Below are 118,955 nucleotides of genomic sequence, written 5' to 3'. Positions count from 1 at the left end.
CCTTCTAAAAAATACATTTGGACTGGGAAAAGGTGTCCAAGGGGAAAGGGATCCCTTTTTAATTAACCTTGTTGTAACCAGCCAAGGGGCGGTGGAATAAAGAGGGGGAGTCAGCTCATTCCTCCTCAGCCGGGAACATAACAAAATTGGGATCCCGTTCAGGAAGTTAACAAATTGGGGACCTCGCCCGGGGACTAATCGTAACACCATCTTGAAAACCTCTATTCGGCCACCATTTCACCTTCTCAGTTCCAAGGAGGACAGTCCTAACTTTTCCAACCTCTCCTCATAACTGAAATTCCTCATCCCTCATAACATCCCGATAAACCCCCCCCACCTGTAGCCTTCCTAAGGCCTTTCTGTCTTCCCTGAAGTCTGCTGCCCAGTATTGTCCACTGAGGCCTAACCAGTGATTTAGAAAGTGGTAATGAAATAGCTATTTCCTAGTACTTCTTTCATATTAGTATTCACTGCTGACAGTGTGGTCTCCTCAACATTGCGGAGTTCAAACACAGATTGGGTGGTGCTTCGCCATATGCCTCCGTTCGGTCCACAAGTGTAAACCCGAGTTTTTGATCCTCTGACAGTGTAGCATTCCATCAATGGGAGTGTCGGCCGAGATCATGTGCTAAAGTCTCAGGAGTGGGTCTTGAACGCATAGTCTTTTGGCTTGAAAGCAAGAGAATGAGAGAGAGAGAGAGAGAGAGAGAGAAAGAGACGGTGCAACCACTGAGCCATAACTCATAGAAATGCTTTGAAATAGAAGTCATTGTGACCTGGATAAGGAATCCTGGCTGATTTTTGTCTTCACCTCTCCAGCCCAAATCCCAATACCAGGAATGGCATTTGCCTTTACAATTCACTGGGCAACGATACTAAAATATTCACAACCTAATGTTCACATGTCGGATGGTGAAAAGGATTGTTTTCAACTATCAGGCTCCATTATGGAGTCGTACACGAGCTGGAAATCGCCTCAGTGTCAGCCAGGGCTCATTGGGTAGCTCTCTCGCCTCGGAGTCACATGGTGTGGGTTCAAGCCCCACTCAAAGACACGTACTCAAAGATTGATGTGGACAGACCTGATGCAGTACTGAGGGAGTGCTGCACTGTTGGAGGGTCAGTACTGAGGGAGTGCTGCACTGTTGGAGGGTCAGTGCTGAGGAAGTGCTGAACTGTCAGAGGGTCAGTACTGAGGGTGTGCTGCACTGTTGGAGGGTCAGTACTGGGGGAGTGCTGCACTGTTGGAGGGTGAGTACTGAGGGAGTGCTGCACTGTCAGATGGCCAGAACTGAGGGAGTGCTGCACTGTCAAAGGGTCAGTAGTGAGGGAGTGCTGCACTGTCAGCGGGTCAGTACTGAGGGAGTGCTGCATTGTCACAGGGTCAGTACTGAGGGAGTGTTGCACTGTCAGAGGGTCAGTAGTGAGGGAGTGCTGCACTGTCAGTGGGTCATTACTGAGGTAGTACTGCACTGTTGGAAGGTCTGTACTGAGGGAGTGCTGCACTGCCTGAGGGGCTGGCTGTTTTGCAGATGAAAGATTAAAGTAAGGCCCAACCTGCCTTTTCAGGTGGCTGTAAAAAATCCCAGAACACAATTTGAAGAAGAACAGGGGATTTATTCATGATACCTTGGGGCCAATATTGATCCCTCAATCAGCATCACTAAAGCAGATTATCTGGGTCATAGTCACATTGCAGTGTGTGGGATCTTGCTGTGCGCAAATTGGCCGCCACGTTTCCCATATTACAACAGCGATTACGCTTTGAGAAGTACTTCATTGACTGTAAAACACTTTGGGATGTTCTGAGGTGGTGAAAGGTACAGGGGGTCCTTTTGTTCTTTCCGGAAGTGCTTGCGTCCCCACACGATGGGTCTTGTGGAAATGATTGAGGTGTGCGAGGAGCTTTCCATAACAGAATCCGATTCACTCCCCGCGTTTCTCCCCCTCACCCCACCCCACCTCATCCCCAATCCCCAGGAGAGAGGGAAAGTTGAAAGGGAGAGTTAGTGCTCGCCCCCAATTGTCGAGCGGCATTGACGGGATTAGGCCCACCCTCTCCAGCCACTGGGGGGGCTCTACAGGAGGAGGCAAGAGTGAAATATGTTGGAAAATGGGGAGGATGAAGGATTGGGGCTTTAGTCAGACAGTGGGAAATATTAAAAGTGGAATTTTCTGAGACCCAGTGATCCCTGCAGTAGCAGCAAGGCAGGTAAACGATGGTCCCAGCCAGCAGAATACTGAAGGAGGGTCAATGGAGATGTTTGGGAGTCTGTGGGTGGTGGTCCTGTTGAAACTGATGAGCTCTGTAGTCGGCCGACGACTGAAGCCTCAGTGCGTCCTGCACTTGTACCCCTCCCCCACAACCAAACATGTAAAAAAAAATGATGCAACAAGGTCTGTGGCATTGCAACCATCACCCACCACCCCCCCTCCCCAGAGTGAAGAACAAGAGCATTTGGAGATAGTGTTATAACCGAAGGCCAGCTGGAGGGTGCGGAGTGTGGATTCACTATCAGGGGCCCACACTCGTCACCAGAGCCTCCCATCCAGTTCACTCAGCGTCCAGTGTGTGAGCCACACCTTCTGCACCCCAGCTTTCTGTCAGAGTTGCTGCGCTGCAGGGTAACACTTAACAAGCTTAAGAATAAAAAGAGGGAAAGGAGATTGAAAAATAGAAAAAGACATTGAGGAAAAGATAGAGAACAAAAGGCCTGTATTTCCATAGCCCCCTCCCCAACCTTGGGGCAGCACAACCCGTTTACAGTTAATTAAGTATTTTTGAAGTATAAACATTGTTTAACGTGTGAACTCTACCAGTATTTTGTGTTTAAACTTATGCCAAAAAATTGACAAATCGTCAGAATGTGTTGTAGTTTTTCAGAAGGAACACTCCAAGGGAGAGAATCGAGGATAGTTTGACATAAAGAGCAGTATACAAACATAAAACGCACTCATACAAGAGACCATTGACACCAGGTCTGTCTGTGCATTTAATAAGGAATTAGATGCACACTTGGAGAAGGACAGCATATGAAATAGTTTGGAGAGCAGAGGGTTGGGATTATTCTAGAACGGCTTGATGGGCCAAATGGACTTCCCTCTGGGTTTAAATTTTGATTATTCAATATCTTGAGTTCTTTGGGCAGGGTATCTCCCTCTCAGCTCCATTCTTTATTAAAAAGTCATCATTCAATCTCGTTCAGTTGTGTCTTACCCAACAACCTCTCAGCCTATCTCTTAGCTGCAACATTATTTATCAAATCACAGAATCATACAGTGTAGGAGGGGGCCATTCAGCCCACTGTGCCAGCTCTTTGAAAGATCTATCCAACTATCCCCCGCTCCCCTGCTCTTTCCCCATAGTCCTGCCAATTTCTCCTGTTGAACTATTTATCCAATTCACTTTCAGAAGTTCCTATTGAATCTGCTTCCACTGTCCTTTCAGGTAGCGCCTTCCAGATCGCAACACCTCGCTGTGTAAAAATAATTCCTCTCATCTTCCCCTCTGGTTCTTTTGCCAACGATCTTACATCAATGTTCCCCTGACTACCAACTCTCCTCTGACTGGGAACAGTTTCTCCTTATTTACTCTGTCAAAACTCGTCATGATTTTGAATATCTCTTAATAAATTTTCCATTAACGTTCTCTGCTCTCAGAAGACCAACCCCAGTTTCTCCAGTCTCTCCACGTCACAATTAGTAAATAGTTCTTATCCCTCCGCCCCGGATGCCCTCCCATGCTGGGGGTACGGTCTACACACGTGCTGGTCTCTTGCAGCATCTCTCACCCTCAATGAACGAGCCTAAACAGTGAGCATCAGCGGGGTATTCCACCATGGTGGGGGCATCACAGAGCAGTTGGATCCTGTCGTCTTCCATTGGCTCAGTGCATCCTGAGCACAGGAAAACCCCAACTGCAGCATCAGCTTCAGCTTAGACCATTGTCTTAAATTCACAAGCCATTAAAAGTAGCAGTGCAGGTGAATAAAACCAGAAAGAGTTCAAACAAAACACTCACTTCAAGAGGTTAGAACTAGGCTAACTGATTAGCTTAGAACCACACTTGGAGAACTCTGCACAGTTCTGGTCTGAGTACCAAAAAAACTTGACAGAGGCATTGAAGAAGTTGCAAACAAGGATGATACCAGAACTGAGAGATTATAACTTTCAGGCAAGGTTGAAGAGACTGAGGCTCTTTTTACTGGAAAAGATTAGACTGAAGGGTGACACAATGGTGATCTTTATATTTATAAAGGTGTTTGACAGGGTAGATGTAAATAAAATAGTTCCACTTCTGGAGAAGACCAGAACCAGGAGTCATCAATATAAGACAGTCACTAATAAATCCAAAGGGAAATTCAGGAGAAACTTCTTTAACCAGAGAGTGGGGAGAATGTGGAACTCAATCTCACAGGGAGTGGTCAAGGTGAATCGTATAGAGACATTTAAGGGGAAGTTGGATAAAGACATGAGGGAGAAAGGAATAGAAGGATTTGGTGATAGGGTGAGAAGTAGGGCAGGAGAAGGTTCATGTGGAGCATAAACACCAGCATGGACCAGTTGGGCCGAATGGCCTGGTTCTGTGCTGGACAATCTGTAGAATCCTATGGAACTGACCTGGGACTCTCTTCTGAAACCCCTTCCCCTTCCCTAAAGGACATAAATGGACCAGTGGTGCTTCATGACAATCTAACTGCTTCAAGGCAGCTTTTACTGAAGCAACAACAACAATTTGTATTTGTATAGTGCCTTTAATGTAATAAAACATCCCAAGGTGGCTTCATAGGAGAGTTAATCAGACACAATCTGATACCAAGCCACATAAGCAAATATTAGGACAGGTGACCAAAAGCTTGGTCAAAGCGGTAAGTTTTAAGGAGGACAGTGAGGCAGAGAGGCTTAGGGAGGGAATTCCAAGGCTTAGGGGCCCAGGCAGCTGAAGGCACAGCCACCAATGGTGCAGTGATTAAAATTGGGGATGCCCAAGAGGCCAGAGCTCAAAGAATGCAGAGGGTTGTAGGGGCTGGGGAGATGAGCATTTGTGGCATTTTAAATTGAAAAAAATCCCTGGGAGTGTGTCAATATTTACATGGGGTCACCAGGAGAGTATCAGAGGCGGGGGATGGGGAAACGGGAGACAGGGAGGTCGAAGAGATGGGGAGATGTGGAGGGGGTAGTAGGAGAGGGAGATGGGGTGAAAGGAAGATGGGAAGATGGGTGAAGGGAAGTAGAGCTGGGGAAACAGGGAGATGGAGAGAGAGAGAGGGGAATGCGAGGGATTCTTGTTTCCTGAGAGTGTGGACAAGGCCACCTGGTGGTGAAGATATGCTCCAGACACTGTCACTGGGTGTCTGACTATTCGACTATAGACAGTTTTCCCAGTAGTGGTAAGAGTGGAGACCCTGGTTAGTGTGTTTTCTTCTATGTGGAAGAGAGCGACACGCATTCCAGCCAGGTAACTAATTCGTCAATAAATCAAGAGAAAGATTAGAGAAATTATTTTGAGAAATGTGTCGGCCATGGCTCAACACTTCTGCCTCTGAGTCAGAAAGTTTTGGGTTCAAGCTGCACTCCTTGCACTTGACACCATAATCCAGACTGACACTCGCAGTGCAGTACAGAAATAATGTTGCACTGTCGGAGGGTCAGTACTGAGAGAGCACTGCACTGTTGGAGGGTCAGTACTGAGGGAGTGATGTAGCGTCAGAAGGTCAGTACTGAGGGAGTGCTGCACTGTCGGAAGGTCAATACTGAGGGAGCGCTGCACTGTGGAGGGTCAGTACTGAGGGAGTGCTGCACTGTCAGAGGGTCAGTACTGAGGGTGTGCTGCACTGTCAGCAGGTTAGTACTGAGGGATTCATTGGACCAATGTCATTGGACCAATAATCCAGCTCATGCTCTGGGGGTATGGGTTCAAATCCCACGATGGCAGATGGTGGAATTTAAATTCAATTAATAAATCTGGAATACAAAGCTAATCTTAGTAATGGTGACCATGAATCTACCACTGATTGTTGTAAAAACCCATCTGGTTCACTAATGTCTTTTAGAGAAGGAAATCTGCCGTCCTTACATGGTCTGGCCTACATGTGACTCCAGACCCACAGCAATGTGGTTGACTCTTAACTGCCCCTCTGAAATGGCCTAGCAAAACACTCAGTTCAAGGGCAATTAGGGATGGGCAACAAATGCTGGCCTTGCCAGCAATGCCCACATCCCAGGAAAGGATGTAAAAAAAAACAGAGGTCCTGTCTGCTCCTTGAGGTGGACATAAAAGATCCCATGGCAGAACAGTCTTGAAGGACTGAATGGCCTCCTCCGTTCCTGTGTTTTTAAAACCCCAAAGATCCCACAGCCACTATTTGAAGAACAGCAGGAGTGTTTTGCCAATATTTATCCCTGAACCAACATCAGGTCATTATCATTTGCACACAGCAAGATCCCACAAACATTTTGTGGGCAACTTGTCTGCTGTGTTACAACAATGACTACACTTCAGAAGTACTTCAAAGGCTGTATAGCGCATTGCGATGTACTGAAGTTGTGAAAGGTGCTATATAAATGCAAGTTTTTATTGAGTCTATTATTATGGATGAAATTTCAAAATACTTGGAAGTGCATGGTAAAATCGGGCAAAGTCAGCATGGTTTCATCAAGGGGAGGTCATGCCTGACAAATCTGTTAGAGTTCTTTGAGGAGGTAACGCATACGTTAGACAAAGGAGAGCTAATGGATGTTATCTACTTGGACTTCCAGAAGGCCTTTGACAAGGTGCCGCACAGGAGGCTGCTCTGTAAGATAAGAGCCCTTGGTGTTAGAGACAAGGTATTAGCATGGATAGAAGATTGGCTGTCTGGCAGGAGGCAGAGAGTGGGGATAAGGGGGTCCTTCTCAGGATGGCGGCCGGTGACTAGTGGAGTTCCGCAGGGATCAGTGTTGGGACCACAACTTTTCACTTTATACATTAATGATCTAGATGAAGGAACTGAGGGCATCCTGGCTAAGTTTGCAGATGATACAAAGATAGGTGGAGGGACAGGTAGTATTGAGGAGGCGGGGAGGCTGCAGAAGAATTTGGACAGGTTAGGAGAATGGGCAAAGAAGTGGCAGATGGAATACAACGTGGGGAAGTGTGATGTCATGCACTTTGGTAGGAAGAATAGAGGCATGGACTATTTTCTAAATGGGGAGAGAATTCAGAAATCTGGAGTGCAAAGGGACTTGGGAGTCCTAGTCCAGGATTCTCTTAAGGTTAACTTGCAGGTTGAGTCGGTAGTTAGGAAGGCAAATGCAATGTTGGCATTTATTTCGAGAGGACTAGAATATAAAAGCAGGGATGTGCTGCTAAGGTTTTATAAGGCTCTGGTCAGACCACATTTAGAATATTGTGAGCAATTTTGGGCCCCGTATCTCAGGAAGGATGTGCTGGCCCTGGAGAGGGTCCAGAGGAGGTTCACGGGAATGATCCCAGGAATGAAAGGCTTAACATATGAGGAACGTTTGAGGACTCTGGGTCTATACTCGATGGAGTTTAGAAGGATGAGGGAGGATCTGATTGAAACTTACAGAATACTGAAAGGCCTGGAGAGAGTGGACGTGGGGAAGATGTTTCCAATCGTAGGAGAGACTAGGACCCGAGGGCACAGCCTTAGAGTAAAGGGAAGACCTTTTAGAACAGAGATGAGGAGAAACTTCTTTAGCCAGAGAGTGGTGAATCTATGGAATTCATTGCCACAGAAGGCTGTGGAGGCCAGGTCATTGAGTGTACTTAAGAGCGACATAGATAGGTTCTTGACTGGTAAGGGGATTAAAAGTTACGGGGAGAAGGCGGGAGAATGGGGTTGAGAAACTTATCAGCCATGATTGAATGGCGGAGCAGACGCGATGGGCCGATTGGCCTAATTTCTGCTCCTATGTCTTATGGTCTTATGGAGTCCCTGAAGTTATGCTGTAGTTACACCATTCATCAGCAGAGGGCAGTTATTCAGGTTTGCTCTTGTAACTCGGGTGTAACGCGAGTGTAGAAACTGTGTAAATTGTTCACACTTGCACAGTGGAATCTTTAAAAGCAGTCGAGAAAGAACTTGTATTTGTCTAGCTCCTTTTACAACCTCAGGAGCTCTTTACAGCCACTTTTGAAATGTAGTCACTGTTATAATCCCACGACAGCTGGTGGAATTCACATTGAATTCATAAAATTTGGAATTGAAAGCTATTTTAATGACGGTGACCATGACAACTATTGTCTGGTTTGGACGGAAATCTGCCATCCTCGGCTGGTCTGGCCTACGTGTGACTCTAGACCCACTGCAGTTGACTCTTAACCGCCCTCTGAAATTGCCCAGCAAGCCACTCGGTTCTAGAGCAATTAGGGATGGGCAACAAATGCTGGCCTTGCCAGTGAAGCCCACATCCCATGAAAAAATAAACAATAATGCAGCAACATTCTACAAACAGCAATGAGATAATGATCAAATAATCTGCTTATTACTGATGTTGAGTGAGGGATAAATATTGGACAGGGTGCTGGGGAGAGTTCCCCTGCTCTTCTTCAAATTTGTGCTGTGGGATCTTTTAGATCTGTAGAGAACATATCTTTTTATTTTCTGTTGGACTGTTGAATTAGAATTACAATGGCTGCAATTTAAAGGACATGTCCACTGGAGCAGGGGGAGAGATATATCCAATGTTGCAGTCCTGGAACAGGTTGTGCCATGAAAGACAGGATGGTGCCGGAAAGGAGTCCTGGGCCAAGGAAGCTGCCTGACAACAGCATTTTAATTGGCTCCTGATCAGGTGACCAGGGTTTTGTGCGGTAGCAGTGCAGCAGAAAGTTCCTGGCCTGCATAGAGAAAACACCTAAAATCTCTTTTCCTCATTTCTCTAAAACCTGCTCTCTCCCTCTCTCTGAGGAAACCCCTGTAAAAAGGAAAGGTGAAAATCAATGTTAGAGAAATTGAAAAGTAAGTTCTCGACCAGTGAACTAAATACTGAAAGTGCAGGAAGACCACCTCATGTCATCAACAAGAACTGAAAGGAATTTGAATGACATTGATCAAAATCAACCCATCGAATCCTGTACCCCAGATTGGTGCTATTGAATTGTTTTATCCCACCGTTAAAATCCATGTTCCTGTGTGTCTTATGTGTCTTGTGTATGTGTGTACAGGGATTTAAGAAGGGGGTAGAGTTTAAGTTATATTGTTAGAAGTTAGCAGTTCATATTTCTTTTGCCACTAGTTAAAGACAATTTGTTCAATAAACAGTTATTTACTTATTAAGTTTACGAACCAGGTGCTCGTAATCTGTTAAACTAAATTACAGTTAGGTAAAATTGGGGCAACCTGGTGGCTTGGTCAAATTTTTTCACATTTGTCTCGGCTCGGGGAGCAGTGGGGCTTGATATTACAGCGCACTATCCCCAGTGAGTCATGACACATCAACCTGAGTGAGTAGGCAGGTCTTAGCTTTAACATAGAATCACACATCGATTACAGCACAGAAGAAGGCCATTCAGCCAGTCATGTCCTTGCTGGTTGTCTGCCAGAGCAACTCTGTTGGACCTACCCCTTTTCCACGTAGCCCTCAATTTTTTTTCAATTTAGATAATTATCTATTTCGCTTTGGAAAGCTATAATTGAATCTGCCTCCACCACACTCTCGGGCAGTGCATTCCAGGTCCTAACCACTCACCGCGCCAAAAAATTTCCACACGCCGCCTCTGTTTCTTTTTTCAATATTTCTAAACGGTAAATAAAAATGTTCAAAGAAAAGTACAAAAAATAATCTCTCTTCGTGTCCCGGTGATTTTTTTTTTCTCCAGGGTTGCAAAGGGCAGCGCCCTGGAGATTGATCTTCAACTCTTGGAGCCTCCGGGCCAATCCTGGAGGGTTGGCAGCCCTAAATTGCCCATGTGGTTCAATAGCTAACAAAAACAGAAAATGCTGGAAAAACTCAGCAGGTATGTGGAGATCCACAGGCGCTATCAGACCTGCTGACTTTTTTTCCCCAGCATCTTCTGTTTTTGTTTCAGGTTTCCAGCATCCACAGTATTTTGCTTTCAACCTGGTTGAATAGCTATGCCTGTTGGGGCCAGACATGAGGAATGACCACTTGCAGGAGGTAGTGAAAGACCATCCCTGTCAGTGGAAATGGGTCTTGAGTGAAGAAAAAGACAGGAAACATTTTTTTTAAAATACCGTTGATTTTTTTTGTATTAACATGTAGGTGAGTTCCGAGATCTGGGATTATGAAATGTATTTCTGTTAAACTGCTGAAATAATATGCAACGATCAGTTCGTTATTAAGTAATGTAAAGAATGAAGAAATGGGGTGGTTTTACGATTTCCTTTGAGCACACATTGTACAATGACTCTCCGGTGCAGTGTCAGTGTGACACCGCTGAGGGGGGCACCATGTCTACTAACGACTTCCGCCCCGCGGCCTGTCAGTCAGCGGAACGATTTCAGTGAGACACTCATGGGGAGGGGGGGCGGGGCAGGAGGAGCTCTTCACCACTTCCGCCGCACGGCCCGTCCGGCGGCGGCGGCGGAAGGTCTTCAGCGGGACACCCACGGCGGAGACTTCCGCCCGTTACCCTCCGGAGGGCGTTTGGCGTGGCAGCCATGGGGGCAGCAGGCGGAGAGAGTGGGGGGGGGAGAAGCGATTTCCGCCCCGCAGGGGGACGGGGTGGGGCGAGTGTCAGTGGGGCGGGTTCTTCGCCTGGGATCGCGCTTCTTGTTGTTGTGAGGAAGGCGAAGGGGAAGCAGCGGGCAGTGAAAATGGGCAATTGTCACACGGTGGGACCGAATGAGGCGTTGGTGGTGTCAGGTAACCCGCTTCAACCCTCACCGCAGGAGGGACTAGAGAGCAAATTTAACTCCGGGGTTGGTGGGCGAGGCTCTGGGGACAGAGAGGGGGGGGTGGAAAAAAAACCTTTTAAAAATAAATCATGGGTCCAGAAAAAATCAGTGAGGTGGGGATGAACTCCTGAGAAACTAGGCCTCATCCTCAGGACTGACCCAGCCTGGGACAATTTGGGAATAATCATTCTTTAATCAATTAATTAGTGGGCAGAGGGATTTAAATTGGTTGCAGCTCTTATTGCTTCATTCTTTTTTAAAATGCCCTCCTTTTAAGAAAAACTTTTTTTCTGTTTAATAAACATTTAAATTGGCTTTTTTGTTGCCATGTATCTTTAATGTTCATGTTTTAAACTTGATTTTAATTCTAGCTTTTATTCAAATGGGTTGAGATTCTTAATATGCAAACGCTTTACATAATTGGCACGAAGTGCAATTTTTGGTAGAGGGTTTGAATTGTTCCTGTTGGGTTTCCTGTTGAGGTTTTTGTACCTAGAGGTGCAGAAATCTGATTCATTTTTCTGTGCTCTTAGGAATTGAGCCCCAGATCAATTGTTTGGTTTGTGTGAAGAGCTGAATACATAAATGTCAAGAGATTTCAGCTAAGCTTTTGACCAATGTTGAAAATTTGTCCGAAATTCAGATTTTGCTTTTTTTTTCCTGCAGCTGTAATGGTTCTGAGTTCAAAAAACAACATAAGTATTTCTGTTTAGAAGCAATTTTTATATGGACCTTGTTCAAATGTTGTTGATCAGCTTGTGTCGATAAACCAGGGTGTGTACCCAACCATGAATGGAGAGCTGCATTGTAGTATATTAGACAATGACTTTTTTTTTCCCATTTCAAAAATGGGATTCTCTGGTATTCCTTTAAGCTATTAAGTACTGTATAAATCTTGGATTTTGGTTTCAGTTCAGCATCTTGAATTTTGCTGTGTTTATGTAAGAACGCTTGAAAGCTTGGCTTATTAACCCTTTCATTGCAAAGGGAATTTTGCTTTCAACTCATTGCATAACATCTGTGTGTGTGTACAGCACATCCCTGTCATGTATAAAGTTGACATTGATGTGCTATGTAAGAAGACAATATGATTTAAATGTGAGTTTGTCAATGTATAAAATTAGCCTTTAAATGCCATTTGATCTGTGTTAGTTGAAGGGGTGGGGATCTTCTGAGTAAATACATTGGATTTGAGAGAAGAGGCTTTACCTCTGCATTTATTTGTGTCTCCTGGAATTGACTGTAGCAGGGGAAGTCATGGCCACTGCCCAAGGTTCTAAGTCGTGTAGGTGAGAGCAGCAGTATTAAAAGCAATACAAGAGCATAAGAAATAGGAGCAGGAGTAGACCACGTAACCCATTGCCTCAACTCCACTTTCCTGCCTGCTCTCCATTTCCCTTGATCCCCTGAGAGACTGAAAACCTGTCAAACTCAGCCTTAAACATACACAATGATGGAGCATCCACAACCCTCTGAGGTCGAGAATTCCAAAGAGAAATGTGTCATCATCTCAGTCTTAAATGATCGACCCCTTATCCTGAGACTGTGATCCTGTGTTCTAGGTTCCCCAGGTAAGGGAAACAACCTCTGTGTCCACCCAGTCAAGCTGATATAAAAAGGTGAAGTAAAAACAGAAAATGCTGGAAACACTCAGTAGGCCGAGCAGCATTGTAGCGAGAAACAGTTTATGTTTCAGGGTGATGACGTGGAATGTTCCACTGTTTGTCTGCACAGACTCTGCCTGACCTGCTGAGTATTTCCAGCATTTTCTGTTAATATTTCAGATTTCCAGCATTATTTTGCTTTTGTTAAGAAAGGTGAATTTATCTGAAATCACTTTTCCACTAGATTTTGAATTGTACCTGTTGCACATGTTTTAATTTGTTAGTTTGAACAGCGAGTGGGAAAGCTGGTTTGGGATTGCAATTAAAAAGGAAAAATCAGCAAGGGCCGGAAAACTAACAAAAATCAGGAAACGCTTCTGACGTTGAACCAAGACAGCTGAAAGCTTGAGCCTTTGTCAAAGAAGGGACATTCAATTTTTAAAGTGTGTTTCACCTTATCAGGGTGTCCCCCAGGTGCTGTACAGCAGATTTCAGTGTTTTTTTTTTAAAAGTGCAGTCCCTGTTGTAATGTAGAAAAACACTGCAGCCAATTTACATGTTGCAAGCTCCTGATAATGACCAGATAATCTGTTTTCTTTGGTAATGTTGGCCAGGCCAGGACATCAGGGAGCACACTCCTGCTCTTTGAACAGCACCATGGAATATATTAGATCTATGCGAGTGGGCAGACAATACCTCTGTGGAAACCTCTAATCTGATAGACGGCACCTCCAACACTTGGATGATGTGCCGAATGGGGCTTGAACCTATCTGCTGACTCCGAGGCAAGATTGCTGCTCACTGAGCCTTTTTCATAACTTCATTCTACTGCAGGTTTACACTTCAGTTAACCTGCTTACAAAGCTGCCATGTTTCTCTAGAATCTTCTGTTTTTGTGCACTCACTCAAAGCCCTAAGGCCAGTTCCTGAGGAACATGTCTGGTGTCTGTTATTGTTTGAATGAGCTTTTTATGGTGTGAGGTGGGGGTAGGATTGGTCAAGCTGTTGTATTCCCAGTTCAGGTTCAAATGGTGATCATTGTGTTTTTATTATTAGTTCGTGGGATGTGGTGCCCATCTTTTTCAGAGGACATTTAAGAGCCAACCACATTGGTGTGGGTGGGTCAGGAGTCACATGTAAGCCAGACCAGGTAAGGACAGCAGATTAGTGAACCAAATGGTTTTATGAGACTTTCCAGATTTTTATTGAATTCAAATTTCATCTGCCGTGGTGGGATTTGAACCCGAGTCTCTGGAATACCAGCCCAGTGACAATACCACTATGCTACCACCTCCCCCTGAGATAGTTTTTTTAGATTCAAAGAGCGAATGCTAGATACTGTTGGCTTTCTAGCAGGCTGGTTTTCCCTATGATGGTGACCCAGAATATTGTACAGCACACACCCCCAAGCCACCACCTGCCTCCCACCCAGCACCTGTTGTCTGATCACTGATCACTCAGGCAGTGCTTATTCACCCTTCCATCCCTTATTCTACAGCAATGAACATGAGCAAGTCAGATTTTGGGGAGTAACGTAGAAAGTTGCTAACGTTTGTTTGGTAATGGTTGACTTTCAGTCTTATCCACATAACCTTGAGTATCTTGTTAGCATATTTGCCATCCGTACTTGTATCGAACAAAACCGGAATTGTTGCCTCTGTCAGTTTATTGTTCCATTGTGATCTGTCTGTCTTCCTAACTCGACTATAGACTCCATCCCTAGCTGTTGTCACGGTTGGAAGCAGAACGCAAGCAAAATGGAGAATTCTTTTGGAGAGATTGAACACCTATTAAAGGCTGTAAAGAGAAATTTTAGACTGGGAGCAAACTCGTGTTGAACTTTTAAAACGGTGGATATGTTGAAGCTTTGCTGCAGAACAGTGAATGCAGGCCCCTCGCACAGTGAGCTCTTGATTTCAGCTCTTGCTGCGAGGAGTTCTGAGGCCCAGGGATGGAGCTCTGGAGTTCTCAGGAGAGATTTGAGATACTGACACTCCTACTGGAGCAGAGAAAGGTTTAATTGAAAGTTATGATAGATTCTCTGTGGTGAATAGGGAGAGACTATTTCTACTGTGTGAGGAGTTTGTCATGATCTTAACATGGTCACTGAGAATGAGAAGAGGCTTGGAGACCTGTTGAAATCCTTCCCCATAGTGAGTGGCAAAGTCACAGACCATTGATTTTTGAGGGGAAAATGGTTTAACTATTTGTAGCCACGTTGGGTTTGGACCATGAGAAGGAGTGGGACAGTGAGGCTTAGATTGCTACATTGGCTCCTGGTCTGGCAAGACCTCAGTTTTACAAATCTCATCCTTATTTTCAAAACCCCCCCATGGTCTTGCCCCCCCCCACCCCCCCAATCTCTGTAATCTCCTCCAACCCAACAATCTTCGGAGATAAAAACAAAAATAGCTGGAAAACTCAGCAGGTCTGACAGCATCTGTGGAGAGGAAGACAGAGTTAACGTTTCGAGTCCGTATGACTCTTCAGCAGTTCTGATGAAGTTGCTGAGTTTTTCCAGCTATTTTTGTTTTTGTTTCAGATTTCTAGCATCCACAGTATTTTGCTTTTAATCTTTGGAGATATCTGCTTTCCTTCAATTCTGGGCTCTAAAAATCCCTGATTTGAATTTCTCCACCATTGCTGGCTGTGCCTTCAATTGCCTAGGCCCCAAGCTCGGGCATTCCCTCCCTACATCTCTCCACCTCTTTATCCCTCGCCCCTCCTTTAAGACACTCCTTATAACCCTACCTCTTTGACCAGGCTTTTGCTTACCTATGTTAATATCTCCTTATGTGGCTGGGTGTCATGTTTTGATAATGCTCCTCTGAAGCTCCTTAGGACGCTATACTAAATTGAAGGTGCTACACAAATGCAAGTTGTTGGTGTTGCTCTCACCTGATGCCAACGCACAACACACCTGGCAACAGGGACCCCTGGAAAGTGGCTGACAACGAGAACCTGGCTTTTTTGCCCCCAGTCCTGGTGAGGCGTTCAACCCAATTGCAACGGCCCAACCTCTGTCCCAGCTGGGATCACCACACTGAGTGTGGAGAGCGGAGACAGCCACTGTGACTGTCTGATTAACCCTTTTGCTCGCAGCCCTTCAAAGGCCTATTCGAACCTCAAATATTCTTTGTTTATACTTGATAGCAGACAGTGGGTGAGGCACAGTGATGGGTTTTACAGCAACCTGCTGCATTACTGATCTCTAGTCCAGTGCCATGGAGAAGTGGGGATTGCTGACAGTAACCTCAACACTGCATCAAAACACTGATCCATAAATCTAGCATTGAACTGCTGAGAAGCAGAGTTAATGGTTGGACTGAAATCCTGGGCTTAGAACTCTAGATCTAACCACATTGTTACTCGCTGATGTGCTGAGTAGCTTAATGGCTTCAAGGCACTTGGCCAAGAATGTGCTCAGTCTCAGTGAATAGTTTTGCTTGGATGTTGTATGGGGACCTGGGAGAGTTTTACAAAAGTGTCAGGCTAATGCAAATTTCAAACAAGTTAAGCTATTATTGAAGACAAATTATCAAAGGGTGGGGGGGAGACGATATTTATTTACAATGCCAGTGGGAGTTTGTAATGAGTCAGGAGGATGATAAGAGCATAATCTGCCTTTAAATCAGAATAATTCACATTTCATTTTTCCAACTCGCTTATTTGCACAATTCCTGGAAATGTCTTTGTTTTAAAACATTTGTATTCTACTTTTTAAACTCCTGTAATAACATTTGCTCAGTAAGGCAGCTAGTCTGAATAAAAGCTGACCGTTTTTTCCATGGTGCAGTCGGGAAGAGAGAGAACAGTGAATCGTTTTCTCTCACTCCTGGCCTTTTTGGAATCTGCACTGTTGGCTGATTGAGCCAGCTTGGGTGGTCTGAAACTCCGGCAAGAATTGTTGAGGGACAGTCCACCGGCTAGAGCCTCTTGGGGTATGGTCCACAGACCCCTCAGTACCCACTGCCAACTGGGGGAGTTCACTGACTTTTAACACCCAAAATCAGCGAATCAAGGGTGCTGGGATTGATCACAGCACCTCCTGGTGGGAAGCATCAGCCCCGGTTCCCACTCTTTAATTTTCAATATAAGTTAAATGTCTCTCAGAAAGACCCTGCCGACCTGACTAGCAGAATCTGGTTATAAAATAATTCCAGTGTTTTTGACTGCACTCCATTAACCCCTGTGAAAGTGTGGGTGTCTAGGAGTCTGGTGGGAAAAATGGCTGGTCCTCACAGGCCTGTGAGCAGGGGAAATTCACCCCAAAGTCCTGGCCAATATTTGTCCCTCAATCAATATCACTTTTTAAAAATAGTACATTACCTGCTCATTATCTTCTTACTCCTTGTGGGAGCTTGCTATGCGCAAATTGGCTGCTGCATTTCCAACAATCCTATTGTGTATAGGGCTTTGAGACCATATCCGGAATACTGCATGCAAGTTTGGTCTCCACATTTAAGGAAGGATGCACATGCATTAAGAAGCTGCTTAGCTCCGTTGGCTAGATGGCTAATGTGTGGTTCAGAATAACGCCAACAGCGCGGGTTCGATTTCTATTCCGGCTGAGGTAGACTTGGCACCCACCTCCTCGCCTTGCCCCCTGAGAGTGGAAGGCAATGGTCAACCATCCCTGACAAAAACCGTCAAGAAAATGGCTCACGCTGAAGCATCAGCAGACAATGAGGCAAGCACCTGCCTTCAGGCAGAGCGCACACACCATATCATACTGATTTGGAGGTGGATTACTAGATTGATCGTTGGGATGAGAGGGTTGTCCTGTGATGAGAGGCTGAGTAAATTGGGCCCTATACTCTCTGGAGTTTAGAAGAACGAGAGGTGATCTCATTGAAACATTCCAGGATTCTGAAGGGGCTTGACAGGGTAGGTAGTGAGAGATTGTTTCCCTAGCCTGGGGAATACAGAACACGGAGACACAGTCTTGGGATAAGGGGCCAATCATTTAGAACCGTGAGGAGAAATTTCTTCACTCAGGAGGGTTGAGATTCCTGGAATTGTCTACCCCAGTGGGTTGTAGATGCTCATCCTTGAACATGTTCAGATAGACATATTTTTGGTGTCTCAGGGAATCAAGGGATATGAGGAGAGGGCTGGAAAGTGGAGTTGAAACCCGAGATCAGCCATGATCTTGTTAAATGGCGGAGCAGGCTTTTTGGTTTACTCCTCCTATCCCTCGTGTTCTTATTATAACAATGACTACACTTCAAAGGCACTTCACTGTAAAACATTTTGGAACATCCTGAGTTAAAAAAGGTGCAGTAGATGTAAAACGCTGGAATTGGAGGTGTACAGAGATATCGGAGGGATGTAGGGCTGGAGGAGGTTACAGAGATATTGGAGGGATGTGTGACTGGAGGAGGTTACAAAGATCTGAGAGGGATGTAAGGCAAGAGGAGGTTGCAGAGATCTCGGAGGGACGTGGGGCTGGAAGGGGTTGCAGAGATCTCGGAGGGACGTGGGGCTGGAAGAGGTTGCAGAGATCTCGGAGGGATGTGGGGCTGGATGAGGTTGCAGAGATCTCGGAGGGACGTGGGGCTGGAGGAGGTTGCAGAGATATCGGAGGGACGTGGGGCTGGAGGAGGTTGCAGAGATCTCGGAGGGACGTGGGGCTGGAGGAGGTTGCAGAGATATCGGAGGGACATACGGCTGGAGGAGGTTGCAGAGATATCGGAGGGACATACGGCTGGAGGAGGTTGCAGAGATATCGGAGGGACATACGGCTGGAGGAGGTTACAGAGATATCGGAGGAAAAACGGCTGGAGGAGGTTACAGAGAAGGCTGTCAGAAAACCTTGATAAGGCAGCAGCTGTTTTTTCTTTAACCTTAATTTTACACAGTAGTTCACTGGCCCCAAGAACAAAATCCAAGTGCGGTTTGGCTCCGCTAGTTCATGACTAAAATTCTTGCAAGTCACAGAAACATTGGTCTGAGACACTGGGTTGTTTCACTTTGGAAGTTGCTTTTTGTGAAATTGAATATCGGAACCATGGCCATTTAAAAATAAACTTTCTAAAGTTTGCCCTGCTGAGAGTTGGCTCAGGGTAGAAGTAAAACTGCAAGCTGGCTTAGTGCGTGTCAGTCAAATTGGCAGAATGACCAATCTGGATTTTGAAATATTAACTTCACTCGGTGAATCGTGGAAGGATTTTCCTAAGTTATAAATGTGCGTATTTGGTGTAACCTCTCCTAGAAATGATTGACTTGATTTACCGGGTCAGGGAGGAGCTCAGCACTCTGGAAGCTCCTGGGTTTGATCACTGCTCTGTGCGGTATTTGCTGATCTCAGCTGGCGCAGTAGAAGGCATACAGCAGCAACCTTAGGGGTGGGGGTAGGGGAGAGAGAATGTGCTTGGATAAGAAAGGTAAAGTTTGATCCAAATTTCCACTCCTGATCTGAACTCTGGGAAAGAGAGCAACAGAGAATGCGCGTGAGCATGATGGACCTGACTTTGCTGCTTAATAAATTAAATTCTACTAATGCATCTCTACCCGTGAGACATCCTCACTATCTTAATAGTTCAATTTGAGGTTTCCAACTGTTCAGAACCAGCAGCTCCAATGCTGGGTCTTGCTGTTTTGTTCTCTGCTTAATCAAGGCTTTTTTCTTCCTCTCCACTTTTCCTGAGGGTGCTGAATCAGGCTGGGGTACACTTTGTTGGTGCTGCAGTCTCCCAGCATCAAGTTCCTAGTCTTGACACAGTAGGAGTACCTTGACAGTGAGGGCTGGTAGACTCATTGACTGCAGGGAGCATTGCTCTATTGTTGTCCACTTTCCAGCAGTCATGAATGAATGATCCCTGTTGGTCATTCTTCCCCACCACCCGTCCTACCCCCACAATTCCTCCAAATTTGAGCCACACTGAGGCCAACTTTAGTGACTGTGACCCCCCCACCCCACCACAAATCTCCTCTCAACTCCAACATTCACCCCCCCCGCCACATAGTTGCTGGGAAACTTTAAACAAATTCAAAAATGCTGTAACAGCAGATTCGTCAGCACCTGGAGGGAGGGGGAGAGAGAGAGAGAGAGAGAGAATGCGAGTTAATGTTGGAGGTGTGAGTGAGCCCTTTGTTAGAGCTGGGAGATATTACACGTGAATGGTGTATAGAAAGGAACAGAATAAAGAGAAGTGGAGAAAGAATAAAGAAACTGATCTCAATGCTGAGGTGGTGTTACCTCGGCATGAAGGCAAAATTAAATCTGGGATCTTCTGAAATGTGTGATCTGCTGCCTTTAAACAATAAATGACATATATGGGAACATTGTTAAGGGAAATTTCCACGCAATACAAGTGACTCACCCTAAATTATCAGGTTTCTTTAAGAAGTGCATTTCCACGCATGGTTGATGAATTGCTGCAATCTGTTGTACCTAGTGTAGTGTTGTTACTGGAGTTGAATAGAGCAAGGTGGCTTGGCCCTTGGGGATTTAGGATGGGGGTGGTGGGGTGGTTCCCAGGCGATTTGTATTGTTTTCAAATTTCTGTCAGTCCTACCAGATTCCTAAATTATTCTATATCTGTTGACATAATGCTACATTGACGTCTGTTGTTGGATACCAAGGAAAAACAGTTTCTGCTACAGTAACAAAAACAGAATTACCTGGAAAAACTCAGCAGGTCTGGCAGCCTGCTGAGTTTTTCCAGGTAATTCTGTTTTTGTTTTGGATTTCCAGCATCGCCAGTAGTTTTTTGTTTTTATTTCTGCTACAGTAATACTGATTTCCTTGAAGTAACTGACACTGGTCTATACTTTGTGGGCAGCAGGAAAGGTGCAGCGCTCACTGTTCTTTACACTTCCAGCTGCCCATCGACTTTTCATGGACTTTTGGGCAGCAACTTAAAGTCATCGAACTTCTGAAGCAGCACAGCGCCCTCCACAGGGGGGTCTTAGATCTCTAAAAACAGGGCAAGCAGCAGCGTGTCTCCTCTGCCAATCAAATTGAAGCACCCCGCTGAGACACGCAGACTCTAAACCAGGAAATGTAAGTTAGAATATTTCATTCCATGTAAGAGCATGTATAAAGAGGGAAAGAAAGATAGGAGTAAGAGAACAATGAGAGTTTAAAAAATATATACTTCTCAACATCCCCAACAATAAATAAAATTTGAAGGAACAAAATTTCACATTTGTTAAAGTTAATCTTCAGTGCCAGAGATGTTGTTCAGCGGCAGTTAAGAGTTACCAAGCTAATAAAAATTCACTTTGACTTGAATGGACAAACCCTAACTTTTCTGATGTGTTTAGTGGGCAAGTACTCCAACTTCATGCTCTTGCAAGTATTTTCATGCCAAGGTGCACTGCAGGAATTCATCAAGGCTCCTTAGAAAGCACCTTCCAAACCTACGACCACTGCCATCTAGAAGGACAAGGGCAGCAGACACATGGGAACACCACCATCTGGAAGTTCCCCTTCAAGTCACTCTCCATCCTCACTTGGAAATATATCACTGTTCCTTCACTGTCGTTGGGTCAAAATCCTGGAATTTCTCCCCCCCCCACCATCCCAAACAGCACTGTGGTTGTACCTATACCACAGGGACTGCAGCAGTTCAAGATGGCAGCTCACCACCACCTTCTCAAGGGCAACTAGAGATGGGCAATAAATGCTGGCCAAGCCAACGAAGCCCATATCCTGTGAATGAATTTTTTAAAAATGCATTTAAGGGGAAGTTGGGCTAGCATATGAGGGAGAAGGGAAGAGATGGTTACGATGGTGGGTTTAGATGGTAGGAGGCTCAAGTGGAGCATAAACACCGGGATGGCTTGTTTCTGTGCCGTGTATCTTGTATAGTCTCTCGGTGTGGTATTAGTGTAATGAAGGTTGGACATCAACTTCTTGATGTCCCACTTCACTGCATGTGTGGACACCAGAAATACAAGGGCTGTCTAGTTTACCACATAATAGTACAAGCCGATAGTCTTAACATTATGATTATCAGGCCCTTGTATTTCAGAAGGTAGGACAGGGAGGTGCCCAGGAGCGTGTACTTACAGGCATGCCCTGTGCAGAAAAGTCTGGGGCAAGATGTGCTGTGTAACCATTCCATGATTCTATTCTATAATTTTATGAAATAGGTTTAACGTTTTGTAGACAGCAAGACATAGAAACTGTGTATGAGTTGTACCGGTGAACTCTTAAGAAATGGAGCTTCAGTTTCTCAGGTAATGCCATTGTCTGCATTCTGAGTTACTGGTTTGTAATCATTCCCAGTTATTTATTCTGTATATAACTCTTCACAACCCATTAAGCATGGATCCGTTATTCTGATTCAAGTTGTTTTGGATTTTTGTGTTCTTCAGAAATGTGTTAGTTCCAGGACACGCCTATTTCTGCTATTTCAAGCACTTCAATTGGGTACAGCTTGGATGGAGTGTAATGTTCCCTATTCACTGCCCAAATAATGTGCCATCGTCTTAATTTCCCAGGCACACACCCAACTACAACAACGTGACTTTCCTATTTGACGCACACACCTTCCCTATGGCTAGTGTTTCCTTGTAAAATTGTGGAAACACTAACTGTCCCAAACTCAATCATTTCTGAAAACTTAGTCTATCTTGCCCTCTTATTCTAAAAGACCTGAGTCATTGTACAGTGGTGGAGCATTGCAGAGAGAAAGTTGAGGTTCACTTCCACAGGTGAACTGAGAACTTGTCTCTTTCTGAAGTTTGCTGTGTTTACCGAGACCCCATTCACAAAGGTTTTGAAATCAGTTTGAAACCTTTTGATTTGGACATCATGCAGTTTTGGCATTCTAAGGATGTACTTGGGGAGAGACGGTGGTAATGTCACTGGACTAGTAGATTGCCATTCTGTTATGTCTAGGAATTTGACAAACCTTTGTTCCACTATGCATACTGCTATGCATAAACTAGTATGCTTGCAACTGCCTATAAAGAAGTTTTATATCCTATGTGGGGTGGGGGTGGAGGGGATGCATTTGAATCCAAATCCCAGAAGTGCAAAGATATGACTCAGTACAGTTTTCAGGAAGCTAATTAATAAAGCACATAATAGCAGTTCAGGAAAATGGATCATTCTGATAATGCAACATTCAGAGTCACAAGTGCTTCTGAATATGTTCAATTGTGTTTGCTATAACCCATGAAAGCTTGCTCACCATATTCACCCCTCGAAATGCCTCATCATGTCAATTGCGACATTTCATTGCTTGCTGTGATTTAATTGTGTAACTCTGTGCTAAGGAACCAGGGTTTATAATACAGAGGGTTCAAAAGTTACAACAGCATCTGGGTTCATCTCTGATTTGCTATCTTGGATGTAAAAATAAAAGTTATTTTGGAAGGTGCAAAGTTCTGATTGAAAATTTAAAGGAGTATCATTCTCAGAAAATGCAGGAGGATGAACAACTTCAATATATGGAACCTTTAATGTAGGAAAATGTTCCATGGCATTTCACAGGAGATAAATCAGCCAAAAATTGACACTGAGCCAAAGATGGAGATATTAGGAGTGACTAAAAACCCAGCTCTTTGACCAAGTTTTAAGGAGGGTTTAAAGGAGGAAGGAGAAGTTGGGAGGTTTAAGGTGGTAATTCCAGAGTTTAGGGCTAGATGATTGAAGGCACAATTGCAAATGGAGGGGCAAAGGGAAGGGGAAAGGTGTGCAAGAGGCTAGAATTGGAGGAACACAGTGGTCATGTAGGGTTGTGGGGCTGGAGGACGTTACAGAGATGGGGAAGGGTGAGGCCATGGAGGCTTTTGGAAACAGGGATGAGAATTTTAAAATTCAAGGTGGTTTACGACCAGATCAGCAAGCGCAGGCCTTCGTGCTTTAGGCAATAGCAGAATTTAGATGACGTCCCCATAATATTTAAATGGTATTTTCAATGCAGTAAAATACACTCATCAAGAGGTGAAAACAGTCATGGTGCAGCTTTGGGAGGTGAATGAGGAGAGCTGTCTGAAGGCAGAGATACAATGTTTGGGTGGTTTCTTGAATTGAAGGAAGAGAAGCAGCATAGCAGAGCATTCCACTGCAGGAAACTAAGCTGACTGAAAATGCAGTCATTGAAGGTGGGAATGGCTGGAGAGTGAAAGGTGCCGGATTTAAGAGCGAAGACCATGTTGTAAAAAGAAAGGAAAACTTGCATTCATATGGCATCTTTCACAACCTCGGGATGTTCCAAAGCGCTTTACAGCCAATGATGCACTTTTCAAAGTGTAGACACTGTTGTCATGTAGGAAATGTGGCAGCCAATTAATGCACAGCAAGATCCCACAATTAGCAATATGATAATGAGCAGATATTCAGTTTTTTGTGATCTTGATTGTGGGATGAACATTGGTCAGACATCGGGAAGGAACCCAAGTGTTCTTGTTTGAAGTAGTGTCTTTGGATCTTTTACGCCCGCTTGGGGCAGATGGGGTCTCGGTTTAACGTCTCATCCGAAAGACAGCGTCTCTGCCAGTCGCACCCTCGTACTGCACTGGAAATTCAGCTTGGATTTAGTGCCCATGTTCTGGAATAGGACTTGAATCCACAACATTCTGACTTGGAGGCGAGAATGATACTGAACCAAGGCTGACACCTCCTGTATCACTGAAGGGAGATTCCAGCCATCCCAAACAGAATGCATCAGTGAGTGGGCAGCCAGTGGAAGTTGGCAAAGATGGGGTAATTGGGGAATAAAGTGGGACTTATTGTAAGATGAAAGGAGTTTTGGGAAAATTGTAACTTCTATAAAATGGAACTTGGGTAACTGAGGAGGGCAGTGGAGAAAGTGAGACTAGAGGCAGCAAAGGTATGAGTGCAAGATAAGTGTGGACTTGGGCAATCCCATTGAAATGGTAGTAGGCAGGCTCACTGATGGACTGAACTGGATATCCGTTTGGCACACACTCCCTCGTTGAACTTAAGTGAATAATTGAGGAAATGGATGGATTGAAACACATAGGTTCTGCTATGTGTTTCTTGTGAATTGACCAGAATGACTTCAGTGGCTGATTAACAAATCTCAATTTCAGTACAATGAGAAGTCAGGGAGGAGGATGAGCAATAGGACAGGGTACTTGGAGTTTAGTTAATGTACAGAGAAGTAATAACCGCCAATTTTTAAAATGGATCTTTGTTTAAAAGCCTGGAAAACTGACTTCATAATCATTTCAAAAGCAGTTGATTTCTTAACTGCTGATTTTTGATTTTGTTTTAGTTCTCCATTTAGTTTAAAACAATCTGCCAAAAAGTTGCCAGAGTTGGGGTAAGAGAACTGACATGTGGTATATTAAGGTTGCAAAACTTGAACCCGCATGTAGTTTTGAAATTTGAGCAGGAAAAGCTTACTCCTGACCTTGAAAGTTTAGCAATAATTTGGATTCATGAAACTGTTTTGAATATTGCAGCAGGCAAAGGGGATTGTTATCCAACTGGAAATACATTGTGAATGGAGCACTTTCCTCTTGACATTGACTACATTGCACAAAAATTTAATGGCAAACGATCTTACTGTGCAGAAGCTTCTCTTGTTAATGACTTGTTATGCAACCCTGATTTTCATTGCTTCCCCATTGGCAGCTGTGTCTTCAGCTTTCTATGCTCTAAACCCTGCAATTCCCTCCATAATTCCCTCTGTTCTCTCCTCCTCTATCCTCCTTTAAAATATTCCTTGAGACCTACCTTTGACCAAGCTTTTAGCCGTCTGTCCTAATATATGGTTCAGTGTCAAATTTTGTTTGATAATCAATCCTGCGGATGCTTTATTACATTAAAGGTGCTCTGTAAATGCATTCTTGTTCTATGTGCCCTGCTTTCCCAATTGTCACAGATTTTCTTTTAAAAACTGCCTTTGTCAGACCCATTTTCAAAATCCTTAAAAGTCAAACCTCTGCTAAGTAACTACTTTGGCTCTTAAACAACCAATTAGGCAAGATATTCGTGCTTAAAAAATTCTTTCGAGTTATCAACAGTCACAGATTGCAACTCTTTTGAGTACAATCACAGTTCTTGGTTTCCGGGAGTGGGACATGAACCCACAACCTTCTGATTCAAAGGCGAGGGCATACTCGTGCTTAAGGTGAACCAAACAACAGTGTCTAGATATTGGGATGGTTGAAGCATTTGTCTTCTGTCCCTATTGCAAACCCCATTCCCTAATCACTGATTCCATCCCTATCTCTGGCAACTGGCTGAGGTTGAGCCACACTGCTCACGACCTTGGTGTTATATTTGACCCCACGATGAACTTCATATCCACACCATCACTTCAACTATCTGTTTCCACCTCCGTAACATTGTACAACTCAGCTCCTGCCTCAGTTCAGCTGCTACTGAAACCCCTCATCCATGTCTTTGTTACCTCCAAACTTGAATATTCCAGCAAGCTCTTAGCCAGCCTCCCACCTTCTGTAAAACTCGAGGTTATCCTAACTCACGCCAAGTTCATTCATCCATTGTCCCTGTGCTTGCTGACCGGTTAAACAATGCCCCAATTTTAAAATTCCCCTCCCTGTGCCTAAAGTGCTGTAACCTGCAAGGCTACAAACCTGGTGCTAGAAGGCAGGATTAAAATGGGCAGCCAGTTTTGAAAATGTTTTATTTTTCGGCTGGTGGAAACATGGTGCGTTGAATGGCCTCCTTCTGTGCGTGTTACTTTTCTATGGTTGTGTTTTCAAATCCCTCACAGGCTCACTCTTTCTCAACTCTGTAAACTCCTCCAGCCCCACAGCCCTCTGTGCTCCTCTAATTCCGGCCTCTTGAGCATCCCTGATTTTAATTGCTCCACCATTGGCCGTGCCTTCAGCTGCCAAGGTCCTAAGCTCAGGAATTTCCCTCCCTAAAACTCTTCCACCTCTTCTAAGATGCTCCTTATGCTTCTTTGACTAAGCTTTTAGCATTCAACCCTATTGTAAATTGGGTACCCAACGTGTATAGTAGTTTGCCGAATGAAGCAAGGCCTCCTTTGTTATCTGAAATTTACTGGGTGTGAATTTTGGCTCTATTGTAACGCCAGGTGAAGATTCTTTTTAAAGTTATCAGGTCTACTTGAAGATATTATCTTTATGCCCACTTCCGTGCCCCTGAAAAAGCCAGCTGTGTTAGGCAGCCCACTCACCTCTGTCAGAACGCTGTGGGTTCAAGTTCCTTTCCAATGACGTGAGCACCTAGGTTGAACACTGTGGTGCAGTACTGGGGGAGTGCTGCAGTGTGGGCAGAACCCTAATACCTCCTCATGTAGCTCGGTGTCAAGTATTATTTTGCCACTGTGATGTGAAGCCCCTTGAAACATTTTACTATATTAAAGGTGCTGCATAACTGCAAGTTGTTGCTGATGATGATGTGTTCTATTTGACCATGAGCTAAGCTTCAAACCCCATGTTCTCACCACCATCGATGGAGCTTGAGAGCATTCGCTGTAAAGATGAGACATGTGAAGAATAGTGTTTGGGTTTCCACCTATTGAACGAGATCACAGCAAAGAATTGCCGCCTCTGTGAGAGGAAAGAAAATTTGATGAGAGAAGTGTGGATGTTGGGGATGGAGTGGAAAACCCAGCCCATAACATGAAAATACTATTCCCAAGTCATGGCTCTTAAATTCTGTTGGCAGATCTGAAACAGATGGCTGCTGACAGTTTTGATGTTTAAGTAATCAATCTTCTTTTGGACTGCGCTCAACCATAAACCACATTAGCAGGGGCATTGTACAGTGCAGGAAGTTTCAGCGTCATCCAGTGCCCTAGATGTGGGTATTACAGTCTTTGAATTTGACCATAAACAGTCTAGCGTTAGCTGGCTTGTTCCAGTTAAGTGCTTAGATAATTGCATCTGTTATGTTACAGAAATGTTTTCTCTAAATAAAGTGTTTACTGTCTGAGGCAAACCCTATTGTAAATTGGGTACCCAACGTGTATAGCTGTTTGGCGAATGAAGCAAGGCCTCCTTTGTTATCTGAAATTCACTGGGTGTGAATTTTGGCTCTATTGTAACGCCAGGTGAAGATTCTTTTTAAAGTTATCAGGTCTACTTGAAGATATTATCCTCATGCCCACTTCCATGCCCCTGACAAAGCCAGCTGTGTTAGGCAGCCCACTCACCTCTGTCAGAACGCTGTGGGTTCAAGTTCCTTTCCAATGACGTGAGCACCTAGGTTGAACACTGTGGTGCAGTACTGGGGGAGTGCTGCAGTGTGGGCAGTGCTGTTTTTCCGCTGATGTGTTGAATGGCCTGTGCTCTTGGGTCAATGTAAAAGATTCCATACACTACTTAATAATGCACAAGGGGGTTCTCCCAGCATCAAGTAATATTATTTAAAACAGAGTATCTGGTAATATATCTCTGCTGTGTGGGATCTTGCTGTGCACAATTTGGCTGCTGCATTTCCCTACATTACAGCAGTGACTATACTTCATTGGCTGTAAAGTGCTTACCCCTGAGATTGTGAAAGGCACTATACCAGTGCAAACCCTTCCCTTTACTGATTTCTGAGGTATATCAGAGAAGTGGCAACCTTAAAGTTATCTGACACTGTGTACCAAAGCCTAAGGCCATGGGCTGGTGTGGCAGTGCTGCATGTCACTGATTACCACAGCTAGTAAATTGCTGATCTCACCTGGTGAGGAAGTGATTATTTACAGATCAACTTTAATTGCAGTCTGTTTTGCCATGGTGTGAGGAAAAGGAGGCTCTGTTGCAATCATTAACCAGCTAACTATTTCTGTATAAGTATATTTTTGAGACCTTTTATATTTTTAAATGTATAAAAATAGTGCCACAGATGAAATGTAGGATTGTGTGAAGGTTCAGGTTGACTATTGGGGGCAAGTGGGGAGTGGAGTAGTGCATGGTTTGGGCTGCAGGAGTAAAAGAGGGGACAACATAACCTATCCATTGCAATGTTCATGTACTCTCAATTCTCTCCACCACGGACTGTTGCTGTTTCTGATTTGTAGCGTTGTTAATATTTTTATGTTCAACCTTTCCCTCGTTTCTATCAACAGTCTTCTATTAATAGTCTTAGAATGAGCATTTCAGTAAAGTGAGTGGAGACTTTTGTCCAACATAAGATATGCACGTACTTGTACTTCACTTGAAAAGTGCCCAGCAGTTTAATTATAGATGTTATTCTCAACTTGTATGGAGAGAATATTTTGAGCTATTGCAATAGTTGGATGAAATACTGGTGGTTACAAGTCTGTCATTAGCCTAGTGAAAGTGGTTTGAATTGCGAATATTGCACAAGAAGGCTATCACATGTTAGAAGACTGGCATCAATGTATTTTCCCCTTGCTTTCTGCCAAATCAGCTCAGTGACTGCTGGAAAAGGAGCTCAATAAAGTTAATGGCCTTGCTCCATAAAGCCTGAGCTCGGCTTATCATTTTTCTTCTGAGAGGATGGAATAAAAGGAACCACATGAATCCCTTTTAAAACGACAACATGCTCTGTGTTGCCAGTGAACTGTAAACAGTTGAATTTACTGAGCCATAACCTTGGGTTGTTTAAAACTTTGAGATATCGCCTCCAACATGTAACTTTTATTATGAACCGTGCTGTCCAGTTCAACTGGGGAGAGATTTGGACCATTGTGCACTCTGGATAGGAAGAACAGAGTTTAAAAATTATGTATTTAAATTTAGTTTCATTAAACTTTGCACATGGTCATAAAGACTTCTAACATGGAACCAGAATATAAAGTGGCTTTTGTTGCTTCTTGTACCAATTAGGGCTTAGAATTAGAATTTTGTAAAATAATTAAGTTTGGCCTGAGAATCCGTTAGGTGGAAGTTATTGGCAGAAGGTTTATATCGTTTATCGGGAATTGCATTTAAAATACATCCCCAGGCAATTCAGGTCCTCCTGTAATTTTGCCTCATCCTCCATCATATTAACTAATCTGACCACTTAGGCAGATGATACCAATGTTGGAGCAATAATTACTAGTTCCAGGTCATGTATGAAAATGTTGGGAGTGCTGATCCCAACACTGGTCTCTGCAGAACTCCACTCCACACCTCTCTATCCAGAATATTTCCCATTCGTAAAGACGTCTGTCTTCTATTTCCAAGCAACTTTCAGCCCTACCCTGCCATGTCTGCAGTCGTTTCCTGAGATACACTGTTGATGTTTTTGATTCTTTCATGGGATGTGAACATCACTGGCAGATTTCCTTCCCTAAAGGGCATTAGTGAACCAGATGGGCTTTTACAACAATCGATGATAGTTCATGGTCACCATTACTGAGATTTATGCATTGAATTTAAATTCCACCAGTTGCCCATTAGCCTGTGCCTCTGCATTTCTAATCCAGTGATATTACCACTATGGTACCATCTCCCCTCAGTTGATTGATTTACAAAAGATCTTAAGTACATCGCATCCAGATTCTCACCTTTTTTCCCATCTTTTGTCACTTTATGGAAGAACTTTAAGTTACAGTTGGTGGGTTCGTGCTCTGGGCAAAAAAAAAACAAACACCATAGGCTTACATTCAGCACTCAACTAGAATAGCCTGTAGTTAAATTTAAGAATTTTGCTGCCTTTCTTAATTTTTCTATTTCACAATCAAATGAAAACTGTTAACGATGGTTTAAGCAACGATAAATCTACCTTCGTTGGAAGACTAACAATTGCCGACTAACATTCTTTGAACCACCTCTAAGTGCAAACAGAGGGGTATCTTGTGGCTGGAATATTTTATTGTTTTAATATCTGAGAGAAGCTAATTAAAGCTCCACCTGTAATCAGTTCATGGCTATTGCTAAATCTTTTACAGACTTCTCCCATGCTATCAACTGTCTACATAGGCGATAGCATAGCCTATCATAGTAACATCTGTAATTTGTAAAATGCGTATGACCTGCAGCACAGAACCTCAACCAAACTGGCTGTGTAGGAAGTAATTGAGGTAGAAAAGAATAGGAATGAAGGTAAATTAAGAAGTAGTGCTTAGGTAATGTTAAACTCGGGCACTAAAAGCCTGTAGATTGTTGGGGATCAGGAAGACTGAGAAAGGTGCAAAGTTCCACAAGCCCTTGGAAATCATGAATTTGAGTTCGGAGAGGGTGCAATATTATGATTTCAACATGGAAAGAGCAAGTATATATATCTCATAAATCCATCCCGGATTATTTTCACTTTAGTGGGAATGAGTAAAAAGTCATCATTGCCCATCGCAGTGTTAACACAACAGAGACAGGGCAAGTTTTCTAGAGGAGTTGTGGTTGGAGGCTAGCACTGCAGGATAGGTTGCCTGTCAACTTTCCAGTGGGCATGAGCTTTTAGAACATAGGATTTAGGAGCAGGAGTAAGCCATTTGGCTCTTCGAGTCTGTTCCGCCATTCAATAAGATCATGGCTGATCTGGTTGTGTCTCAACTCCACTTCCCTGTTTGCTACCCCCAATAACCCTTGACTCCTTGTCTGTCCAATGTTTGTCTAACTCTGCCTTGAATACATTCAATGACCCAGCCCCCACTCCTCTGGGGAAGAGAATTCCACATACCAACGATCATCGGAGAAGAAGTGTCCCCTAGTTCTAGTGTCCTCCACAAGTGAAAACATCCTCCTGGTATCTACCCTATCAAGTCCCCTCAGGATCTTATATGTTTAAATAAGATCACCTTTCATTCTCCTAAACTCCAATGAGTATAGGCCCAACCTATTCAACCTTTCTTCATAAGATAAGCCCTTCATCCCAGGAATGGAGCCACCTCTGGCAGTATTCCAGCTTAGGGTGATATTTGGCTTTAAATAACACGGCAAGCTGTGACTACACCCTCAGGTCTCCATCTACCTTTTGAGTAGATTGCCTGCAAATTGTTGCTTGGCAAGAGGAAAATAGGAGGAGTAGGCCATTTGGCCCCTCAAGCCTGCTTCATCTTTCAACTAGATCATGTCTGATCACCTACCTCAGAGCCATTTTCCTGTGATATCCCTATATCCCTTAATGTCATTAGTATCTAGAAATCTATTGACCTCTGCCTTCAACATACTCAATGACTGAGCTTCCACAGCCCTCTGGGATAGAGAATTCCAAAGATTCACCACCCTGTGAGTGAAGAAATTCTTCCTCATCTCAGTCTTAAGTGGCCTGTCCTTTATTCTGAGGACCAAGGAAGATGAAGGGACAAAAATGTTCTTGTTGAAGAACAAATGTAGAATGAATACTGTGTGCAGGAACATGTCTCGTGTTCATATTTTTTTGAAGTATACAATTGGAGTTCAGTGTGTATTGTAATGGAAGAGGTAATTAATTTGAAAATCTGTGCCTTGCAGTTTTGGGAAGTTGAGGACCGCTTGAAGAGTTCTGAGTTTGAGTCAGGCCAATAGGTGAACAAGTAACAGATCGGGACTGTAAGTGTAGAACCTGTAAATTGTAAACATTTCCTTATGGCAGGTTCATAACATTTTGCTTCAAATCTTGTAGTATTAACCCTGACACATGAGACAGCAGAGCCATTGATAGACAGCAATGGCAGCACATTTGCCAAGTCTGATTGGATTTGATGCTGCAAGATCTGACCACCATGCACCTGGCATGTAAGGTATCTCATTTATCTGCCTCATTTGGCTTCCAGCTCAATGTATGCAGTGATACAAGCGCTCCAGATTATGCACACCCCTGACAACTGAGGGTCATCCATCAACTGGATGGGAGACTCCATCACCCCCACCCTGATTCCATTACCCCTCCAAGTCTATGATTGAACCAGGCTGTTTGCAATCTTAGCATCCAATTTCACCCTATACTGAGCTTGGGAGCCCCAAATTGTCTGCATTACAAAGACTGTCTACTTCCAGATTGAGAGTCTTTGCTTTTGCTTCTGCTGCTGAAACTCTAATCCATACCTTTACCTCCAGACTTGTCTATTCCAATGCGTTCCTGCCTTTCTACCCTCCATAAACTTCAGCTCATAAAGGCTGATACCCATATGTTAATTTGCACCAAGCTCCTGTCACCCATCACTCCTGTGCTTGCTGGACTACATTGGCTGCTGGTCTCCCAACACTTCATTCAGAATTCTTATTCCTGTATTTAAATCCTTCATGACATTACCCAACTGTAACTCTTTGATATGCTCTGGCCACCTTCCGAGAACTTTGCATTCCTCTGGTCACCTGGGCATCCTCTAATCCCTTTGCCTTGACATTAGTTGTTCCTTCAGCTACCTAGACTCCAAGCTCTGGAACTTCCTCTCTTTGTCTCTCCCCCTTCCTCTGCTCCTTTTAAGACATTCCTTAAAACTTGGCTCTTTGATTATACATTAGATCACCTGTGTTTATGCAATCGTTCTTTGCTTTCCTTATCATAAATCTCCTTTCTATTTCCCTGATTCTGGTTGATGGCTCTGAAATAACTTTGAGTATCTTATGATGCAGTATCTGCTTATGAACCTCAATGGTATGGTATTGCTCTTAGGATGAGATTGTGAAATATTAAAAAGGACAGGATTGTATTTGGGTGGGGTGGGAGGGAGGGGAAATCTAACTAAAGTAAATAAAAGCAAATGGGACCACTTGGCAGTGAATCTTTTGTTCATATTAATGCACCAATATGTGTCTCAGTCCCTTCCCTTTAGATGTCTGCTGGTTTGTCCAAGGTTGATTAATTATTAATACAAACAGAAGCTGGAAATCCTCAGCAGGTCTGGCAGTGTCTGTGGAGAGAGAAAGAAACAGAGTTAACGTTGCGAGTCGAATATGACTCTTCAGAACTGTATTTTCTTTTCTGTTTTTATTTCAAATTCCCCGCATCCACAGTATTTTGCTTTTTTGATTAATTAATTCAAAGGTATGGAAAATCAATACCATGACCCATAACTTCTTCAGATAAGCTTCCTTGCCAAATTGCAAAGTAACTTCTAGCACATGAATAAAACATCAACCTGAAGCTTAAAAATCGGTAGTTCAAGTGTCACTCTGAACATGCATTCATGTCGAGTCACTTATCTGTTTCTGCTGTTTGAATTACGACAGTTTAAAGGTGCCAACATATGTAGCTGTGTATTTCTAGCAGGTGAGGGGAGGTGTGTGCGCAATTCGACACCATTATTCCACCAAACACGGTGTGTCTGTCTCTCTCCCCCCCCCCCCCCTGTCTAAGTTAGTGTTTTTTAGACTTTATATGATTGGAGTCTTCCCCTGCAACACTCATGTGGATCCATAAACTACCAAAATACAGCATCAGCTCATCAAAGGAAAACTGCTAATGTTGCAGATTTAAAAATAAATCAGTGTGAGCCACAACTGAAAGGGCTGCTAAGTGAACAAATGCAGAAAAATAGATAGACCAAAATCAAACAACTCCAGATAGCCCCAGAGATTACCTCGTAGTGCTCCAAGAATCCAGGCTCCTCACTTTGTAAACCTATGCTTTCAGCAAAGGAGGTTATGGGGAGATTATGACAGGCTTGGATATGGTGGAAAAGGAAAAACTTCCCATCAGTTGATGGTACAAGGGTTAGGGACACAGATATAAGGTTTTGGGCAAGAGATGCAGGGGGAATATGAGGAAGAGTTTTTTTACGCTATGAGTGGTAATGATCTGGAACTCGCTGCGCATGAGGTGGTGGTTGCAGAGATGATCAGTAATTTTTTAAAAAAGAAATTCGATAGGCACTTGGAAATAAACTTGCAGCACCATAGGGACTGAGCATGGGAATGGGACTGACTGGATTGCCCCACAGAGAGCTGGCATGGACTCAGTGCGCCGAATGGCCTCCTTTTGTGCTGTAAGTGACTCTGTGACCAAATGCTGTAAGCTCCTTTCCCCACACCTGTCCTGGATAGTGCCTTTTTTTATTTGATTATGAGATGTGGGCATTGCTAGCATTTATTGCCCAACCCTAATTACCCTTGGGGATTGATGAAGAAATACTCTAGCTCATTCCATCTCTGTGCTTATGATTTGATATTCAGGACTGGCTGTCTCTGCAACAATCTTTTTCTGCGCTCAGGCAGTGATTGTAGGTGTGACTCAAGGGTTGTAATTTTCCTCCTCCTCACTTCCATTCGCCCCTCCCCCACCCATTCCTTGCCCCACAACATGGATGCTTTGGATGCTAAATTCTTTTATCAATATAATCTGCTACTTTTAGCCTTTTCACTGTCTTGTTTGTACAGTTGCATATTTACAAAGCAAATTTGCTAAATAATAATATAGTGATTGGTTAGTATTGCTCCAGAATCTGCAGAGGTTTACTGTGTGTAGCTGAACCTGATTTTGATTTCAGTTTACAGTACTTGAAAATAAATCCTCCTTTTGTTTGGCGAGGAGGTCTCTCAGCACAATTATAGGAATTATGGAATCTGGTCGCACAAACACTTAACAGAAGCATTGCTGAGAGAATGAAGGTGGTGAGTGGGAGATAGGTGACTGATGACAGCACTTAACTAAGAGAATTATTTGGAACAGGGTAATCTTCAGTAATTGGCTATGTTGAAGGGTATGTTCCTGAAAAGGTACACAAATGGACTGACTTAGCTGCAAAAACCTGCATTTGAGAGATGCAAATGGATTGGATTATCTAGTTTTGCAACAAGCTCACGAGTTTCGTGTCTATGAATTGTTGTAGTCTGCAGTTCTGAAGGGGAAGTTCTCCATTCGAATGTTCTGATAACATGAGTTCTATAAGAACAGAAATTGAGATTAGGAAAAGCCACAGTACCATACTGACACTATTATCTTCGCATTAAACTAAGCCTTGGGGAAATTGTATCTGTTTAGCTGCCCACTTTTATTCTTTTAATGGGGACTGGTTCTGTGTGTTCAGTGTCTGTAATGCTCTATATGAAGTGCAGCAGCATTGACATTGATGACTGTGAGCTTACCACCAATTGTTCAGAATGACGGCAACTTGTCCATCAAGCTGCATCATGCTTTGAGTCACAATGTACAATGAGGCAGGATTAATTAATGACCTCATTGTAAAGGAGCCTCTAGGTAGCAGTGATCATAACATGATTGAACTTCACATTTAGTTTGAGGGAGAGAAGAGTGGGTCTACAACTCGTGTATTAAACTTAAAGGTGATTACAAGGGTATGAAGATGGAGCAGGCTAAGGTGAACTGGGAAAATAGGTGAAGGAGTAGGTCAGTAGAAATGCAATGTCAAACATTTAAGGAGATATTTTATTACACTCAGCAAAAGCACATTCCAGTGAGAGAGAGACTCCAGGAGATGATTGCACCATCCATGGCTAACTAAGTAAGTTAAATATAGTATCAAATTGAAAGAAACAATGTACAGTTCTGTGAAGATTAGTGGCAGGTCAGAAGTTTTCTGGTTTTTAAATTCTGTCCAAAGAATGGCTAAAAAAGTATTAAGGAGGGGGAGAAAATAGAGTACGAGAGAAAGTTAGCTAAGAATATAAAAATAGTAAGTTTCTACAGTATTTAAGAAAAAGAGTAACTGAAGTGAACATGGGTTTTCTAGAGAGTGAGCCTGGGAAATTATTAACAGGAAATAAGGAAATGGTGGATGCATTGAACAGATATTTGTGTCTGCCTTCACTGTAGAAGACACAAGTAACATCCCAGAAATGATTGTAAATCAAGAGGCGAAAGGGAGGGAGGAGCTTGAAACAATTACAATCACTAGGGAAAGGGTGCTGAGAAAACCATTAGGACTAAAGGCTGACAAGTCCCCAGGACCTGATGGCCTGCATCCAAGAGTCTTAAAAGAAGTGGCTGCTGAGATAGTAGATACATTGGTTGTAATTTTCCAAAATTACCTTGATTTTGGAAAGACCCCATCAGATTGGAAAAAGAGCAGATGTAACTCCTCTATTCAAGAAAGGAAGGAGACAGAAAGCAGGAAACTACAGGCCAGTTGGCCTAACATCTGTCATAGGGAAAATGCTGGAATCTATTATTAAGGAGGTTAAAACAGGGCACTTAAAAAATCTTAATGTAACCAGGCAGAGTCAACATGGTTTTGTGAAAAGGAAATCATGTTTGACTTGTATATTAGAGTTCTTTGAGGACATAACAATTAAGTGGATATAGGGGAACCTGTAGATGTAATGGTACTTAGATTTCCAGAAGGCATTTGACAAGGTGCCACATCAAACGTTACTGCACAAATTAAAGCTCATGATGTAAGGGGTAACATATTATCATGGATAGAGGTTTGATTGCAGGAAGCAGAGAATAGGGATAAATAGGTCGTTTTTGGGTTGGCAAGTGGTAACTAATGGAGTGCCACAGGGATCAGTGCTGGGGCCTCAACTATTTACAATATATATAAATGACTTGGATGAAGGGACTGAAAGTATAGTTGCTAAATTTGCTGTTGACTCAAGGAGGCCATATGAGTCTACAAAGGGATTTAGATAGGTTAAGTTAGCGGGCAAAAATTGACAAACGGAGTACAATGTGAGAAATGTGAATGCCCGCCAGCAGGAAACAATAGGCATAAATGGGTCACTTTTTGGTTGGCAAGATGTGACGAGTGGAGTGCCATAGGGATCAGTGCTGGGGCTTCAACTATTTACAATTTATATCAATGACTTGGTTGAAGGGACCGAATGTATGGTTGCTAAATTTGCTGATGACACAACATAGGCAGGAAAGTAAGCTGTGAAGAGAACATAAGGAATCTTCTGATGGACATAGATTTGTTAAGTGAGTGGGCAAAAATTTGGCAGATGTAGTATAATGTGGGAAAATGTGAACTTGTCCACCTTGGCAGGAAGAAAAGAAAAACAGTATACTATTTAAATGGAGAGGGATTGCAGAACTCTGCAGTGCAGAGGGACCTGATTGTCCTGGTACATGAATCACAAAAAGTCAGCATGGAGGTAAAGCAAGTGATTAGGAAGGCAAATGGAATGTTGTCATTTATTGCAGGGGGAATGGAATATAAAAGTAGGTAAGTTTAACCACATCTGGAGCACTGTGTACAGTTTGGATCTCTCTACTTGAGAAATTATATAATATCATTAGAAATAATTCAGAGAAGGTTCACTTAACCCCTGCATCCCTGGAATCAGTTATCTTATGAAGAAAGGTTGGACAGGCTGGGCCTGTATCTATTGGAGTTTAGAAGACTGCGATGTGATCCTGTTGAAATATATAAGATTCTGAGGGGCCTGGACAGGATGGATACTGAGAGGCTGTTTCCCTTTGTGAGAGAGACTAGATCTAGAGGATACAGTTTAAAAATAAGGGGTCTACTATTTAGGATGGAGATGAGAAATTATTTTCTTGAGGTTAGTCTGTGGAATTCTCGTGAAGACTGGTCCATTTGAATATTTTTAAACTGAGTTAGTTAGATTTTTGATTGTTAAGCAAGTCAAAGGGTATAGGGAGTGGACAGGAAAGTGAAGTTGAGGCCACAGTCAAATCAGCCATGATCTTATCAAATGGCAGAGCAGGCTTGAGGGGCTGAATGGCCTACTCCTGCTCCTAATTAATTTGTATGTTCGTATGTACAATGCCTTAACGACGAGGCAGATCAGTGGCAGAGAAAAAAAGCAAAAAAAGCAAATACTGCACTCTGGATCCCACTGTCTTGTGGGACATCCTGCTCCATGTACCCAAATGTATGTGAGTTAAGAATCTGCCTGTTCAAGTCCCTTGAAGACCCATGGCACAAACTCACAACCTTGAGAAGACTTCATCCTTGAATTAAGGGATAGTCACCGACTACGATGTTATTAAATTGGTGCACCCAGTGAGACCGGGTCCTTCATTCAGATGCCAGAACTGCAGGCTCATCCTGCTTCAGGGATAAGAAAGTTAGGCTTGCTTATGTTGCAGAGTCCAGCCAATGAAGAGTGATCGAGTCTTGTTGTATAGAGATTGTTGCACTGTTGGAGGTGCCATCTTTCAGATCAGTCATTAAACAGATGTGTAACAAACACTTCTTGGATATTTGTTTAAGATCCCTTATTTCCACTACCACTACAAGTTCTGCTGGCCAACATTTATCCCTCATCTAAAATCACTTAGAACTGATTATCTGGTCTTTTTCACATTACTGTTCATGGGACCTTGCTGTGTGCAAATTGAATTCCAATGCAAGTTTCTTGTATTATAATAGTAACTACACTTCAAGGTGCTTTTGTTGGCTGTAATTTGGAGTGACTTTCTGAACCACTTAATGTTTACTTGCATTGAAAGCTTCTCCCCTTTCTCCTAACCAGTGTATAGGAGAGCTTGAGCTTTCTATTGAAAAATATATAAAATTGCAGAGCTACTTATTGAGAGGTACATATAATTGCAACTTTCTGTAGCATTTTCTTGGGCTCTTGGTATAAAAACATGCCAACTTTATCAGGGAGGTGTAAGAAAAAACGTACGCTCAGAGGCAAAGATGGAGATATTATGAAGTGTGACCAAAACCTTGACTAAAATAAACAGATGAGTTTGCATTTACATAGCACCTTTCATGATCTCAGCGCATGTTGAAGCATTTCACAGCCACTTAAATACCTTTGAGGTGTAATCTTTATTGTTTAAAAAGTAGGATGTTCAAGAATCCTTTTAATGATTCGCAAAACTTAACTCTTTGGCCACGCTTCTGTTCTAATATCTCTGAATACGGCTCGGTGTGAAGCACCTTGCGACATTGACTATGTTAAATGTACTGCATAAATGCAAGTTGTTGTTTAATTTGTAGTTTGTTTCCCTAGTTTCATATTAACCTAGGTTTTTCTGAAAATCTTTTAACTGTCTTCTCTCTCGTCCACACTGTTTTGATACAATTACAAACATGACATGAAAGCCATGTGGAGATTCACCAAATAAGATTGTCATGTTGAAATTCCAATGTCTTTGCCTGGAATGTAATTTTCAATTTTCACGCTTAACAGTAGCAGCAAGAATCAGTCACTGTCTATCTGAGAGAGTAGAGAGTGCTGTGCAGTGAACTATATTTGTCAGTTTACGTCTTGTACTACAGGCAATGTGTTTGAAAAACGCAGGATATGTTTGAGTGAAGTTTTGCATAGAAGAGCTTTGTTTAATGGCAAGCATAACGTGTAGTTAGATTTTTGAAACCAAATGAATCTCATTGGTTAAAAGTTAATACCAACACACAGTAAAGGCCTGTGTTCCCCAGTGATCTGGCAGTCAGGAAATCTGTCTACAAATGAACACAATGAACATCTTTATTGTGTGTCCTGAAATTTTAGGGATTTTGAGCTTGAGTGCTTTATTCTTCAATCCACTTCTGTACTATGCTCTGAACTAAAATGTCAAACGTACATTTTGTAATTATTGTAAAAACACCAGTTGCACCTTTTTGCCTGTCTTCTGTGTTTCTCCCAGATGTACAAAACCTGGAAGCTCAAATCAAGCTATTACAATAACTTAATCTTGAATGGGGGAGAAAAATTGTTCTCTTTCTGCCTCATATATGTGATGAGAACTGTTTGTTTGTGGAAAACGCCAAAATGGAAAGGTGGGCCACAGAGCCTGTCTCCAGGTTGCACCTTCTTTGTATTTCTGTGTCAGTTTCTACTTATACGCTGGTGACTTCCAGCTTTACTTTACCACCACCTAACCCTAACCCTTCCGTTGTATCCTGATTTGATCCTGACATCCGGAACAGGATGAACAGAGATTTCCTCCCAGCTAACTATTGGGAAGAACAAAGCCATTGTCTTTGGTCCCTGCCACAAACTCTGTTCCCAAGCCACTGACTCCATCCCTTTCCCTATCACTGATTGAGACTGAACCAGACTGCTCATAGCCTTGGTGTTGTATTTGACCCCGAGATGAGCTTCCGATCACACACCCACTTCAGCACAAAGGGCCACCGACATCCACTCCATCATCATCACCTGACTCCTCCCACTCATCTGCTGCTGAAATATTCCCATTGCTGTCCTGGCCAGCCTCCCATCTTTCACCCAATGTAAACTTGAGCTCATCCAAAACTTTGCCTGTATTTTAACTGGCACCAAGTCTCAATGACCCAACATTGGCTCTGGATCTGGCAAGACCTCAATTTTAAAGTTGACATCCTTGTTTTTAAATACCTCCATGGCATTGCCTTTTCCTATCTTTTTGGCCTCCTCCAGCCCTACAATGCTTTGAGACCTCTGTGCTCTTCCAATTCTGGCCTCTCTCGCAACCTTGCCTTTTAATAGCTCCACCATTGGTGGCAATGCTTCCAACTACCTAGGCCCTAAACTCTGGAATCCCACCCAAACAAACCTCTCTACCTTTCTTCCCCTTTTAAGATACTCCTTAAAATCTACCTCTTTGATGAAACTTTAGGTCATCTGTTCTAATATCTCGTTATGTGACTTGGTGTTAAATTTTGTTTGAAATCCTTGGGATGTTTACTATGTTAAAGGTGCTATGTAATTGGAAGTTGTTGTCTTATCCAACCTCCATGTTGGGGGCCTGGAGACAGTTGATAAAAATTAGGTAAAAGCACCATTTCCAACTTGTGCCTTATTGACCTTTTCCTGGAGAATTTTTTTTACAGTATTTCAAAATAATGCCCAAAACCATCTTTCCTTTTGATGTTATGTGGATGGTGACAAGCCAACTGCAATACTGTAATCTCATTAACCCCGAACAGCATGCGTTAATTCAAAGATGCGTAGAAACCTTTTAGCACTTGAAGGGCAGATGTTCAAACCCAGTTAAGTTGTGGCCTTTCTGGGGTCATTCTGCAACCATTTCTAAAAGTAGCTGAGAAATATTCCAATGGGAAATTAGGGCCTGAATTTTCGCGCAAACAGAGAGGCTCTCCATCTGTGCAAAATGCCGGCAGAGACCTGTGAGAATTGATGTTTTTTTGGGGGGAATATTATGTTGCTCTATGAAGAAGGCTGTGTATGTAAATACTTTGATTAAGCTGGGGAAAAGTCACTAGAGACGGATTGTCTGGGAGGTTTAAGACATGAAAGGATGGAGCTGTGCAATTGTGATGAGATATTACGGAGGCTTTGAGGTACAAGTAAATAGGTTGGATCTAACATTTGCATTTTTAGATAAGTTGAGAGTTTCTTTGAACATCAAAGGGAAGTCAGGGGTGACAGGAAACATTTTTGCATTTCACAGGAGTCCCAAGGGTAAACGGAAGAGGATATATTACATTTATTGACCCGAAAGCAGAGACAAAATAAACATGAAATATTGTATACTTGGAAAGATTTAAGTTTCCAAGAGGTGTGAGAATAATGAAATCTGAGATGAAAGGGGGGAAAAAGGTGTATTAGAGTTACTGTGGAGAGCTTAGGGATTGGCTGTTGTCTATGTGAGGAATATCTCCTGGAAGCAGCTCTAGGCTGGGAGAAGATGCAGTCAAGCTAGAAAAGTCTTGGGCTGCAAAAAGCAGTCTTGTTCTAAAGTATTGGATTTCCACAGCAGAGTAGAAGAGAGTTTGAGGTTGTGTGGTATGCCTTTAAAGCTACAGCAGGTTGCCTTGTGTAATATCACTGGACTTTTATAGTTAACCACTTATAAGGGAGAGTTGCTTGGAAAGTGTTTACTTGTGGGTCTGACCAAACGGAGTCTTTTGGGGGAATGTTTTGCAAGACTATTCTTAACTGTGTATTTGTAATCTTGTGTGCTTAAGTTTTCTTTTCTAGTTAATAAAACTTTTGGGATTTTAAAAATTAAATGTAAAAGTGTAATTGGACTCTTGCTGCTGAGTTCAGTATGTTTTCTTCTTGTTTTCAGAATACAGAAAAAATGGTATGGCCTGTAAGCCAAGTTTCCCTCTGGGATTTGGTTTGCTCAGCAATTAACATCTGCCATGGTCATAACAGATGCGAATCCAGAAGTTCCAGCCCCAAATCCAGCCTCTGCCGTTTTTGCAGGAGGAATGGGGACAGTTTCTAAATTGCACATCCGTGAATCATGGAAGCATCTGGCCATATAATTGAGCAGCTGCCTCCATTCCTGATTTTGATGAGGTAGTGCGCAGATTAGACTAGGTAAGAACTGGTCTGAACCTTGTGGATTCATTTGGATAGCTAGGTATCCCTTTGGATATGATCCTGGTACCCTTTGGGAAAGATGAGGTACCCTTATAGGAGCGGTCAGATGCTCTTTTGGTTTGTTAGAAGTAGACATGATTTGTGCATTAAAAAGTGTGTAACCTCATTGGAATTGCCAAGGCTGTCAAAGAACTGTCAAACTATCCAAGAGCTGTCGAAATGGTAATGAAGTGTTTCTTACTTCTGTTCCAGGTGGCTGCTGTGGATCAGATCAGAAACAGTACGTCATTGGAGGATGGGCTTGGGCATGGTGGTGTGTCTCGCAGACACAGAGGTGAGACACCCAAGAATTACCTTTTTTCCCACCCACCCAACTCCCCAATTGTGCTTTTTTCCAAAGACACACTTCCACATAATGCAATTCATATTTAAGAATTGTTTTCTTTTGTAATTCTCTTTAAATACTGAAAGAGGGTGACGCAGAGAAATGGATGTGAAGGTAATTGTGTGCTGTGTAAAGTAATATTTGATGGGTCATGAGATGCAAGGTTTCGAATTAAACTTGATGCAAATGATTGCATACCAAATGTGGAGAATGGGCAGAGCTATCGGGCTCCCCACAATGGTGGGATGATGGCGGGAACAAGGTGACGGTGGATTAAATTTATGCAAAGCAGTAAATATTGCTCCAGCAATCAGTATTTCTGTTTGCCTTTTACTCAGGAACAGGCACGCTTCTCCCTTGTGAAAGGAATGTGACTTGTACTTAATTGCATCTAATTTTTCATTGCTTGGCTGCAATATTAGATTACAGTGAACTCCAGTAATTTAAGTTTAATTTGTTTACTCGCTAGCTAACATCATGTCACAAAGGACTGGAAAAAACCTTTGGTTCTTTGGAAACCTTTCCCTTAAAACTACTGTCACGTTTCAGGATTTTTGTAGGCCAGTGACCATTTTTGCAAATTCAGTTTCCATTTATTTTTAATGTTATTCCAATGCTGTAGACTTTCTACTGTGAACATGTTTACAACACAAAGCTCTGCTGCCGTTACAAAAACACAGAACAGGAGCACCGCCATAGTCTGCTGAGAACCAATTCATTACCTTGTGTGTGGTTTGAGAAATTATTTAGCTTACCAAATAACTGAAATGCCATTTTTTTTTTGTCACACCATCCATAGCATTATGTATTTATTCTTCATTTCCAGTTTTAAAACATGAAGTTCAAATTTAAACTCTGGGGAAAAGAAGAAGGGAGTGGAAGAAGTCTGAGTGATTTTTTTAAAAAAAAGAACACTCGGAATAAAAGTTTTTGCATACTTGGTCACTTTATATTTTGGCTGTTATGTAATTTTTAGGTAATTTGTTGCAATATCTTTTTATTGGAACGGGACATATTCTTCAATATCATTTGATGTTCCGGAAGGAATGAAAGAAAACTTAAATCCTGCATAAGAGATCACCTTTAATCACAGCCGAGAAAGGTAACGTGGAACCAAATTCCTCCAGTCACACACACAACCTTTGAGAAATTAAATGATTGGACTGTCAGCTTTTTGCTGAAAACTTAATTATAAAATGCAGAAATATTTTGATGAAAATATCTCTCCTTTTATAAAAAAAAATCTGACAAAGAATATTAATCTTAGGCCCCCTGTAAAACATGTGATGTTTGATTATTGCACTTGAGTAACATGTTAGTGAAAAACCAATTGGCTATTTTGCCTTTTAGCCTCAAGCATTGCATCTCTGAAACACACTGAACTATTTTCCAGTGTCATACCAGTAATTTTACCCAGTAAAAGTTTTCCCCAGTCTCAATACTGGAATGGCAGTTGATAGAAAATGGCTGTCCAACCCTGATACTGTGTGAGGTTTTGGTTTCACATCCATTGCTAATCTACATGAATAAGCAAGAGCGGATTTGTTGGTCTAATTGTGTTTTTTTATCTCTGTATGTTAACAGAAAATGTTTCTTAATGTTCTCAGTATTCTAGTCTTGTCGCTCCTGCAGCTTTTCTCTTGTAGAGATGGCGTGGGGTGGGAAGAGTATAGCTGTTGTGTGTATGTACAACTTTCCCACCCTCTCTAAACTCCAGAAAAAAGAATATGTACAGTGTTTTTAATTCTTCCACAAATATATGCAAAAGTGAACTACTTCCTGAAGATTTCTATTTGTGTGTTTTGAACTTTCTGTTCCGATGGATTGTTTACCAAATAAAACTAACTTCTGCCACCTTTCCTTCATCCTTTGAATACTGAAGATCTCTGGCACCATTCAGATGACGTGATCATTTTGCAGCCTGTTCCCAGTAAAGATCAAATGCTGAGCTCCTATTTATAAATTGAAAAAAAAAAATCCCATTGAGACAAAGTTTACCAATCCCTGTAGCAAGTAACTCCTATTTTTCATTATCTCTCTTCTCCCCTCCTCTTCTCTGCTAATGGGAAACTTCCTACTGCTCGCCTGGCACAATGCTGCTATCCCACATGCTCTTTGCAATGCCAGACAGCATTCACAGAAACTTGCATGTGTTGCCCCACCTGTCGAGCCCATTGCTGCTACAACACTGTTTATTGTCCACTGTGTGTTTGTGTTTTTGATTCCTTACATATTATTATATCTGTTTTTTTACCTTGTACTCCCCTTTTAATTTTGATCTGAAATGGCTAACTTATAATCAGTTAAAGAAATAGAAATTCAAGCAATCCACCTGAGACCTGTGTGAAATCCAGTACTGGTAACCACAATTCATTTATCATGTCCTGTTTCTATTGCATATTAAATTCAATAGGATGCCGCTGGTTCTGGTTTTGATTTTGTTTAGCATCTGACTCAAGTGACTGCTCTTCATGTGTGAGGCTGTGCATTGAATGTTTGCAGGGTGTTCAAACATGCAGTACATCATTTCCCAGTCTAATCCTGCCCCTACCTGGCACCCCTATATTTGCATCTTTTGGCACAGCTAATTTGATGGATGTCAAGACCAGGAATGGGAGTCTCTTTTTTGCCCCCGTTAATCAATTGGGGGAAACTAATCCCTTTAAAAAAACTTGGAGAAGTAAACCATAGAACAGCAGGAAAATGTGCTGCAGGTGTCCCATTGACCTTCTCCCCCGCCCCGCCCAAGTCTCTCAGTAGGAAGCTTCCATCAGAACAGCAGGTAAATGGTTCCACAAGTAGCACTTTAGGATGCGCCTCAAATTCTCAGCATATCATTTTAGGCAGTGATCTTGTTACGTAAACGATTAATACATGAATAACAACAATATAGATTTTTATTGATCAGGACCAGTCTGGAGACAGTCCATTGGCTCGGGTATTCAAAATGAATTCAATTAACTAGACAACTCATTGTATTTTGCGCAGTCACAGAATTATAGAATTGTTATGGTGTAGGAGGAGGCCATTTGGCCTATCATGTCTGCGCTGGCTCTCTGAGCATTTTAACTTAGTGCCAATCTCCTGCCTTTTCCCTGTAACCCTGCACATTGTTTCTATTTAAATAATCATCCAATGCCCTCTAGAATACCTCATCTGAATCTGCTTCCACCACACTTCCAGGCAGCACAATCCAAACCCTAGCTACTCACTGTGTGAAAAAGTTTTTTTCCTCACCTTGCATTTGCTTCTTTTGCAGAACACTTTAAAACTGTGCCCTCTGGTTCTTAATCCATTTATGAGTGGGAACAGTTTTTCCTCATCTACTCTGTCCCGACCCTTCATGATTTTGAAAACTTCTCAAGTCTCCTCTTAGCCTCTTCCTTTCCAAGGAAAACAGTCCCAACCTCTCCACTCTATCCTCATAGCTGAAGTTTCTCATCTCTGGGACCATTCTTGTAAACCTCTTCTGCATTCTCTCCAATGTGTTCACATCCTTCCTATAGTGTGGTACCCAGAACTGTGCACAATACTCCAGCTGAGGTCTAACCAGTGTCTTTTATAAGTTCATCATAACCTCCCTGCTCTTGAACTCTATGCCCCTATTAATGAAGCCTAGAATACTGTATGCTTCAGAAACAGCTCTCTCTATCTGTCCTGCCACCTTTAATCACTTTATGTACACATACATCCAGGTCTCCCTGCTCCTGCACACCCTTTAGAATAGTATCCTTTATTTTGTACTGTCTCTCCATGTTCTTTGTACCAAAGTTTATCACCTCACACTTCTCCATATTGAACTTCATCTGCCACAATATGCACCATTCGTAAATCTGAAAATGGAGAACTTCTGTTTTGCAGTGTGTTTTTTGAATGGTGTGTTTCTTGCACCTATTTAAAATTGAGCTGATCCAACTTAATTGCAGAGACTTAACTGAAGAGCTTTCAGTCATGGAGAGATGATATGCATATATGCTTATGCATACCAAGTATCTTAAGAATTTTGAAGATGTTCAAAGCAAGTTGTAGATGTGCCCTTGTATTTGAACCACCTGCTGGTAAAGCAATTTGATGGTTTCCTAGGAAAGGATGTGATGGCAGCATGCTGTATTCACAATTCATGTTCCAGAACTGTGGCCTGGATTCTGTTTCATATTCCATTTCTCCACATGATAAATATGAAATCCTTATTTCATTTCCTTTTGTTTTTATTATTTCCATGTTTACCTAGCACAATTGTGAATTTTTAGGTTCTTCAGTGCTGGATAGTGCGGTTCATTTCAAATCAGCTACTACGACACATTATGACTTGAAAATAAAAAGCTGAGAACTACAAGCTTGGGGGCTGTAGGGGGGTTGGTGGGGAGAGAATTTATGACTGGGGATGTATAGTATACAATGAGAAAATGACTGATTTCACTCGATGTGACTCCTTCAATGACTAACATTTAGTTTTCCTAAATGCTATTATTTCTTAAAATTGTTTCTCATTGATTTGGCTTCCAGTCTGTTTTGAGACTTTTATATTCTCTGACTCACACTGACCCAATATCTACTTTTCGTCTTTTCTCCTTTTATTGTTGCAACTCTGGTAAAGTTTTCAAAATGTTTTAAAGTTTTGGGGTTATCAAGCTTTGTGGTATTTCTTTCAAAGAGCAGCGAGTTCTCTGAGTGTCCTAAACAACATCCCACACTTAACCAGCACCCATTAAGGTCAGACTAACTGGTCACTCCTCTTGTTTGGTGTTTCTTGGACAAAATTGCCTGCTGTGTTTGGCTACATAACAATAGTGACTGTGCTTCACAAGTGCTTATTGCCTGTAAAGAGTTTTGGGGCATCTTGAGCAGATGTGCACACTTGGACTGCATGGAGCTTCATGTTGTTCATGTCCTGTGATGAACGACTACCTTGAAAAGACATTGGAGTCACTCGATGCCCCTCCATTCACGAGAGCCTGTCTTGAGAAAGAAATCCAATGGACAAGCAATGAAGAAGCATATGTATTTGCATCAGAGAGTTTTCATTCTCCCAGCACCCCACACCCCCACCCCAAGACAATTATTTTCCGTTATTTCCTGAGGTGTTGCCTTATTCCTGGGTTTGTTTCCACAAGTCACAGGCTGGGGTGAAGGGGTGGCCTTCTGATATTTCAGTCTGATAAGCATTATCCATGTGAGATGTTGAGTGCTTGGCGGCTGTTTGATACTTGAGCTTATCTCTGCCCTCACCTCACCTCATGTCTTTCCAACAGAGTTCTATTGGATAACAATCAGCAGCACAAATTCTGATTCTCCTTTTTTACTTCTGCACTGCGACCTACCGAATCCAAGGAAAATTAGGCTAATTTAGCAACTCCGTGCCTCAGCTGCGATTACCCATGGCAGGTCAGCACAACTTTGCCTGAGGCATCCAAAACTCCAATCATTTGGAACCTCAGTACCTCAACGGACAATCCCTGGATGAAGATGATCTGCCCCATTGAAATGCCTTAGCATACAAGAATTTATCTTGATACCAGCAGCCATTAAGGATTTAGCATTGAATCAACAGTTCTTGATTCAAAATCTGAGGAGTTTTTCTGGATTGTTTTCGTTTGTGCAGCTGCCCATTTATTCTCTCTAGGAAATTTCAGATGATTTATCTGGAGACATTGGATGTTATTGTTTGGACCTTCTGAAGGGGGAAGGAGGGAGTAAGGAGCAACACTGCCTTTTCGCAGGTATGCATCCTGAAGGATTGCACTTTGACCAATTTGACCTTCTAGTTAAGTTATCTATCTGTGTGACCTTTTGTTTGATTCTTCCACCACTTCTTGCGTCAATGATAGGTTTAATATGTAAGGGTTTTGGTTTCTCTTAATCTTTAATCAGAGGAGACACTTTTTTTCTTCTGCAGATTGGTGTGGCTCAGTAGCTGTTGAACGGAGGCCTTCATATTTTTTGAACGGGTACCACATTGTTTATCTGGAGCATCTCCACTCCAAATTTAATACCGTGACAATCACTATAAAGTTAGGATGTCACGATTCCAATGTAACTTTATTTGTATGAGTAATTCAATGGTGCCTCAAATCCGCTCTTTGAGTTTGTAAAAGGACTGCCTGCAGGGTAGCACTCCTGTGAGTCTATATTCATGAAAGGAAGCTGGAGGATTGGTCCTCTGTATCCTCAATAACATCAATGTGGGATCTGAGCCTTGTTCCCTGTAAACTTTTGTGCTTTTTTAAAATCAGGGTGCTCTTTTTAGTCTTGCATTTTCTTAGCTTAAGGCAGCTGCTTGGCTTTAGTTTCATCACCTTGAGGAAGTGCGTTTCAAACTCTCGGGTAGATTCACCAGTTTTCATTTGACATTGCGATGAATCCATCCTTAAACTTTATCTGAAGTTATTACTTAACATCACAGGACTTATTACGATAACCACTCCTTTTTTTCTATCCACATTTCTCAATGATCAAAACATCAACCTTGCTGTGTAGGTTTTAGAATGCTGCAGTTGACTGAAGAATTGGGCGGGTCTGGATAACTATCGGGTTTCATCGTTCAATTTATTTTTAAAAATCCATTACCAAATAAGGTATTGCTCAGTGGCTTATGAATGTGATACCTTTATTAAGTAATTACAAGATAAAAGGACATTGAAGCATACAGAGGGGCTCAAGACCAATGTACAGTTCTCAATTTGCATAATGTCTGGTATGTCTTTACTGGGTAAACCTTGAGGAGGCATAGTGGTATTGTCACTGCACTAGTAATCCAGAGACCCAGGGCAATGCTCTGTGGACCCGGGTTCAAATCCCACCATGGCAGATGGTGGAATTTGAATCCAATAAAAATCTGGAATTAAAAGTCTGATGATGACCATGAAACCATTGTCGATTGTTGTAAAAACCCATCTGGTTCACTAATGTCCTTTAGGGAAGGAAATCTGTTGTCCTTAAGTTGACTCTTAAAATGCCCTCTGAAATGGCCTAGCAAAACACTCAGTTGAAACAAACTGAAAAAAAGGAAACAACACAAGAAACAACAACAGCAATCTCAGCCCTGTCGACCCTGCAAAGTTGTCCTTACTAACATCTGTGGGGTTAGTGCCAAAATTGGGAGAGCTGTCTCTCAGCCTAGCCAAGCAGCAAAAACAGAAAATGCTGTCAGGTCTAATAGTATCTGTGGAGAGAAAAACAGAGTTAACGTTTTGAGTCCGTCTGACTCATCTTCAGAGCAAGCAACAGTCTGACATAGTCAGAATCATACCTTACAGATAATGTCCCAGATACCATCAGCTCATCCATCCCTGGGTATGTCCTGTCCCACCAGCAGAGGTGGCGGCACAGTGGTGTACAGTCGGGAGGAAGTTACCCTGGGAGTCCTGAACATCGACTCTGGACACCGTGAAGTCTCATGGCATCAGGTCAAACATGAACAAGGAAACCCCCTGCTGATTACCACGTAGCACCCGGCCTCAGTTGATGAATCGGTGCTCCTCCATGTTGAACATTACTTGGAAGAAGCACTGAGGTTGGCAAGGGCGCAGAATATATTCTGGGTGGGGGACTTCAGTGCCCATCACCAAGAGTGGCTCAGTAGCACCACGAGTGGCCAAGACCTAAATGACATAGCTGTGAGACTGGGCCTGTGGTAGGTGGTGAGGGAATCAACAAGAGGTCAAGTATGTTTTTCCCACATACTCACCAACCCACCTGCCGCAGATGCATCTGTCAATGACAGTATCGGTAGGAGTGACCACCACACAGTCATTGTGGAGACGAAGTCCCGCATTGACATTGAGGATACTCTCCATCGTTTTGTGTGGCATGACCACTGTGCTAAATGGGATAGATTTTGAACAGATTTAGCAACTCGAGACTGGGCATCCATGAGGTGCTGTTGGTCATCAGCAACAGAATTGCACTCGAACGCAATCTGTAACCTCATGGCCTGGGCATATCCCCCCCCACTCTACCACTAGCATCAAGCCAGGGGATCCGCCCTGGTTCAATTGAGAGTGCAGGAGGGCATATCAGGAGCAGCATCAGGCATACCTAAAAATGAGGTGTCAACCTGGTGAAGTTGTAACACAGGGCTACTTGCATGCCAAACAGCATAAGCAGCAAGTGATAGACAGAACTAAGATATCCTACAACCAACGGATCAGATCTAAGCTCTGCAGTCCTGCCATATCCAGTTGTGAAAGGTGGTGGACAATTAAATAACTCACTGGAGGAGGAGGCTCCACAAATATCCCCATCCTCAATGATGGAGCAGCCCAGCACAATAGTGCAAAAGATAAAGCTGAAGCATTTGCTCCAACCTTCAGCTAGAAGTGCCAAGAGGTTGATCCACCTTGATCTCCGCTGGAGGTCCTCAGCATCACAGATGCCAGTCTTCAGCCAATTCGATTCATTCCACGTGATATCAAGAAATGGCTGAAGGCACTGGGTACTGCAAAGGCTATGGGCCCTGACAATATCCTGGCAATAGTATTGAAGACTTGTGCTCCAGAACTTGCTGTGCCACTAGCCAAGCTGTTCCAGTACAGCTACAACACTGGCATCTACCCGGCTATGTGGAAAATTGCCCAGGTATGTCCTGCACACAAAAAGCAGGACAAATCCAACCCAACCAGTTACCACCCCATCAGTCTACTCCCCATCAGTAAAATAATGGAAGGGGTCATCAACAGTGCTATCAAGTGGTACATGCTTAGGAATAACCTGCTCACTGATGCCCAGTTTGGGTTCCGCCAGGGCCACTCGGCTCCTGACCTCATTACAGCCTTGGTTCAAACATGGACAAAAGAACTGAACTCCTGTGGTGAGGTGAGAGTGACTGCCCTTGACATCAAGGCAGCATTTGACAGAGTGTGGCACCAAGGAGCCCAAGTAAAACTGGAGTCAATGGGAATCGGGGGAAAACTCTCTGCTGGTTGGAGTCATACCTATCAAAAAGGAAGATTGATGTGGTTGTTGGAGGTCAGTCATCTCCGCTCCAGGACATCACTGCAGGAGTTTGTCAGGGTAGTGTCCTCGCCCCAGCCACATTCAGCTGCTTCATCAATGACCTTCCTTCCATCATAAGGTTAAAAATTGGGATGTCCACTGATGATTGCACAATGTTCAGAACCATTCGCGACTCCTCAGATACTGAAGCAGTCCATGTCCAAATGCAGCTAGACTTGGACAATATCCAGATTTGGGCTGACAAGTGGCAAGTAACATTTGTGCCACACAAGTGTCAGGCAATGACCATGTCCAACAAGAGAGAATTCAATCATCACCCCTTGATGCTCATTGGCATTACCATCAGTGAATCCCCAACTATCAACATCCTGGGGGGTTATCATTGACCAGAAACTGAACTGGATGAGCCACATAAATACAGTGGCTACAAGAGCAGGTCAGAGGCTAGGAATCGTGCGACAACTAACCCACCTCCTGACTCCCCAAAGTCTGTCCACCATTTACAAGGCTCAAGCCAGGAGTGTGATGGAATACTCTCCACTTGCCTGGATGAGCGCAGCTCCCACAACTCTCAAGAAGCTTGCCACCATCCAGGACAAATCAGCCCGCTTGATTGGCACTACACCCAAAAACATTCATTCCCTCCACCGCTGGCGCTCAGTAGTACCAGTGTGTACCATCTACAAGATGCACTGCAGGAATTCACCAATGTTCCTTCGACAGCACCTTCCAAACCCACAACCACTCCCATCTAGAAGGACAAGGGCAGCGGATAGATGGGAACACTACCACCTGGAAGTTCCCCTCTAAGTCACTCACCATCCTGACTTGGAAATATATCGCTGTTCCTTCACTGTTGCTGGGTCAAAATCCTGGAACTCCCTTCCTAACAGCACTGTTGGGTGTACCTACACCACATGGACTGCAATGGTTCAAGAAGGCAGCTCACCACCACCTTCTCAAGGGCAACTAGGGATGGGCAATAAATGCTGGCCCATCCAGTGAAGCCTACATCCCATGAATGAATTAAAAAAAAATCTGGTCTACATTTGTTGCCAAAAGAATATCTTTTTATGCACAATAATCCTTAAGCTTTAACATCAAATCTAATAGCTGATGCCTATTATTTTTGGCATTGCTCTGGTGCAGTACAAGGAAGATTACCTGGTTTCCTTATCATATGAATATAGTTTGTCCCCTCACATACCCTGCTTCAATCCTTCTCGTGACCTCTGAGTTGAAGTGTTCAGTCAACTTGTCAAAATTTGACAACTCATCATCATCATGTGTGCTCTGACTGAAGGCAGGTCCTTGGTTCATAGTAGCCTTTCCATATCTCTCTATCCTGTGCCATTCTTTTCATTTGCCAATAACTTCCTTCAATTTTCAAGTTTCAAACCATCAAACATTGATATTCTCTTCTTTCCTCTTTCTCTTTTTCCTTGAAATCATCCCTCCATGATGCCTCTTACAAGCTCATTTCCTGTTAAAATGTGCCCTAATTATGTTTAACAAATTTCTTTGTTCATTCACTCTCCATAGCACTTGACCATTTTTTTCCTGTCTAGCAGATCCTTTCCATTCTCCTCCAGACCCACATTTCCAAACCATTTAGGAAGTTGGCCTCCTCCTCCTTTAAGGTCGACATCTCACATCCATACAAAACAACTCTCCAGATCAAGCTCTTTACAAGTCGTTTTTTGAGTTCTTTATTCACTTCTCCGATCAGTAACCGTCACTTCTTAGCAAATTTTTTTTTGTAAAATTTGATTATGTAAACTATATTATAGACAGGCTAGCTTGGAAGTGGTCTGTAAGCAAAGATTTTATATGGCTTCAGAGAATTGAAACTACCTGGTTGAGTTGATGAAAGCCGTAGAGGAACAAGGTCCCAGATCTTTAGTCTTGCCCACTCCATATGCTCAGAATGGGGATGACTATCCCATTAGTATATAATCTCATTTCATTTGAAAGCTCAAAGCTCCATATGATTGCAGGATTAATTTTCACATATTTTAGATATATAGAATCTTCTTTATTCAGTGGGTTTCTCATGGATTTTTTTTTGGAAGATTTCAGTGAAAGGATCGACCTCAGCAATGTGCTTGTTCCACTGATCTCTTTAACTTACTGGCAAACTGTGCAGGTTAGCAACTCAAATGCTGTATATAAATTAAACTGACCTTCGCCACAAAAGTTGAATACAGGAACGGGAGAAGGCCATTCAGCTCCCCTCATCACTTAATTAGATTGTGACTGATCTGTATCTCTCTCTTCCCCCCCACCGCCCGATCTTGGTTCCATATCCCTTAATGCTCATGGCTAATAAAATGGCTATCAGTTTTGAATTTTTCAGTTGAACCCCTAGCCTTCAACAGCTTTTTGGGGGGAGAATTCCAGATTTCCACCGCCCTTATGTGAAGAAGAAAAGTACTGAATATATGATGTGGGAACCTGAGAACAAACAGTGTAATGTTTGAGCAGATCAGCTTCTTTGTATGTCATAAAAATTATAATTATTGCAGCTGAGATGTAGAATTTAGTGGGTTTCAGCTCCCTTTGATCACTTCAGCTTATTCTTTGTCTTGCACACAATTTTCATGCACACTTGCTTCATAATTATCATGTCACAACAGTCACTAAGTGGTTACATAAGCTCCCCTTTGAAAGCATTAGAATCCCAATATTCTGTCAAACTGCAGGAGTCTCCTTGTTAAAATAATAAATACATAAAGCTGACTGGTTTATCGGTGCATTTTATTGCACATGAATCTCATGGAATGTTCCTACTGAGAGAAATGCTTTACGTTAGTGTTTAGCCTTGTTCCTGTTTCCTCCTCATCCATATTTCTGGATCGCATTATTATTGTGCATTCCAGAGCAGGCACTGGAGATGTACATCCAATTCCTTGCTTCCCCCCTTCCCTTCCTCCACCTCCCCAAGGAACTGTGCATGTTTTGTCTCAGCTGTTTTATGCAGTCTGTGTTTTTGAAAGTACTCTGACCTATTTACTTAGGTTTGCAAAATCTCTGCCATGTCTCACCATCTGCTAAACATACATATAGCACCTGCAGTGATCTACAAGGCCATCAATTGTTTTGTGCCCTCTGTTGGGTTCGTCCAACTGTGGGAATGTTCTCCGCATCAGCGCAGGTGATGAGGAACAGGAGATGCACTCTGGTCTCCCTACAGCATTCAGATCTGTTAACTGTTTAAGTGTGAGGATCAGCCACAATTTTGCTGCATTTTAAAAAGAGATGCAGTGTTTGTGTGATGCAGACATGGCAAAAAGATTTAAAATTCCTCTAAACTTCCCTCTCCTTAATCCTTTCTTTGAGATCTCCCCATCTCCAGCCCCTGCCTTGGCTCACCAGATGATCTGTTACCAGTTGTGCTTTAATCTGGCTGCCACTAGTTACGTTCGACTGTTCTGTCCCCTGTGCAGGGAAGGGCCTGGCCTCTTGGGCATTATTTCACCACAGCGACGTGATTAAAATAGCAACTGTCAGGAATCAGGGGTATGGGATCATGCTTGTATATCAGAGTGAGCCACTCCGCTTTCTCCTAGCATTGATCATTGTAATAAAAGGAGATGAATGTTGGCAGCGGAACAACTCTTTGGTCCAAGTGGGAGAGAGGTTGCATTGCATTGTTCGGGAGCTTTTATTTTGAGTTTGAAGTGACTAGGGAGGCTATTCCAACAGAGCTGGAAACCCGCCACGACAGATGGTGAGATTTGAATTCAATAATTTATGGAATTTAAAGTCTAATGACCACCATGAAACCATTGTCGATTGTTGTAAACACCCATCTGGTTCACGAATGTCCTTTAGGGAAGGAAATCTGCCATCCTTACCTGGTCTCACCTACATGTGACTCCAGACCCACAGCAATGTAGTTGACTCTTAAATACCCTCTGAAATGGCCGAGCAAGTCACTCAGTTGTATCAAACTGCTAAAAAGATGAAAAGGAATGAAACCGGACGGACCACCCAGCATTGACCAAGGCACTGGAAACAACAACGGCAAACTCAGTCCTGTCAGCCCTACAAAGCCCTCCTCACTAACATCTGGGGACTTGTGCCAAAATTGGGAGAGCTGTCTCACAGACTAGTTGAGCAACAGCCTGACAGTCATCCTCACGGAATCATATCTTACAGACAATGTCCCAGACATCACCATCCCTGGGTATGTCCTGTCCCACTGGCAGGACAGACCCAGCAGAGGTGGTGGCACAGTTGTATATAGTCGGGAGGGAGTTGCCCTGGGAGTCCTCAACATTGACTACGGAACCAATGAAGTCTCATTGCACCAGGTTAAACATGGGCGAGGAAACCTCCTGCTGATTATCACATACCGCACCCCCTGCCAACACCCCAAGCTGAGGAATCAGTCCTCCATGTTGAACACCAATTTGAGGAAGCACTAAGGATGGCAAGGGCACAGAATATACTCTGGGTGGGGGACTTCAGTGTCTACCATCGAGTGGCTCGGTAGCACCACTACATACTGAGCTGTCTGAGTCCTAAATGACATAGCTGTTAGACTTGGGTCTGTGGTAGGTGGTGAGTGAACCAACAAGAGGGAAAAACATACTTGACATCATCCTTATCAACCTGCCTACCACAGATGTATCTGTCCATGACAATATTGGTAGGAGTGACCACCGCATAGTCCCTGTGGAGACAAAGTCTCGTCTTCACATTGAGGATACCGTCCATTGCATTGTGTGGCACTACCACCATGCTAAATGGGTTAGATTTTGAACAGATCTAGCAACTAAAGACTGGGCAACCATTAAGTGCTGTGGGCCATCAGCAGCAGCAGAATTGTACTCGACCGCAACCTGTAACCTCATAGCCTGGCATATCCCCCACTCTACCATTACCATCAAGCCAAGGGATCAACCCTGGTGTAATGAAGAGTGCAGGAGCGCATGCCAGGAGCAGCACCAGGCATACCTAAAAATGAGGTTTCAATCTGGTGAAACTACAACAAAGGAGTACTTGCCTGCCAAACAGCGGAGGCAGCAAGTGATAGACAGAATCGCCAAGCAATTCCACAACCAATGGATCAAATCTAAGCTCTGCAGTCCTGCCACATCTAGTCATGAATTGTGGTGGACAATTAAGCAACTGACTGGAAGAGAAAGCTCCACAAATATCCCCATCCTCCATGATGAGGGAGCCCCACACACCAGTGCAAAAGATAAGGCTGAAGCATTTGCAACTTTCTTCAGCCAGAAGTGACGAGTGGCTGATCCATCTCAGCCTCCTCCTCTGGAGGCCCCCAACATCACAGATGCCAGTCTTCAGTCAATTCGATTCATTCCACATGATATCAAGAAACGGCTGAAGGCACTGTTGAATACTGCAAAGGCTATGAGCCCTGACAATATTCCGGCAATAGTACTGAAGACTTGTGCTCCAGAACTTGCTGTTCCCAGAGCCAAGCTGTTCCAGTACAGCTACAACACTGGCATCAATGTGGAAAATTGTCCAGGTATGTCCTATGCACAAAAAGCAGGACAAATCCAACTCGGCCAATTACCGCCCCATCCGTTTACTCTTGATCATCAGTAAAGTAATGGAAGGGGTCATCAACAGTGCTGTTAAGCGGCTCTTGCTTAGCAATAACATGCTTGCTGACACTCAGTTTGGATTTCGCCAGGGCCACTCAGCTCCTGACCTCATTGCAGCCTTGGTTCAAACATGGACAAAAGAGCTGAACTTCCGAGGTGAGGTGAGAGTGACTGCCCTTGACACCAAGGCAGCATTTGACTGAATGTGGCATCAAGGAGCCCTAGAAAAATTGAGAATCAGGGGGAAAACTCTCTGCTGACTGGAGTCATACCTAGCACAAAGGAAGATAGTTGTGGTTGTTGGAGGTCAGTCATCTTAGTCCCAGGACATCACTGCAGGAGTTCCTCAGGGTAGTGTCCTCGGCCCAACCATCTTCAGCTGCTTCATCAATGACCTTCCCTCCATCATAAGGTCAGAAGTGGGGATGTTCGCTGATGATTACACAATGTTCAGCACCATTCGCAACTGCTCAGATACTGAAGCAGCCCATGTCCAAATGCAGCAGGAAATCTTGCAGCCATGTGAGTCTAGTATTGAGAGACTTAATTTTGTACTAAATTAATTGGGGAAATTATTACCTAATGCAGGGGTCCTGCTTGCCTCGAACTTGCAACATTATCTCATGTCACTGTAATTTTCATGTAATAGTAAGGTCTGCTTGTCTGCAGGGATGTGTAGCTTTGGTGTGTACAGTGTCAAATAACCAGCTTACCAAAAGAGCTTTTGAGAATAGGTATGTATGAACATACGAATTAGGAGCAGGAGTAGGTCATTTGACACCTCGAGTCTGCTCTGCCATTCATTAAGATCGTTGATCTGATTGTGGCCTTGACTCCACACTCCGCCTCCTCCTGATAACCTTTGACTCCCTTGTTCATCGAGAATCTATTTACCTCTGCCTTAAAAACATTCATTGACCCTGTCTCCACTGCTCTCCGGAGAATTCCAAAGATTCATGACCCTCTGAGAGAAAAAAATTCTCCTCATCTCCATCTTAAATGGGAAACGCCTTATCTTTAAACTGTGTTCTAGTCTCTCCCACAAGGGGAAAACCCCCTTTCAGCATCCATCCTGTCAAGCTCCCCCAGGATCTTGTATATTTCAATAAGATCACCTCACAATCTTTTAAACTCCAATGGATGCAAGCCGAGTCTGCCCAATCTTTCCTCATAAGATAACCCCTCCCCACCCCATTCCAGGTATCAGTCGAATGAACCATCTCTGAACTGCTTCCGATGCATTATATCCTTTCTTAAATAAGGAGACCAAAACTGCACACATTGCTCTCAATGTGGTCTCAACAACTCCTTGTACAACTGTAGCAAAATATTCCTACTTCTATATTCCATTCCCCTTGCAATATGTGACAACATTCCATTTACCTTCCTAATCACTTGCTGTACCTGCATACTAATTTTTCCTGATTCATGTACCAGGACACGCAGATCCCTCTGTACCACCAAGTTCTGCAATCTCTCTCCATTTAAACAATATGCTTTTCATCTTTTATTCTTACTGCCATAGTGGACAAATTCACATTTTCCCACATTATATTCTTATCTGCCAAATTTTTGCCCACTCACTAAACCTATCTGTGTCCATTTGGAGGTTCCTTATGTTCTCTTCACAACTTACTTTCCTGTCTATTTTGTGTCATCAGCAAATTTAGCAACCATACATTCAGTTCCTTCATCCAAGCCATTGATGTAAATTGTATATAGTTGAGGCCCCAGCACTGATCCCTGTGGCACTCGACTCGTCACACCTTGACAACCTGAAAATGACCCATTTATGCCTACTCTCTGTTTCCTGTTGGGTAACCAATGCTCTATCTATGCTAAAATGTTACCCCCTACACCATGAGCTCTTATTTTGCGTAGTAACCTTTGATGTGGCGCCTTGTGAAATGCCTTCTGGGAATCTAAGTACCACCACATTCACAGGTTCCCCTTTATCCACGTTGCTGGTTACTGCCTCAAAGAACTCCAATAAATTAGTCAAACATGATTTCCCTTTCACAAAATCATGTTGACTCTGCCTGATTGCATTGAGATTTTCTAAGTGCCCTGCTATAACCTCCGTTATGATAGCTTGTAACATTTTCTCTATGACGAATGTTAAGCTAACTGACCTGTAGCTCCCTGCTTTCTGTCTTACCCCTCTTTTGAATAGAGGAGTCACATTTGCTGTTTTCCAATCTGATGGAACCTTTCCAGAATCTAGGGAATTTTGGAAAATTAAAGCCAACGCATCTACTATCTCAGCTTTTAAGACCCGAGGATGAAATCCATCAGAACCTGGGGACCTGTCAGCTTTTTAGTTCTAATAATTTTCTCAGAACCCTTTCCCTGGTTTAATTTCCTTTTCACCACCTGATTCACAATTATTTCTGAGATTTATTTGTATCCTGTACAGTGAAGACAGACACAAAATATCTGTTCAATTCTTCCACCATTTACTTATTTTCCATTATTAATTCCCCATTCTCATTCTCTGGAGGACCAGTGCTCACTTTACTCTTTTTTTTCCTTTTTAAATACCTGTAGAAATTCTTACTATATTTATATTTATAGCTAGCTTTCTCTCGTGCTCTGATTTCTCCCACCTTATTCCTCTTTTAGTCATCCTTTGCTGTTCTATATATTCTGTCCAGTCTTCTGACTATCACAATGTAATAATACAATTCCTCTAATGTAGTTGTCCTTAGTGTGGTCTGTGAGCTGGTCCGAAATGCAAACCACTGAAGCTGATATTTGACAAGAAAAGTTTGATGGACTTTCGGCTCCACGTACAGATTGAGTATTCTGGATTCACCAATGCAGCTCTGGAGCACCTGCTGCCGGTCCCAACAACAAATTACTGTGAGATTGGATTCCCAACACTTGTTGGGCTGAAAACAAGAGGAACCAGCTGAACTTAAAGCCGGACATGAAACTGAAGCTCTGTTCTCTTCTGTTGAAGAGTCATACGGACTCGAAACGTTAACTGTGTTCCTCTCCGCAGATGCTGTCAGACCTGTTGAGTTTTTCCAGGTATTTTTATTTTTGTTTTTGTTTTGGATTTCCAGCATCCGCAGTTTTTTGCTTTTATATTTATGAAACCGAAGCTCTCCAGCTTTGAACCAGGCATCACCTCATTGGTGTCTCATCAAAAACAGCTTCACTCTTCCCACTAATTCTGATAAAATGTTTTGTGGTGGCAAGTGAAAGCAGGTGGCGTAGGACCAGGAAGTGGCCCATGGGTTCTTTTGATCTGTCTAAGTGGACTGTGAATGAAGAAGTTTGAGAACTACTGCTCCATTGTAACTGGGGGAACGTGGAATACCAAATGCACTTGTAATGGCAATTCATTTCCAAAGCTGAGATTCATTAATCTGGCAGTCATAGGAATCGAACTGGAACTTCGAGGTCTGTCTGGCCTTGGTCCAATACCACAAAGCCTATTTACCCACTTGACTGGGGAGCACAGCACTTTTGTTTGGTCAATTCCCATTGATGCAATAAACAAAGTCATTCTCTATCATTGGATATTATAGAATAAGTGTGAAATCAGAATAATTGCAACCCGAAAGTTGGGTCCACTGGCTTGTTACCCTTTATCCTCTTAATTCTAATTGCAACATTCAACATTTAATCTTACAATTCTTGTGTTTGCACATTATAGCACACCACCATTTCTATCAATTTGGTCGAAGTTTTTAATTGTTTTTTCTGTTTATTGATTCCACGATCCAACACTTTTTTATATTTTCAATAAAGGCCACAGATTTTTAGATTGGTTTGATTATATAAGATTTATATTTAGATGGCGTTTTCCATTTTGAGAATAAGGAACTGCAGAAACTCTCCTTTTTTGCGGTGTGTTCAATTAACACCTGATATTGGGCAAATCTGTGAATAAGTTTCTATGTGTGTTCTTAAAATAAAAAAAATCCCTTTTGGACACTTTGTCAGATTGTTGCTCTCATAACAGTCCCAAGTCAGAGGGATGCGTATTGAATTTAGGCATGTTATTCTCCTGCCTTGAAATACGCAAAAGCTGGAACACTGAACAGGCTGATGGGAGATGGCATGTTATCTTTTCCTTCATTTTCTTTGACATCTTGCTTTTCTTCTCCTGTGTGAGTGGGATCCAAAACACACCAGCTTGGAGCTACGATGGGTTTTCTGCTATGATTTGTTGATCACAGCTTTGTTCAAAGATCAATTATAGCTCGTGATTCAGTGGTCAAGGTGCACCAGAGAAGTAGTGCATTGCCCAGTGTGTCAAAGCCCCCACGTTATTTCAACGATCTGGCAGCAAGAAAGCTGTTCCATATTCTTCATTCACAGCAGTGATGTTGAGTGTTCATGTGCAATTGAGGTATACACCTGTTGGTAGTGCAAGTAACGTGAAAACGTTGTACTGATGGAGGGGACACGGAACCAAAGCATTCCTTTTATTCCAGGTAGCTGGTCTTGAATCCGACCACCTGCTTGTGTTAAGGGTGTCTTTGCAAAATTGGGTTTGGAAATTCTCCAATTCCTTATTCCCATAATTCAGCCAAAAAACTGACCAGCCTTGCTCTGAGGTGCCCATAATGTGACAGTGGAAATCCACTGCAGCAGCGAAAGAGATGCCCTGCTGAGGCTGAAGCTTAAAGACTGCTGGAGCAGCATGGAAGGTGTTTTACACTGCACTTATCTTTCCTGGAGACCTCAAAGGTAACCACCTCCTCTTTCGGGTACCATGCCCTAAGAGGGCATTGGTGACTGTGGACCTCCATTGGATTGGTCCATGGTTATGCTTGGCAAAGTTCTGACAAGGAAACATTCCGACTCTTACTGCCTGCCATCAGGTGTATTGGAAGGATTTGCAGGCTGATAATGAACCTGTTTGGCTGCGTTATGAACACACCTTCCTTGGTCATCAAGCCCTGAAATGGGACTTGAACCCGGAACTTCTGGCCCAGAGGTAGGGACACTCCCCACTGCACCACAAGACCTCCCTTCAATGCTGACACAAAATGCAAAAAAAAAATTGGAAATTTGTTTTGTTCTTGGTGTGGTCATCCATTGCCTTGATGACACAATGCAAAGCTTCCCAACAGGAAATACTAATTAAAAGCTGTGGCGAACTGTTTAAGGAGTGACCTAATAGTCCTTGAGCACAAGGAACTGCACTCAGCTGAAATGCATTGAATTTTCATTGGGAGCAATGCAAAATTGAATCTGTCATTTATGACCAGGATCTCCTTAAGCATGAATGTTAAATATGTTTTTGTTGCATGTAATTGGTTGATTCTGGGTAACTGTAGAAGCTGTTGGAAGGTTTGCTTGTTGCATTTTCCAAGTAGAATGCATTTGTTTGGGCAACCTGATAAATATTGATGGATGTTAGTTTGCTGCGGTATTTTATGTAACAAATGGACTGGAATTGCTCAGCAACATGGAGTCCTGATATACATTCAATAAGATCATGGCTGACCTATTCGTGTTTCGAGTTCTACATTCTCATCTACTCTTGATAACCTTTGATTCCCTTGCCCAACAAACACCTATCTACCTCTGCGTTAAAAATGTTCAGCGACCCCACTTCCACTGCCTTCTGAGGCAGAGTTCCAAAGTTGGATGACCGTCAGAGAAATACATTTCTCCTCATCTCTGTCCTAAAAGGACAACCTCTAATTTTAAAACAGTGTCCCATAGTTCTGCACTCCCCCACAAGAGGAAACATCCTTTCCACATCCACCTTGTCAAGACTGTTCAGGATCTTATATACTTCAATCAAGTCACCCCTCACTCTTCTAAACTCCAGTGGAAACAAGCCAGCCCATCCTACCTATCCGATCTTCATGCTTCTGGGCTAAGGAAATGAAAATCTCAATGCCTCCTGCACTTGATCACTAACCAGCAGACATTGCTGCCAGTGCCTTTGTTGTCTGAAGGGTGGATTTTTATGGTGCCAGAGGATGTTGTGTGTCAGAAGAGTCCACAACCTTTTGGGGACTGAGAGGGAGAGGAAAAGCTTCAGATTCTTTTTTACAAACCTAAATGTTACTGTTTTCAGTCATTAAATAACTAAAGTGATATTTTTTAATATAGTAAATATTCTGATAAAGTCATTTTTCTATCAGGGCTCCACGTTGCTGAGCAATCCCAGTCCATTTGTGTGATAAAATATCACAGCAAGCTAATATTTATCAGGTTGTCTAAACAAATGCATCCCACTCTGAAAATGCAATGTGCAGACATATGAACATACGAATTAGGAGCAGGGGCAGGCTACTCAGCCCCTCGAGCCTGTTCCAACAGCTTCTACAATTAACCCAGATTAATAAGGATGTTACGACAATTGGAACAATTGTTGCACAGCAAAGGCAATTTAGGTTTGTGATGTCAAGAGGGAAATTTTTTATTACGATCTTTATGTTCCATCTTAAAGGGGATCCAACTTGGAAACGCTATAGATGTGTGTTGAGTACCCTTTTAATTTCCGGGTGTGCAGTAAATTAGTAGATATTACTGCTTTATGGTCATCCTTCAATCTTGTAGCTTATGGCTTAAAATTGCTGGTCCTAATAAATTGTGTCCTGATATCTTGCAATCCAGCGAAAACTATATTTCATTCCTATAGGCACCAGGCACTTTTATATAAAAAAAATGGAAACTGGTGAAACAAGACAGCTGTGAAATCTCAAAAACACCCAAGAATAATGTTCGGGATTATTGCATTTCAAGTTAATTCCATCCCGTTTTAATACTGAGTGATAAATAACAATTTCTGCTGCAGTATACAATCGTAACTCTGTGTGTTTCTATATTCCAAAACAAAATCATTCCATTCATCAATGCAGAAGGTCAAGTGGTGTGAAGCTTGAGAATAGTGTTGACAAAAATAGTTGGACCTACTTCAAGCATATGTGGAACTGGCTTCAGTTTCACAATGCTCCAGCCACTGAACTAAAAAATTCCACAAGAAACATTGAACTACAAGTAAAACCCCATACGGTGTAACCTAAAATGACAGAAGCTAAGCTGTGAGTTAAATCTGGGTGTGTATGTGATGCCTGTGAATCCCGCCAGCTTCACTCTTATTTTATGACCTCATCTGAACCCCTTTAATGGTGTCAACTGCAGCCAACTACCCATTATTCCATGTGAAATGTTTATATTGCACGCATTGGACTGTGCACATTTTGCAGACTATCCATACCTGTCGAGCTCTTGTGCCTTTTAAAAATGTACTCCTTATTTTACCATCAGACACGCTGCTCCTGTGCAGCTTACTGACTTTGACTATTGCAACTGAACGAGGGGAGAGGAAGGAATGGTGTGGAGGTGAATTTAAGCCATATATTCTATTGCTCATGATCTAAGAGATCGCACATATCACTCCTTCTTCAGATCAAGTCTCTCCAATGTGATTTTATGGCCTTGAAGAAAAAGGGCTCCCTTTGAGAGTGAAATAACATGATGTGGTAAAACACTTGATTCCTTGTTCACTTAGGCCACAGATGTTAAAGCGCTACAGGAGATCTTCTGGTTTATTCAATCATTGTCCTATTTTTGCATCTTTTAAAAGATTCCTTGATGTTTTGGGTCAGTTGGATTCTAGTCTTACTCCTGCCTTCATTTTGTCCAAGATACTACTGATTTGTCCCAGATTGGCTCTAAAAAAAACACTGCCAGAGGTTTCATACAGCAATGTGAATAAAGCCAAAGCCCTTACAGTATTTTGTGTTCTCAGAATTCCCAGCAACCATACAGTTGCTGAATTGTTTCCAGATTTCAAAAGACTGATCTTTTTTCCAAAAATAAATCTGCAGTGAGTGTCTGTCATGTGAGGGAGGAGGTTCCAGCATTTTATTGACCTATAGGAATCAAACGTTCCTGGTTTGACAGGAGCAGGCTCTTGTTTCCTGTGTGATTATGTTTATTATGAACCATTTACACGGGGAATAATAGAGCTGGCCTGTGTTGTGTTTATTCAGTTCCCTGGTTTAGAAAGCTGAGGAAGTGTTAGTGTAATGTGATCCTGGACGAGAAGGTATGGATGGAAATGCAAAACATTTGACCTGTAGTAGTTGGAGGGAACTGAGAAAATATCTTGCAAGGCATTAAGTTGAAAGACCTGTACAGCCACTTCTTATTCATAATTACCTAATTGGAGATTGCTGTACAGTTTCTTTGTGCCAAGTGACCCATTCCGAACTGGGAGTTTACACAAGAGGATGGAAAACTGTAAATTTTCAGTTCCTATAGTGTCACAACGGTAACAATTGTTGTAACCCTTCAATGTGCCACAGACTTCTTAACTAATCTCTCAAAGTAAAAAAAACATCTGTATGGAGTGTGCAATCCAGTGGCAGGATACAGTCCTGGGCTGCAATCTTACCATGTGGTGAGCTGCCCAGTGTTGATTAGGAAAGGCAATCCCTCTGCCACCCATCCCCTTGTAGGAGGAAGGGAATATTTGACAACCAATTCATGCTGTCATTGTTACTTGCCACCTAGTGGCTGCCATTAATGATGAGTTTAGTTATGTCTCAACTGCTCAAATGACAGGCGGCTCCAGAGAAAACCGACTTTATTTCATTTTTGTTTAAATTTTTAAATCTTTTTTTATTATAACCGGGGTTTAAGTGGCTCACATCAGAACATTACTTTGGAACAGGAGTAGATCATTCAGCCACTTGAGCCTGTTGTGCCATTCAGTTAGATCATGACTGATCTGTACCTTAATCTTATTTACCTGCCTTGGTTTTGTATCCCTTCATACCCTTGCCTAACTAATATCTATCAACCCCAGTTTTGAAATTTTCAATTAACCCTCAGTCTCCACAGCTTTTTTGGGGGAGACAGTTCCAGATTTCCTTTACCCTTTCTGTGAAGACGTGCTTCCTGACATCTCACACACATCCCCGCAAAACAGGTTTTGCCCCTTTATTGAAGACAGTAATTTGCTTATCGCCAAAGGGCGTCTTTCCTAATTTGAGAATCAAAAACCTTTGCTGGAAGAATGCACGGGAGGATGGTATTGGGCCCAGCCCTCCTGCTGATTCCTGCCAACCCTCACCATTGGAGCTCACCAGTCGAGGATAATGAATCACACCCGTAGCCCACCTTAAACATTCACTCCCTCCACAGCCAACACATGTCACTGCAGTGTATATCATTTAGAAGATGCACTGCATAAGCTTCCCGAGGCTCCTTCGACAACAACTTCCCAAACCCACAGCCTCCACCACCTCAAAAGGCATGGGCTGTAGATATGTGGAAACACCACTATCTCCAAATTCCTCTCCAAGTCGCATACCACCCTGATTCGGAAATATATCACTGTTACTTCATCATCGCAGGTAATCCCTAACAGCACTATGGGAGCACCTTCAACACAAACTGCAGCGGTACAAGAAGGCTCATCATCACTTTCTTGAGGGAAATTAGGGATGGGCAGTAAATGTCTACCTTGTCAGTGATGTCCACATCCCATTAATGAATATATTTTTAAAAAGTCAATGTCTTAAGCGGGGAGCTGGCAGGGATGGGGAGGTTGGGTTGGGGGGGTGGGGTGTGGAAAAGAGCACAAAATCCATGGCTATTTTTTCCATGTTCTTTTCTCACACTGCTCATGGCTTCATACCACTTTGTGTTTTATAGTGTTTCAATGTTGTGTTATGTACTCACATCTTTAGTATTTCTTGCTGCTAATGGGCTGTCGGCTTAAATGCAGCTGATCCACCAGCGTTTTACCTGCATGCTCGTAACAGGATACTCAACTCAAAGCCGGCAGCCTCCAGTGTCCCTATCATTGAAATAGGGTGATTGCTATAAGCACAGGCACAAAGTTTCTTCTCTTCAGTCAGGGAGTTTCCAGGAAAGCAGATCTCACCTCCAACTCTTTTAATGTTATTTGGTGTTTTCTGAAACAAAATGCCACCCAAAAACTTTCAGGTTAATTTGCTTTCAAAGTAGATAACCTTTTGCGAACTGGAAACCCTTTGCAGCTGTCAGTTATTTCTCACTCTATGCAAAGTGATTGTAAAACTGATTTTAAAGGCTTTCTAGTTCAGTTTTAGGAAGTGGAGATACAAAAGTGTATAAATCATGCACCCCAAACTCCAGGACACTTAATTCTCAATATTACTGGAATATCAACTCGCATGTGGAATCCCCAGCGGACTTAACTGCAGGTACAGCAAACAAAAAGCAACTTATCATTCCTGTGTGGGGAAAATGAGTGAAGTGTTCGGCTGACAAATTGCAATTGCAGTTCTCAAAGGGTTCAATTACTTCAACCACCCATAGAAAAACATGGAATGATTTACTTAATGTCTCTGGGAGTTGGATTTCTCATGCTGTGTTCTGATAATTGCTCTGACTGAATATCTGCTGTCCCACCTCCTTCCCCCCGACCCCACACATCCTGCTGCATAGACTACCTCTGGAGATCATGACCGTCGTCTGTCAGTGTGAGGATATAGAAACCATTGAGGGGGTCCCTGTATATGTTACAGGGGTCGCACAGGTAACTTGACCTTAACCTTGCTCTATTTTTGTGTCTCTTTTTTTCTGCCCTCCCCCTCTTTGCCCCACTACCTCAACCCACTCCCTCCCTCCCTTCCCTTTCCTCCCCAGCAGCAACTGAATGTTGACCTCTAATGCAGCACCTTCACCGCTTTATTCCCCCCAGCATCACGGCCAAGTGGCATGGCCTGTAGCACTGTAGGTATTGCACAGAAAGGCAATGGATTAAACCAAACGAAGAGGGAAGAAAAAGGTTGGAAGGGACAGACGGTTTTAAATTTTAGTGAAAGAAAGACCAAAATGGGTGCACGTTGAGTGCGTTCGTTCCCCTGCCACCTCCACGTCTGAAGGACAGGAATGTCTAATGCCCTTTGGAACAAACTGTTCTTTTGGGCATTGATCACAGGTTGCAATTCTCAAATGGACAGTCCCAGATTTCATCAGAATTTATAAAGTCTTCTAATTGTGAAATGCATCAGTTGCAATGATGACAAACCAAACTCTTTTCTGTAGAAAAGCTGCAGTCTTCCCTACCAGGTTATGGGGATTGACTTGATGTTATGAATTATCGAGTGGCCTGAATTATAAGCCACATTGGTGTGTTCTTTAAAACAACTAACTTCTTTGTACGTAATACTTTATTGCATAAAATGGTTGGTGCGGCATTTTCTTCAGAAGGAGTTCTAACTAAGTGGAATCACCCACCCTGTGACGATCTCAAGACCCATGCAATGATCTTTCTTTGATATTAATTATTTAGCTTGGCTTTTTTTTGAGCACTGTACAGTACCTCTAGTTGGGTTTCAAAGGTGAGCAGTGAAAAGATTGGAATAAAAAGGAAGTGAGGCTTGAGGCCTGTCATGTGACCTGGAATTTGCGAGTGTTTTACGTTTTTCACAGGATTTCCCTTGAGATTATGACGCTTCAGCCCAAGTGTGAGGATGTAGAGACCGCAGAGGGGGTAGCACTAACTGTCACAGGGGTCGCTCAGGTAAATAACCCCAAAATCCCAAAAAAAATCTAATTTCTAAAAACTCTTTGCAGCCTGAGTCTGTCAAAAGGCACAAAAAAAGTTACTAATGCTTTTGCTTATCTTAACAAAACAGTAGGAGGCCACTTATTCTGTAATTCTTATATGAATAACATTCAAGGGTGGAAAATGTGTTTTAATAAGACCTGACTGTGATAACATTCAGGCTTGTAGCCATTTATATTGATCAAGTGTCCTCCATGTCTTTCACTCTGAGCAGCACAGAGCTGTGTGAGCGTTGAAGCTCGTAGTGACATAGAGCAGACCCATGGAAAGTGTAATTGGACAGCCCTAGGACCTCTGCAACAAAATTCTACATTTGTCGATGAAAAAGCCCTAAAGAATCTAGTATGAAATCTCTCACATGAACAATTTTCCACCCCTGAATATGAATGGTGAGCTGATTGTTCACTTTGAAACCATGGGAACATTTTCTGTAACATTCAATTAACTTTGCAGGATTTGGTTATTTTACTTTTTGAATTTTTTTTTTTGATTATTCTGCCTCAACTGGTTAAGTGGAACTGCATGACCTTAAGATGAATGGCATTCTCCCTGGTTTGAGCCCATACAGCATGGGAAGTCGCAAGAATCCCGAGTTCTTAGTGTCTCCTATTGGGACACCAGCCTATTACAATGCAACATGTGCCCAAGAACTCACAGCAAGTTACCTGTGCTTTCACTGGATATTTTTGACAACTATACAAAATCTGGATGCATTCAACTTACTGCTAGTAAACTGCCTTATTTACGGATAAATTGTTGGTTTTAAAAAGCAAAAGCATGTGGGTCCTTGACTTTATAGGTAGAGGCACTGAGTACAAAAGCATGAAAGTTATGTTAAAGCTTTAAAGATCACTGGTTAGGCCTCAGCTAGAGAGTATTGAGTTCAGTTCTGGACCCCAGGGTAACAGCAGCATGTGAAGATAATGCATATAATAAATTAAATATTGTATCTGGTAATATCACAAATGATTATTCCATGCACTCCTGCCAAGAATTGTAATATTTTACTATACCACTGTCATCTATAAATCTCCAGATATGAATTGGCTTCTTCACCCAACAGTAATAACCCTTAAACTAGGATGAGTGACAGCAAACTTTTTTCCTTAATGCTTCTTCAAGCCCTTAGAATTATGAGTTTTTCAATATGGACATAACCTGTTGGTAACGCTGTGAGACCCTTTCACAATGAATTTTAATTTAACGCAACAGGGTGACTCGATCAGGAACAGCAGAATAAAGTTGTTTGAGGCAAACTGAAAAAATGGAGCTAGATTAATTTATTTGCCGAGAAATAACCGACTACTCGGGGCAGCTGCAGAGAGAGAGAAAATTAATTACCTGCGGAATTGAATGGAGAAAAGAAACCTGAGGGAACAAACTTTTTTTGACATGATCCAAGAAAAGATGGGAGAAGAATTGGTTGGAAAAACTGTCAAGATTTTCGATAGATAATGATTGAAGATCTGAACATTAATTTCCTACGTAAGTAGGTCATTTCATGAAAGTAGGACCAAATCCTGTTTTTCCTATTGCAACAGGATGCCTGATACGCATAGAAGCCATGAACCTCTAAACTAAGTTGCCAAAAAAATCATCCTCAGCGGAGTCTTTGTTGGATGTAGAGTGCAGGCACTGCCCTCATGGGGTGCACACCATGTATTCAAGTCCAAAGAGCTTAGATAGAGTTTGGTAGGAGGCTGTGCTCAAGAAATCCCCATATGTGCACAGAGTTACATTTGGAGTTTAATTAGCTAAAGCCCTGCGGCCCATCAGCATCATTCATTGATGAGCTGTTTTAAAAAATACATCTGTGGCTTCATAAATAGAGGCATAGTGTGCAAAATCATCAAAGTTATGCTATACCTTTTATAAGCTGCAGGTTAGGCTTCAGCTAGCGTGCCAGCCACGGCTCAGTGAGTAGCATTCTTGCCTCTGTGTCTGAAGGTAATGGGCTCAAGTCCCACTTCAGAAACTTGAGCCAATAATCTAGGCTGGAGTGCAGTACTGAGGAAGTGTCGCACTATCAGAAGCGCAGTCATTCGAATGAGACGTTAAACTGAGGTCTCACCTGCCCCCACCCCTAGGTAAAATATTTTGTGGCATTATTTCAAAGAGCAGGGGAGTCCTGGCTGATTTCCTGGCCAATATTGATCCTTCAATCAATATTGGCCATTGTTAAATTATTTGCAAATTGGCAGTTGTGTTTCCTACATTACAAATGTAACTATGCTTCAGAAGAATGGCATGGCTTTAAAACACATTGGGCAATCCTGAACTCATGATAGGCTCCATACTATTGTAAGTGTTACTTGCTGTCGGGAGTATTGTATCCAATTCCAGTCACTACACTGTAGGAAGAATGGGGTGGGAAGGTCGAGGAGTTTTACCAAAATTACACTATTATACCAAGGAGGAGGGACTTCAGTTATGTGGCGGTAACTATGTGGTACAGAACTAGAGAGTGTACGAAGGAGATTTACGAGGATGTTGCCAGGACTGCAAAATTGCTGCTATGAGGAAAGATTGGTTGGGCTGGTGGTGTTCTCCTCTGAACAGAAGAGGCTAAGGGGAGATTTGATTGAGATGTACAAAATTAAGAGGGGCCTGGATAGAGTGGATGGGAAGAGCCTACTTACTTTAGAACAGAGGTCAGTGACTAAGGGGCATAGATTTAAAGTGATTGGTAGAACGATTAAGAGAGGAGATGAAGAAAAATGTTTTCCCCCAGAAAGTGGTAGGTGTCTGGAACTCACTGCCTGAAAGGGTAGTTGAGGCAGAAACCGTCATTTCATTTGAAAGGTGCCTGGGTATGCACCTGAAGTGCCCTAACCTGCAGAGCCACAGGCCAAATGCTGAAAAATGGGATTAGGCTGGGTGGCTCGTTTTTTTTCAGCTGGTGCAGACACGAGGGGCAGAGTGGTCTCCATCTGTGCCATAAACTCTTTATGATTCTAGAGAAGCTAAGAGTTATTCGCCTCAGAGCAGAGAAGACTAAGGGGAGATTTAATAAAAGTTTTTTGAGTGATGGAAGGTAATTAAGGAGAAACTGTTTTCATTGACTGACAAGATTGACGGTAACCAGAGAACGCAGATTAAGATGAGAGCAGTTGAGGAGAAAAAAGATTTATATCACAAGTTGTGATCTGGAATGCACTACCTGAAAGGTGGTGGGAAGCAGATTCAATAGTAACTTTCAAAAGGCAATTGGGTAAAACTTGAAAAGGGAATTTTGCAGTGATTATAGAGAAGCAGCCCTCCCACATAATGACAACAGCTTGCATTTATATGGCATGCAGGAGACATTGGGAGGGGTTTAATATTTCTGTTGAAAAATGGCATTTTTTTATTCTTTCATGGGATGTGGACCTTGCTGGCAAGGCTGCCATCCCTAAACACCCATGAACTGAGTGGCTTGCTAGGCCGTTTCAGAGGGCAATTAAGAGTTCACCACATTGCTGTGGATCTGGAGTCACATGTAGGCCAGACCAGGTAATGATGACAGATTTCCTTCCCTAAAGGACATTAGTGAAGCAGATGTTTTTTTACAACAATCACTGACAGTTACACGGTCACCATTACTAAGACTTGCTATTAACTCCAGATTTTATTAATTGAATTTATATTCCACCAGCTGCCATGGTGAAATTTGAACCCCTGTCCCCAGAGCATTATCCTGGGCCTCCTGATTACTTAACAATGACATTAACACATCATCACCATCTTCATCTAACAGTGCACCACCTCCTCAGTGCTGTACTGAAGTGTCAACATGAATTATGTTCAAGTTCTTGAGTTCTGGATTTCGCCAAGGATCTATCCTGGACTCCCTCTTCCTCAGGTAAATTCTGCCTCTTGGCCACACAGGGTCAGCTTATGCAAACATACTGATAACTACCTCTCCACCATCTCTCACGGTCACTGCACTGCCAGACTGCTTATCTGACATCCAGTCTTGGATGACCAGCAATTTCCACCATTTAAATAGTGGGAACACTGAAGCCTTTGTCTTCAATCTCTGCCATGTTCTGTATATTGAACCCCCCCCCCGGCCATCGTGTCCCCCCACCAACACTATCTCAAGCTGAACATTGCTTGATGCCCTAAATAACTCTACATGTCTAAACCCATTGCCTCTGCATCACAAAGGATCCTGTGACACAAAAGCAAAATAATGCAGATGATCCCATGATCTTCTGACACAGGCAAGAGATGGGCCCTGTCACTCAGATGTATCCAGTAGCATGGATGAGAGGCCAGTCAGGAGAGCACTGGAATAACTGAATCTGGTGGTGAAAAAGCCATGGATTGGGGTTTCAGTGGCAATTGGACTGGACTGGAGTGGGGTGATGTTGCAGAGGGAGAGATAGTTAGCCTTTGTGATGCAGAGGCAATGGGATTAGAAGCGCAGCTATTTAGGATATTAAGGTTGCAAATGGTGTTCAGCTTGAGATGGTGTCTGGGGAAGGGGTGGGGAAGATCAATATACAGAGCATGGCAGAGGTTGAAGACAAAGGCTTCAGTGTTCCTAGTGTTTAACTGGTGGAAATTGCTGGTCACCTAAGACCAGATGTCTGGTAAGCAGTCTGGCTGTGGAATGACCGTGAGAGATGATGGAGAGGTAGTTATCATGTGTTTGTACAAGCTGACCCCATGTGGCCAAGAGGCAGCATGTACCTGAGGAAGAGGGAGTCCAGGATAGATCCCTGGCAAACCCCAGAACTAGCAGCACAGAAATTAACAAAATCTGCTCGACTTCCTTTGGATGTGTGACTGAGATGAGGTTAGTGGAATGGCAAAATTGTTGCCATGCCCCAGTACTCCTTAACAGCAACTTTCATGAGTATTTTAGAAACTTGTCACATATAGAATTTATAATTTAAAGAATTTGAGTCTGCAGAATATTACCCTTGGATTGATATTTATCTTAATGTTTACTGTAATTACGTTTTGTGAGTGAGGCAAACCTCCAGTGTGACCTAAATTGTGGTCTTTGAAGAGTTTGCAGTGACAGAGATTCCCATGGCTGAGTTCATTGCCCTGATAACCATTCTTTTTTTCCAGTTGCACATTCAAGCTTCAAACTGGAACAGATTACTGCAAAATCTATTTGTAACAGACTTAAAACCCAGGCGCAGTGATATGTGGCTCTCAAATTTTGAGAAAAGATAACCATTTGTACTTGGACAGAGGAAATCTTGAATCTGGAGGAGAGAATGAGGCACTTGCCTCCAAGCGGAGGCTTTGATCTTGAGTGGGGCTTGAAAACTGTACTCACTTCAGAGTTTTGTTACAAACCTGCCTCAAACAGCAGGCTAAAAAGCATATATTACATTGGACTGTGAAGTCTGCCTGCAGCCATCTCTTTACTTCACATGTTCAGCTTCCCTGTGACCTAGATATTAATGAATTCAACATTGGAGAACTTTGAGGTTTTTATTTAAACCTAACAGTAGAGGAAATCACTAGCTGTGGCACGGAATAATACAGGCCAGAGGATACCAGGTTTGATATCTTGTCTAGAGGGGTTACTGGTCCAGTTTACTCTTTACTTTTAAGTTCATTATTTCAAATTATTTGTTAATAAGCTATTGCATAATTGTATTCTCTTTTTCCTTAACACAAAATTTTGATTTTAACTTAACAGGGTAGACTATTGGCCTTCAGATCTATAGGTTAGAAAGAGAAGTCAGCAGGAAGTTCACACTGTCCCATTGCTCCATAGTGACTGTCACTGGATAGAGCACATTTGAATGTCCAGATGAGGACAGCATACAAACTGTGATGCTTTCCAGAGTCGATTACTCTAATGAAAACCCCCTGGCTAGGCTCACACATGAAGCATGAGTACCTGGGCAAAGCACCTGAACCCTGGTAAGAGCTTCAGGCAGCGAGGGAGAAATTAAGCAAACACAAGATTATTGTTGAAAGTTATAATATTTCCCTTTATCATGTCTACTTGTTATTTTAGTTTCAGCCCACCCCCCCCGCCAAACCAAAGCTTGCGAATGACAATTTGGAATGTAAGAACATGCGTCAGTTTTTTGGGATTCAAATTGAGTTGTAATTAAGGTGCCAGTTTTTCTTTCGTCAACGTAATTTCCATAAGTGATCACACTAATTAGCGTAGGCGGCTAGATTTGCAAGGTGTATTTGTGCTCAGTGAAGAGTAAGTAAATTTTTATTTTGAGCTGTTTTCCCTTGTGGGGGAAAACCACCAGGATATCGTTTCCCCTTTCTGCACCCCTGGACTGGCTTTTGTTGTGAGCTTGTTGATGTACTTATCAATGTGGGAGCCAGTGTGGACAGATGGAATGATGTTGTTATAATGGTGTCAATGCACTGTCAGCCAGTCTGCTCCATTGGACGCTGAACCAGAAGCCCTGGCTGATATTGCATTGTAGGGTGCATCGATGTTGTCTGGCTGTTTTCCTTCTGTCCAGGGCAAGTGATGATTGTAATTTATTCTCCCCCTTTTTAAAGTTAGCTGCCAGTCACGCTGATCACAGAATCACAAAATCTTTACAGTGCAGAAGGAGGCCATTCAGCCTATTGTGCATTGGCTCTCCGAAAGAGCATTCTACCTAGCCCCACTCCTGCCTTATCCACGTAACCCTGCACATTCATTCTTTCCAGGTAGCAATCCAATTCCCTTTTGAATATACCTCGATCGAACTTGCCTCCACCACCCTCTCAAAAAGTTTGTTCCAGAATCCACCCACTCTCTGGGTGGAAAAAAAAATCCTCGGATCACTTTTACTCCTTTTGCCAATTATTTTGAATCTGTGCCCTCTAGATCTTCATGTTCTCTTGAGTGGGAACAGTTTCCCACTATTTATCCTGTCCACACCTCTCAGGGTCTTGAATACCTCTATTTCAAGCCCCCTCTCAGCTTTCCTTTCTCCAAGGAAAACGGTCCCAATCTCTCCAATAACTACTGTTATTTATCCCTGGAATCATTCCTCTGTACTCTCTTCGCTGTCTTTATACCCTTTCTCAAGTATGGCACCCAGAACTGAATGCAGTACTCCAGTTGGGGCCTAACTAGTGTCTTATACAATCGATCTAATGCCTTGTAAGTAAAACCCCCACCTTTGTGTGTTGAGCATGGGAGTGTTTATGAACTGCAGTTGATAGGAGGGAGACATGTGTGTTTCCTGTGTCCTGTGCTGCTAAAAAGTACCCAAATTCTCATGGCGCACTACAGGACTGAATCTTTTAAGTAAGACTAAAATTATATTTTTACTTGCAAAATTTCTCTAACCCAATAGAAAATACCCATAAACATTATAAGCTACAATTTTCAACACTGTGAAACAGTCACACTCAAAAAGACTATTCCATCTGTAGAAAGGCATAGTAATTTGCCCCATCAAGCCCAACCTATGTATGATTCTTTCACGGACCCACTCTCCTTTACCGTGCACAGGACCACCTCCTGTTGATCCCCTATGTCAATGAACAACTAAGTTCCTGCCCCCTGGGGAAAAAATTAAACACCGCACTGCTGTGGAATCCTATTAGTTTGGTGGAGAGATAATTACTCTCTGTTCCTTGCATTAGCACCTGAGCTGAAGTTCCTGTTTTAAAAATTAGCTCCTGGAAATTACCAGCGCTACTCTCTCCCTTCAATATTTCATTCATTCGCAGTAGGTGGGTGGCTGCTTTTAGTGAGTCCTCACTATAAGTGCCACTAAAGAGATGGCTGTAGATCATCTGTGTGAGCTGCACCAGCCTAATATGATTTTTTTTTTAAAATTGTGTTTGCCACACTTCGAGTCTTGCATTAGCAGCAGTAACCTCAAAGTTCATAGAATTTTACAGCCCAGTAGAAGGTCATTCAGCTCATTGTGCCTGTGCTCACGCTTTGAACAAACTATCCAATTAGTCCTATGAGCCCTGCTCTTTCCCCAGAACCCTTCAGACTTTTCCACCTTCAAGTACTTATCCGGTTCCCATCAAACATTTTGAGTAGCCAAAGTCATATTGAAAGAGACTGTTCCATCTGTAGCAAGGCATAGTAATTTGCCCCATCAAGTTGGTGCCTGCTAAGTGCTTGTGCCACTGTTCCTTGATAGACCTGCCCCACTCAATCCACTGCAGTACTAAAGGTAAATCCCACTGTAATGTAGACTCATTCTCTCCTGGATCTCCCAATCTGCCGCCTCCTTTTTTTGATTAAGTAAACATGCTCATTGCATTAACGTGCTTTGTTAATGATGCAAACGGACACCCAGTATGACACACTGGTTCCTGGCCCTTGGCTGTGTTTTTAATTAAAGAAATATTTTTTCTTATATTACCTTGTACTGCTGCCTAATGGTCTGTTTCCAGAGGAGGCCAATTTAGAACATTGAGGACTGGCCTCCTCCAACAGCTGTACTAGTGAGCGAAGTCATGAGGCAGTATTTAATCATGGAGGAATAATGCAGAGGGGTCATTGTGCTATTGCTTTCCCAAGACATAAGGGAAGTCTAAAAGTGCCAGAAGCTGAAATATTGACGCCAGTTACCTTATCTTTGGGACTGAGTGATTTAGGATTAAAAGAAAAGTGAGTGATGAGCATGGTGCCGCTAGAGTTCTTTGTTGTGCACATCCATTTCGAGGAGCTAGAATAGGTAAGATGTGAGAGTGACAAGAACCAGGGTTTCTTATGGAGTTGGCATGCTAAAGTGCACTCATCTGGCTTCACTCTACCTGCCCCCTCCAGTGCATGATTACAGGGTCCCCAAGGGTTATTGTAAAATGGGAACTGCAACATAGAATGGCAAAAGGCCTAGAGCTGAGGTAGAAACTCTGTGGGGAAGTCAGTTGGTACTGGTGGGGTTGTGCTGTGATGAGTCTGATGGGTTAGCATCAAACAGTGAGGAAGGTCCCATAGAATGACCTTGCTGTGTACTTGTGTGAGAGAATGGAATTAACGCATGAATTTTAAATGTAAAATTTACTGAAATGCAGCTTTCCCAAATCTAATGAAATCTTAAGGCTGAAATGATGGGATTTACAATCCTATCTGTGACTGCTGTCAGTGACTTAACCAGGCCATGATGGCCAAGCATATCTGCAAAAGAAGAGTGCAAGTTGGTTGCAATAGTCTGCGTTTGTGTACATTGTACTGGATTATCGTTGGGTAATATTTCCAGTGATCAGGAGTTTCTCTGTTCCCTGTCTTCTGAATGGGTTGGGGGGGCAGTGGGTGCCTTAACTGAAGAGGAAAAAAATTATTCAAAGTCTTGACTGTTCAGATTTTCTGTTTTAACGTAGGTGAAGTTGCCCCAATAGCCAGGGCTGTTCAGCCACTGAGTAGCTGAGCCCAATTAAGTTCTTGTTTTTGTGCTGCATTTGTTCAGCTCAGATGAGATAGAAGTTTGATTGCTACAGTTGTCCTCATGCCCCCTGCGCCGCCACCCCGCCCCCACCCCTGCAGTGAACTGCGAACCCCTGCAGTAGAAAGAGGAAAATCAGGTAGGACTCCTGCTCTTCAAAAATAATCAGCATTGGTGGCGGTGATCGACCGAAGGGCAGTTCCTCTGCTCATTGCTCCACACCTCACAGACAGTGTTTTCCTTTTTGGTTACCCATTGGAGCCTCCCATTTTCAATTTCAATGAGTAATATCATTAGGGTAAAGAATGCATGAGATGATTTCCTACTGCCTTCCTCATGTGTGCTGAAAGGAAACACAAGTCCTCTTCCTGAAGGACCCTCTGCCTGTAAGCAACCATTATTCCTCGAGGCCCTAACTCTTCCGCTATCACCACCAAAAGTCTGCTGGCTGTGCCATTTGCTCGGGCTTGTAACCCTGAGTATGGGACCCTTACCTGGGCCTGGGACGACTCACAAAAGGCAGGCATGACCATCCCCTGAGTCCTTAAATGACTAGTAGCCTCTGCTGTCAAATGTAAATTGCCAGTTAAGGACAGGATCGGGGCTGGTTGTGATGGTTAGTGTGGTTGAATATCCTGGCAATGTTCACCATGTAGACTCATGGACACTTGGCCAATGTACTGGAGGAGGGCAACCCCTGCCCCCAGGGAATGGTACCCCTGCAGGATTCCGTGCCTTCAGAAGAAGACGACAAGAGGGGGGACAAAATTGGCAAACATTCCTTTTGAAAACAAAAGCATTTGATTTGATTTAATTTTTTAAAGATACTGTCTTTCTACTTCCAAACGGTAAGTTCTCTGTGTCCCTTTACACACAGAACTCAACCTCCAAAATCACAGGCTGCCACAAGATTATTAATGTGTAGGTGGAAAGAAAAGATAGAAAACAGATTATATCTTTTTAAACTCAGGTGTCACATAGTTAAATTTCAATCATCAGTGTTTTAAAAAATGGGAATGATTAGCACTTTATTATTCAGTGTAAATTGAATCTGGACAGTATCTTGAGTTTAAATTTCGCAGCCTCTGTTGTGCACTGCTGACCACTTCCGAAATCTTTTTCTTCCCCCACCTGAATTTCTAAAAACACTTTTTGTCTAATCTCTCACCTCTGCATGTACGTCACAGAACAGTTTGTCAGGTTGTGCTGCTGCTGTGAAAGGGCTGGTAGAGACTGAAAGGAAAAGTGTATGGCTGCTGATCATTAAATTATAGACCATTTTGGAAATGCACTCTGCTCTGCCATATTGGAGCATTGACTCAGTTGGTTCAGTAAAACTTTGCAGCCTTGTACGGGTGTTTTAGACTATAATTCTAGTGTGAATCACTCCTCTCTATTGGGGTATACAGTGATCATACTTTACATTGCAGCATGTGCAATGTGATCAGTTTATAACTCAAAAGTGGAAAAGTTTATGGATGTTTGTAATTTCTTGCCAACCCATTTGATTGGCCTTTGTTCATAATTATCAGTCAAAGTACAGCCAAGAACCAACTCCAAAATGGCAGATAGATCAGTGACTTGTTGGCTATGATAAACCCAGACTGTGCTTGCTTGCCATGTTAAAGCACTGAAGGTGGAGGGAGGCAGTGACAGGTGCAAGGTTTGAAACACTGGAGGGGAGAAAAGACTGGGATGAAGGGAACACCCAAACTAAAATAGAGAAATTGTAATTGTCAAAAGCATTGCCAGCACAAAGCTTCTGTTTCCTATCTCATCAGCATCTTTCACTCCTGGCTTATTGTGTTTTTTTTATAATTCTCCTATCTATTTTCCTTGCTGTTTCTCCTTCCTTCCTCCTCCCCACCATAAACATTCTTGATTATAAAAAGATGGACTCAGGAATTTGAGTGAATATTCATCCTGATTGCATCATTGTAATTTATTCTGTGGTTTGTGAACCATTGCATCATATCTTTGATTTGTATATCTCTGCACTCAAGATGTGATCACATTTTGAAGGCGATTTTACATGTTTGCTTTTTGGCTCCTCCCTGACGACTTTGAATATACACACTGTGCTGGGGGAAGATACTGGACTGAAGACTGGCATCACTGTTAGCTGATTTCAGCTGGGCCAGCAGTTGGAGATTCTACTCTTATCAACCTTGTTGCTGGGGGTGGAAGTAAATCATCCAGAGGAGCACACCCCAGGCCCTCCCACCCTGCCCCCCCCCCCCCCCCCCGCCAAAACTTCTTGGTCACTTCTTGACCAGTAATTGCTGGGAAATGCAAACGCATGGATAGGGTCAGATGCCAATGGATGTTGCAAGTGATCAAATAGCATCCCAAAAGTAGTTGTTGAAGTTCATGTGAAGGTCAAGGTAGTGGAGAGCTACCAGTGGCATGAATCAGCTTGCAAAGAGTAAGGGAAACATGTTGTTGAGGTGGGGTTAGGGAGGGGTGGGGTGGGGGAGACAGAAGAGAGTGCACAGTGCTAGAAGGAAGTTTAAAAACTGGGAGAGGGGTTGCTAGCAGGGATTAGCAAAATTGGACTAATTCAAAGGCATCATTAACTTTTCAGGCAATCAACTGAAGCAGTGTGAGATATGGTAAATACCTCCCCTCTTGGTGCTGATCTAGATCTGTACTTCCAGGAGTTGATTTCTGTACAATCTATATTCCGCATTATTTAATTTCGACACAAATGATCTGCAGTAAAACTTTATTTTTATTATCTGCACTTTTCCTAGATGTTTTGCATATTTGTGCCATTAATATCACAATGCAGCTACAGGTGAATGCTAAGTAATTCAAATGATTGCCCAGAAGTTAATTATACCTTAGAATTTTCATTCCCCCACCCCCTTGCCAATTTATAATGTTCTTCTGGCACTATACAATGCCCCTTGTATCGAGTCAAGCGAGCAACCACATTTCAGGCCACAGTGACTAGGTAAAAATAGGAGAACTACTTTAATTGTCTTATACCCTATTAATGTTCAAAATTCTTCCATCTAAGAATAAAATTTTAAAAAGCAAACTAAACAGTGGTCAAGCCAGTTGCCCCTTCCTCTTCCTCTCTTTCTGCAGCTCTCATTTTACCTTTAGCCAAGTGATTATAGATCAACAACAACTTGCATTTATTTGGTGCCTTCAATGTGCACATGTGCTGTTATCCCAGAACAAGGCCTACACAGTACTTTTCAGCCGCTGTGCACCTGTGCTGCTTAGCAGGAACGTTAGTTGTAGGGCTGGGGGAGGTTACACAGATAGAAAGGGGCAAGGCCATGGCTGGATTTGAAATCAAGGATGAGAATTTTTATATTGGCTCTCTGTCTGGCGATGTATCAATGTAGGTCAGCGAACACACAGGTAAATGGGAGTTAGGAAATGGGCAGCAGAGTTTTGGATGAGTTAAAGTTTACAGAGCATGTCTTTGAAAGCAGTTTTCTTCACAGTTACTGCTGCTCTGGCCATTGAACCTGTCATTGTGATGTGTGCCAGCGTGACCAGGTGATGTCAGTTTCTCCGTGATGGTCACGAAGAGCTGAATGGCCCTCTTCCACGCTATATCATCCTTTGATTTCCACCTCCTCCCACCTTTGTTTCCTCATGGCTAAGTCTTTACTGCCCTGGGGCCTGTATTGGGCACAGTGAGGAGGCTGAGATAGGGAACTCCGACTTATGTAATCAGCCCATTTGAAACTGCTTGCAGTTTGAAACTGAATTGTCAAATATAAAAACACTTCCATGGAAATTGAAATATTCTTTTATGAATAGGCCATCCACTTCCTTAAATATCACAATACAAAATAGCAAAGTGATTCAAAACCAAATTACACTTAATTGAACAATTTTATTAAAAATTTAAATATGAAACTGTAGAGACAAATATGAGATCGGGTTGAGTATTATAGTATCCCAGGATAAGGGCTTTGGGGAGGTGGTGCCATTAAAGTTGAAATTAACTGTGCTGCTGTTGGCAAGAGCACCAGTCATGTTTGCATGATCATCAGGGTGACAGCTTGTTGTTTCTGGATGGGATGTACCTCTGGTCCAGGTCACAATCTGTTTTGGTGTAAATGTCCTTTGTCTTCAGGCTGCACCTGGCACCCTCTGGTTGTAGAACCTGACTGAAAAGAACAGTTTCACACTGCCACCTTCCAGACTGAAGAAGGATCTTAACTAATTTTAAAAGTTTGTTACTGAACACTTGGGTTTACCTGAAATGAAGTGGGGGGAGGTATCAGCCCATCGGATTGAGGCTACCTGTAATTCATTTCAACTGTTATCCGCAAGTATCTTGTTGCTGTTTAATTGTGGTTTATTGAGAAAGTAGATCTGTTTGGCACTACCTTTCCTAAATTAAGTGAAATTTAAGTGACTTGCGACTCTGTTACCACAACAGTGCTGTACAATTGGAGCATTTTTCACATGCTCCCGTGCTCACAACTCTATAGTTCCTTGGACTTCTCCGGCCCTTCCACATGCGACTCTTCCCCTCCCCCCTCACTGTCAACTGCACATTTTGCTTTTTAAAATTATTTTGCCAGTTAGGCCTTGACTGTCAAAACCGCATGCCATGCTGCGTCATTTTGGACTTGCTTTGATGTATTGAAAGTATTTGATGGTGTGATTCACGCAAATGCATGTGCTGGTGAGACCTACATTTGAGCCAGTCAAATTCACTTTTTCAAGTAAGTTGTAATCGGTAATTTTAAAAAAAAAAAGTGTTTTGCCTCTGAACCCTGCAACAACTTAATTCAGCAACATCCACAAGTGGAAGTTCAAAAAGTGATAGACAAATCTGAATATTTGAGTTTATCGGATGGTCAGAATGAACAATCTCTTAAATTACTTATCACTTAAGTTTCCTTGTTGCCAAATTGAAGTGTTACAGGGTGCAATACTGTTTTGTTGCTTTCTGCATCAGTGTGATTTTTGTTTATATTGGGTGTGCTGCATTTTTGCTGTGCTAATCTGCTTTCATGGTGCAATCCTGCAATTTTCAACACCTTTTAGTGATCTTTAGAAAGTATTACAGAACTGTAGTCTTATTTTAATTCTGTAAGTTTTAATACCTGCTTCTGTTAATAGTCTTAAAGTATTAAGAATGTTATATAGCCGTTTGTCATGTGCTGTTGGCTTATATTGTGCTCCCTATTTACAGGTGAAGGTAATGACTGATATGGAGCTGTTAGCTGTGGCGTGTGAGCAGTTCCTGGGGAAAAGTGTCCAGGAGACCAAAAGTGTGGTGTTACAAACCCTGGAAGGACACCTCCGAGCTATCTTGGGTAATTGGTGGACTTGAGTTTGTTTAAGTTCTTGTCGCAAGCCTGCTGCTCCTCAGCCTCACCCAAAAAATAAGGTTATTTGCACACGCAACTAGTATTACAGCCCCCATCATTTATTGCCCATGTCTCGGTCTTAATGTGATTAGCTCACTGGTGTGCCATCATTTACACGGACTTGGGGGGTAGAGTTGTACCAGCAACTCAATTCTAGATGCGTTGAAGGTAGGAGCTGTATTTTGTACATTGGGGATACGTGAGCCTTAAAGTTGATGTATCCTCGCAATGTATCAGAGAGATTTAAATCTTTTTTCTCTACTTTGTGTCAGCCATGGCTTAGTTGGTGACATTCTCACCTCTGGTTCTCAAGGCTCTGGGTTCAAATCCCACTCCAGGGTTTGAGCACAAAGATCAAGGCTGACACACCAGTGCGGTACTGAGACAGTGCTACACTGTCGGAGGCGTTGTCTTTTGGATGAGACACTGAACTGAGGTCCTGCGGGGCTACCTACAGGTGGATGTAAAAAATCCCAGGGGTGCAGATATATTGAAAGAAAATCTGAATAATGGCCATGTTGCCACATTCAGCAACGACATTTGCTTACTTGTCCACACGTGTCACCATCATTGTTGATCAGATATTGCAATGAACCTGACTTCCAACTTTGATGTCATGCACGTCACTGAGTTTCCTTGGAATGAGCAGCTGGCCGTAGCTGAACAAGCCTCTTTCGATCAACCAGGAGGCCAGTAGTATTTAGACAAAATGTCACTGGCTGCAGGGTTATAGCTGCAGCTATTTTCCTGAAATAACCGTGCAGAGTCCTGAACACTGGCCAGAGGATTCGCATGCCACAGACATTGTTTTTTGTCGTGGGGTCGAGTTTTCCTTTATAAATCAAATAAAAATTTCCCCTGTCTCAAGCAGCAAGAGAGCCAATTTAAAATTTAATTCAAAAATCTGTTCTTCACAAGAACACACAACTTACAGATATCAATACTAAAACACCTCAATGATCAGTAAATCCTAAGTTTAAAATAAATTGTCTACCCAAATCAAAATTTAAAATCAGAACTTGACATCATTACATGATTTACGTAATCATCTCTCCTACTGGTAAAGAAAAAAATATAAAGTGCTTTTCACAACCTCAGGCCCTCCCAACACACTTTACAGCCAATTAAGTCTTTTTAACTGTTGTAATATATAAATTGCAGCAGCCAATTTGCTTACAGCAAAGTTCCACAATAGATAATCTGTTTTTAATGATGTTGGCTGAGAGATAAATATTGGCTAAGACACCAAGGAGAACGCACTGTTCTTCAAAATGGAACCATGTTTTACGTCCAACTGAGAGGTGGACGGTGCCTCAATTTAACATTTCATCCGAGAGACAAAACAGGAGCTCTGACACTGCAGCACTCTATCAGCATTGCACTGGGAGTGTCAGCCTGAATTTTGTGCTCAGGTTCCAGAATGGGATTTGAACCCACAACCTTCTGACTCTCCTGAGCCATGGCTGTGATTCCTTCTTTCTGCCTTGTATTGTGATACATCCCCCTTAATTTGTACGATTTGAGATTTAAATTTTGTTTCTGCTCTGCTTTCAGTTTCTGAGAGTTTATATATCAGCCCAATCACTTAACTGAGTCAAACTTTCACAGGTTCACTTTGAACCTACTCTCACCCTGACTCAACATTCTAGAAACCCTGTCAGAGCTCGTTTAGTCTTCAGTGGGGGTTGTTAGAAAAGGTGAGAAAAAGCATGATAATTGAAAAGAATTCTTTGTCTCTGTTACAGTGTGATTAACTTTATTCCAACCCCAGTCCTGAATAACCAGTTAAATTGGTGCCAGCCATATGAGTTGGGTTTTTGTGGTTGTTCTGAAGGGAGAGAGAGGAGTGATACATGTACCTGTCTCACTGGAACATGTCTGAAGGCGGATGTTCTCCTGTAGCTGCTCACGGGGGGACTGCACGGGCTGGGCGCCCCCCTCTGGTTGTTCCTCCACACCTGCTGAGAAATGCAACAGCTTTTGGTCAAATCCTTGCCACGGGACACAGCTCTTAGTAAATGAGCAGAGCAGGGCTCAGTCCTGTGCCTTCCCTACCCCCTAGCCTGTGTCCTCTCCATCCACTGTACCATTGGCTGTTAACACACATTGAAATGCTTTTAAAAGCATTTAATGGCCTTTTATTAAACTGCGACTTTAAGTCTGTTGTGTTGGCATTTTTTTTTCTCCCACAGGAACACTGACCGTTGAAGCCATCTATCAGGACCGAGATCAGTTTGCCCAGCTGGTGCGTGAAGTAGCTGCTCCTGACGTAGGCCGCATGGGAATTGAGATCCTCAGCTTCACCATTAAGGTTAAAAATAAAAGACATACTTTGGATGCAGAGTTATCTGTGGCCAACTTTAGTTCCACTTGTTTTTCATTTTTAATGAATTCAGAAAGCTTCCATCAGCAGCTGGATCCAAGGTTTGCAAAGATCAGACAGAGAGACAAGCAGAATAAGCATATGGAGCATTCACTGTGCATCAGGGGATCTGGCACTACTCCTGCTTGGAGTGGGTCCATGGAAACAAGATATGGCCATTCAGCCCCTTGAACCTGTTGCGCCACTCAATTAGATTGTGGCTGACCTATATCTGTGACTCCACTTGGTTCAGTGCCCCCTAATACCATTGCCCAATAAAAATCTATCAATCTCAGTTTTGAAATTTTCAATTCATCCCCCCCTCCATTGCCCCCCCCAACCCCTGCCCCCCCCCACCACCTGCCCCCCCACCACCACCCCCAAGCCTGAACAGCTTTTTGGTGGGAGAGAGTTCCAGACTTCTACTGCCCTTTGTGTGAAGAAGTGCTTCCTGACGTCGCCCCTGATTGGCCTAGCTCTAATTTTAAGATTATGCCCCCATGTTCTGGACTCTCCCACCAGAGGAAATAGTTTTTCTCTAACTACCCTATCGAACCTTTTAATCATCTTAAACATCTCAATTAGATCACCCCGTGGTGTCCTATATTCAATGGAATACAGGTCTAACCTATGCAATCTGTCCTCGTTATTTAATCCTTTTAGACCAGGTATCACTTTGGTGAATCTGTGCTGCACCCCCTCCAATAGCATTTGTGAGGCACCTCTACTCTAAATGGAGCCCAACCAGAGTTTTATATAGTTGTAGCATCACTTCCAACCCTTTGCATTGCAGCCTCCTTGAGATCAAGGCCAACATTCCAGCAGCTTTTTGAATTTTTTTTGTACCTCAGTGATTTTTGTACTTGCACTCCAAATCCCTCTGATAAGGCTCGAAAGCTGATTTTTCGTGCATGTGGGTTGTTTTTTTCAAAAGAAAAGTAATTTGTGACATATTTGCATTTAAATGCCAGAGCTTCCCACGCTGTGCTATTGATTTGAATCAGCTGGTCTGAGGGGGAGACAGCAAATGAAAACGAGCTGTTTCCACACAAAGATTGTTGGTGCACCCAGGCCGTAGTTTGAGTACCTCCATGTGCTCAGTTGTAGAGTGAAATTGGCAGAGCCTTGAGAGCAGATGGCCTGCCTACCTCCTTGGCTGCAAAGTAGTGTATTTGGAGGAAGGAAAGTGCAGTGTGGGAGGGCGAACTGAAGAGGACAAGTTTAAACAGCACCTTGTGGCTTCTGCTGCAGGTGGGTGTTTTCTCCTTGGAATTGTGCTCCTGTTCTGTTTCTGGATTACCTGTTTTTTTTTTCAAATGCATAGGCCTAGATTAACTTTCGTTGTTCTTGGGCGGCGGTAGGGTTTACTGTTGTAGGATGTAGATGATTCAGATTGCACCAAGGATCGGCACTGAGCCTCTTCCTCTTCCTTATTGTCATGGATGTCCTAACTGAGCAAGTGAGATAGGAAGTGCCATAGTCAATGATGTTTGCAGATGACATTGAGCTGATGTGGTGGGGATGATGAGAACGTGACTGAGTATCTGGAGAAAAGTGCTGGAAGACAAGAATATGGAGATCAGTTGACCTATGACCCTATTTATGGACTGTCAGTTTGAGCCTAGGGAAGAGGATCAGAGAAGGTGTAAAGATTCTGGATGAAAACTGGAGAAAGTGAATAGTTTCAAGTACCTAGGGTCAGTGGTGGCAGAAGGCGGAAGTATGGAAATAGAAATTAAGTAAAGGTTTAGCCCTTGTTGGAGTAATTGGAAGATGTGCATTGAAGTGTTATGTGATAGAAAAGTATCTCTGAAACTGAAAGGAAGAATCTACAAGACCAGTTGTGAAACTGGCTTGTTGTTATTGTGCAGAAATTTAGGAAATCTCAAGAAGAGAGGAACAAGGATTGGATACTTATGAGATGCAGGTGCTGAGAAGGACACACGGAACAATTGGGACATGTCAATGAACAGTAATGAAAAAATTTATTTAATTTATAAACCGTTCATGAAACCTCATCCTGCCCGTGGATGAGGTTCCATGAAAAATGTGAAGGCCGCCTGGGCTCTTCACCTGCCCGCCAACCTTAAGGTTGGAGGGGCAGCTTTCTCAATAACCTTAATTAGTTAATTAATAGCCTTAACAGGCCTTTGACAGTTCAGCGGGTGCACAGCCGACTCGGCCGTCCGCCCACTGAGCTGAAAATCTAAAATTACGCTCGGTGACGTCGGGGCACACGCCTGACATCACCCCACCCCGCCCCGCCCCAGCTCGCTGAGCCAAAAATTCTCCCCATTGGGATTGGAAGAGGAGTGGGTGACTGACAGGAGGAGCTGGAGAAGGGTGATCAACCAGCAATGTGGTGACCCCAAATAAAATGGCAGAAGCCAAAAGAAGAAGAAATGAAAGAAAGATGGAGATGATTCATAATGTGAAGCTCCTGTCTAGGTTAGTGCATTCTTCAGTGCATTTTTTTTTCTCAATTCTCCTATAAAGACAGTCATGACAAGGTAGAAGACAGAAGAGATTATGTGACAGAAGAGTTAGTCATGCAAGACCAAAGGGAGTAGTAATGGGACAAGAAAAAGAACAAGGAATTATAAGGTATGCCTAGAGCAAGGTGTGCTGCTTAAAAGCAAAAACAAGAAAAACCGAAACATGTGAAGAAAAAGAAACAAAAGGCTGTGAAGGAATGTTGTGAAGTGCATAACCAAAAAATGAAATGCTATTCCTCAGGCTTGCAGACACAACATTGAGTTCAACAATTTCAGACCATAATCTTTGCACGTTTCTAAAGAAAAACTGCCATGTGCAAGTGCCCTTGGGAAATCTTCAGTCACAGCTTGGTACTGAGCACTGTTAACCTCAACATCGAACTAGAACTGCTTCCCCAGCCATATCAATTAAAAAAAAACAGCACTGATTCACACTGAGTGAAGAGGCAAGGATTGTGTGGATCAAATGGACTGAACAGAGCACTGCACAAAGAACTGTGTAGATTTTAAGGAGGCTTTTGAAAGTGGGAAAGACATGAGTTCCACAGTGCGATGCCAGTATGACTAGAGTTCTTTGGGACATCCCAAAGAAGGAGGCTCCACCACAGATGATACATCATTGTGGGGGATATGGAGGTGGAATGGTACTGCTGGAAGAGATTGTAATGGGAGGGAGGTGAGAAATCATGGAGGGATTAATAAAGGAGAGCAAAGGTACATAAGAAATAGGAGCAGGAGTAGACAACACGGCCTGTTGAACCTGCTCTGCCATTCATTAAGATCATGGCTGAATTTTTACACCAACTCTACTGGAGGATGGGGAGCCAATGGAGGTAAGTTCAAGGGTGATGGTGAGTGGAATTTTGCATAGCATAGGATGCAGATGGATAAGTTTCAGATGAGTTTGAGTTTGCATAAAGTGGAGCTTGGGTTTCTGATGAGGAAAAGTCAGGTCTAAAGCTGACAAAAGCATGAATGAGTTTATTTTTATCACCAGTGTGGCGAGGTAAGGATGGAGATAAATGATAGTTGTGAGATATAAGTAGACAGTCCTGATGATTGCCCATATGTGAGGTTTGAAACTGTGCTGAAAAGCACCATGTTTGTGCTGTGCAGTGTTGTTTCAAAACAGTTCATTGCATGTGATCATGAGACGTATTGAGATGCATTTGGAATACTAGTTTTTCTTTTACAACTTGCATTTCAATAAAGGAAGATTTATATCACATCTTGCACTTCAGGATGTTCCAAAGAACTTGGCAGCCAATCAAGTGCGTTTGAAGTGCGGTTTCTGCTGCAATATAGGAAACACAGCAGCCAATTTGAGCACAGCAAGCTCCCACAAACAGCAGTGTGATAATGATCAAATCTGTTCTGATGATGGTTGAGGAATAAATATTGGCCAGGACACTGAGGAGAACTGCTGCACTGCCGCCCACCCACCACTCCTCTTCAAATAGTGACATGAGATTGTTTACATCTGAGAGGGCAGATGGCCTTCAGTTAAAGGTTTCATCGGAATGACGGCACCTCTAATTGTGCAGCGCTGCTTCAGTACTGTGCTGTAGTGTACATCAGGTGTGTGAAAAGCTTGTTGTGTTTCAGCAAGCTAAATTGTGGGAAGCATCGCAGCCGTAAGACCATAAAACGTGGGAGCAGAAGTAGGCCATTCAGCCCATCGAGCCTGCTCCGCCATTCAGTGAGATCATGGCTGATCTGATAATTCTCAGCTCCACTTTCCTGTCTTTTTCCCATAACCCTCGATTCCCTTACTGATTAAAAACTCTGTCCATCTCAGCTTTGAATATACTGAATGACCCAGCCTCCTCAGCCCTCTGTGGTAAAGAATTCCACTGATTCACGACCCTCTGAGAAAAGTTCCTCCTCATCTCTGTCTTAAATGGGCAACCCCTTACTCTGACTTTATACCCTTTGGTCCTAGACTCTCCAACAAGGCCTGTCAAGCCCCCTGAGAATCTTATTTTTCAATAAGGTCGCCTCTCATTCTTCTAAACTCCAATGAGTACAGGCCCAACCTACTCAACCTCTCCTCATAAGAAAATCCCTCCATACCCAGGATCAACTTAGTGAATCTTCTCTGGACTGCCTCCAATGCCAGTATATCTGCCAGCCAAGTCTGTCCAACCTGTCACCAGCATAGTGTAAGGTCCATCAGTGGTCATCAGATGTTTATTTTCATCCCCGCCCCCCAACTTCAGTCTCTGGAGCTGCTTCTGGTTTCAGCTACCACCTTCCTGACTGAGATCAGCTAACTCCACACAGCCCAGAGAGAGACCAGGAACATCCCAGGTTCAATGTGTCTGTGCTGCTGATGCCTCCATCGGGAAAGCTGTTATATCGAATGGCCTGTTTCTGCACTGTACATTTGATTCAACTGGTCTGTACTGGTGTTTATGCTCCATATGTGCCTCCTCTCACCCCTCTTCGTCTAACAATATCAACATCTATTCCTTTCTCCTTCATGTGTTTACCTAGCTTCCCTTAAGTGCAGCTGAAAAGCTGCAAGTGGGAATACGCAGTCACATTTTCCATAAAGAAATCAGGTACCTACCAGTTATTTTTTTGAAAAGAGTGGGGTGGGAATTTTAAGACAAACCCTCATAAAGTGGATTTTACACACCCTGTGGTATTCAGTCTGTCATAACATTGTACAATAGGAGGCTATTTCTCTAACATGTACCCGTTCAATTGCATTCTAGCTCCCCTCTCTGTGAAGCTTGTGATATTAGAAGCACATGTTTGCTCAACTCCATGCAATTCTCTAGAGCGGTGTTATTTTTAGACTGAAATTTTAAAATCATGTTAAGAATGTGGTGAGAGGCTTTGGTTTTATATTTTAAGACCTGATGCAGTATTTGCTGTGCTTGCATTTATAAGTATTGGGAATATGTAATACTTTAACCCTCTGATTACTTCATAGCTCTCATTTTAAAAGAAATGCACACTTTTCATGTTTCACTGCAAAAGAACTGACCTTTATAATGGTGCTTTCTCACAGTGGAATAGGCAATCATAAAGTGTTTATTTTAGTGGGAGAAATGTTGACAGGACACTAAGAGAATTTGTGTCATGTGATCTCCAGCATTTGCTTTAATGATCGAAACAGGCAAACAAGGCCTCGGTTTAGCCGCTTCTTCCAAAGAATGAGAACATCAGTGCTGCCCTAAAGTGGAGCTTGAACCCACAGCCACGTGACTTAAAGGTGAAAGTGCAACTGACAGAGCCTAACTCTTATCATTGACCAGAAATAGTGAAATCCTTGAATGATTTAACTTGTGCCATTCTCTGACTTGAAATCTAATTGAGTTCCCTTAACTACGATGCAGAAATGGTACTGTGATTCTGAAAGGATTAAACACCAAGGGCCACAGGCTACATGAGCTAATGCATTAACCAAGTACGAGAGGTGGAAACGATTTGGAAGGCGCTGGCATACGATCTAAAGGACTTTCCATTCAGTGCAGAGATACTTGGAATTTGCATTGTGAACCAACATCCACTGACTGGTGGACTCTATTTCACTTGCAATGGTCTTTGAAGCATTTTTCATACATGGTGAAAATGCCCTGTGAAGCAACACTAATTTAAAGTAATGTGGTGTCTTGACTTTTAAAGGTTTGCCAGTAAAATTGACGTCGCAGAATATTCTCCAGAAAATGGCGATTCAGCATTCAGCCTGCTTGTTCAAGACACTCCTTAGTTATTTTATCAAGCCTGTCAGTAATTGCAATCTTGAAATTCCTTCCTCTTTTTCATATGGGAAATGCTCCGTCATTGCAATATTGCATTTGTCTCTGATCTTGAAAGTTCTAACCTGATTTCATACAAGTTTAAAGGAGTCTGGATTAAATTTACAATCCTTTTCTGAATCTTCATGTTGCTCTTAAGCCCCAGCTTAGTTCTTCCCCTGTTGTTTCCTCCATCCCTCACCATTGGAGAAGTGCTTTCATTCTGTGTACCTTGTCCAGCATGGCTGAGTTCAGGAACTCATGGAGCGGGGAGTCTCAGCCCTTAACGCTTGAGTCATCCTGTTACTGGAGGCAAGGTTGTACATCAGCTGGTTAAAGCTTTAGATCACTAGACACCCTTTCAAAGCATAATTTAGAAGCTACTTATAGCTTTGTTTGAGGAAGGCTGGGATGAAGTGCAGATAAGCTTTGCTGGAGAAGAGAATTGTTACCGTGTGGATGTCTGTTACTCTTGGAGATTTTAGGAAATATGGTGGACTTTGTTGAAGGAGCAGAGAAAAAATACGGAAGCCTGTGTGCAGATAAATACCTGAAGCCAAGATCTGAAGAATGTAAATTCTTTTTTAAAAAAGGGAGTAGGATAATGGCTTTCATAACAGCTGTGGCTCAGTTGGTAGCACTCTCACCTCTAAGTAATAAGATTCCAGGTTCAAGTCCCACTCCGGGACAAAAATCAAGGCTGACATTCCAGTTAAGTACTAGAGGAGTGCTGCACTGTTGGAAGAGTCATCTTTCGGATGAGAAGTTAAACCGAGGTCCCATCTACATGCTAGGGTAGGTGTAAAAGATTCCCTGGCACTATTTTGAGGAAGAGCACTAGAGTTGTCTTAGCCAACACTCATCTCTCAATCAACATCACAAAACAGATGATCTGATTGTTATCAAGTTGATGTTTTTGAGAGCTTGCTATGCATTAATTCTTTGCTGCATTTCCTTCATTGCAGCAGTGACAGGACTTCAAAAGTATTTCCTTGGCTGGAAAGCAGCTTGAGATGTCCTGTGGTTGTGAAAAGCACTATATAAATGCAAGTCTTTTTTGAAAAAGAGGAAACCCAAAGGGGGTGGGGAGCGGGCTGAAGAATGAAAGTAAATTAATTGGTTCAAACAAAGTACAACACCAGCATAGAGCTAATGGAGCACTCAGCAGATTCTGCAGAAAGACTTTCTGCAGCTCTATGCCCAGTGTTTCGTTTCGCTGAGCCATTTATCAACATTGTTCACCGTTGTTGATCCTTAGCAATTAGCACCAGAAATCAGTTTTCTGTTTAAAATAAAAACCAGAAAAAGCTGTAAACACACAGCAGGTCAGGCAGCGTATGTGGAGAGAGAGAAACCAAGTTAACATTTCAGGTCAATGGCCTTGTGTCAGAAATGGAATCTTTTATTTGTTTGAAGACCATCCTTTTCAGTGGCTCTGTGAAGTAAACTGATTCCTGGGATCCTGGGTGGACCATTTAGGACTGAGATGAGGAGAAATTTCTTCATCCAGAGAGTGGTGAGCCTGTGGAATTCGCTACCACAGAAAGTAGTTGAGGCCAAAACATTGTATGTTTTCAAAAAGGAGTTAGATATAGCTCTTGGGGTGAAAGGGATCAAAGGATATGGGGAGAAAGCAGGAGCAGGCTATTGAGTTGGATGATCAACATGACCATAATGAATGGCGGAACAGGCTCGAAGGGTCGAATGGCCTACTCCTCCTATTTTCTATGTTTCTATGTTAAACAGGAGGGTGGGATTGGTATAAATTATCATGCAGAGTGAGGCACTGACGTATTGTCTGTTTATTGTGTTCTAACAATCTGATTCAATTCTCCAATACTACATTCCTTCCATTTTTGGATTGGATTAAATTTTTTGCCAAAATGGGCCATATTGCTAATTCTTGCAATTAAATGTTTTTCTCTGATGAGTGGCTGTTCAAGGTATCAGATAACTCTTCTGTTCTATTAAGCGCCTGCTCTTTGTGTTACAGGATGTTTACGACAAAGTGGAGTACCTGAGCTCATTGGGGAAGTCGCAGACAGCGATAGTGCAGAGAGATGCAGAGATAGGAGTGGCAGAAGCCGAGAGAGATGCTGGAATACGGGTAACCGTGATTAACAAATCACTAAACTGCAAAGCTTCTGGGGATCAGTGTGACATTGAGTCTGATCATTTCAGCAGTAGAAGTGTGACTGGGTGTGGAGACATACAGATGCATAGCTCATGTTCATTACTTGCTTTTTTATGTGGTGTCAAATCCAAGAACCTTTGCTTCTAACAGTGTTAAAATGGTCAGACTTGATGTGTGTTGTTCACCAATGACACGGATAGGCCCTTGCAGTAGATTGCCAAATGCAAAATGACTCAGCTGTTTGGCAGTTGTGTATTCGAGGAAAAGTCCATAACAGTTTCTGCCAGTGCTTTGTCCTCGTGAACTCATTAAACAAGTTTGCATGAATCAATCCTCATGATTTAGTGCTGTCAGAACCTATGTCAATGTTTCTTCAGGTTGAAACACAGTGTAACACAAGCTTCCTGGATTCCCCTCCAGCCCTATCTTGTGTTTTGTTTCTGTCCCTACATCTTTCTGCCGCTATTCCCCTTTCACAGCACCTTGTCTCCTTGAGATGTTCGCTTGTATAATCAATCTCTGTTATCTTAGTAAATGTTGCCAACTCTGGTTGGGTATATTCCTGCACATGACCAACTCCCACTGCCTGCCATCCACCGCATCACTGGTCCATTCACCAGGTGCAGAACCTTGTCATGGTCAATTGGAAAGGGAACAGAATCTTTGTTACCCATTTGGATTCATCTTGACTGTTAATGAAATAAGTTTCTCTTCAACACCATTCCGCCCTGACCCCCAACCCGGCTTCAGTTCTATTTAAGTGCTCAATGTATGAATATGTTTTTTTAATATCCTTCTGTTTTTTTTTTTCCCCCTGGGTGTTGCTCACAGTAATGTCCTGGAGATTAATCTTCAATTCCTAGAAACTCCAGGGCAATCCTAGAGAACTGGTAATCATAATTTAAGCCAAGTGACATTATTTCATGCACAAACTTCGGTGGCAAATGTTGAGAACAGGGTGATGTAACCACAGGGACGTTTACAGCTGAGTCCCCAGTCCTGCTCTTACCTGGTCATTGGATAATAGTCGAGAGTAGGGATTCTGCTCCCTCTCCTGTCCCCTCAGATAACAGATACTGCCACCGCCTGCGATCAGAGCAGGTGAGAGCAGCGAACTCATTGTCAAAGTAGAATTGTAGCTGAGACCTCATACGGCTCAATTATTCACCACTTTAACAATTTAAATCATTGCCGAGCCCCAGGTTCCTTACTACTTAATGTTGGCTTGTGAAACCATATATTTGTGATGTGGCGTCCTTCAGTGCTTGAGTTTTGTTTCATCATAGCCGGCAAACCCTGATTATTCTCTTCTTTTTCCTCGGCCCCCAAAATCCGCAGGAAGCTGAATGCAAGAAGGAAGCCATGGATGTTAAGTATAGTGCTGACACCATGATGGCTGACTCCAAGCGAGCGTTCGAAATGCAGAAGGCATCCTTTAATCAGGAAATAAATATAAAAGTAGGTATATTTTCTTCCATCATTGCCGGCGACTTTCATTCTCAAAGACAAATTGAACCACTCAACGTGAGCCGGGGAACCCTCAGCAAGTCAGAAACTTGAGTCTTAATGGCACTGCTGAGTATTTTGTCAGGGTTTACCACAGTTACATAGGCCTGAATGTTACTGGCCTCCAGGCAGCAGGAAACGAGGTGATGGGTGGGGGTTAGTCGGGGAGGCAGTGAAATAGTGGGAGCCACATTGGGAGCACTCAACGGCAGGATTGGTTGCGGATCAGCTGTTTGCTTTGAAACCTTTTTTATGGGGCCCACCAGCGTTTTGCAGACAATGGGGAGGGTGCCAGCTTAATGGAGGTACACTCCCTGTGGCATTCGGAGGGTGGGGGTGGCGGTGGCAGCATCGGAGCTGGAAGCACTGTGGCGCAAAGAAGGGACTGTAGGTAGGAAAGACAGTCTCCACACCCCAGCGATCTCTCTGGAGGGGTTTTCCCTCCGACCTTCACCCCCCCCTGAATTTCTTATTTTCTTTTAACTTACGGCCAATATCCTGAGGGTCTCCTGCCTGCCTTTTTTTCAATTCATTCATGGGATGTGGGCGCCGCTGGCTGGGCCAGCATTTATTGCCCATCCCTAATTGCCCTCGAGAAGGTAGTGGTGAGCAGCCTTCTTGAACAGCTGCAATTAAGGCCCACCCAGCGTGAAATGCGAGCGGCAGTGCTCAGCGCTGCCTGTGTGGGCGGGGGGGGTAGGGGTGGAGTGCGAGCGCGACCTTTATAATCTCCCTCAGGCACAGAGCTTAATAGGCCTTTTAGCTGTCGGCGGGAGTGCTGCCGACTTCGGTCTGTGCCCGCCAACTGAAATATTGTGCTTCATTTTACGCTCGGTCAGGCCACGCGCCCACCCACCAAGCTAAAAATTTTACCCAATGGGTGAGAGAAAACAAACTTTAATACCAGGGCCACAAAGGGCACTAGTTCAAGGGGCTTGGGCAAGTTCATGAATTTCTTCACACAAAGATCAATCATCAAGATGTAATGAATTCCCTAGAATAGCAAGGGCATGAAGTTTGTTCAGGGGAAACAGATGTTGTCTTCGGACAGCGGGGCTTTTTTTAATTCATGGGATGTGGGCGTTGCTGGCTAGGCCAGCATTTATTGCCCATTCCTAATTGCCCTCGAGAAACTGAGTAGCTTGCTAGGCTATTTCAGAGGGCATTTAAGGGTCTGGAATCACATGTAAGCCAGACCGGGTAAGGATGGCAGATTTTATTCCCTAAAGGGAAGGTGGGTTTTTACAACAATTGACATTTTATTGAGTTCAAATTCCACCATCTGTTGTGGTGAGATTTGAACCCCCAGAACATTACCATGGGTCTCTGGATTACTAGCCCAGTGACAATACCACTATGCCACCTCCTCCCCTCCTCTTCTGGAAGAGGGAAAATCAAATGGGGTTTAAAGGTCTTCACCAAAAACAAAGTGCTGGAAAAACTAAGCAGAAGTGATAGCATCTGTGGAGCTGGAAATGTTTCAAGTCCAATATGACTCTTCTTAGAACTGAAGAGATGTAGAAATGTGATGGGTTTAATGCTGTTGAAAAAGAAGGGGGGGGGAGGGTCATATGGAACAAAAGAAAAAGGTCAAGCATTGGTTAGAGGACAAGGGGAGATTAAATACCAAAGATGTCATGGAATAAAAGGCAAAGGGAGTGGTAATAGTAGTCGTAAAGAAACAAAGCATTGGTCCAGAGTAGGCGTTAATAGCAGAATAAAGGTCAAAGGCCTTTAAAGACCTTCATCTGAATCTGATCTCATGATCTGTGCCCCTTCATCATGGCTGTTTCTCTGAGATTGTTACCAGAGAAAAAAACACACAGAGTAAAGGTAGGCTGAGTGGTGAGACTAATGGGTTCTCGATCTGGAAAAGAATCTCAAAATCTTCATGGAATCCAAGGGAATAAAAATTTAATTTGAACTATTTAGTAAGCCTGTCATGGAAAGCTGGGAACGCACTAAGTCTTTTTCAGCACTTGGAAGAGAGGGATTGATTAATGTTTGCTGAAAGGTCAATTTCTCTTTGTTCCTATCAGGTACTGATAGACCTGCTCTACTATCACACTCACTTTTATTTCCCTCTGCTTTGTGACCCTTTCATTTTTGAGCTGAAGGTGCTGATACCTCTGCACTTCCACAAGGCCTCCTCCTAGAATCTGCTTCAAATGGCCACATTTCAAGTGTGACATACCTAGATTATTGGACATTGTAGGGGAGTCCACATGGCAGCGATCAAAAGCAAGAGCATTGCTCCCTTGCTAATCCTGGGATACTGAGGCTAACTTTAGTGCCTAATAACAGTCCTGGCTGACACCAGCTTAACTGGCAAAGAGCAGGAAATAAACCTGGGATATTTGGTATTTTTTCTGTCTCTTCATTCTTGGCATATGAGCATCGCTGGCAAATTGGCATTTATTAATCATCTCTAGTTACCCTTGAGAAGGTTGTGGTGGGCTGCCTCCTTGAGCTGTGAGATGGAATTGCTGTTGGGTAGAGAATTCTAGGAGTTTAACCCAGTGATGTGGGAATGGTGATATGGTGTCCAAGTCAGAGTGGGTACCACTATCACTGCATAAGTTCTCAATGGAGACACATTTTTGGTTAGTATTCATAGTTTTAAAAAAACAATAAAACGAAATCCTGCTGTAGATAGCAGCTTTGAAGTAGGTTGTTTATCCACTGCCTTAGCAAAGGAGAAAGAAATGCTGAATATAATTTTTAAAATGTGTAAAAGTAATTTGTAATGACCTGCAAACACTGTGAGGATTAAAGCTTTGGCGTCACTGTCTAGATTGAGCTATTTTAATGCTTTGTCTTGCATTTTCTTGGCTGTATTTAGAAAGCAGAGGCTCAACTGGCTTATGAGCTGCAGGGAGCCAAGGAGCAGCAGAAAATCCGTCAGGAAGAAATAGAGATTGAGGTGGTCCAGCGCAAAAAGCAGATTGACATTGAGGAGAAAGAAATCACTCGTATGGACAAGGAGCTGATAGGGACAGTGAAGAGGCCAGCAGAAGCAGAAGCCTTCAGAATGCAGCAGATTGCAGAAGGGCAAAAGTACGTGTGCCCCCCTGATGTGCTCTGTGTCCCTATAACTCTAAACTTCTGTTCCTCTATAGTTATTGTATGTTGTTGAAATTACATTGTGCAACTACTATCTTGTCACACGACATATCTGTAAGCTGCAATGGATATTCTACATGATGTTTAGTGGAGTGCGATTCACATGAGTTCCCAATTTCAGCAGGATCATTTAGCAACATCAGAACAGGGCCTTTGGGCCTGATCTGCCATTCAGTTAGATCATGACTGATGTATATCTGAACTCCATCTACTCTCCTCTTTATTTAGTAGCCAAACCTGCATGTGTAGATGAGCAGGGAGGAAAGTTAATAGGGATGCAAAGTGCTCCCTGTGTCCCAGCACTGTTCCAGGCAGTAGCTTGCATTGTGACCACCTCACCGTGTGTTTTTTAACAATGAATCTAATTACTACTGAATATATTTCCTTTAAAACAGAATTTTTGAATATTTAACCAGATAGTGAAAAAAGTCTTCTATTCATGTCAGTGTTCTGTTTCGACTCTCAGAGACATTTGAAAGGACCGTGTGTGCAACAAATTACTTTTGAAGTGCAGCCACTGTTACATAGGTGAGACTGACACACCTTGCAAAATATTAGAGGAAGAATTATAAATTTGACAGTAAAAATGAACAGCGGAACATTGTTCCAAACCCCCCCATGTGGAAGTACAGCTCGTGCGTCACACCCTTCACAATAGATTCAACCCAGTAAAACAGATTCATTTAAAAACTCTTAGATGTAAAGTAAGAGCTACATTTTAAACCTTGTGATGTCACCAAAGTCACCATCACTCTCTATCCAAAAGTGAAATACTGCAGATGTTGGAAATCTGAAATGAAAACAGAAAATGCTGGAAAAACTCAGCAGACCTGGCAGCATCTGTGGAGAGAGAAACAGAGTTAACATTTCAGGTTGTGACCTTTCATCAGAACACCCTATCCTCTTTGCAACTCATCTTGATGGACCATTGTGCAATAAATTTATAAAGTCCTCCACATTGTTGCTTCTTTTGAACTACACTTTGCTTCCAGAAGGAAGAACCGCATAGAATAGTGTGGAGGCCAAGAGTGCAGAACCTTGTCATGCATGAACTGTAAGGCATGAGTGGGCAATGCTATACATTTTAGATACACAGGGCATTGGTGAGACCACATCTGGAGTATAGTGTACAGTATTGGTCTCCTTATTTAAGGAGGATATAAATGCGTTGGAAGCACTTCAGAGAAGGTTTACTGGACTAATACTTGGAATGGGAGGGTTGCCTTATGAGGAAAGGTTGGACAGGCTAGGCTTGTATCCACTGGAGTTTAGAAGAGTAAGAGGTGACTTGATTGAAACATATAAGATCCTGAGGGGTCTTGACAGGATGGATGTGGAAAGGATGTTTCCCCTTGTGGGAGAATCTAGAACTAGGGATCACGGTTTAAAAATAAGGGGTCACCCATTTAGGACAGATGAGAATTTTTTTCTTAAAAGGCAGTGGAGCAGAGTCTTTGAATATTTTTAAGGTAGAGGTAGATAGATTCTTGATAACCGAGGGGGTGAAAGGTTATCGGGGGTGGGTGGGAATGTGGAGTTGAGGTTATGATCAGATCAGCCATGATTTTATTGAATGGCAGGGCAGGCTCGAGGGGCAAAGTGGTTTACTCCTGCTCTGGATTCATATGTTCGTATGTAAAGGCCGCACCTATTCATATAAGTCATGTATTGGTGAATTCTATTAAATCAGAATCTATGCCCAACGTGGAATGTCTATTCGGGAGGGCTGCAATTTGCTCTTGACCAGATATTTTTATAGAAACAGTTCAGTTTTCATGTAAACTGATGCCACTCTGTGACTATGTTCTAATCTGGATTCATTCCCAGTCAGTAATCCATTGGTTCTGTATAAATGAATTCAGGTTGGAAGAAATAGATATTTCTTTATTCCTTTTCTCTTACCCTGCCACCCCCACTTCTCCTAAACCTGTATACAAACAGTTGCAGAATATTCCTGAATCATTATTTCAATAATTCAAAATTTCAGCACTTCTGACGACAGCATTTCATTTGCTTGCAACCTGTATGTCTGCAATTTGAATTCTATTTGGTTGTGGATTCAAGTCCCACTCCAGAGACTTGAGCACAAAATCCAGTCTGACACTGTCAGGAGGTGCCAGATGAGACATCAAACCGAGGAGGCCCTGTCTGACCTCTCGGGAAATGTACAAGATCCTGTGGCCAATCTTTCAAAGCCTGTTCTGGACAATATTTATCCCCCATTAATCAACATAACTAAAACAGGTGATCTTAACTTTATCATGTTGTTTGTGCGACCTTACCTTATCCAAATTGGCTGCCTTGTTTTCTGTGTTACCACAGTGATTACATTTCAAAAATACTTTTATTGGCTGCAAAACACTTCGTGCTGTCCTGAGATGGTGAAAGGTGCTAGATAAATGCAAGACTTTTGTGTTTCTGTTTGGTCACTTTTGCCTCCACAGCTCTCTAAGCTCTCCTGTTTTCGTTTTTGCAGAGTGAAACAAGTGCTGATTGCCCAGGCTCAAGCTGAAAAGATCCGCAAGATTGGAGAGGCAGAAGCTTCTTCTATTTCAGCGATTGGAAAAGCTGATGCTGAGAAAATGAGATTGAAGGCAGCAGCTTACCAGCAGTATGGAAGCGCAGCCAAGATGGCACTGGTGCTGGATGCTCTTCCAAAGGTAACCTGGCGATTTTAATGACATGCAAAGGTGATGAAGTGCGTTTAGTTTCACCCTTTGTCATCTGCAATCATGCTGCGTGGTTGGTGAACTGGAATTATCATTAGAGCAACAAAAGGGAAAAACTGGAAGTGATTTTTATCGCACAGTGTTATTTGGACATGTGGTTGCTTAAATCAAAAGAGAACTGGATACACGTTTGAGAAGGAAGATTAGAAAAGAAAATAGGAAGTAGACTTAATGTAGAAGAGCTGGCCCCTGCAAATTGTAAATACAGAGTTTATAAATTGCATATCCTGCATGCGATTACATCTGCTAACTATCTGGTTCTGCAATCTCAACAGGTCTTGTCCCTAAAACGATTTGCCCCTAGCTCTAAGTGACTGCTGGTCTAATTAACTCTGGTCAGAGTTCTGGCGGTGTGATGGCAAATTTTACTAGTGTGCACTCCCTGTGCAAAGCTTTGCACGTCGACAGTGCATGTTGGGATATTGGGCACTGCAAGAATTTCATCCATCCAGTATGTTTAAACCACTGACTCACTTGGTGCCTGTCGCTCGGTGGGTTTAACTCTCAGCCACAGCTAGGGCTGGTTGCTCTCTGCATTGAGGAGTTGTGGGGGAGAGGGCGGGGGGTAAGCAAAAGAATATGGATGCTAGAGAAAGGAGAACAGGATTTTTAAAAAATTCATTCATGGGATGAGGGCGTCACTGGCTGTAGCATTTATTGCCCATCCCTAATTGGCCTTGAGAAGGTGGTGGTGAGCTGCCTTCCTGAACCACTGCAGTCCATGTGGTGTAGGTACATCCACAGTGCTGTTAGGGAGGGAGTTCCAGGATTTTGACCCAGCGACAGTCAAGGAATGGCAATATAGTTCAGGATGGTGTGTGCCTTGGAGGGGAACTTGCAGGTGATGGTGTTCCCATGTGTCTGCTGCCCTTGTCCCTCTAGATGGTGGTGGTTGTGGGTTTGGAAGGTGCTGACTATTTGTTCAAAAATATCTGGATTAATCTGATAATCAGTGTGTGGAGAGGGCAGGGAGGCATTTGTGTTGCCCTAATGTCATTCATTCTTAATTATGGTGAACTACTTGCAGATCGCTGCCGAGGTGACAGCTCCTCTTGCTAAGACGGATGAAATTGTGATTCTCGGAGGAGACAATAACCGTATTACGTCAGAAGTCACGCGCTTATTGGCAGAGGTCCCTCCCTCCGTCCACGCTCTCACGGGAATTGATCTAACAAAGGTCAGTGCCATGTTCCTTTCTAACATCTGAGTAATTTTATATAGAAACATTATTGTTAAATTAACCAGTATACACTTTGTACATTTGGAAAATAACAATTTAATGCATATTCACAGTTTTATTAAGGGAATATTCAGTTCAGTTCAGCAACTGTATTTTCACCTCTTGACTTAGAAGATTGAGTTCAAGCCAAACTCAATAACAGCAATTTTTATTTGACTCGTGCCTTTAACATAGTAAAATGTCCCAGGGTGTTTCACAGGAGTGTTAACAATTAAAATTTGGCACTGAGCCACATAAGGGTACATTAGGGTTGATAACCAAAGGATTGGATAAAGTGGTAGGTTTTAAGAAGCATCTTAAAGTAAGAAAGAAAGGTAGTGGGGGAGGAAGACGTTTAGGGATGGAATTCCAGCACTTCAGGCCCAGGTAGCTGAGGGCACGGCTGCCTGTGGTGGAACGATTAAAATTGGGTATGCTTGGAAATGGAGGCGCGCTGACATCTCGGAAGGTTGTAGGATTGGAGGAGGTTACAGAGATGGGGTGAGGCGAAGCGAGGCCATGGAGGGATTTGAAAACATGGATGAGAATTTTAAAATTGAGGCATTTTAAAATTGAGGTGTTTAACCAAGCACCAATGTAAATCAGAGAGCACAGGGGTGACACTTGCAATGATATTAAAAGGGAATGCTCTTTAAATTAAACCAAGGGCCCTATTGCATTTTTAGTGGTTATCGAAGATCTCATAAGGACTTTTAGAAGAGGAACAGGGAGTTCCAGTGTGGTGGCCCCTTAATAATTAGACATAGCTGAAAGTGAAATAGTATTCATGTAATCATAACCCAAGTATAAATTCCAGGCTCCTATTTCATTATAGTTCTTTCAGTATGACATTGTCTTTCTTTTCTAGGTACCTTTAATCCAAAAATTAACCAACGCCCAGGCCTGATCACGAAAAAGCCACAACAAATTCAGGATATTTCTCTATAGAAAATACTATTCCACAGACCTCCACCTCAGAACACTTGTATAAGGAACTCCTTTTCTACTGACTACTTGTGCTATTTTTCTTTTTTAATTTTACTTTTGTTTTTCTTTTCCTCTTTTAAAACCTCTGGTGCCTTAATTTAATCTGGATCAGAATTCAGTGCATGACAAGAATTCTTTTTTTTTTCCCCCCTTCAAATCGAAACTTTCAATAATTGTTCTCATTTGTTGCTAATCATTTAAAGATAAAACAGATTCTGATGTCCCTGTTGCAGGTTGGCTGGAGCTGAATTGTTCGGCTGTGCGAAAAGTTAGCTTTTTAAAACTTACTTTCTGCTCTACCCTTGTGTGTTCTGTCTGCTGATTATAACGCCAGTGCCAATACCAATCCTGGCCCGATATGCTGCTGGAGTTGGGATGTATTTTCTAGGCCATAAAGATGTCAGCCGCTGGTGTTGATGGTGAGGGCTGCGATTTCATAGAATTCGCCCTGGCGTGCCTATGCCAGCTGTGTAAAAGATTTGAAGCAGGAACAAGCTGGTCTATCTCAGCTGTCACTTTCAAACAGAGTTCCCAAATACCTGAACTTAACATTTCCACTAAAATTCAAATGCTGCTGCCTTTCTGCCCCTGAAGTATGGATTTTTAATTTTAAATTTAAATTAGCCCCCTGGACATTCCTAGATCTAGATGACTGATCCTGCAACATGGGCACAGACATATCAGCGGATGACAAATCCTAAAAGCCATAAGTAACTCCAGCAAACCGGACGTGCCTCTGCTGCTTGGACGTCACTGGTTTGATGTGATCATGTAAAGATTGATGCCATGAGATGTTGCTAATCCTGTTTTTTTTTTCTAAATTGTTCTATTGTGTCCCGAGATGGATAAAATTGATTTGTTGTAATTGCCATGGATTGGTGATGTGTAGAGGATATTTCCAGATGTTGTCCTGGAGTGTATTGGGGTGTGCTCCTCAACTTAAGACTTATGTGAACTTGTATATTAAAATGTGTAATCTATTTTAAATAGAATTTCACAGTGGAGTTTGGTACAAGGTACACCACCTACAAGAATAAAGTTTATAAGAAGAAAACTATTTTGTCTTAGCTGTTAAGTGTCTCGTGTGTTGTATATGTGGCTAAGTCACACATGTGCACCACAATATGATCTCCAGTGGGGTTTAACATCAACTTAAAAATTGTCCTCTACACACCAGCGATCAAAAATCCATTTTGCTTTCTGCTGTTGGGGGAAACTCGTGAGTGCAAGCACAAGTGATCTTTTCCTGACTTTTAAAGTGTCCTTCGGAGGTCAGAGAACAAATTTCACCAGTGCAAATGATAGTTTCAAACCTCAGTCAATTACTTAAAAACAGAAAATGCTGGAAAAACTCAGCAGGTCTGGCAGCATCTGTGGAGAGAGAAACAGAGTTAACGTTTGGAGCCCGTATGACTCCTCTTCAGAGCTAAAGAGAAGTAGAAATGTGATGGATTTTATACTGTTTAAGAGGGGGTGGACCAGTTGGAGGAAAATAGAAAGTTAATGATAGGTGAGAGCTAAAGAGAAATTTGACAAAGATGTCATGGACACAAGACAAAGGGAGCGTTAATGGTAGTGTTAAAGACTAAAGAAGGTGATGATAGTGGCATAAAGGTAAGATAGCAGAATGTGTGAATAGCAGAACAAGGATCAGCACTTTGTGAAAGAAAAACATAAAAATAAGGAACTGGGGGAATGGGATGGCATCTTCATTACAAGCCCACTGACTCCCACAGTTACCTCGATTACAGCTCTTCACACCCTGCTTCCTGTGAGGACTCCATCCCATTCTCCCAGTTCTTCCGCCTCCATTGCATCTGTTCCGATGAAGCTACCTTCCAAAATGGCGCTTCTGATATGTCTTCCTTCTTCCTTTACCCAGGGTTCCCCCACCCCCGCCATTGCGATTGACAGGGCCCTCAGCCATATCCAACCCATCTCCCGCACCTCTTCTCTCACCCCTTCCCCTCCCTCCCAGAACCATGATAGGGTCCCTCTTATCCTCACTTTTCACCCCACCAGCCTCTGCATTCGAAGGATCACCCTCCACCATTTCCATTAACTCCAGCATGATGCCACCACCAAACACATCTTCTCCTCATCCCCCCCTGTCAGGATTCTGTAGGGACCATTCCCTCTGGCACATCCTGGTCCACTCCTCCATCACCCCCAATTCTTCATCCCCTTCCCACAGCATCTTTCCATGCAATTGCAGAAGGTGCAACACCTCCCCCTTTACCACCTCCCTCCTCACTGTCCAGGGGCCCAAACTCTCAGGTGCACTTGCACCTTCACTTGCACCTCCTTCAATTTGGTCTACTACATTTGCTGCTCCCAATGTGGTCTCCTCTACATCGGGGAGACCAAACGCAGACTGGGTGACCGCTTTGCGGAACACCTTCGGTCTGTCCGCAAGCATGACCCAGACCTCCCTGTTGCTTGCTGTTTTAACACACCACCCTGCTCTCATGCCCACGTGTCTGCCCTTGGCCTGCTGCAATGCTGCAGTGAAGCCCAATTCAAAGTGGAGGAACAGCACCTCATCTTCCGATTAGGCACTTTACAGCCTTCTGGACTTAACATTGAGTTCAACAACTTCAGACCATGAACTCTCTCCTCCATTTTTATCCCAATTTTTAAATTTTAAATTTTTTTGATAAATTTTCTTTCTTATTTATTTTTCTATTCCCTCTGCCCCCAAACACACACACTAGGCCATCTGTTACTTGCTCCATGTTGTTCATTCACAAAAGTGCTGACCCTTGTTCTGCTATACACACATTCTGCTTTCTTTTCTTTATGCCACTATCAGCACCTTCCTTAGTCTTTAACACTACCGTTAACACTCCCTTTGTCCTGTGTCCATGACATCTTTGTCAAATTTCCCTATAGCTCCCACCTATCCCTGACCTTCTATTTTACTCCACTTGCTCCACCCCTCTTAAACAGTATAAAATTCATCACATTTCTACTTCTCTAGCCCTGAAGAAGAGTCATATGGACTCGAAACATTAACTGTTTCTCTCTCCACAGATGCTGCCAGACCTGTTGAGTTTTTCCAGCATTTTCTGTTTATTTTTCGGATCTCCAGCAACCACAGTATTTTGCTTTTATCTCAGTCAATGACCCATTACCGCTAATTGTCCAATCTGATGCTGTGAGGTCCCTGATGACCTAGGAGCACTCCACATGGATTAGGCGATTAGTGATGTCAAGCCTCATCAGACCTAGGGTTTTTCATACCTGTGTCGTGAGGCATTAAACAATTGGCAACCAATGCAGAATACAGAGAGGGCACTGTCACCACTGCAGGAGTGCAGGTTCTCCACAGATCAGGGTGCAAGCTCCATACAACAGCTCAATACTGGCTGTCAATTTATGAAAAGTCTTAAGTTCAACTGAAAAAAGGTGGAAATCACATATTATAAGTGAGCTTGTATGAAATTTATTTGTAGGCTGCATCAACCTAACAAATTAAATAAATTTATTTTAAACAAGTCAGGGACTTGTTGAAATGCAGAGGAATATTATACAAACTAGTTAACTGGGTTACTGTGCATACACAGTGTGATTTCAACTCATTAAAGGGTGACCTTCCTCTCCAGTACAGTACACATAGTTGCATGGTGGTTAAATGCAACCTGTGATGTCTCGATACTGACTGTGATATAATATGCAAAGTCTGCAAGCCCGTGTTGACAACAGTCACTGTTTACCAGCACCTGCTGTACAAATCACAAAGACGAGAACTAAATGGGTGCTGTGAGATATTCCTGTTTTGCAAAAAGTATTCCAGAAACAAAAGCCTTAATTCACATCTCAATCATATTGGGGGGGGGAGGGAAGAATCATTTTTGCTGAGCTGGGATTGATGTACGCTGTTTTTTTTCATGTACTGTTAATCAGTCTCTCTGTCGGGTAACTCTACCTTGCCTAATTCTTGTTGTGTTCCATTTTCCTCCTTATCCCTTGTTCAATAAGGTTCAGTATCTTAATGTGGCTTTCAGCTTTGTGTTGATTAGATTTACAACTGAGTTTAGTTCTGGGTGGGATGGAATTTTTTTGTGGCGGAGGCTAAGGTGGAGAGTGACTACTTTAGCAATTAGTACAGAAGTGTGATTTGTGGGTGATTAGGATGGAACATCTGTCATGGTGTATGAAACATACGATGATGTGTTCAAACTTGAGGTTGCACTTCTGTTAAGGTAAGACTCTGGGTAAAAGAGGAAATTGGGGACTAATGCTGAGCCAATGGGAGACTGTTAGCTGGACAGTGGCTGCTGCCTTGAACAGGCCCCAATTATCGGTCGCACTTATTTTTTATTGTGTAGACAGCTGGAAGCATCTTTTTTATAAATAAATATTTTTAAATTTTATCTCATCTCTTTACCTGCCATAAATGATTTTGCTTCAGTGCAGTTGGTGCACCTATTTGAATGAATCAAAATTCATGGGTTAAAAATAAATCTCAAAACAAAATAAGTAGAAAAAGAGGCAAATGTAGTATATTTAACATGTACTCGTATCAGTTCTATAGATTTACTGCTAATGTTATGTATGCAATACTAATGATTGTTCATGTAATCATATTTTGGGATGGGTTTCCATCCATCATAATCACAACATGGTGAATATTATAAATGTTGACATGTAGCCTTTTGTCCTGTTTCTCTTTCTTCATTAAGCCCTTGAGTCTTGATCACTGCTTAATACAAATACCATGTCAGTTTGACTTAACTGATAGTGCACCGGCCTTCAAATTCAAAAGTTTGATGGGTTCAAGCCACACAGCATTTTGAGCGCATAATTTGCTAAAGTGTACAACACCGAGGGAGTGCTGCATTGTCAGGAGTGCTGTCCTTTTGATATGTTAAACCAAGACCCTATCATGATCTGGAAAGTAACTCTGTATGAAGCAATTTGAGATGTTTGGGTAATGAGGCACTGGTTCAAGAAGGTGGCTCACCACCACTTCCTCAAGAGCAATTAGGGATCGGCAATAAATGCCCTGGCCAGCAACACCCACATCCCATTAACGAATAACTTTTAAATTGTGTTGATTTACAAGGCACCACAGGTCCCAGTCTCTATCTGACTATGTGAGCTTTCCAGTTTTTCTTTCGGCCTTGAGTGAGTACATATTAATGGAGTGCAGACCTGGGGGAACCAGGTGTTTAAATTTATTGCAACAGAAGGCCCTTAAATCGAGCGCGATGCCATTACTGTGTTTGTGTTGCTGTGGCTCCCTCAGCGAAGCCAGTAACTTACCCTGATATCCCGCTGTGCATTGAGAACACGCCCTGTGATAGCACACCCAATCTGGGAGTACTGCGCTTTGGGACCTAGCGAGCAGTACCAACACCACCGTAGCCACGCCTCTACAATACCATCAGTCTTTCTTAGGCCAGATTGGGGGAAATTTATATTTGAGTGCAGCTGCCCTGAGGCAGCCATGTCTCCTCTAACGTAAACAGTGCAGCCAATTTCCAAATCTAAAGCTAAGGGCACAGCATCCAAAAGGTGAACAGATCGCTTGCTTTATATGATCTGCCAAATGTGGTTAATTCTGGTGAATGCACTCCTGTAAAACTAAGGCTCTGATCTTTCTTTCAGAGGGTTCTTCAAATGGTTGCTCCCAACATGCGGGAGCTTTATTCTGAGTCCTGTTGTTTCAAAACAGATTTTCATTATTGCTGTTGGCACTCGCCAACAGAATTCCCCCTTTCTCTCACCCCCGCAGTTAATTCCTGAATCTGTTTTGGGTTGCTACAATGCTATACTCAGGGGACGTTGATGAAGTTTGACGCGGGGGAGAGTCTGGGAAAATTAATTCAGGGGAATGAGCTAACAATGGATTTCAGTCTACGTAAATTTATAGGAATTTCAATTTGAACAAGCAACACAGATACAAAAAAAAAAGATGAATGTATGCCTGTTACCATATTGTGAGTTACCAATAATGTTGTGGTAGATATATTTAACTACAGGCTGAAGCAGATAATTTAAACATTACATAGCTTGCTGGTGAGGTTACATTTCAAAAGCTGGGTGTAGAATTTTCAAAACTCAATCTTCACAACTTTAAACATGGACGACACTCAGAGAACAAGGCCTGAGCCCAATACTTAGGGCCTGTAAGTTAAGGACCAATGTAAATGTTTTTGTATTTAACAGATTGTTCAGACTCAGCATGCACAAGTAGCAAATGTTTGGGTGATTTTAAATGTTCAGATGATATAAATAGTGTCTGAAAACTTGACCAATTAATGGGGCGCTTTTGAATTTGAATAATTAAAGTGCAACAACTGGGTATTCATGAATGTGTAAGTGAGGATAAACTGTTGAAGGGTATTGAAATAATGTGCTTTCAGATCTGCTTGTAAGGGGAGTTATGTTACAAGATTCAAAGTCACAAGCAGAGCACCTGAGCTAGGCTTTACAGAAATTTTGCTAGAACTCAGCCATGAAGCAGGGTAACAGAGGCAACGTCTGCTTTATTTTAAAAACCAGTCCCCTTGAACAGCCTTCATTTTACTTAAAATCTCCTTTCAAAAGGGAGGGAATAGAGTGGAGCAACTGTTTTTTAACCTTTTTTTTAGTGGACAGGTTAACTTAGGACTGAATTTGTCTTGATCTATGATATTTGATTTTGTAACAAATTCCTTGTAGGCTAATTTGTAGTTTAATCTTTCAATCCTAAAGTGCAAGTATCCACATCACTGCAAGTATCACCTTTTCTAATTCTCATTTATTCACATTGTATATTTGGCTGTTGAATGTGGAGGGAATCTGTAATATAGGAATAGTTAACCTTTTACCATTGGAGATAAGCGACAAAACCTAGTATTTAAAAAAAAAATAATCACACAAAATTTACTATGGAATCAAAGTTACCGTTGTCCCTCGGTCTATCATGTGTATCACATATAGGATTGTATTATATTTTTATCCTCCCTAAGTGTATGCCACGTATTACAGGCTGCTTTTTATACATGGGGTGTAATGATTTTCAGTGTTGACCATATGATATAATTCCCCACCGCCTGCAACTTTTTCTTGAATTTGAGTTGCATTTTGAGCCTTCAAGTAGGGACTGAGACAATTGGAATGTATTTAACCAACCAGCAGCTGCCAGGCTCAGTCCTGGGCTTCAAACTCAATCTGTTGCTAGGTGGCCTTGCATAAGCAATCTGACCAGGTTTGCGTATTTCCGGTGGATTGCAAGTATGGTTGGGTGGCTGGATCAAAAAATATTGTTCTAGAAGCTTCCAGTGCAGAAGGCGGCCATGTGGCCCATCATGCCAACTTGAAAGAGCTATAGGGATAGTCCTACACCCCTGCTCTTTCCTCATCGCCCTGCAAATGTCTTCTTTTCACACACACACACATCTAATTCCCCTTCTGTTAGTTTCAGAAGCAGGCTCAAGTGGAGTATAAACATGGACTGGTTGGGCTGAATGGCCTGCTTCTGTGCCATATATCCTATGTAAAAATATTTGAAGCTCGCTGCCTCTGGAGTAGTTGAGGCGAAAAGCAGAGATGTGTTCAAGGGGAAATTGGATAAACCTGAAGGAGTTGAAAGATATGATGGAGGAGACTTATCTGGAGCATAAACACCAATATTCAGTTTCTATGCTGGAAGGTCTCTATGAATCTTTCCATCCGATCTACATAATATATACCGAGAAAACAGGGCTCCCTTAATGGAAGCAGGTTCAACACTGAATTTTAAAAACCTTTTTGATATGAGGTCAATTTATTCCCCTTTCAATTGTATGCATTGTTAATGCACAATGAAACATCCTGCCTCTTTTTTGACTGGTGCCTTTCATTGCTGCAGCTGTCTGCTTGCCCATTTCACAGTCAGTGTGCTGAATCAGTAATCGACTCCATTCTGCCCTTGCCAGGAGATCAGGAGTGGCTAAACATATCTGCAGAACTCCCAACAGGGGAGGTCTCCCTGGTATCCTGGCCAATATTTATCCCTCAACCATCATCACATCAAAAAAAAGACTGACCATTTACCACTTTTCTGTTTGTGGAAGCTTCCTTGTGCAAATTGGCTGCTGCTTTCCCTACATTATACCGGGAACTACACTTTAAAAAGTACTTAATTGGCTGTAAAGTGCTTTGGAACACCCTGAGGTTGAGAAAGACACTGTATAAATGAAAGTTTCTTTCTGACTGACCAAGTTTAACTAGTAGTTACATGATGGGATTGGAATAATGCCCCTGGCAATCTCTGACCATCCCAATAGGCTCCCATGGTATCTATTTCAGACATTCCTTGGGGAGTGAGGCCTTTTATCAAGAAGCTGAAAACTGCTGGTGTCCAGGTACTGAAGGTTGTTATTTAGGGCCAGTCACATATCTCAAATATTTACCCAGGGTACAGGTGTGTTCCAACAAGCTCTCCAACTCCAAAGACCTCTTTCCCCTATCCACTGGCCCTGTATTGTGGGTTAGCAGTGTTTGCCAGTTAGAGCCTATAAGGGAGCAGTGTTAACAAGATAACTTGGTGAGGGTGGCATAGGACACAGGTCCTGAAAGTGGGGAAGAGGGGATTTTGGATTTGAGTTGCAATTTAAAACCTTTTATGCTGATTTCTCCGAACTCCGTGAAGACTGCTAGATTGGAAGAAGAGTTGTCAAAAATATGAACTGATTCCTTACAAGCTCAGGGATGATTACATGGTCTTGGATGATTACATTGTATTTATTTTGGTAGGGTTAGATAAAATCAAAGGAGAGGAAGTTTGTGAGGAGCATAATGATGATCATTGAGCATAGGGCCTGTTTCAAGGTAATTCTTCTTGGCTGAGTGGGAAATAACAGTTCCACAATTCCCTTTTGTGAATTGATGAGTGACAGACTGCAGTTATAAACACTCGAGCAGTGTATTGCTACTACAGGTGTATTTGGACCTCCCTCCTGTTCCTTTGAACTAAAATTGGGTCCCGTATTCACGAAACAAGTGAGATCTTTTATGTTTTATGTATATTGGGGACTTGCACGCAGGAAGTGTTCCAGCTGCCAAGAGGCTCGACATTTTCACGTACTGCTTTTTGCTCGTATCCACCTCAATATAAAACCAACCCTCAATCATCTGGAAACTCTGAGCTGTCTGTGTAATATCTCATTCATTTACTCGGCATGTGAATGTTGCATGTGTATATATTAGACCCATGTCATGTGAAAGCCAAACATTGTGCTGTTAATTCTCCAAACTATTCGATTGGAATATGATACATGTACCATAATAAAACCAATAAACCGCTTCCACTGATGTCTTTTTCATCCAAGAACATAAAGTTCCTATGTATGAGGGAGAAAGTTTATTGTTGTTCATAATCGTTGGCATTGGGGTGGGAGGGCAGAATAGTGTTACCAACTCTGGTTAGGTGTATTCCTGGAGGCTTCATCCCATGACCTCCCACCTCAAAGAACCCCTCCCCCAAACTCCTGCTATCGGTCCATTCTCTAGGCGCATTGCCTTCCCACAGCTAATTAGAAAGGAAGCAGACTCTTTGTCACCCAATTAGATGAACCTTGACTCTCCGTCAAACAGCCTTTTTCTCTCATTGCCAATATTTTTATAACAAATCATAAAAGAAAATAAAAAAACCTGGTTGAACGCCCCAATGACTTTACTCCTGGGTGTTGCTTGCAGCAGTGTCCTGCGGATAAATCTTCAATTCCTTGAGACCCCAGGGCAATCCTGAAGAGTTTGCAACCCTTGGGGGGAAGTGGAGTGTGTCCTTCAGATCTCTGCCCAAAGGCAGGTCCCAGTGGCAGATGCCAAGATCTCCACGTGGTTAGGGAAAGGAGGCAGGTCCCAAATCCACTCCAGCGGGAACAAGGGTCAAACTGCAGACTGTCGCCACCAATCTGATCCACACCAGCTGTGTAACCAGCCATGCAGCCAACTGAGGCAACCAGCGGCCCAAGCAGTCCAAGTTGATGTGGCAACCTGCACGTTTACATGCATGTTATAGTGTGGAGCTATATTTAGTGTTGAAAGAGGCCCCAATGTTTTTTCCATCACATGGCTAATCAGGAATCTCTCCCGCTTTTACCATCTGCCATTGGAGTATGTTGGAAGGATTTACAAGTTGATAAGCAACCTGTTTGGCCACCTTACGAACTCTGCTTTCTTGGCTATCAAGTCCAAAAGTGGGACTTGAACCCAGAGCTTCTGGAGCAGAGGCAGGGATACTACTCACTGCACCACAAGACTTCCAACTGGAGTGTAGCTCCATTTAATTATAAGGTGTCATCTGATCAATGGGAGCATGAGTTCAGTGGACATTGTGTTACTAATGATTGGCCTGCCTATTTAGATTTTGTCCATTAGACACCTCATGGCTCACTTTTGGATTTGCAAATGCCACGAGTGCTGATCAGGGGGTGGTTGTGCCCTTGGATGGGGTGTGTAAGTAGAAACAATACCATTTGGCTTTAGTGTTTCTGGGTGAGAGTGAAGGGGAGGGAAATGGCCCTTCCTGACCACTCCATTGATCCATTTATGAATAGATATATGACTGTGATGCTTGTTGAATAGTCTGCTGACATTCATCACCGTGTGAATGGGTGGGGTGACGGCATCTGTGGAACTGGGCCACAATGAGAGCCAGGACCTCGGAGGGGTTGGGTTGGGGATATATAACACTGGATTGGGTATCAAGAAACTTTAACCATGATGGATATGGCCATTGAAACTAAGATGTGTGTGGTTAGATTAGATACAATTACATTCACCTTGTGTTTCCATAAACCTCCAGGCTCCATCTTTCATATCACATGACTTCTCTTTAGGAAGGATAGATTCTGAGAGAAATCACCATGGTGACAGGCTGCTAGTTCACAGAATCACTGAATTGTTACGGTGCAGAAGGAGGCCATTTGGCTCATCGTGTCCGTTCTGGCTCTCTGAATAGTGCTATTCTCCCGCCTTCTCCCTGTAACCCTGCACATTCTTCCTTTTCAGATAACAGTCTTAACTATTTTTGAGCTTCCACTACACTCTCAGGCAGTGCATTCCAAACCCTAACCACTCGCTGCATGAAAAAGCTTTTTCTTACGTCATTTTTGCTGCTTTTACTAATTATCTTAAATCTCTGCCCCCTCATTCTTCATCCTTCTGCCAATGGGAACAGTTTCTCCCTATCTGTCCAGACCCCTCATGAATTTGAATACCTCTATCAAATCTCCTCTCAGCCTTTTTTCCAAGAAAAACCATCCGAAACTTCTCCAATCTATCTTCACACCTGACGTTCCTCATCCCTGGAACCATTCTCGTGAACCTTTACTGCACCCTCTCCATTGCCAGCATATCCTTCCTAAAGTGCGGTGCCCAGAACTGGATGCAATACTCCAGCTGAGGCCGAACTAGTGACTTATACAAATTCAACATAACCTCCTGGCTCTTGTCCTCTATGCCCCTATTAATAAAGCCTAGGATACTGTATGCTTTATTAACCATTCTCAGCCTGTCCTGCCACCTTCAGTGACTTATGCGCATATACACCCTGGTCTCCTGATTCCTTTTAATAAAGTTGTCCTCTTGGGTGTTAGCAGAAAGTAGAGGTCAAAATTTTAATTATAAATTTTAGAGTTCCGAAGGATGTATCTGCCAGACTGGGCCTGACGTGGGTGGTGAGGGAACCAACAAGTGGGGAAAAACTGACCAGACCTGGTCCTTATCAATCTACTTGTCACAGATGCATCTGTCCATGACATTGTTAGTAAGAGTGACCACTCCACTGTCCTTGTGAAGGTAAAGTCCCATCTTCACACTAAGCATACCCTCCAGCATGGTGTGTGGCACTACAACCATGCTAAACGGGATAGATTCAGAACAGATTTAGCAGTTCAAAACTGGGCATTCATAAGGCGCTGTGGACCATCAGCAGCAATAGAACTGTATTCAACCACAATCTGTAACCTCATGGCCTGGCATATCTCTCACTACCATTACCATCAAGCCAAGAGATCAACCCTGATCCAATGAGGAGTGGAGGAGGGTATATTAGGAGCAGCACCAGGCATACCGAAAAATGAGGTGTCAACCTGGTGAACCTACAACACAGGGCTACCTGCTTGCCAAACAGCACAAGCAGCATTATAAGCAATCCCACAACCAATGGGTTAGACCAAAGCTCTAAAGCCTTGCCACATCCAGTCGTGAATGCTGGTGGACAAGTAAACAACTAACTGAAGGAGGAGGCTCCACAAATGCCTTCTTGAATTCTCTGCCAGAAGCAGGTCTGACTCACAGCACCACAATCTCCACCGCGGGTAAGGCAAGGAGGCAGGTCCCCAATCCACCCCAGTCAGAACGGGGATCAACCATATGCTTTTCACACTAATCTGATCCACACCAGTCATTCAGCCAACTGAGCCAACCAGCTACCTTCTACATGTATATTGTAGTCTGGAGCTGTGGATAGGGATGGTAGAGGCTCCAGTTACTTTCCATCACATGACTGACCAGGAATCTCTCCCGCTCGCCATTGGCATACGTTGGAAGGATTTATAAGTTGATAACCAACCTGGGTTTGGCTGCGTTATGACCGTGCCTTCCTTAGCCATCGAGTCCTGGAGTGGGACTTGAACCCAGAGCTTCTGGCCCAGAGGCAGAGATGCTACCCACTGTACCAAAAATATCCCCATCCTCAATGATGGGAGAGCCCAGCACATCAGTGCAAAAGATCAGGTTGAAGCATTTCCAACCATCTTCTGCAAGAAGTGCTGAGTGGATGATCCATCTCGGCCTCCTCCTGAGGTCCCCAGCCTCACAGATTCCAGTCTTCAGCCAACTTGATTCACTCCATGTGACATCAAGAAATGGCTGAAGGCACTGGATACTGCGAAGGCTATGGGCCCTGAAAATGTTCCGGCAATGGTACTGAAGACTTGTGCTCCAGAAATAGCTGCGCGTCTAACCGGTATAACTGTGACATTGGCATCTACCCAACAATGTGGAAAATTGCCCAGGTATGTCCTATCCACACAAAGCAGAACAAATCCAATCTGGCCAATTACAAGCCCCATCAGTCTACTCTTGATTGTCAGTGAAGTGATGGAAGGGGTCGTCGACAATGTTGTTGAGTGGCACTTACACAGCATTAGCTGCTCACTGATGCTCAGTTTGGGTTCTGTCAGGGCCTCTCGGCTCCTGACCTTATAACAGTTTAGGTCCAAATCTGGACAAAAGAGCTGAACTCAAGAGGTGAGAGTGACTACCCTTAACATCAAGGCCGCATTTGACTGAGTGTGGCATCAAGGAGCCCTAGCAAAACTGGAATCAATGGGAATGGGGAAAACTCTCCACTGATTGGAGTCATACCTAGCATAAAGGAAGATGGCTGTGGGTGTTGGCGGTCAGTCATCTCAGCTCCAGGAATCACTGCAGGAGTTTCTCAAAGTAGTGTCCTAGGCCCAACCATCTTCAGTTGCTTCACCTTCCTTCCATCATAAGGTCAGAAGTAAGGATAATTGCACAATGTTCAGCACCACTTGCGACTCCTCAAATACTGAAGCAGTCCATGTCCAAATGCAGCAAGACCTGGACAACAGTCAGGCTTAGGCTGATGAGTGGCAAGTAACATTTTTGCAAAACACATGCCAGGCAATGACCATCTCCAACAACAGAGAATCTAACCATCGCCCCTTGACATTCAATGGCATTACCATCGCTGAATCCCCCACTATCAGAATCCTTGGGGTTACCATTGACCAGGAACTGAACTGGGCTAGCCATATAAATACTGTGGTTACAAGAGCAGGTCAGAGGCTGGGAATCCTGCGATGAGTAACTCACCTCCTGACTCCCCAAAGCCTGTCCACTATTTACAAGGCACAAGTCAGGAGTGTGATGGAATACTCCCCACTTGCCTGGATGAGTGCAGCTCCCGCAACACTCAAGAAGTTTGACACCATCCAGGACAAAGCACCCTGCTTGGTTGGCACCATGCCCACAAACATTCATTCTCTCCAGCACCGACGCACAGTAGCAGCAGTGTGTACCATCTACAAGATGCACTGCAGGAATTCACCAAAGTTCCTTCGACAGCACCTTCCAAACCTGCGACCTCTAACACCTAGAAGGACAAAAGCAGCAGACACATGGGAACATCACCAACTGGAAATTCCCCTCCAAGTCACACACCACCCTGACTTGGAAATATATCGCCGTTCCTTCACTGTCGCTGGATCAAAATCCTGGAACTCCCTCCCTAACAGCACTGTGGGTGTACCTACACCACATGGACTGCAGCGGTTCAAGAAGGCAGCTCACCACCACCTTCTCAAGGGCAATTAGGGATGGTCAATAAATGCTGGCCTAGCCAGCGACATCCACATCCTATGAAAGAATTTTTTAAAAATTAAGTCAATGCATTTCAAAAAAAAATTCTGTGAATTTTAAAGTTGCCTTTGTTCCTTGTAAAGTGAAGATGTCTCTTTTTCTCTCTCTCTTTTTCTATCCTTTCCTGTCTCTCTTTCCTCTCCTCTTACTCATTTACCTTTCTCAAATATCCAGAGAGTGGCAAAAATAGGGAACTCGCTACCACAAGTAGTGGTTGCGGTAAATGGCATAGATACATTTAAAGAGGAGGCTCGATAAGCACAGGAGAGAGAGAGCGATAGAAGAATATGGTATAAGATGGGTGGAGACCCTGGTGGAGCCCTGACCATTTCGGGCAAATAGCCTGTTTTTGTGCTGTTAATTCTGTGCAATAATGTTATGAAGGATAATAACACAATTGCCACCTGGTATGCTGATAAACTATATATCAAATAATCAATGTTTATTGTGGTTTGAAGATTATAAAAGCTTATAGTGTATAAGATAAGAGTTAGTTTGCATCTGTGTATTTGCTGACCCTTATCGTTATCTCGGTTTAAAAGCTATTAAAGAAACAAGACAAAGGTTAATGTGCAACAGTCAAGCGGAAATCTATGTTTAATTAAGATTGCTGCTGTAAATATTAGGAGTGTTAAATAGCATTTGATCACTCTGGAAGGTATTCATCAATGAGCCTTAGGACTTTAATTCCCATAATTTTGGGTGTCCTGCAGCTGGGAGCAACATTGGATAAACTGACACTATCTTTAGATCAGTAAATCTGTGCTGTGAGATCCCAAAGCCTT

The 118,955-nt window shown here is 42.8% G+C and overlaps 1 protein-coding gene across 3 annotated transcripts; it reads left to right on the top strand.

Moving 5' to 3' along the window:
- Positions 1-10,676: 10,676 nt before the first annotated feature.
- Positions 10,677-108,456, top strand: LOC144684472 (flotillin-2). 3 transcript variants are annotated; one of them, XM_078548287.1, is made up of 11 exons: positions 10,677-10,833; positions 42,608-42,689; positions 67,697-67,787; positions 83,322-83,445; positions 85,692-85,810; positions 94,099-94,212; positions 95,578-95,697; positions 98,588-98,802; positions 101,345-101,528; positions 102,625-102,774; positions 103,685-108,456. In XM_078548287.1, exons 1-11 carry the CDS (start codon positions 10,785-10,787, stop codon positions 103,721-103,723), a joined length of 1,287 nt encoding a protein of 428 aa, XP_078404413.1. In that variant the 5' UTR covers positions 10,677-10,784; the 3' UTR covers positions 103,724-108,456. The 3 variants fall into 3 exon arrangements, with proteins under 3 accessions (XP_078404413.1, XP_078404412.1, XP_078404414.1); XM_078548286.1 differs by lacking the exon at positions 67,697-67,787 and adding an exon at positions 68,687-68,777 and having other exon boundaries at positions 103,685-104,855; XM_078548288.1 differs by lacking the exon at positions 67,697-67,787 and having other exon boundaries at positions 103,685-104,855.
- The last annotated feature ends 10,499 nt before the right edge of the window (positions 108,457-118,955 follow it).

Source organism: Cetorhinus maximus, chromosome 9 (genome assembly GCF_964194155.1).
Source record: "Cetorhinus maximus chromosome 9, sCetMax3.hap1.1, whole genome shotgun sequence".
In the NCBI taxonomy this organism is placed as follows: Eukaryota; Metazoa; Chordata; class Chondrichthyes; order Lamniformes; family Cetorhinidae; genus Cetorhinus; species Cetorhinus maximus.
The sequence above is the reverse complement of the archived record's forward strand: the minus strand, read 5'-3'. Positions and strand labels throughout refer to the sequence as shown.

What these genes read in the sequence shown, in the direction of transcription:
- LOC144684472 (XM_078548287.1), top strand. Translation starts at nt 10,785, where the DNA reads ATGGGCAATTGTCACACGGTGGGACCGAATGAGGCGTTGGTGGTGTCA. An exon ending in ACACCTCCGAGCTATCTTGG is followed by an intron (nt 83,446 to 85,691) that starts GTAATTGGTGGA and finishes TTTCTCCCACAG; the next exon opens with GAACACTGACCGTTGAAGCC. An exon ending in ATCAGGAAATAAATATAAAA is followed by an intron (nt 95,698 to 98,587) that starts GTAGGTATATTT and finishes GGCTGTATTTAG; the next exon opens with AAAGCAGAGGCTCAACTGGC.